Source organism: Choloepus didactylus, chromosome 7 (genome assembly GCF_015220235.1).
Source record: "Choloepus didactylus isolate mChoDid1 chromosome 7, mChoDid1.pri, whole genome shotgun sequence".
Classification (NCBI taxonomy): domain Eukaryota; kingdom Metazoa; phylum Chordata; class Mammalia; order Pilosa; family Megalonychidae; genus Choloepus; species Choloepus didactylus.
In genome coordinates this window covers 10,163,735-10,286,427 of record NC_051313.1, presented here as the reverse complement: position 1 = coordinate 10,286,427, position 122,693 = coordinate 10,163,735, and the positions used below count along the sequence as shown (strand labels likewise).

Below are 122,693 nucleotides of genomic sequence, written 5' to 3'. Positions count from 1 at the left end.
TGATGGCTTCTGTGCAGTTCTCATTCATTCATTCATTCATTCAATAACATTTAACACATTTTGCTGCCCTCCGAGGCACTGGGTGTTGTGTTCAGCACCCAGGATGCAGCAGCAAGCAAGACACATTGCCACTGCCTTCCTGAAGCTCCTCTAGAGGGGAAAATAGAAAATAAGGAGCTCTGGCAGGGCTGTGGCTGCTGGCAATCTCTCCTTCTCCTTCTTAAGTGGGAGGCCAAAGTCTTCGGAAGCTGCTTGCAAAGCCACTTTTCCCACCCCCCAAATAGCTGGGCCCCCAGGTCGTAGGGAGGGGAGGGAAGGACTGGGAGAGCTGGGTGGGGGAGCTGGGGAGGAGGGGAGTCTGTGCGCGAAAGGGGCACAGGAGACGTGGTTCCCGAGTGTGGCGCTCCCACCACCCCCAGGCCCAGCCTCCGTGCACAACAGTTCTGGACACTCGTGGGCCTTGGGCGGTCTGGGGGCACCAGGGGAATCTCATCCCCAATGAAGGAGTCTGGAACAGGGCCCATTGGGAATTTCCTCACGGGCCGGGGCAGTGTGGACCTAGGGCCACTGTCACGTCACAAATCCCGCAGTCGAAGACCCCTATGGCTCAGGCTTTCTGAAGTTGAGGCAGTGTGGAGGGGCTCGTGAAGGTGCCCGGGGCTCTCGAGGTCTCTGTGCTGGGTCAGTCTGTCCTCCCCGAGGGGAGGGTCCCCGGCTCCTAAACTAAATATATTCTCAAAGAAGGGACGAGAAGCATGAAGCAGGCCTTGTGTTCCCCTTTTGCCTTCTCGGTGCTCTCGTCTTCTCTCGGCATCATCCTTCTCCGACTCGCTGATGTTACCTGATGACTCCAGACTCAGCGGGAAGCCTGGCTTTTAAATGGGGGATGATCACCTCGGTTTGAACTAGTGATGTTCAGTATCTTCAACACTAGTAGCTCTTCTTTCCAAATGAACAAATTGCTGTACATTCCAGTGAAGAAAAAATAAAGGAAAATATGTTAATTCAAGGTTTTGTAAGTAGAGCAACAGAGAATGAAATTGGGGTTTCCACTGTGTTCCTGACCTGGTAGAACAAATAAAGGGGAAAATAGGGGAGAAAGAAGCATAGTATTTACTGAGAGTGGAGTCCCCCAGAGCCATGAGCTTCTATGCTCTGTTCAACTTCAGAAAGCAAAGTCAGTGCTGCCCAGTCCAGCGCGCGCTCTCGCTGTGGGCTCCGACCTGCACGGCAGCCAGGACCTCCGCCGCCGCAAGGCAGATGGAAAGTGGAATTAAATTAGAACTTCCCACTAATCCAGAAGCAGAAGAATTTAATACACAGTTTTTCAAATGAAATGACCTTTGGTTTAGGAAAGAAGAAAATTATGGGGTCCACTGCTCGGCCTCGCTTCAGGCCCTCCTGTCCCTCCACCCCCATAGCGAGAGCCCAGCTTGACCGGAGCAGCGGACAGAAGCAGGGGGGCCTCCGTGTGCCCAGAGGACTCCCAGAGCCCCTGCCTGGGCCAGACTTGCTTTCCTTCTTCCTTTCTCCTTGTGGCTGCCCACCAGCCAACGGTTCATCTCATTAAGGAATTGTTACTAATTATTCTCAGGTATGACATGGGTGTGATAGTCATTATTTTTAATTTTTTTTTATTTTTAAAAATTATTTTTAGAGATACAATATTGAGGTACTTAGAGATGAAATGATATGTCCAGGATTTACTTTCAAAGAATGCAGGGGGTCGGGGAAGGGAGTGATCAGCTACAAATTGATCATTGTCAAAACAGGGTATTGGGTGCATCGGTGGGTCATTGTGCTGTCTATTTTTGCATATATTTAACCTTTTTCATAACAAAAGAAGAAAGATTAAAAATTTTATCTACAAGGTGCCACCTTGATAAAACTCCTCTTGTCATTTGATGCCATTTTAGGGTTAATGATTATCTAAGTACTACTCTAATGATTATGGGGCCCTGTGTTAAGTACTTTCCATACTGCCTTGTGTTGCCAGAGCTGTTATGACAAATACCACCAGTGGGTTGGTTTAAACCATGGGAATTTATCGCCTCACTATTTCAGAGGCTAGAAGGCTGGCTTCCCTCCAGGGACGGGAGCGTTCTCTTGCCAGCTTGCCGTACTCCTTGGGCTTCCTTGGCTTGTATCCCTGCCCTCTGTCACCTGGCAATGTCCTCTCCTTTCTCTTCTGGGTTTCCGCTGGTTGCCAGCTTCTGGCTTCTCCTAAAAGGCCTCCAGTCATCTGGATTAAGGCCCACCCTGGTTCAGTTGGCTGCACCTTAACTAAAAACAGCATCTTCAAAAGGTCCTACTTACAATGGGTTCCCACCCACAGGGACACAGACTAAGATTAAAAGCAGGTCATTCAACCTGCACATGTTTGTTATCTCAGTGAATCCTCATAACAAGTATGTGACGTCAGTATTCCTGTCCTGATATCACTGATGAAGAAACTAAGGCATGGAGAAGCTGAGAACTGCCCAATGCTCTGTAGCAAGTAGGGACAAGCTGAGGGGTGAAGTTGGGTCTGTTGGGTCATAAAGCCTAAGGAATATCACCCTAACCCTACAGGTTGTTCTTCACTTATGATATTCATATGAAAAGGAGCTAGAGTGATGTCCAGGAAGATTCAGCCAATCACTGCTCATTGCTGACCCACCCAGGCAAACACTTCCTGAGCATCTTCTGGAAGCAGCTCTGTGCTGAGGGACATGGCCATGAAGAAGACGGCACAGATGGTCCTCAGGGAGCTACGTTATTTTTCTCCTGCCAGGTCCCAGGATCGAAGGGCCACGTGCGCCTTATCCTCCTTCAGAGCAATGTGTAAAGACTGGTCTCCAGGATGACTGCACTTGCGTCCACCCAAGGGGTGAGGTGGACGGGGTTTCTGCTCCAGGCCCTTTCTTGCATCCTATGATTTGTTAAGCAGCGGTATGTCTCCTAAATGGCCCATTGTGAATTTGAACTTGAACACCGCCCTTCACCCCTCAGATCTACAGAGAAGCCTACACTTCTAGCACCGATAACTGGGAAACTGTCCTTTCTCGTCTGCTGGGGCCCCAAATGCTCTGCTGAGTAAGGATGATCTTTAAGCAGCTCAGCATTTGGGAAACAACTGGCATGGGCTTCAGAATAGTTTCTGGACTTGAATTCAGGAGAAAAGGAACTTCACTATTCAGACACAGGAAACGAGCACAATGATTAATCTGCCCAAGTTCAATTTTGAGGCATTTTTAGGACTATGGACACTCATACATTATTTAAAATCCCCAGTTATAGAACTCGGGGCTTCATTAAGATAGCCTTTTCCGCTCTTCACGCATATAATTCTGGAGAAAAAGCATTTGATTTTGCTTTGGCCGTTTGGCCAAGATCTTTCACTCACAGGAGCCACCATTACGCCCACTCTCTAGCATATCCCTGGATGTCGTCCTGATCCTGGAAAGATCGTCACGGCATAACCAGAACCCAATCAGCTGTCCGCCGGCCACTGCTCCTCTCTGGTCCTGCCACCACCACCTCCTGCCGGGGTTGCGGCCCCAGATGCCTGCTGGCCCCTGCTCCTGGTCAGGCAGGGTCTTCCTTTCACGTGTCCGATTTGAACCTTGGCTCAGGCCCCCGACCTCTTCCCACTTCCCACAGAATGAAGCCAAACTTTTGACATTCACCTGTGAGGTCCTACAGGACCTGGAGCCAGTGCCTTCAAATTCTTCTCCTACTCCTACTATGTGCCTTTTTTTAATAAATATTATTTTTGTAAAATGTTTATTGTCTTAAATCCTGTGCATTCACAAAGAGTTAACACATTTCCACCAACTGGAGCATTATCTAAGTAAACTAAAATAAACACTTTTGTTATAGACGTAATCAATGATTACTAATACTTTTTTCTTAAAAGAACCTAAACTTCTTCAAATTTCACGGGTAGTTTTATTGTATGTTTCATCTAGTAGATGATTTTTAAAAAGTGTGTAGAAATTAATAGTTTCAAACTGCTTAAATATATTATACCATGTTATTCATCCATCGAATCAAGACAATTGCCAAACTGAATAACAAGTTACAAAGAAACGATAATTCTGGCTTGTGCATACAACGCTCCTGCGGCCCAGGGGGCTTTTTGCTGTTTCTATGATCTGGGGTTGGGTCCTGAGGGGAGAGGACTGGCATTCTCTGGCCATGGTCCCATCAGACACACACAGGCAGCACCAGCCTTTGCGAAACCCTGAGGCTGCCTCTGGCAATCCTGGGGGTGGACGGATCAAACCATGGGGCTGAGACTTGGCTGTGCCTTCAGGCTGGGGTGGATTTCCCTGAGAATCATCTGGGTGCTTTTCTGGGTGTATGGGAGGGTATTTCTTTGGCAATATTCTAATTCTAATTCTATGGAATTAGTCTGTTTAGATTTTCTCTCTCTTCTAGGTTCAGTTTCTACAAATTCTATTTTCTTTAGAAAATTATCCACTTCATTTGTGCTTTAAAGTTTTTTTTTTGCAGAGTTGAGCAAATTAGTCCCTCATGATTTATTCAATTTCCCTTGTTTCTGTGGTTTCCCTTTTATCATTTCCTATTTTGAGTAATGGTACTTTCTCCCTGTTGTTTATTTTATGTTAAGTATTTACCATTACTTACATATTTTAAGTACTTACCAGTTACTTACCTTTAAATATTTTTCAAGGAACCAGATTTTTAAATTGGTTGTGTAATCTACTTTTTAAAAACATTTCTTTTCTCATTCATTTCTTCTATCTTTTTAAATTCTTTCCGTTTTCCTTCTATTTAATTTATTGATCGTGTTTATAAAATTCCTTGAGTAAGATGCTTATTTCATTTGCTTTATTCCTTCTTTTATATCAAGTGTTTATGCCAGGAATTTACTCTGAAATGTATCCTACAGTTTCCCCTGGGTTCTGAAAGACAATATTTTCATTAGTTTTTTCTTTAGCAGTTCTGCAATTTAGATTAATTTTTCTGATCCAAGGGTTGTTTAAGAGAAGATTAAAAGCAAAATTTCCAAGTAGAAGAGCCTTTTCATTTGAATTCTCATTGTTGTTTCTTCATAATTTCCAGAGGGGAAGAAAAACATGCTGACTTACACAATCATGCTCGATTTGGAAATCCCCGCTCATGTTGCTTTGCTTTCAGGCAGTTGGAGGGCAGAGAGATGGATTAGCATTAACTTATTATTTAAATACAAAGATAAAATATGGCCAAACATCTGCTTAAGTGTAATATGAGTCCAACAACATATACCTTGGGTTTTTAAGCAACACAAATCCTTGTCTATCTCAGGATAAGAAAACACCTTTTGCATTTCTAAATACAGAATTTCTTGTACTAGTTTATTGCAGCGCTGTGGGAAACCACCATAAGTAACTTAATCCAAGTGTATTTCCAGCTTCGCCTGAGGCTATTTCTGGATGTACTGACAGGTTGTCAAAGTTCTATGATAAGTCTGACACATATTCAAGAAGAAGTGGAAGGTTTAATGCCTTTTTTTATATATGGAATTAGAAGCATCAGTCCACAGTGGGAAAAGCCCAGACTTTGGAGACAGGTGAAACCTGAGTTTGAGCTCATCACAAGACACATCTTTGAGTTTCATCTACTCACCATGGGGTCTGCATCCTGGTACTTGGAGACCAGTGGAATGCCATTTCCCATTCCCCTCAAACATCCACACAAACCCAGAACACTCACTAAGTTTGTTTGATTTCTGGGATCTCTGGACTGTAATTGAACCCATTTAAACACCCATCTTCCCCCAAAGTAGGGGCTCCATCTCAACAGTGTGGAGGGCTCTTACCTTCTCCCTACCTCACATCCCCACTCGGCCAAGCATGGGCTCCAGCAGAGGCTCTGGCTCCCATGGCCAGTCTTAGCTGACCCCTTAGGCCTCTGAGCTGCCCTTATCCAAGCCCTTCTGCCCCCTCCTCTCCTAACCATTCCCCCGCCCCTGCCCACCCCCACCCGCAGCACCAAAAGTCCCCAGCCTGCCATCCTCAACATATTATCTGCGTTCTGAGTTCCTACTATGTCGTAGCCCCAGGGTATAGCTCTTTATTTTCTAGTTGACCTGAACAACATCTTCTAACTTCCCTGTATTACAATTTCCACACTTGGAAAACAATGTATAATGTGAGACAGTAGGCACCGGCTAACCAGGAGCCAATAAGACAACCATTGCTAAGCATCTACCTGCAGCACAGGCTTGAGAAGCGTGAGTTCCTCACCCCACCTCCCCTTGGATCTGCGGGGGAAGCACATGGCCCCCAGAGCAGGGGAGAGAGCTGCCTAACATTCCTGAGCAGGAGGCTTTCAGAAGGAATCCTGAGGAGTGGAAAAAAAGGAGTCATCCCAGGTCTAGAGCATGGGTTGTATCAGGTTCCATCCTAGTCCAACAAGAAGAAAGCTGAAATAATGGAAAATGAGTAACTCTATCTATAAATAGCATAATTAGGTAGAAGTTTGAAATAAAATCAACTCACTTAATTCGGCAACTAGTGCAGGGCAAGGAGTCAGTACTCTTAAAAATATGAGTAGCCAGAGAAATTAGGCAAGAAAAAGGAATAAAAGTTATTCCAGACTGGAGAGGAAGAAGTAGAACTATCTCCTTGCAGATGATCTTATATATCGAAAATTCAAAGGAGTCACAAGAAAGCTACTAGAGCTAAGAAAAGAATTCAGCAAAGTGCTAGGGTACAAGATCAACATGCAAAAATCAAGTGTTCTTGGTGTTGGTGGTGTTGTCTGACCTTTTAATTGTATTCTCTTTTTTTTTAGTCTTCATTTTTTTTTTCTTTTTCAGTTTTCCTTTTTTCTCCTCTTCCTCTTTCTTTGTGGAAGAAATGGAAATGTCCTTGTGCCAGTTTGAATATATTGTGCCCCCCAAATGCCATTATCTTTGATGTAATCTTGTGTGGGCAGACGTTATCAGTGTTGATTAGATTGTAATTCTTTGAGTGTTTCTTTGGAATGAGCCCCACCCAGCTGTGGGTGATGACTCTGATTGGATAATTCCCATGGAGGTGTTGCTCCGCCCATTCAGGGTGGGTCTAAGTTGATCAGTGGAGCCATATAAATGAGTTGACATAACAGAAGGAGCTCAGTGCAGCTGTGAGTGATGTTTTGAAAAAGAGCTACAGCCAAGACAGACACTTTGAAGAATGCACAGGAGCTGCCGATGAGAGACAGTTTGAAGATGGCTGTTAAAAGCAGACTCTTGCTCTGGAGAAGCTGAGAGAGGACAAATATCCCAAGTGCAACTAAGAGTGACATTTTTGAGGAACTGCAGCCTAGAGAGGAACATCCTGGGAGAAAGCCATTTTGAAACTAGAACTTTGGAGCAGACTCCAGCCACGTGCCTCCCCAGCTAACAGAGGTTTTCCGGACTCCATTGGCCATCCTCCAGTGAAGGTACCCGATTGCTGATGTGTTACCTTGGACACTTTATGGCCTTAAGACTGTAACTGTGTAACAAAATAAACCCCCTTTTATAAAACATCTCTGGTGTTTTGCATTCCGGCAGGATTAGCAAACTAGAACAGTCCTCATACAGATTGTACTGGTGATGCATAACTGTGATTATGCTGGGAAACTTTGTTTACTTAGGAGGCAATGCATGGTGTGTGAGTAAAACTGTTTTAAAAAAACCAATTGTTTTTCTATACACTAGCAATGGACAATCTGAAGAGGAAATTAATAAAATAATTCCATTTACAGTCGCATCTAAAAGAATAAAATGTCTAGCAATAAATTTAATCAAGGGTATAAAGGACTTGTGCACTGAAAACTACAAAACACTGCTGAAAGAAATTGAAGTATATCTAAATAAATGGTAAGACATCCCTTGTTCATGGATTGGAACACTTAATATTGTAAAGATGTCAATATTACCCAAAGTGATCTACAAATTCAATGTGATCCCTACAAATTCCCAGGAGCCTTTCTTGCAAAAATGGAAAAGCCAATCCTCAAATTCATATGGAACCGCAAGGGGCCAAAGAAGAATGAAATTGGAGGACTCACACTTCCCAATGCAAAATTGTACTACAAATCTACAGTAATCAAAACATTGTAGTACTGGCATAAGGATAGAGATATATACTGATGGAACAGAATAGAAAGTGCAGAAATAGACCCACACATCTATGGTTAATTGGCTTTTGACAAGGGTACTAAGTACATGCAATGTGGAAAGAAGAGTCTCTTCAACAAATCGTGTAAGGAAAACTGGATATCAACGTGCAAAAGAAAGAAGTTGGATCTCTACCTCACACCACCAATAAAAATTAACATGAAATGTATCAAGGACCTAAATAGAAGAGCTAAAACTATAAAACACTTAGGGGCAAATCATGACCTGGCCTTTGCGATGGATTCTTAGATATGACACCAAAAGTGAGAGCAACCAAAGAAACCATACATAAATTTGACCTCATCAAAATTGAAACCTTTGTGCATCTAAGGACATTATCAGAAAAGTGAAAAGACAACCTATAGAATGGGAGAAAATAGTTGCAAACTATATATTGGGTGAGGGCTTAATAACTAGTATATAAAAAGAACTTTTAGAATGCAACAACAAAAGATAAACAAGTCAATTTAAAAATGGGCAAAGGACTTGAATAGACATTTTTTCCAAAGAAGATATACATATGGCCAATAAAGCAAGTGAAAAGATGTTCAACATCATTAGCCATTAGGGAAATGCAAATCAAAACCAAAAACCACAATGAGATACCACTTCATATCCACAAAGATGCTATTATTTTAAAAATGAAAAATAACAAGTGTTGGAAAGGATGCAGAGAAATTGAACTGTATTGCCTTGCTGGTGGGAATGAAAAATTGTGTGGCCACTGTGGGAAAACAATATGGCAGTTCCTCAAAAAGCTAAATACAGAATTGCCATGTGACCCCAAAGAATTGAAAGCAGGGACTTGAAAAGATATTTGCACACCAGTGTTCATAGTGATATTATTCACAACTGTCAAAAGATGGAAGCAATTCAAGTGCCTGTCAACAGATGAGTGGATAAACAGAGTGGAATATTATTCAGCTGTAAAAAGGAATGAAGTCCTGATACATGTGACAACATGGATGAACCTTGAAGACATTATGTTGAGTGAAAGAAGTCAGACACAAAAAAACAAATATTGTATGATCTCACTGAAATGAAATAATTAGAATAAGCAAATTCATAGATTCAGAATATAGAATTACAGGTTACCAGGGGCCAGGGTGGGCAATTAATGTTTAATTGGTACAGAATTTCTGTTTGGGATGATGAAAAAGTTTTAGTAATGGGTGATGGTAGCACAGTATTATGAATGTAATTAATACCACTGAATAATATATTTGAATATGGTTAAAAGGGGAAATTTTAGGTTGTATGTATGTTACTAGAATAAAAAAATTTAGAAAATAACCAAAGATTATATAATACAAATGCACCCTAATGTAAACTATGGACCACAGTTGTGACAAAGGTACCACACTAATGCAAAGTGTTAATTATAGGAAAAACCGTGTGTGAGGGGAGTATGTGAAAACTCTGTATTTACTGCATGGTTTTTCTGTAAACTTACAACTTCTGTAATAACAAAAAAAAAAGTGAAATATAGAATTACCACATGACCCAACCATTCCAATTCTAGGTATATACCCAAAGAAAGTGAAAACAGGGTCTCAAACAGCTACTTGTACACCAATATGCGTAGCAGTGTTGTTCACAATAGCGAAAAGGTGGACACCACCCTTGCCCATCAACAAATGAATGGATATACAAAAGGTGGTACATATGCACAATGGAGTATTATTTGGCCATAAGAAGGAATGAAGTTCTGAGACACGCTGCAACACGGGAGAACCTTGAAAACACACTCAGTGAAATAAGCAAGGCACATAGGGATATATAGAGCATGATGTCACCTATAAGAGATGAATAGAAAAAGCAAATTTGCAGAGATAGAAAGCAGGTTGGAGGTTACTAGGGAAGGGGAGGAGAGGAGAAAGAGGGAGGGTATATATTTAGTGGACATGGAGTGTTTGTAAATAAAATTAATTTAAAAAATAAGAGCTGATTTTTGTTTTCTATAACTTTCTTAGCTTTTTACCATCTAACCATAATCCTATACCTTCCTGTAATGTATTTTATTGACTTTCCATATATTCCATATATTACATTCTGGCTTGTAAGAATCTCTGCAATTCTTCTGCAGAAGTTTTCAAATTTTCTGGAATCACCGAAACCCGTATGTCGTCTGTATTAGTTAAGGTTCTCTAGGGAAACAGAATCAATGAGAGCTGTCTCTGACTATCAAATTGTAAAAGTGACTCAAGCAACTGTGGGTATGCACGAGTCCAAATTCTGTAGGGCAGTCAGCAAACTGTCAACTCCAAGGAAGATGTCTGATGAACTCCTCAGGAAATGAACTGGCAAGTTTGACGAACTCCTCAGGAAACGCTTCACTGGGCAGCCGAAGAAGTGAAGGTCCTCTATCTGTCTCGCTTATAAGTCTTCAACTGATTAATTGGATTAAATCCAGCCAATTGCATTCTCTCATTGTGGAAGACACACCCTTTGCTGAGTCATCAGTCACAGCTGCAGCCAATTGATGTTTTAATAAACCAGCCTGTTGGTTTATCAACCAGCCACAAATATCCTCACAGCAATGGTTAGGCCAGTGTTTGCTCAACCAGACAGCTGGGTACTATCACCTGGCCAAGTTGACACATGAACCTAACCATCACCTCGTCTTTCTCCCCCTGCCCCATGTGTGTATATATATGTGCATACACATACGCACACATACCCACATTCACTTAGCAAAAGCGTAATGAAGGAGTAAAACTTTTAATGTCATCAATAAAGACAAGCCAAGTAGGGGTGCTTCTGCAGAGAGTTCATTTCATCAACAAGTATTTATTGAGCACTTGCTCTGGGCTCAGTGCTAGGGACATTCTAGTGGGTTGAAAGAGAACGTCTCTGCATGGGGGAGACAGACCACAGACCACAGACCACAGACACAGCACCCTTTTGCCCAGAGACACCAAGTGCTGTGGAGAAATAAAGCAGAGAACCAGGGAGAGAACAGTCAGAAGATGCTTCTGTGGGAAGGGGCAGTGGGGCGGCCTCGCTGGCCAGGGGTCCCCGCGGCAGAGGCTGGGCCAAGCTGGACAGGGAGCCCGCAGGAGGTGGGGAAGCGAGTCTGGCTGCGGGAACTGCCAAGCCCCGAGGCTGAGGGAGCCGAGGCCCTGGGAGAGGAGGGTGCTTCACGGGGAGGGCAGGGGTGCAGGCAGTCAGGGGCCGTGGCCAGAGTCTGTGGACACCCTGGTGGGGCCTTCGGACTGTATTCTGAGGGAGGTGAAGGTGCTGGAAGATGCAAGCAGGGGATCTTGGGGTCTTAATCAGATGGGAAGATTGTGGTGGAAGGGCTGTGCCCCTGGACTGTGGAGCCCTGAGCCCTGTCGGGGTGGAGCCCTGAGCCCTGAGCCCTGTCGGAGTGGGCGCTGAGCCCTGTCGGGGTGGGCCCTGAGCCCTGTTGGGGTGGGTGCTGAGCCCTGTCGGAGTGGGCCCTGAGCCCTGTCGGGGTGGGTCCTGAGCCCTCTGCTGCGGTGGGCCCAGGCAGGCCCATCCTTTGCTTCCTGCCAGTGGCTCCTCTCCAGGGCTGGCTGCACTGCTGCACTCCAAGGGCAGGGAGAGCGTGAAGTGGAAGGGAAGACAGCATCCTCATGCACATTTAAAATGTGGAAAAACTCAGTCCACGGTGCGCTCAGGCCCCTGCATTCGTTGTCGCTCGGGGCTCACTGTCCCCTCCACCCCAGTTTGAGGTTAGAGGCCAGCCTGGCCCACCCAGAACAGTCCCCTTCGGGCCTAAGAGATGGATTCTTTGATTCAACAGATACTTGTTCAGCTCCTACTGAGAACCAAGCTCCCGCGTGGTCCCCGACCCCACCGTGGGTGGAGTGGTTAGGAGTGTGGGCTCCGAAGTCAGGCTGCTTGAGTTTGAACCCTGTCTTTGGGCAACTTACTTAACTTCTCTTTGGCTCAGCAAGTAATATCGTGAAGTCATCTCTCAGGGGCCTCGGCGCAGTGCCCAGCCTAGTAGGAGCTGAGTAATTATCCGTGGATGAAGAATCGATTTCTTAGGCTGCAGCCATGTGAAAGGGGCCTGTCTTTGAGGCCTCAGGTGCTGAATGTCCCGTTCCCAGCCCGGGGTGGGTGAGCATCCCACCCCGGGTGCACAAGCCCCCCCACCTCAACTCCCACTGCCCTCCAGCAGGAGAGAGGGGCCAGGCCACCTGCTCTCACTGGTGCTCTAGCTTCCCTCTCCTTCCTTGAGCTTCTGTCAGGCGGCGCCTGATCACAGGCCTCCTTTTGAAACCACAGCTCTGCCCTGACTAGTATGGGACAAGACAGCAGGCCCTCTTCCTCTCCAAGCCGTATTTTCCTCACCTATTAAAGGTGGGTCCTCTGGGGTGGGATGGAGTCAAGGCCTGGCACTTGCTACAGACCCCGTGAATGCTAGTTGCCATTGACTCCTCAGCTCTCAGGTTCCGGAGCTTTCTGGAGGACCTCTAAGTACCCCTCAAACCAAGCATCAGTCTTTAATGGAAAGCTCGATGCAACACAACAACACTTTTATCATCTCCGCATAGGCAGAGAAGGATCATGGGCTATCCCCCTCTGGCTTTCTCTTCCCTTTTCTCCTGAGGCCGTTACCCCCTTCCCCTTTAGTGTTTAAATATTTCTAAAAAATCTCTGCTTGGATAGTCTTCTAACACAGCATCCCAGAAAACATACTCTACTCTCAGACCTGTCACCAAACTGGGGCACAACCACGAGTGACTGGCTGCTAAGAGCATGGGAGACCGAATCCTCATTTGCTTACTTACTGGGCAAGTCACTTAACCTGCCGAGTCACAGTGCCTTCATCTTAAGTGGGGACTGCAGCTCCTCATGGGGTGTGGAGAGGATAAAACGGGATGGGGCATTTGAAGACAGCTTAATGACCACCATTATCAATATCATACATCTGTTTTTTTGCTGATGCATGCAGTCATTCACGATGGGTAGCTCTAGGAGAAAGTGGATGTAACAGTCCAGACTGCAGAATGCAGAGGTCAATGTAGAGTTGGCGCTGATGCTAACTGCTCACCACACACCCAGCTGGGAGTTATCGAAGTCATCCATCTCTAATCTGGGCAGGCTGAAGAACCAGCACCTCAAATGCGATGATTTAACTTGGCATGAGATGGTTTGGCCATTATGTGAGTTTCCAGTAACCAGAAGTAAGTTAGGGAAAAATATTAAGTTCAAGAAACTAGGGAAGAGGATGTCCTTATTGGTTAACACAGACGTGTAAACACAGACCCTTAGAGCCAAAAGGCAGAGGGAATTGAATCCATTTCCCATGAGGTTCAGTGATTTATCCATTTTGATTGATTTACATAATACCAATTCATCAAAGGTAAAGACAAGAGAATAAAATTCAAAGTATGATACGGGCTACAAGGAGGCAAGATTATCTTTATTGGTAGACAATACGGTTGTATACTGGGAAACCCAAACGATCAGCTGAAAACAGAGAAAAAAGAAAAGTTTAGATGTTGGCTGGATACAAAAACAGTATGCAACAATAGCTTTCTTACAAATAGCCATTTAGAAATCTTAATGCAAGATTGCATTCCCATCAGCCACACAAAACATAAAATATCAAGGAATAAACTTAATGAGAAATGCTCAAGTATGTATCAAGTATAAAACTCTAATGAGGGGCATAAGACTTGAATAGAGGCCCTCCCCGTTCTTGAAGAACATTCGACTTTGGAAAATCTTAGTTATCCCCAAATATTCTAGAGTCAGTGCAATGCCAATACAGATTCCAAAAGTTCAAAACTGGGGGGGAACACTTGGCAAAAACTTCTGCCGTTCACCTCAAAGAACCCTAAACCCATCCCTAACTGTGAGCAATGAACACTGCCTGAAAGCCTTAAGGAGGGCCTCAAAAGTAAAATACATCCCAGTATCAAGCTATAACAAATAAAAGTGTGTTACCAACACAGGAAATTGCAGAACAATGAAAACAGCCCCAGGTGTACTGAGAATTTGGCCTACGGTAAACACGACATTGAAAGTCACAGCCAAGTTGGACTATTTAATAAATGCTACTGGGACAATTGGCCAACTTACCAGGGGAGAACTATGTTGAGGGTTGGAATGTCTGCCCCCAAATGACACACTCAATTCCTCACCCCTCACTGTGAATGTGGCCTTATTTGGAAATAGGGCCTCTGCAGAATCAATCAAGTGAGGAAGAGGTCAAACTGCAGGAGGATAGGCCCTAAATTCAATGACTGGGGTCCTTATAAGGAGACAGAGATTTGGACACAGAGAAGTAGGCCACGTGATGACGGAGGCCGAGGCCGGAGTGGCTCCTCCCAACCAAGGAGCGCCAAGGATGGCCAGCAGCCACTGGAAGCCAGGACGAGGCAAGGAGGGCTCCTCCCCAGCCTCCAGGGAACACGACGCTGCCAGCCTGGCTTTGGGACCTCTGGCCTCCCGGACTGCGGAGTAGATGTCTGGTTGTACAGCCAGCCAATTTGTGGTAATTTGTTACAGCAGCCCTGAGAAACTTACACAAAATAATAAAGCTGGATCCCTAGCTCACTCCTTACAAGGTAAAAAAAAAAGATGTAGAAAGTTCAGAGTTAAATGTAGAAACAAAATAACAACCTCAAAAAATACCAGAAGAAAACATGGGTGGAAATTTGTTTCTTCTTGGAAAAGGGGAGGGTTTTTAAAGACTGGTACTAAAAGGAAGATAAATTTGACTTTATAAACATTTTAAACATCTACATGGTAAGAGACAAAGTCAAAAGGTAAGAACCTGTAACATAAATGTGTCATTCTTGGCAGACAAAGGGTACAATCAGTAGGAAAGGCATAAACAGCCCTGAAATGGACAAAGGCCAAAACTAGAAATGTCAGAACTAGGCAAAAATAGCTAATATATAAAACATCATTAGTTTTACTAATTAATGAAGAAATGCAAACAAAAAGATTAAAATGATTAGAGACTGCTATCAGTCACAACTACTTAACGCATAAAAATAAGAACTTGTTTCACATTTTGAGGGGTATATATTGGTACTTTTAAAAATTCTAATGTGTGCATTTTTCATACAAAGATTTACTTTTCAGACTTTTTCCATAAAAAGAAGTCACAACAACGGGATTGGGAAAGCCATAAGGACCACACTCCCCTTTGTCTAGTTTACGGATGGATGAGTAGAAAAATAGGGGAAGGAAACAAACAAAGGCACCCAGTATTCTTTTTTACTTTAATTGCTCTTTTTCACTTTCATTATTATTCTTGTTATTTTTGTGTGTGTGCTAATGAAGGTGTCAGGGATTGGTTTAGGTGATGAATGTACAACTATGTAATGGTACTGTAAACAATCGAATGTACTATTTGTTTCATATGACTGTGTGGTATGTGACTATATCTCAATAAAATGAAGATTTAAAATTAAAAAAAAAGTATTAAGAATTCCTGTACTACACTATAATTATAAAATTATAGGAATGGAGATGAATAAAATTAAATTAAAACAGTTAAAAAAAAAAGTCAAAAGATATGCAGAAACATGATATGTACTGGTCTATGAGTTTGAAAAGTAACTCACAATAGGTACTTTTGCTTCCAAAGAAAGGGAGTATATCAGCTTCACTGCAGTCTAACCAGTATTTATTACTACTTTTTTATTCATTAATAGAAAAAAATAGTAATTTTAATTTGCACTTTCAAACATATTTTTCTGTGGTTTATTTGCTACTGATTTACTCTGTAAAACGTATTTTACAGTTTTGCCAATTGATTCATTTGGATCTTAATTTCTATCCTCTTAGCAATTCCCAAGAACTCCTTGTATAACATAGACTTTAACTCTGCCTCTTCGCGCCACAGGCCTCTCACCCCCGAGGCTCTGCCTGCCACGTCATGCCAAGGACTCCGTGACCCACGCACTCTACCCCTAAACCTGCTTTCCTTCATGAACCACTCAGAACAGTGTTCTGCATGCTAAATATCTAAATTTAGGTATAAAAGGACCATCTTTAAAGATGAGATTATTTTTAGGATTGTTTTCAAGATTAGACGCAAGCAATCAAAAAATATTCTACAGCATTAAGGCATGGAAACAAGAAAAGGATAAAGAAATATACTGGTTAACTATTAAAGACCGCCTAAGTGCTTGACTAAATGAATACAAACATTAGTTTAAAAAAAACACTTTATTTAAACATCTTTCAAACATTCGATTAAAAAAATATGTTTCTATTTACATAACATTAATTTTATTAACTTGAATTTCAAAAAAGCGTTCTGAGTTGCTTCTGAAATTAAACATTAAAAGTGCTACATACATAAACTTCCCCAAATAACATAACCCCAGGCACAAAAAAGCAAAAGAATCCATTGTATGTCTTCAAGTGGCAAGAAAGGACCAGGATGCCAGCTACCATCACAAGTGCAGGGCCTGGGGAGCACTCCCTGCACCTGCTAACCCAGTCAGATGGTGAGCTCTGTGCGAGTCAGGCGGCAAGCTTTGTGCCAGTCAGGTGGCGAGCTTTGCATGATACAGGTTTTTGGGTTTTGCTGTTTTCATATCAAACATGATAGTCCCTCTTTACGCTTTTATTTAAACCAAGACATTCCACCTGGTTAACAGCAATTAGGATACAATTTCTGAAAGCCTGATCTTTCTGTAAGAGCAGATCCTTCAAAGTTGGTGCATTGTGGCTGATTTTATGAAAATTCTTTGGAATCTGTTGTAAGTCTATAACCAATCAAGGATTCTTTACCAGCATCATCCACCAGCAGATCCACCAGCACGTGGGGTTTGTCATAACCGAAAGAGGTGGTAGTGTTTCTCAGCATTAGGGAGTCTTGTCCTTCTGTCTTTATTTCTGTTTTATTAGTCGGGGGAAATTCTGGTTCAGTTAAGAAGCCGTCTGACTCCACAAGGCCACTGTCAGAACCATTCCTGGAGTGATATGAGTTCAAAGCACTGCTACAGGGGTCAGAGTGACTGCTACTTGAAGGGAAAGAATTATTTCTACTTCCTGCAGTCGGAGGGCTACTGGGGGCCATGTCGATCACGGTTTCTTCAGTCATCCCCACGTCTACATCACCAGTGAGCTCTTCTCTCTGGTCTCCTTTTTCAGGAATGTCTTCTGCAACCATGCCTGCAACTGTCACTGGAGACAACTGCTCTCCACTCTCACTCTCTGAGACAATCGGCTGGTAGGATGTGATGGGTGATAACTGTTTTGATTCAGGTTTTGCCTCTGAAGTGGCATTTTTGAACACAGAGAGCTAAGGGGAGAGAAACTGAGTATTAGAAAATAGTAAGTTATCAAGCTGAAGTGCTTAGTCTAAAAAAAAAGTGGTCTTAAGGGTTATGGACTACTAAATATACAACTAACTCGCCTACTTCATGTCATTTTAGAACAGAATCAGGAGGTTGCCTTTTCTTTCTTTGTTTTTCATGGAAAAGACACTATATTAAGATAAATGGTTTTAGGGTTTTTAAAAAGTCATCAAGTATTTAACCCATATATAAATATATATATATATAAAATACATACATAGCTTTTTGTCCATTACCTTCCACACATATGCACGGTACAATATTTTGTACGCAATATTTTCACTATTTGCCTTCATCATGATCATTTATTTTCAGTGACTCACATTATTTCTTTATGCTGATGATTAAATAATTTCACAAATAATAGATGTTACAGTACTTCCAATTTTTACTACTGCAGAGAAGGCTGAAATGAACATCTTCATACATCTTTTTCTTTATGAAATGAGTTCTGAAGTATGGAGTTACCAAGTCAAAGTGCATGAGGTGCTTCTGGCTCTTCCCGCCAGGGCTACAGTGCCTTTCATCAGCATACACTGGTTCTGTTGCTACTGGTGCTACTGGCCATTCAGGTTACAGGTGTAAAATGGCACACCGTGAAGATGCTTTAACATCATAGTTCATATGTAAACTGCCAACTAACTGATGACAGTTCTTATCTACTGTTCTTAAAGGTAGTGTTTGTACAATGCATTTAAACGTGCCCTTTGCACATAACAAGGATTTTTCCTCTGTCATATCTGATTCACATGATTACAATTCTGTTACCTTTAAATATTCTTTTCATCATACAAAAGCTTCTAAATGTTAGACCTTAAAATGTCAAACTACTACTTTCGTCCCTTTTCTTGCCACCTTTTCTTCCTCACTCCAACCATAACAAAGTACTTCTGTGTCTGCAGACTGTCAGAGCCACGCTGGCGTGACCCAGGGCCTCAGCACATGCTGCCCCCTAGTACCTAGATACTTGCCCACCTGCCCTGGGGGACCGCTGAGGCCCCCTCACTGCTGGCAAAGCCATTCCTAAGCCCCAGCCCCAGGGCGGGACGAGGCGCTCACTGGCTGTGTAGGAGCCCCTCCCTGTGAACTTATCTCACTGTGCAACTGCTGGGCCCTCATCTTTCCCTCCCACTAGAATGGAAGCTCCTTTACAGACTGCTGCCTGTGCTCTCACCCCATGCATACAGAAGAGCCTGGTGTGCAATCAGAGCATGGGGCCTGGGATGTGTGGTGGATTAAGTGATGTTTGCTGCTATAAATCCTTCTACTTTATAAACAAAATTTAAGTACTTGTCAAAAGGTTCAAATTAACATTTTAGTGCCTATAATTAAAGAAAAATATTTAAATAAGTTACCAAGGACTTGGGTAATGGGATGCTTTCTCTCTTAAATAGATTCCTCTTAACCAGACAACATATGAGTACCAGGATAAGTGCTAGAAAGAGCAGGAAAGCAGAACCAATTGGAATCCAAACAGAATCTAGGGAAAAATCACAAATCAGAATTAAGATGGAATACTGTCACAGCCATCAAATAATTATAAAGTCTTAGCACTATTCTTTAATAGATTTACACATTAGGTAATTAACGTGGTCAAGAGTTTTGAAAAACACTGAAACGGCAGTCAGACAATCTGAGTAAAAATGAGGTATCTGCCCTCGACAGCAGTACGAGTTTTGCTAGCTCTGTTAAAAAGGCAAAGAAAGAATTTTAAAAATAAAAATACTGTCTTCAGCTACAGACTCCGGCAATGTTTATAACTCTTAAAATAATTTAGCCCCACTCCTTAGAACTTCCCTGTTACGTTTTATTTATTACAAGATTGCAAATACTTAAAAATATACATACGTACACACACACACACGCACACACACACACAGGAAAACTGTGCAGGAATGAAGATCCCCTGAATGCTAACCAGGTAATACATGATATAAAATTAGGAAGATTTGGTTTCAGAGCACAGCTATAACCACTATTGTGCATTTATTTGCTCTAATGCTGCTTTTTATTTCCTCAGCACAGCCTCAGTGTTTTTCACAGTCCTCCCTTCCACCTCAACAGCACTCTGTGTCCTGTGGTGGTGTCTGCCCCGCTTCACGGCGTTTTATTATCTCTAATTTTGAAGTTCTGGCTATGGAACAGTAACTCTAGAACTTACTATTTAATGAATGCTTGTTACAGAATGTAAAAGGATATTTAAAACGGCAACAGTAAAAGGTAAACTGACTCTATAACTAACACCAGTGCACTGTGACCCAAGTTCCGCTCGCTGAGAAAGTGCAGTTCTCAAGGCACCGCCACAGGCAGCAGGCTCTCTGCGAGTGAGCCGCGGTGTGCCACCCTGTGACGGTGACGTCAGCCCAGTTCACAACTCGGGATTTTTTTTTTTTTTTTTAAATACATTGGGGTATTTGCATTATTTCACATTTTGTGCATTAAATAACATTTTATTTTTCAAAACAGCATCATGCAAATTGGCAGAAAATGCACTGCTTTCTTTTTAAAGCACCTATTTGAAACCTCCATATAATGGGCTAAACTGACTCTCTAGCCTAAATTTTCATTTTTCAAAAAGATATCTGTATCTTAAAAATTTTTGTGCATTTTAAACCTAGGAAATATATTCTAAACAAAATCGTTACTATAAGAAAAAATACATACAAAAATAGTCATCAAAGCATGATTTGTAATAGTGAAAACCTATAAATAATCCTAAAAGTTCAAAACCTATGGAACATTAAAACAGAATAGATGTTAAAAACAGAATAGATGTTAAAAACATTAATGAAGTATAGGAAATACAATGGAATAATATTGATAATATATGCTTAAAGCAGTATGCAAAATTATATATACTGTACAATATGGTTGTGGCTATTTAGAAAAAGGAAAAGGGGAAAAAAGCATGGAAAGAAAACACCAAACTGCAAGCAATGAGGTACTTGTTTGGATGGTAGAACTACAGATACTTTTGTTTTCTTCTGTTTTTTTTATATTTTACAAATTATCTATAATGAGCATTTAAAGTTTCATAATTGCAAAGAAAAACCCAAACTTTTAGAAGGTAGCTGCCACTTGAAAATGCCAGTTTACAGATCTTTAAGATGCATCCCTCCACACACATGCAAGCAAAAGGTGATGAAATTAAATTAATAATTATTTTTAAATGTTAGAAAAGTGACCCATAATCAGTTATGCAAACTGATATGAATTTATGTTTCCATTTAATTTCTAGCCCTTGTTCAGTTCTCATGTTACATGGTTACAGGTTTTAAAGTTATGGTCTCCATAAACGACCAGCTAATGGATATACAGTATCATGCCACGTTGAAGTAAAAATTCACTTCTTACATTACTATGTATAACTCTAAGATGTGGACCTTAAGGCACATGGTTTAATGTGTTTGTTCTATTTTATTCCTTCCTGGGTCAAAAGGTCACTACATAGCTTTTCAAATTGGTTGTTTTTTATCTTCTTTCAATGCCCAAGGAATTGTCTTATTTTAAATTTTGAACTTCTCTGAGGGACAGAACTAATGATCATTTTTAAAAGAGAAATAAATTACACATGAATTTGCCTTTCTTCACTTTATCCTGTTTTAGTTATCACCCCCTATATTTAGAATTACAAGAGCAAAGGAAAAAAATGGCAAGAACTCACATTTTGTGCTGATATTGGAAATGGTAATACAGTGTTCTTTTGACTTTTCAGTTCTAACAGCCCACAAGTCCGTGACGCCTTCTGCTGAGACACAGTACTCGGAATTCAGGGCGGTCACTGGGATTCTCAGCTGGCACGGAGTCTCGCTGCAATCAACTTCCCTCTCCTTTATGACCTGTATAAGAAAAACAATCAAAATGCGGGGTCCCTGTTAATCACCAGATTCATCCCTGTCAAATACTTCAACACAAGTTTATGATGGATGTTGAACATGCTTGAAAAAAAAAGGCTGCTGCAGCTCTGAAATCAAAGTTAGTTGTTAAACCAACACATGTTCCTTTGCCCCACACCTACAGTGCTGGAAACTCAGCGGGTGAGAGGAAAAAACACTTCATCAGAAGGGTGGCAGGGACCTCCCGGCAGCGGCACATCTCTCCTTCCACCAGCCAGAGTGGCCGGGCCACCCTGAACTACCCGCCGTTCTGGCCACCCCGGTGCTGGGCCCTGAAGACAAGGCAGGTCAGGGCGGAGCTGCCTGGCCTCGAATACCTCGCAAGGCAGCGGGGAGAGCGCAGAAAGGAGTGTGGGGGAGTCAGGATTCTGGAAGAGGCACACGGCCTGCGACCAGGAAGCCAGACCACGGAAGAGGAAATCGTCCAGGGCGCCAGGAGAGGATTCAAAGTGGAGGTGATGCCCCAGCTGAACAATGAACAGGCAGAGAGAGACGGGCCTCCCGGGGGAGGACCTGGTAACTGCGGGGAGCACAGAACGAGCAGAGCTCCAAAGCACGGATGAGAAGCAGGCTGGAAGGAAAGAGGGACAGGAGGCCTTGCAGGCCACGCCACAGGGAGGAGCCAGGTGTTGTTCTGTAGCCGGTGGGATGTGTTAGAGAACTTAAGCCATGCAGTAGTGCGGGAAGGTGTGCACTTTAGCGAGACAACTCTGCCAGCAGCCAGAGTGACATTTCAAAATCTAAACCAGATCATGCCACTCTTCAGCTTAAATCCGCTCCATCTCAGTCAGAGTCAAAGTCAAGTCCCTGCCATGCACCAGGAGACCCCCGTGTCCTTGCTGACCTCTCTCACCCTCTCGGCGGGGCCTGCTCAGACCACCCTATTTAATATAAATACTCCCACAACACGAACCACCCCACTGCCCACCCCGCTTGCTTGCTTGATTTTCCACCATTGCACTCATCACCTGAGTCCTCTCTACATCGTTCACTGCTATACCCCTGGCGCCTAGAAGGCACACAGGAAATGCATGACAAAGCAATGCTAATCAAAGTGGGTCTACACGCCAGTGCCAGAAGGTAAGGTGACTGTACCGCTCGGCATCAGCATGCGGTTTAGACAGCTGACATTCTGTTTCCTTTTGTTGACTTTTCTCCATGAAGGAAACAGCACATTGACTTACATTCTGTTACTGCTGGCCAGTAACAGTTCAGACTTGAGCCATCCCTGAACTGGAAGTGCATAAAGTCAGAGGCCAGAAGAACACTTAGGAAGTGGGACACTGATCCAGGCCTGAGTATAGGCCCTGTGGTGGGAACAGAGTTGACAGGACGGTAGTCTGAGAAAATTTTATGAGGCAGGGTGTGGAAGGTATGGCAAAGAAGGAACCTAGGGTGATTCCTGGGTTTCAGATGCGGGTGACACAGTAGGTGGGAACCAGAATAGAAAATACCAGCAAAGCAACAGGTGTGTGTGGGTGGGGGACAGCGTGATGAGACAGCTCAGGCCTCTACTCTCCCCAGTCTATACCCACACCCTTGGGGATTTCAGCCAGTCTCATGGCTTTAAATGTCACCTACCTATGCCAGTGTCGACCAAGTTCATGTCCACAGCCCCTATCAACTATCTACTTGCTGTCTCCACTTGGCTATCTTCTGAGTCAGCACCTCCTGTGTCTGGTAACGGAGTAACTGGATCCCCGCTAGCTGCTCAGGCATCTAGACACGTGCCTGATGCTCCCCTCCCTCACACATAAAGCGACTACTGCTGGATCCACCATCAAAACCCACCCCGAGGCTGACCTCTTGGAGTGCCCATCCCCTCTGGCTGGGATTACTGCCACAGCCTCCCACGTGGGCTTCCTGCCTCTGGCCTTGGCACCCACGATCTATTTTCAACCTAGTGGGTAGCCCAATGCTTTTAAAACACAGTCAGATTGCATCACTCCTCTGATCAAACCCCCTCCTGCCCCCCATGGTTCTTTCATTTTACTCTGAGTAAAAGCCCAAGTCTTCCGTTACTCGAACCAACTCCACTTTACCCCTTTCTGCTCTTACATCCTTTCCCTCTTCCAGGCAGGATCCCACTGCAAGGCAGTTCCACTGGCCTTTCCTGGAATGCTTGAACTTCCTCTTTGCCTCCTCATCTTCACTCAAATGCCCACTATTCAGTGACCTCTCTCTAAGAATTGTAACCCAGCACATCCCTCTCCTCAAGTGTCCCCTATTCCCCTGCTCTTATTTTTCCATAGTCCTTATTACCTCTTCACAGACTAGGAAATCTGCAATACACTTATTGCACTCACTGTTTGATGTCTACTTCCCCCAGTCTAGAAAGTGGTCCACAAAAGCAGGGATCTTCATATGTTTTATTCACTGATTTAACCCAAGAACCAAGAAAATGCCTGGCACATTGTAGAGACTCAATATCTATGTAACAAATGAATAAATGGGTGAATTTTGGTCTTGTCCAGTTTGCCAAGCCTTCACAGACACCGAGGTAGCCAGGGCTCTGAGATGTAGCGGGGACTGTGGATCTGGGCCTTGGGAGAACAGGTGGGGTGAGAGGGAAGACTGGGAGCCCTGAGAACAGGGAGCACGGATGTCACCAGATAGCACATGGGAAGCGAGGAGAGGAAGGCGAATCTGGACTAAGACCATGCTGTGGAGGTGACACACAGATGCAATATAGTGTGAGGGGTGCAGGGGAAAACAGTGGCCAAGAAGATGATGACAAAGCATCTGAAAGGTAGAAGGAATTCTAGGAAAGCCTGGTCTCAGGGCAACCACACACAGGGAATGTTTCACTAAATACATAAAGATTAAAAAACCTGATCGGGGGAGGAGGTAACAACTTGTTTTCAAATACATGAGGAAAGATGGAGGGGATTCCTTCAACAAGTAGAACTAAAATAAGTATGTAGAAGACACGGGAAGAAGGACTCCCAACTCCATATAAAAATATACTTTCTAACAAATTATTTAGAAAAAGGCAAAATAGTGAGCTAGGATTGTTCACACAGAGCAAACTACAGGGTTAAGGCAGAACATCTAACTGAAGGAATCTACTACTTTAACTGCTAAGAATGTCAGGCATAAAGATGTTACCAATTTTGCATAACAAATTTTCACTATTAACAGTGAGGAAAGCAATGGAAAAGCACGGAAGTCTATTATAAAAGAACCACTAAAAAATATATTGTGACAAAGCCATAACTAGACCAACAGTTGGACAGCCATTTGAGTTAATAAAACACAATCATTTTGAAATGTTAACTGCCACACCATGAGGAAACTGTCTAAATGCATCTGTAAAGAAATAGTTAATATGATTAATGAAGAAACTAAAAATGTAAAACAAAATGAAAAAGAAAAAAGAAAACTCCACAGTAGTACTATTACCTTTTTCCTTCAAAGACCATGAATCAAATTATTATCGTATTATCTTATATCACCACCAATGAGGAAGAAAAGGTTGAAACTGTCCATGTGGACAAATGAGGGGCCACACGTCAAAATGCTTGATCAGGGCAAAGTCGCCAAGAGGCCAAGGAGAGACTTAACTGTCGTTGAGCAGTGGATCCACACTAAGTCTCCTCAGTAGCCTTCACATCTTTGTTTCTTACCAAAACCTATGATCCATGAGTCTGGCCTGAACATACATAAACCATTCTCTTTTCATTACATTACATATAGAAACAATGTATGCTATCTACAGTATAATTTCCATTTTGAAAAAGATGAAATAGAAACACATACTTCACTTCCATTAATCCTCACATACACATCGTATGTGAATGCGTAACAATCACTATTTTCATAATCATACATGGCTTTTGTCACTTCACCATTGAGAATAATTAAAGGGTGATGTATGTCAACAATGATTTGGTCTTCCTTCTTTCTGACATCCAGTACAGGTGGTCCAACTTTCCCTACGAAAAACAACAGAAAACATAACAAAACAAAACACAGTATAATTTAGCACTGGACTTTATTATACATTTCATAAAATTACCAAAATCAACCAACCAACCTACTGTTTTCTGTTGTTGTTCGTCTAAAGGAAGATCACATTTAAACCACTCCAGAGTCAAGAAGATATTCAAAGTATCCTTAATAAAGAAATGTTTAATAAATCTCAGACCCAAGAAATATTCTTATCTAATCTAAACTCCTCTTTAGCAGTTTAATTTCATTTCTAGTCCTAGAAAAAACCCTTGGCCATGAACTTTGGTAAAAACCCTTGACATTACAGAACCTCTACTAAGTTATTTGTTCCTTTATCTTTGCCTCTGTGGATAAAGAAAACTGTTTTCTAAAGAATGTTTCAGAAAAGGCATTTAGTTCCCCTGGAAACCCTTCCTGAAACCCTTTGTACCTCCAGCACTTATGGGTGTCCGGAAAGTTTGCTAATTCAATTTGTAGAGTGCAAATCAGAGTAAGATAGTCATCCATTCAACAAGTATATGCTATGTGCCTTTGATGTTTGAGATTATTTTGGTGATGCATTTATCCATTCAACACCTACCATGTGCCAGGCAGTTTCCTCACCAATGTATCCTCAAGGCCTAGCACAGTTTCTGGCACACAGTGGGTCCTTGATAAATCTGTGTGGAAAAATTAACTACCTGACATGCAGATGGAGTGGTTAGTGGATGATGAAGGTGTGGACTCTGGGGAATAAAAACACTTAAAAGGGAGAGCAGAAGAAGGGCCTTTGGAAGAGACCAAGTAGGTACGGCCTGAACGGCAGGAGAAGCGAGGCAATGGAAAGCTAAGTCAGGTGCCTTCCCCCAAGGCAATGGCTGAAGTGACCGCGCATGGAAGCCGGGCAGGGACGAGAGGGAGCGAGAAGGCAAGGTGCAGGAGGCCCGGAAGACAAGGCAGGAGCCTCGTGCCCCCTCAGGATGAAGGGGGAAGGCGACACCGGAGGATGCCAGGGTCAGACAGCAGGAATTGGCACAGAAAATTTCTATGGGAGTGAGATGCTGCAAGAGTGGAGAGCTGAAGACTACTGGGTTTAGAGAGGTTAAGGGATCCTGAAAACGTTAAATGTGTTTTACATTGATATTAAAATTCCTCTCACCAAAGAAAAGTCCAGGACCAGATGGTTTTGATGCTGAATTCTAACAAACATTTAAAGAATGAATACCAATCCTTCTCAAATTCTTCCAAAGAACTCCAGAGGAGGGAATACTCCCTAATTCATTCCATGAGGCCAGCATTACCCTGATACCAAAGCATTATAAAGACATCACAAAAAAAGAAAATTACTGACAAACTTTCCTTATTAATTTAGATGCAAAAATCCTTAAAAAAGTATACTAGCAAACCGAGTCCAACAGCATATTAAAAAGACTGTACATCATGACCAAGTTGGGTTTCTCCTAGAAATACAAGGATGGTTCAATATAGGAAAATCAATTAATGTAATACACCACATGAATAGAAAGAAGGAAAATAAAAAATATCGTTATCTCAATGGATGCAGAAAGGGCATTTGACAAAAACCAGCACTGTTTCTTAATATAAACACAAAGAACATTAAGAATAGAAGGGAACTTTCTCAACATGATAAAGGTCATGTATGAAAACCCACAGTTACCATTATATTCAATGGTAAAAGACTGAAAGCCTATTTACTAAAGTGGCAGAGTACAAGATCAACTGTGTTTTGATATGCTAGCAAAAGGAAATTTAGAAAACAACTCCATTTACAATATTATCTAAAAGAATAAAATATCTAGGAATAAATTCAACTAAGGATATAAAAGACTTGTACACTGACAACTATAAAACATTGCCGAAAGAAATTAAAGGATGCCTCAATAAATGGAAAGACATCCCTTGTTCATGGACTGGAAAACATTATTAAGATGTCAATACTATCAAAGCGATCTACAAATTCAATGCACTCACTACCAAAATCCCTACAGCCTTTTTTGCAGATATGGAAAAGCTGATCCTCAAATTCATATGGAGCTCCAAGGGGCCCTGAATAGCCAAAACAATTTTGAAAAAGAACAGAGTTGGAGGACTCACACTTTCTGATTTCAAACTGTATTACTAAGCTACAGTAACCAAAACACTGAAGTACTGGCATAAGGACTGACAAATAGACCAATGGAACAGAATTAGAAGTTCAGAAATAGACCCACACATCTATGGCCAACTGATTTTTGACAAGGGTGGTAAGTGCATACAAGGAGAAAGAAGAGTCTCTTCAACATATGATGCTGGGAAAACTGGATATCCGCATGCAAAAGAATGAAGTTGGACCCCCTACCTCACACCATACACAAAAACTAACTCCAAATGAATCAAGGACCTACATATAAGAGCTAAAACCTCTTGGAAGATAACAGGAGCAAATCTTCATGACCTGGGATTTGGCGATGTATTCTTAGATATGACACCAAAAACATGAGCAACAAAAGAAACAAAAGATAAACTCACCATCATCAAAGACCTAATCCAAGGACATTATCAAGAAAGTGAAAAGACAACCTACAGAACAGGAGAAAATAGCTGCAAAACATATACTGGATAAGGGCTTAATATCCAGAATATATAAAGAAATTTTGCAACGCGATAACAAAAACACAAATGATCCAATTTAAAAATGAGCATAAACAGACGTTTTTCCAAAGAGAATATATGTCTGGCCAATAAGCATACAAAAAGATGTTCAACATCATTAGCCATTAGGAAAATGCAAATCAAAACCACATGAGATACCACTTCACACCCACAAGGATAGCTACTATTAAAAAAAAAATGACAAGCACTGGAAAGGATGCAGAGAAATTGGAATCTAGTGTACTTTGGTGAGAATGTAAATCGTGCAACTGCCATGGAACGCAGTATGGCGGTTCCTCAAAAAGTTAAATATAGAATTACCATATGACCCAGCAAGTCTGCTCCTAGATGTACACCCAAAGAAAGTGAAAACAGGGTCTCAAACAGATACTTGTAACCAATGTTCATAGAAGCATTATTCACAATAGCCAAAAGGTGGAAATGGCCCAAGTATCCAGCAACAATGAACGGATAAACAAAATGAGGTACTTACACAGAAGGGAATATGGTTTGGACATAAGGAACGAGGTACTGAGACATGCTGCCACATGAAGAAACTTGAAAACATTATGCTCAGAGAATAAGCAAGGCACATAAAGAGGAATGTTGTATGAGGTCACTTGTAAGAGCATCTACAAATAGCAAATTTGCAGAGACAGAAATTAAAGGTTACCAGGGGATAGGAGAAGGGGAAGTTCTGACTTGGTGGATATGCAACGTCTGTAAACAAAAATTAACAAAATATAAAAATATATTAAAAAAAATTCCTCCAGGTACTGAGAGGACTTCAGGTAGAGAGGAAAAAATGAGAGCCAGCTGCCAAAGTCCTCAATGAATGTAACTTAAAAGGAAATGGCAGAGAAGATGGGGGGAGAGGGTGGCACCGAGTACACTGGATGGCACTGGATCCATCTTCGTAGGGACAGAAATGGAATGGTTTAGGGGGATTAGACAATGGCTGCCTCTAAGCCCAATTTTGTGGGGCTTGGAAGAAAGGGCAGAAACACTGACTCTCAAAATTCCTTCACACGCTTCTTAGGCATTTTGATAATTTTTAGCAACTGATAATGAAAGTAAATATATACAAAGGTATGGATAAGTATTTTCTAATTTAAAATTTAGATGTGTGTACATTCTACTCACCTTGTTGGCATATAATAAACTCTTCTGACTCTACATAGGCAGATTCTTTTTGCCCAAGCCTCGCTTTCACTCTGGCCCAGAGTGAGTCTGATGGATCAAACATGTGGTAAGAAATATTACAATAATGATGAGATATATTGGCACAGGCCTCAATCCACACTGGTTCCCTAAAACAAGGAGGGATAACAACACACAAAGGTAACTTTTATGGTTAACATATAAACATGAAGCATTTCCATCTGTGCTTTGCATTTCACTCACAGTATGGGGTTGATAGAAAGAACTGAGTTCAGAATAGGATGGAGAAGCTGGACAAAGAATGAAGCAGTACTCTCTGGTTAGGAGAATTACAAATTACTTTACAATAAAAAGGCTCAATCCAAAACATAAAGCCTATACAAAAATACATTCCATATCTAATTTTTAAAAATCTACTTTTAAACAACTCTAGATTCCATTACATAGATAACTTTTAATTAATTATAGAATCAAACACATCAGATTCCTAAAACTTGTCAAAGAAAATCTCAACATTATCTTTCTACTAAAAACGCACTGCACTACAGGAAGTAAGATGACATCATTACTCTTTTTTTGTCATGCCTTAAAATCGCAGAAGTACGTGATACTTCTCTACTTCAGTACTGACAGGCAGGAAGTATTTTGCAAAGAACTAAGCTGCATTCTTAGCACATCTCGACGTCTACAAGCAGTTGAAGTTCTGTCATGTGGAAAGGCAGGATGCTGGGAGTGAGAGAATGTGCAGGGACAGGGACAAAAACAGAATAAAGGACACACAGTGACACTCACCTGTAGTTCTTTATCTGTACAGTGAAAACGGGGGTCTGCAGCATGGCTGGGTATTCCCAGAATAGGACAGGATTCAAGTTATGGGATGCAACTGTTACGTTGGTTGGTACAGGCACTGGAAGAGATTCAAAAAGTCAGACAACAGTGAGAAATTAACATTAACATTAGAAAGACTTAATTTAAGATGCCATGTTAGTCAAATAAATATATTTGAAAAAAAAAAGTAGAATACACCAGGATAATTATAATTATTTAAATTAAGAGTAGAGTTTTAAAAATTAATTTTATTGAAAAACGTGTACAAGAGCCTGATTCATATTTTGGAGACATCATTTTGATCTAAAGAAAATACAAAAATGCAAGCCTGAGGCAACAAATTCTGTCAACGACTGAGCAGTCTTTGTAGAAAAATGCACTTCCTCGATTCATTTAGTCGCTAGTAATTTCACATTTCTAGTCGATGCCCAGAGAAGAGCCGGCGACACTAGGATTTCACTCTAAAGCACCCCCGCCTTCTTCACCCCCCACCTGGCACTGTACTCAGGCAGCACAGGAAGGGGCCACGTGGTGTCCCCCAAAGCCACAGGAGGGGCCACGAGAGCAACCTGCCAGCCAGCTCCACCACGCAGGGCCATCTCCAGAACAAGCCCGACATTTCTTCTTGCCTTTGCTCTTTTAAACCATTTAAGAAACTGCTGATGCGACTTGAAGAGAGTCACATGAGTAAACAGGCAGACATCATTTTAACAGCTTCCAATCAGATACTACACCAAAGCCAAAGTTATTAATGGAACCATCTTTTCCCCCTACTCAGTGTAAAAAGATATCAAGTTGAAGTATATATAATATATTCAGGATAATATTTTACATATATATATATGAATGGACATGAGGTATAGACAGAATTAGTGATATGACTCCAAATTTAAGATTATTCAATCCTACCTGGCTGAAAAACTCCATTAAGTATGATTTACTTATAAAATTAAATTAATGAATGGCAGCGTAGCCAGGGCAGGGGCTTCCAAACATGACTCCTTATCACCCTCGAAAATGGAGAGAGCCAGAGGTCGATGCCTTTCCAAGGGCCCCTATGGCCCTCAGTGGCCCCCCGTGGACGGCACTGATGAGAAAAGCAAACTTGGGTTGGACTCTGAGAAATCCAGGTCTGTTCTGGCTCTGATGCTAAGCAGCTCATCAGATTTCCAACCCTGCCAAATGAGACGTTAGTTTCCATATGCTTAAGAGATTTGCTCTGTTAAAAGTGTCTACCACTAGATTTGTTTCCAAAAGAAAAGTTTCCATAGTTAAGCTAAAACTGTACATTGCTTTAATTTCCAACTGCTAAACATGTGTTCTCCTTTCAAAGGAACATTCTGGAACAAGTTTTTTAGGTAAATCATACATGCTTATGGACAACTAAATTCTAGAGCCATTTTCTTTTTCTTACTATTTTTTCCTTATGTCACTGGTTCTCAACAGGGGGCAACCTTTTTTCTCAGGTGACGTTTGGCAAAGTCTGGAGATATTTTTGGTCCTTCCAATTGGGAGTGGCACTGCTCACATCTGGGCAGAGGCCAGGGAAAATGCACAGGACAATCCCCCACAAAAAAGAATCATTGGGCCCCAAATGTCAGTAATGCTGAGGTTGAGAAACTGAGCTTTATATGTTCCTAATTTTAGCTAGTTCATCTGACTTAAGAAAAAAACAAATTTAATTACAGAATGCTTTATGGTAAACCAACATATTTCATGGCTCCCCCACCCCCATCCCAAAGGCTAGCTTTGGTCACCGCCACAACTACCATATTATTTACTAAAGTTGTGTAACAATTTGTGCCAAAAGGTTGAGATGACAAAGCTGGGAGGGCATCACGCTTGGCTCACTTTCTGCAGTGACCAGATCCCTACCATCTTCCTATTTTTGTGCTTCCTGAAACTGCTGGTGGCTGCTGGTATGTATCATCTTTGGTTCTTTAAGCAACTTCCTTGCAGTTGACTCAGAAAGCCCCGGGCCTGCAAATTCAGTCCCGGCGCTTCTCAGTGGCAGAGTCCGAGGGCCACGTTCAGCAGGGTACACTGATGCTTCTGTGAGAGGGTTCCTTTCTCCACGGGATGTCTGCACCTTAGCCTTATGACACCACCTCATCTCAAACTGTTTACAATCCACAGGTGTTCCCTAAGTTTTGGCAGCAATAAAAGCCACTTTTCCCCTTGGGCTCAATTCAACACCAGTATTAAGTAACAATCACATGTATAAATGTAATTCTGCAACCAAATTAGAAAGGGTACTTGATGCTAAGCAAGCACATGACTGTGAACTTCCCTCAGAAGACATTTCTCAATTTTAGCATCTTTTGCCATCTGGAGAGGCTGTGAATTTTCAGACCATAAAGTCCTGGTTTCCCTTCATTTAACAGTTCTTTCCTCAATCATCTCTTTACTTCTGCATTTTACTATAAGCAGCAAGAAGAAACCAGGTGGTACCTTCAACGCTGGGCTCAGAAGCCTCCTTAGCTAAAGCCCGCAGTGCAGCAGGCCCAGGTCCCACTTGCCACATTCCTGATGGGGAGAGAGGTGCTTTCTGCCACCATGTAACAAGGATCCCCGCTTCCTCCAGTTCCCAGTAACCACACATTTCTCACTTCCTTTTAAGTCCCTCTTTTCAGTGACTCCCAACAGGAATGACTTGGTAACTACATACACTCAATCTGAAATTCCCATAGCTGAGGAAAAGGCAAAACAATGTCAATCTACATACCAGAATACCAAATTAAATATATTTGTATTTAGGAAGGAGTTACTGAATCTTACATTATCAAACCACAAACAGCAGATTTGTGCAGCATTAGATCAGTTTTTAATGTGAATCAAGCTATGTTTCCCATAATTTAAGTCGAAGCCTAACAGGGTTATCTGAGAACAAGGGCCCAACTCACAGCTTTCAAAGCAATCAAGACAGACAAATGGTAGGAGGAAGAGATTTCAGTAGCTAGAAATTACTACGAGATTAAAGGAGAAACCTTTGAATATTTACACCAAAGGATGTAACCTGTGGTTTTAACACAACCAGAAGTGAAACCATGTGGTTATTAGACATCTGTCTTTGTCGTCTTTGCCAAAATCGCATGATAAATGATGTGAGTAGTCTTCTCATTAAGTTTTAGAATTTTATAACCTGAAATTTAATTATTACATATTCAGATTAAATTAAGGCTTATGATAAAATTCTAATTATGATAAATTTATACTGTGTAAATTAAAATATATATAAAAATAGCAAAAGACTATTATCTATGGAGTTTAAAGAAAAATCCTACCAGAGTATCCAATGAAATAAAATCATCTTTCTGATTTCCCTGTCTTTAGAAAATGCCCAGACAGACGGTGTTCTGCAATTCAGGTGGCTTTCGGAAATGGATTCAGAACCCTTTGGTGCATTATGTCTGCACTCTACCCAGAGTAAACATTAGCAATTTAAGATCTGCTTCCTTGAATCCTTCCAGAACTAATGTCTGAGGATTTAACAAAACCAAACACAGGACAGGAGAATCAGTTTTTCATAACACTCTAATTATAATGCAAAAAAAGGAAAAAAAAAATGGTGGGAGGAGCCCTGATTATAGCCAACTGTCTCCTGGGAAAGTTGGTGAGCCGGAAGAGACAAGACAAGACAAGACAAGGTACCTGCCTCTTCAGTGATGCAGACCAACAACAGTGATGAAGCAGCGCCCTTAGCAGGGGCAACGGGAACGTCACAGAGCACCAAAGACCAGCAGCCAAACAGCTCTGCAATGATTGCTGTTGAAGGTCAGGTGGTGGCAGAGCAAGCGACTACAGACATCCCAATTACAGCTCTGTGTGGAGGGGTGCCACCTGCGCCCCACCTTGTAATGCTGACATCATCTGGGCCTCTAAGGAAAGGGGAAGCAGCACATCGATTTTCACAGAACGAAGAGAACACCAAGATGTGTACACCCAGGGCAAAACAAGAGCTAGAGACTCTGTGGACAATATTTGACAATCTGGTGACCCATCTTTCTCTGGAAGGACAGAGTGAGCAGCATAAAAATGTAAGGATGAAGGTGCCAGTAATTAAATCATTTTTGTAGCTTCTAAGTCATCCAACACCCCAACTCTAAAACAAATGCTCCAAATGAAGGCATCTGGACCCTCTTCTGAATGAGCAATTCTCAGAGAAAAGATCCACTACTTTCCCCACGTTAAGGATCCCAGACTGTGGGTATTTTCACCAGGGTATCTTCTGTCCTGCAAAATGTTGAGAATCCAGACTAAGTGAAAAGTATCAAATCAAGACTTTTGTATTTTTTCCAGATTTTATTTATGATCACAATCTACTTCCTGAACAGTTTTCATATTGCTGACAAAACGCTATTCTTAATGCAACTTTTTTCTTAGCAAGTAGCAGCATCCCCTAGATTTATGCTGAATAACGACATAATGAGAAGTCTTGCACCTATTTCAAGTGTTTGTAAAAGTTTTTTAACGGAAACATTTCAACATTTTAGGGCTTTGAAAGGAATCATATATCCATCACTTTGTAATGCTAACGGACTATGTCCATTATCTACTCCCTACTATTATCTCCTTGTACCTTCAGACAAAGATAGTTTCAGAACCATGGGCTTGGTGAGGGCACCTAAAATCCTTCAGGTCTATTTTACCCTCTTTTATAACAGTTCCTCACTGGAGTCGTGGGGTGGGGGGTCAAGACCCCTGGCATCCTGCAGCCTTCTCCTTTTATCTGCTGTCTTAGGTGCTTCTGATTTCTCATTTACTCTCTCTTAAAATGTGGGGCACAAAAGTGATAAAACAGATGTGAATAAAATACTTTTCTTCCTCTTTTTTTCTTTTTTTTTTTTTTTAAAGATATGGGCATAACAAACAATGGCTTATCTTCAACTTGTGATCAACTAAAATCCCCAGATTTTTCACTTAAACCACTACTGAGTCAGGGCTTATCCAGTCAACATCTGCTCGACCACTTTTCTGACCAGGACTTTATTCTCATTCCTGTTTATCCAATTTCCTCTAGGTGGGCTTGGCATGTCATGCAAATCTGACAGGACTTGTGATTGGACCAGTCTAGTCGATCCCCACAGAGAAGGCATTTCTCAAGACTAATTCCCTTTTGGACTAATTCATTCTAAATGGAGAAACTGTTTAGGAACTAAAAACACAAAAAGGTTTATCTGTCTTTTTCAATCTAAGGAAAACAGGAAAACGGTATAAGAATGAGTTACATGCTAAGCTTAGTTTCCTGTTTTAAATTCCTCATGTTGACCTGGATGAGTTTACTTTTTAAAAGCCAATACAATTTCTCAAATATAACTAAAATAATTTAATATTTTCAAATATATTTGTTAAAACAATGATGCACATTACTGAATGATAATCACTAATATAATATTCAACATTTACCATGAGACATGGACTGTGCTAAACTTTTTATGAAACATTATCTCATATAATCACAACCACCATATGAAGGAGAAAATATTATTATACAGATTTTACCGACAAGAACAAAAAGGCTTAGAGTTTAAGCGAAATCTTGAAAATATGTAAAGTTTGGTTGGTTTTAATTAAGTAAAACTGCTTAAATGTCATTTTTTCTTTTTTTGGTATGATAGTTGTTCAGTAAAGTAAGAGGAAAACAGCCTCCATATCAATCAGAATTGAAGACAACTTTTTTTTGATGAATTCACAAACATCTGCTTCAAGTAATTTTGTCTGATTTTGTTTTCCTACCACAATTACATGATGGCTACTGCAAAACTTTGGACAATGGAGTGAAATAAATCACTTCTTTAAAATGTACGTGACTGAAACTGATACCCAGTAGTCTGATGACTTCATATTGGAATAATCTAAAATAAAGACACCCCTAAATAAGAAACATTATAAATAAATTGATTCCTTCCTTTCAGAAAGTCATCTCTTTCTGGTTCAAATTTCATTCTGATCTCTAGCCAATTAAAACGGAACCACTAAAGGGAACAGTTGGAAAACAATAGCACTATTCCTGTATGCTGCCAAATTTTGCTGGATAGCTCATTAAAATGTTTATTTATCTCTGATTGTTTTGATCTTATTTTATATAGAGCCATAATGTGGCCCTTTCAAAGTCTGTATTGAAACATGAAAAAGGAATAAAACAAAAAAGAAAACTATTATAATACCCTGTTCAACAAGTACAATCAAAATGCATTATTTTAAAATATTCTGAATATCTGAAATAAATAAAAATAGAATCCAAAGAAAATAATGAAAAAATTTCAACATTACCCAGAGCACTATCCTAAAGTCAGAGAATGAGCAGAAGCAGAGCTGAAGGAGTAAAGAAAGTCAGCTAAGAGCTCTCCAGACTCCGAGTGGACAGTGTGCCATTGCAGGACCTTACCCAGAGGGGAGCAACCAGCAGGAAGTAGGCAGCCACAAGCAGACACGTGAAAAAGAGATGCCACCTTTATACCCAAAAGTGCCTGAGGAGTAAAAAATGGAAGGTACGCTGGATTTATTTTACTCTCAGTTCACTTAAGAAATGTTAATGTAAGCCCATGCCTGTAAGCTACAACACAATACAATCCCCCATCACGTGGGGTTTCCTGAGACTGCCTACACAGCCCTGTCTGCTTCCCTGGCCCTACAAGGCCTCCTCATCTAAGGAGGGTCTCCAACCAGAGTCAAGGCCAGCAACACTGGGCCCTAACATGCTGCACGCTACTGAGGGCGGGGCACTGGCCAGATAGGGCAGCTAACCAAGAGCAGGAAGCAAATAGTCATCGAGGGTTTTCCTCTCACTCTCTGGAAATTATGCATTTTACACCAGCTAACTTAAAGCACAGGAAAAGCAATAAAATCTTGAACAATGCACTGAAAAGCCTCCTTGAAATGGGAAGGGAGTTCATGGATGCTGGTGTTTAAAGGAGGGTAGTGAACAGAAGGCTGCAGATCTTCCTGGCAAGGCCTGCAGGCAATGCACTCCAGGGCCAGCTTCCAGGGTGCACGAATGGTGCAGTCCCGCAGGGTGCTGCACATATGGGGTAGGGCCGAGCTGGTTGGATGCTCTGCTATCGTCCATCTTGAACTTCTTAATAAGAGGCCCCACATTTTACTTTTGCACCGGACCCCAATTACGTAGTGGGTCCTGCCTGCTTCCCCCATGAGGCTGCCAGGTACTGAAGCTAGGACGTCGCCCCCCTTCCCCACCCCTCCCACATCCAGCCAGTCACCAGGCCCTACACTTGGGCCTGCTGCATGAGCTGCAAAACTCAACTCTTCTCCATTTGAACTGCCATTTCTCATTGCCTCCTTCCCGACCTAAGCAACAGCCTTCCAGTCAGTGTCCCTCCTTTAAGTCTACCGCCTATGAATGGTCTTTCTAAATGGCACACCTGATCCTGCATAAAACTGTTCCCCTTCTTACAACCATACGATGGCTGCCCACCAGCTTCAGCAAGGCATGGTAGGCATATCATTTTGTTGGCTCAGCACCTGTATGTCTTTCTGGAATACCATCCGTCATCTTCTGGGAACTCCCCCAGCCTCACCCTCTGCAATAATACCTTTCCCACAAGAGCTGGCATCAGACCCAAGCTGAGTAAATCAGAGGCTTCCCCTGGGATTTTGTTGCAAGATGTCAAAACCAGAAATTGTCAACATCCACGATTCCTGCCAAGTAAGGACAGGTGGCAATGCCTAGTGCATTAGAAACAAGAAATAGTCCTGGCAGTTTATGAGTCCTTGGTTTTTGCAACATTTCTGCCTTTCTGTTCAACTCTTGCTTGGGTTCTGTGAGCCAATAAATCACTCTTTTGGGTTCTGTGAGCCAATAAATCACTCTTTTTGCCTAAGCTAGCAAAGTTGTGACTCCATCACTTGCTGTTGCACATGACTAGGCACTTCACTAACTGATCCCTATCTCTCCACCTCTATTGTCTCCCCTTGTATCCTCATACACACATTCTGCAATAAAACACTTTCCATTCCACTTACCCCTACCTCTGCACCACCCAAGTCTCTGTACCTCCAGACCCCACTCTGAGATCACTTCCTTGAGAAGGCTTTCCTGACTGCTGACACAGCCAGGCACCCATCCCTTGCTTTCCAGCAGTCCGGGACTAAGTCCAAGCTTATATCACAGTGGATGATCAGCTTGTCCTAGTCTGCAGAATGACTAATAATGTGGACTCTGGAGCCAAACTATCAAGCACCTGAATAGCAGTGACTTCTCTGTGCCTCAATGTCGCATCCATAAATGGAGATAACAATTAGCGACTACTTTATAGCGTATAAAGCACTTAAGACAGGGCTTGGCACCTAATAACTGTTAGCTGTTACAATCATCCTTGAGAGCAGAAATTCAGTAATCACCATTTTGTATTCCCAGGATTGATCCTGACTGTTTACTCGACTTTTAAAGCAAGCAAAAGGAGAACTGGCAATGAATAGGGCACCCCCGATAGGAGCTCAGGGCCTAAGTCATAACAGATTCAGACTGAGAGAGCCCGCCTCCCTGTCCCCTTCCCGGCAGCTGCTAACGGACATCGCGCAGACACTCAAGACTGACAGACTGACAGGGCAGGAGGTTTCTGATAATTTAGGTTTATCCACCCGAAGTCATGAGCTGTGGCCAAGGCGTACAAGGAAATTCACTTATTGAAAAATGAATCACAAAGACAGGAGAAATGGAGAGGCGTGCTTTCTTATCGTTACACGGAACAACGGAAGGGAGCAGAGAAAGGGAATTGAGGTGGCCAAGTGCTGAGACCAGCGTCGCCTCCCCGCCTGTACCCCCTCCCCACGAGGCCCGCCGCCCGGGGTCGTCCAAGAAACGGGGCGCAGGCCAGTCACCCGGGGTCGTCCGGGGCGCGGAAAGCAGGCCCGCCGCCCGGGGTCGTCCAGGAAATGGGGTGTACGCCCACCGCCCGCGGTCGTCCCGGGAGCGGGGAGCAGGCCCGCCGCCCGGGGTCGTGCAGGAACTGGGACGCAGTCCCGCCGCCCGGGGTCCTCGAGGAGCGGGACTTCCCAGAGGCGGCCCCCGGCCCCTCCCGACCACGGCCCCCGCCGCCAGCGACAGTACCCGAGGACAGCTCCGGATCCACGGTGCCCATCTCAGGCCTGCTCCAGGCCCGCACGGCGAGGACGAAGAGCAGGAGGAGGGCAAGCACTGCCATATTGCGCCTGACCGACCTCAGGTCGGCCGGGAACGACTGCGGGATTCCCCTGGAACGGCCCTAGGGCCTGGACCTGCGTCACTTCCGCCGCCCAGGAACAGCGGTCTGCCGGGGGGCGGGGCGAGCACATGAAGAGCAGAGTCGGAGGAGGCAGTTCTAGGACGAGGTGGGCGTGGCGCGGGGCCGGGGGGGCGTGGTCTGGGCGGGGCTGGGACGGACTGGGCGTGGCGCGGAACCTGGCGCCGTGACTGGGGGCGGGGCTAGGACGGGGTGGGCGTGGCGCAGAGCTCGTTGGGGGCTCTCTCGCCCAACACGTCGCGTTCTCGGGTCGCGGTGCTGCGCGCGAACGATCTGAGGCGCCCCGTGTGTGGGCGCTTGGGTCCAAAGGTTGCGCTCTTGGCTTGACCCCGCTGCCCGGGTCTCCCCTCCCGGTGTGGCTGGCAGACCCGGCCGCTCTCCTCGTTTACCCTGTTCGAGGGTCGGCGGCTGAGCGTTTAGAGCCGAAAGAGCCCTTAGACGCCGTGTCCAGCCCCTGAGTTTTCACTTGAAAACGCCGCGGCTTCACTAGCGAAATGGATTGAGCACGTCTCACAGTCCGAATGGAATCGGCTGGGCCCAGGGCTCCTTTCCTCCTGGGAGAGAAGACAGCGTGCATTGCTTTTTTCAGCCCTTAAATGTCAACCGCTGCCCTCTTCCCTCTGACCGCGTCTCCTGTCACTCCATCTGTCCCGCTCCACTCAGCCACGTCGGCCTCCTTGTCGGGTGAACAACCAGACGCCCTCAGAGATGCGCAGGGCCGAGGTCTCAGGTGCTCCGCTTTGCTCATCACGGCCTTACGTGAGCTGAAACTGGCACCCCCTCCCCCATCCTCTGCACCCTGCCCTATGGTTCTTCCTTGGCATTGTCACCGCCTACCACACCCTGCAGTGTGCATATTGATAATGCTTGTTGTCTCCCCTCTTCCAGAATGTAAGCCCCAGGAGGGCTGACATCTTTGCTTGGCACTCATCTGGTATTTGTTGAATGAAAGCATGCACAATTGCACTGGAATTAAGCAAAATTTGAGGGGAGAAAGGGTCCTTCTGAAGGCACTGCACAAACAGGGCAGGGATTCTCAGCTAGAACATTTTATTTATATTAACAGTGTCCCTTAACTCAGTACTTCTCAAACCTCAGTGTACAAATGAACCACCTGGAGACTTGTTAACATGCAGATTCAGATTTAGTGGGTCTGATTCAGGAAGGGGCCTGTGGTTCTGCATTGCTAACAAAACACACAGCTGCTGGCACTAGGACCCACTTTAGAAAGAGGCTTTAGCTCACTCTGTACTAGGTTTTGGGGAATATTTCATTTGATGTGTTTATGATGCCCCCCTCTATGAAAAGTGCATTCTAGATATTGCAAGGATGCAAAGATAAGTAAGAACTGGTCTTTGCTGTTAAGTTTGTGGAGTAGGATGGTCTTCAATTCAGCTCAATTACATTTCCTTTGTGTATTACCTGACACAGGTTGGGTTACCCAGGAAGTAGACTGTGAGCCGGAGATGAGTGTGCAAGACATTTGTTAGGGAGCGCCCTAGGGGCCAGAATCTTGAAAGGGAGGGGGAGGATGCAACCATGAGCAGAGGGAGAAGTTGATCTGTGATGCCCCCAACGAAGGCCTCAGCAGACCTCATGGAAATTTTGGAGCCTGGAAGGCCTATTACAGGTGTCTTGAGCTGGGATGAGGAGCTGTGTCTAAGTCTCAGCATTGATCAAACTGTCAGTGAATGCAAACTGACCTTGGAAAGAGGCATGATTTCAGGTGCATCTGTTTCTTTAGCTGAGCCATTCCCCAAACAGAGCTGGAGCTGAGGGGTGGGGGTGAGGGTGGGGCGCTGAGTCTCCATTCCTGAGCGGGGACCTGGGCAGAGCTGCACATTCAGAGTCTCTCACAATACCTGCTCTTCCAAGGCACTCTGCCGGTCACATTCCCCATATTATTAAGTGCCACTTACACACATTGGAGTCTGAGGTGGGTTTTGAGATATGCACTGGAACAAGACAGGTAGGGTCCCTGCCCTCATGGAGCTTTCAGTCTATGAGGGAGACAGGCATTCAATAAGCTATTACACAGATAATTACTGAAATTGTGGTAATGGTTATATTGCCAAGGAGAGGGCTTGTTGCCTGATGCACATGAAATTAATGCTATGACACCAAGATTTTGAGAAAATAAAGTTTATTGCAAGGCCGCCAAGCAAGGAGATAGGAGCGAGCTCCAGTCTGCCTCCCTGAGCTGAATAAGGACAGGGTTTTTTATGGGGTTTGTGTAGAGGTGGTTTTGGAGGATGGGGTGATATGATACAGTTGATGAGGTGACATGACATGGGCTTTGGGAGGAGCTGGGCTGGGTATGTGCTGTTGATTAACATGCTAGCTCATATGTTGCATGATCAAAAAATGGCGTCCTTAGCATGATGAGAGGAGATTTTGGGGGTTGGGCATCATTATGTTACTTTAGGTTAATGTTTTTCTCTTCTGCACATGCCCTGGCCTTTGGGACAGGAACTTTCCTGATAGGGCCAGTAATGGCAGGTTTCCTTAAGCAAGTTAAGGAAATAGTTTAAGTGAGAGAGGAAGGATGTGACCTTGGCAAGCTAGTAGGTGATTTCAGTCCCCCTCTTCTGTTGATACATTCCTCGATCTTGAGGAATAAAGAACAATGACGACTCTAACTACTTCCTACTGTTTTGGGATATAGATAGTAGGGCAAGGAATGGAACAGCTTAGTTTAGAGTTGTAAGTATTCTCCACTTCTGGGACCATTTGGCTGAATCACCATCACAAGCTTGTTGGTTGTCCTGTTCTAGAAGAGTTGGGATAAAACATGAAAACAAAGCTTAAAGAATACAGATAATAATTAGATTAAGGATAGATAATCCTGACTGTAATATGGTTCTGAACCAAGAAACGATTGCAAAGGGGAACCAACTAAACAAATCAAACAAGGAGAACTTGTTTCCATGGCATTAATCTGATTTTTCATATGAAATAATATGGTTGTCACTTTAACAGACTCATCAGATATGAAAGTGCAGCATTCAATTTTGGTCAAACACAAGTCCCACCCTGGGAGGCAGTGAGGATGTCTAGGGCTATTCGGTTTTGGAGGAGAGCTTTAAATGAGGGTGACCTCTGCGTTTAGCAGGGAAATGCGTAGAGACTATCATTTAGGGCTTGTTGAGTGCATTTATTAAGGGCTTTGATGTGACTGATGACATCTTCAAAACCTATTGAAGAAATGATAGGGCTACAAGATAATCATATGAGTGGAATACCAATCACACCCATCTAGCTTTCAATAAGGGTAAATTAGCAGAAGGGAGTGGAATGTTACACCGTCCTAGCTAGCCTGGGTAATCAGGGCCATAGACTAATGCCATATGCCCTTGAGGTTCCATTTGGTGCTATCCAATAAATACTGGGATGTCTTAACCAATCAGTCCCAAATCACTCACTTTCTTGAAATACAATAGTTCGGTGACACTGTTCTGGGAGCAGCCAGGCCATTTTCTAGGTACTATAAGTATATTGCTGCTTGGAGTGATTTTCTAGTTACTAACAAAGTGGGGCCTTTTGGTTAACCCAGGAGTTAACCATATTGTGCATTCCAGAGCTATATGTATTCTCTTTTTTCCCTAACAATTATTTTCATCCTTAAGTAACTGTTCTACCCATTGTGGGGCCATTTTGACAGCTATATTATAGGAAAAATAGACCATATATCTAGGGGCATTCATCTCAATGGGCTAATCATTTAGGTCGGCATTAGTTGTATCTATAGTTCATCAACTTGTGTTGATGTTGTCACAAACATTGGGACTGGTGATTTGATGTGCTGAGCCCTCGATCATGGGACTTGCCCTTATGAAGCTCGTTGCTGCAAAAGAGAGGCTAAACTTGCATATAATTGTGCCTAAGAGTCTCCCCCTGAGTACCTCTTTGTTGCTCAGATGTGGCCCTCTCTCTCTCTAACTGAGCCACTTTGGCAGGTGAACTCACTGCCCTCCGCCCTACATGGGCCCCGACTCCCAGTGGTGTAAATCTCCCTGGCAACACAGGATATGACTCCCGGGGATGAATCTGGACCCGGCATCATGGGATTGAGAATATCTTCTTGACCAAAAGGGGGATGCAAAATGAGACAAAATAGTTTCAGTGGCTGAGAGATTTCAAATGGAGTCGAGAGGTCACTCTGGTGGACATTCTTATGCACTATATAGATAACACCTCTTAGGTTTTAATGTATTGGAATAGCTAGAAGTAAATAACTGAAACTACCAAACTCCAACCCAGCAGTCTGGACTCCTGAAGACAATTATATAATAATGTAGATTACAAGGGGTGACAGTGTGATTGTGAAGACCTTGTGGATCACACCCCCTTTATCTAGTGTATGGATGGATGAATAGAAAAATGGGGATAAAAACTAAATGACAGGGTGGGATGGGGGGGATGGTTTGGGTGTTCTTTTTTTACATTTATTTTTTATTCTTATTCTGATTCTTTCTGATATAAGGAAAATGTTCAGAAATAGATTGTGGAGATGAATGCATAACTATATGATCGTACTGTGAACAGTTGATTGTATACCATGGATGATTGTATGGTATGTGAATATATTTCAATAAAACTGAATTTAAAAAACAAAAAAAACAAAAACAAAAACAAAACCCATGGAGATGAGAAAGTAGTGGTCTGATATGTTTAGGATACTGAGAGAGAAAAACTACCAACCAAGAATTCTATATTTGCAAAACTGTCCTTCAAAAATGAGGGAGAGGTTAAAATATTTTCAGACAGACACTGAGAGAGTTTATGAACAAGATACCTGCTCTACAAGAAATACTAAAGGGAGCACTACAGGCAGATAGGGAAAGCAAGGAGAGAGAGGTTTGGAGAAGAGTATAGAAAGGAAGACTATCAGTAAGGTTAAAAAGAGAGAGGGAAGAAGAGAAAAATAAAATAAAATATGACATAAAATTCAAAAGACAAAATGGTAGACAGTAGTGTAGAGGGCGATTAAGGTAGCATGCATGAAGTCTACCTTCAGCTATGCTGGAGATGTGCAACATGGCCGCCAGGGCTGATACAACAATAGCTTAAGTTACCCTCAGCCTTCTTTACGGAAGTAGTTCGCGCCAAAAGTGCTAGTTCGCACCAAAAATGCTAACCCTACATCTGCCATCCGCCCTAGCAACAGCAGCCACCAATCCTAGACCGCCACGAGCCCTTGCTAGCCACTTCCCCTTCTCCTAGAGTATATATGCTCTGCCTCTTCAATAAAGTTTTGCAGCTTGATCAGAAACCTGTCTTGCTGTCATTCCTCGTGTCTCTTGTCCCATACCATTCCTCCCTCACAGGACTCGGAGCCTCCGTTGAACGTCCTGCGGGCCGGGACACAGTAGATATTACATTGAGTGAAATTAGCCAGAAACAAAAGGACAAATTCTGTGTGGTCTCACTATTATGAACTAACATTGATGAGCAAATGTTGACAGATACAGTTGAGAACACAGGTTATCAGGAGATAGAAAGAGGTTAAAGATTGGGCATTTGATACTGAAGGAGTACAGAAGGTTCAACAGGATTGATAGTGTAGATCCAGAAATGGATAGCACATTCCGGTGTAATGGTAGCACGATATTGTAAGTACTCTGAACAAGGATGAGTGTGAGTATGGTTGAAAGAGGAAAGCTAGGGGCATGTATGACACCAGAAGGAAAAATAGAAAATAAAGACTGGAATTGAACAACTTAGTGAAACCTAGAGTGGTCAATGATGGTGATTAAATGTACAAAAATAAGAATGTTTTTACATGAGGGAGAACAATTTAATGTAAACATTGCAAGATGTTGATGATTGGATGGTGTTCCAGTTTGCTAATGCTGCCATTATGCAAAACACCAGAAATGGATTGGCTCTTATAAAGGGGGTTTATTTGGTTACAAATTTACAGTCTGAAGGCCACAAAAATGTCCAAATTAAGGCATCAACACAAGTATACCTTCACCGAAGGAAGGCCAATAGCATTTGGAAAACCTCTGTCAGCTGGGAAGGCATGTGGCTGGCATCTGCTCATCCCAGGTTTTGTTCCAGCTCCTCTCTCAGCTCCTGTGCATTCTTCAAAATGTTGCTATTGGGGCATTTTGTTCTCTCTTAGCTTCTCTGGAGCAAAGTGTCAGCAAAACTCTGCTTTCAATGGCCATCTCCAAAATGTCTCTCTTGGCTGTAGCACTGAGTTCCTTCTGTCTGAGCTCTTATAGGGCTCCAGTGATTTAATTAAGACACATACTGAATGGGCAGGGCCACACCTCCATGAAAATAACCCAATCGGAGTTATCATCAACAATTGGGTGGTTCACAGCTCCACAGAAACAACCAATCCAAAGGTTCCAAACTAATCAAGACTAAATACATCTGCCCCCACAAGACTGCATCAAAGAACATGGAGTTTTGGGGGACATAATACATCCAAACTGGCACAGATGGTATAAGGGAAAAATACAATCAATGCAGACTAGAGTCTATAGTTAACAGTAACAATGTAAGATGTGTCCATTAGTTTTACCAAATGCAATATACCAAAGCTAAATGTCTATAAGAAGGGGATATAAGGGAGTGGTATGGGATTCTTGGTGGTGGTGGTGTTGTCTGAACTTCCCATTGTATTTTATTTTATTTTTATTTTTCTTCTCTCTTTTATTTTTTTATTTTTCATTTCTTTTCTCCTCTTCCTCTTTCTTTGTGGAAGAAATGGAAGTATCCTCATATAAATTGTGGTGGTGAATTCATAACTATGTGATTATACTGGGAATCATTGATTGTTTACTTAGGATGGATTGTACACTATGTGAATAAAACTGTTTAAAAAATAAACAGGGGGATACAAGTGCTGGACAAAATGTGGAGAGAGGGATGTACCTATTCTCTGTTGACAGGGAAGTGGGATGGTGCACCCCATCTGGAAGGCAGTGTGGTGGTTCCGCAGGAAGCTAAGTATGGGGTTCAAGTCCTGTAACCATATTTTTAGGTGTATTCTTGGAAGAACTGAGAGCAGGGACACAAATGGACATTTGCACGGTGGTGTTTATGGTGGCAGTATTCACAATTTGCAGTGGATGGAGGTGACCTAAGGGTGCATCAACTGATAAATGGAATGGTGAACTGTGGTGTATGCATACAATGGAATAATAAGTGGCAGCAAGAAGGAATGAAGTTGTGAGGTATGCACCTAGGTGAATGGACCTTGAGGACATTATGTTGAGTGAAATAAGCCAGACTCGAAAAGACAAACACTATACTACCTCACTAATATGGACTAACTGTAATGTGCAAGCTCTGAGAACTGAACCTGAGAGCATAGGTTATCAGGGGAAGTCATATTGTAAAGGTTCCTAGAGTGTAAGCTCTTACAGCAGTCACAACCCTTCATGAGTTATAATGGTTTTTTCTAAATTTGGAGATGCTGAGCTGTTTGTGTATAACCTAGTTAGTCCCTGTAACTGCGGGTATCTGTGTGACACCTGAGACTCGGAGCCAGAGTTTGGCAGCTATGAAAGTCAGCATTATCCCATACAGAGTTGTTTAAAAAGCTGAAAACCGGATCAGACTTCAGTTAGAGATATGAATGAAATGGACTTTATTGGGACTTAAGTAAATCAGACTAAATGTTAAGGGATAATATTGACTGTATTTAAAAAGAAATGAAGAGGAGCATGCATACTGACTAGGTTATTGAATGAGCAAGAAACAGAACGGCAGCTATAATATTATTGGCTGCAACTGAAATGGTTCCACCTGTCAGGCAGAAGGTCATTAGTGTATATAGAATAAGGAGAAAACAGGCACATATAAGATGGATTATTACTAATGGGCAGGCGTCACATTCAAACATTACTTATCATACATTTCTTCTTAAAAAAGCAGCTTTAGGTCTGTGATAGGTTCACAGGCATAACCTGGAGATGAGAAGTCTTGACCTGGGTGGTGTGAGCTGTCAGTGGATGGTCTTCCTAATATATCTGCTTCTCTTTGCTCATGAAGATCGTGTCCTGTCCTGTTTGCATACACCAGTCTAAGCGGGTCACTCAGTGTCCATGGGATGATCTTCACCCTGGAATGGTGTATCCATGGCCGGATCCCTGTAACTTAGCAGAAAGAGTAACAAGCAAGACTTCATAGGGCCATCCCATTGGGCCTCTAATTGCCAACTCAGGTGTCGCTTCTTCCAGTTCTTAAGGCGTACCTGATGCAATGTAGGAGCACATCAGTCGGGAATAGGAGGCAACCAGAGGCATCTTGGTGGATGGCAGATAAAGTGACCCCTCGAGATTGTACACATTTTACAGTTTCTAATTCCTCTACAATACGATCATTTTTGAGACCACAACAAAATTTAGTCTTAAGGAAAGGTCTCCCATACACCATTTCATAAGGGCTTAATAGGAGCCTGTTTCTGGGGGCTACCCTCATTCTAAGCAAGGCAACTAGTAAAGCTTTGTCCCAAGTTAAGTTTGTTTCTTGACAGATTTTTGCCAAAGTTTTCTTCAGGGTATGGCCCATTTTCTCAGTTTTTCCTATAGATTGCAGTCCCCATGATGCATGTAATTTCCAATGAATTCCTAAGTTACGAGATACTTCCTGATTTACCCTAGCAATAAAAGCTCCTCGATTGTCGCTTTGAATGGAGTACAGCAGACCAAATCAGAGTATAATTTCCTGTAATAATGCTTTAGTTACTTCTGGGGCTTTCTCAGTTCTGCAAGGAAAGGATTCCAGAGAATGTGTCTACAAATACAAGCAAGTACTTATAATTTCCATGGTCTTTTGGCATAACTGTAAAATCTATTTGCCGATCTTCTCCGGGTCCCATTCACCTTTTGTAGGAGAGGAAGGACCTGCCTTTGGGTTGTTTTTGGCACAAATGAGACATTCCTGTGTCACCTTCTGAATTTTTTTCTGCATGTTAGGCCCACTATAAACTTTCACAACCACTGATATATTGTGTCCCTTCCATAGTGAGTTCTTTAATGCAAATGAGCAATAGCATTCCTCATTAAATGTTCTGGCACTAATATTATTCCTTTCTCATTATAAATCCAATCTTCTTGGGTTACCTGAAATGGTTTTTCTTTCCACTCTCGGGGGTTAGAGGATCTACCTGGGAATTCCCATTCTTCAAACCTGCGTAAGTCTTCTGAGCAGTAATGTGGTCTAAAAGGTTCTACATTGAGACTTGGCATTAGGGCCACAATAACCTCTGGTTTTTGGGTTTTAGTTGCCAGTTTAGCTGGTTGGTTGGTGTTCTGATTTGCTAAAGCTGCTGGAAGCAAAATACCAGAAATGGATTGGCTTTTACAAATGGGGTTTATTAGGTTATAAATTTACAGTTCTCAGGCCATAAAAGTGTCCAAACTAAAACATCAACAAGAGAATACCTTCGGTGAAGGAAGGCCAATGGTCTTCAGAACACCTCTGTCAGCTGGGAAGGCATGTGGCTAGCATCTGCTGGTCCTTTGCTCCTGGGTTGCATTTCAAAATAGCTTTCTCCAAAATGTCTCTGGGCTTCTGTCTCTCTTAGCTTCTCTCAGCTCTTGGCTTGGTTCTCCTGGGGCATTTGTCCCTAAACATCTGGGAGGCCTCTCTTAGCTTCTCTGGGGCAAACTCTGGGCTTCATCTCTTAGCTTAGCATCTCCAAATGTCCTTCTGTCTGCATCTCCAAGAGTCTTCAAGCATCTGGGTCTGTGTGGGCTCTCAGTTCTCTTTAGGACTCCAGTGATCTAATTAAGACCCACCCTGAATGGGCAGGGTCACATCTCCATGGAAATAATCTAATCAAAAGGTCTTACCCACAGTTGGATGGGCCACATCTCCATGGAAACAACCTAATCAAAAGATCCAACCCATAATAAGTGTGGCCCCACAAGATTGCATTAAAGAACATTGTCTGTCCTGGGATACATAACAGTTTCAAACCTGCACAGCTGGCAAGATTATTTCCCTTTGTTACTAGACTATCAGTCCTTGGATGTCCTGAGCAGTGAATAACTGCAATCTCCCATGGCAGCATAATGACTTCTAATAAGGCTAAAATCACTTCAGCATGTTAACAGCCCCCTTTCCTTCCAGATGGCCCTATGTGCATGGACCACTGAAAAGGCATACTTGGAGTCATTATATATGATGACTCATTCTCTTTTATTTTGTCTCCCAAGTGTAAGGCCCTAGTGAGGGCTATAAGTTCTGCTCATTGACGTACCTAGAGGAAGAGCCTTAGCCTCAGGTCTCTTGTAGACTTATTATGGCAAACCCAGCTTTCCAGAGTCCTTGATCCATGAAAAAGATAAAACAGAATGGAGTTGCCATGGCTAAAAGATTTAAAATGGAGTCAGGAGGCCATTTAGGAAGTTACTCTTACGTGTGTCTCAGCCAAATATCACAAACTGCCAAGATCTGCAAAACCAAAGCTGCAATGTTTCTGAGGACATCTGGACACCATGAAACAGCTACAAGATGAAGAAATCAGTAAACTGTCTAACTTGAAGCACAGTTGGAAAGCTGCAAATATCCACTGAGCATAATTCTTTACAAACAACTTGAATCTTTTTGTTTAGACACATTTGCTTGAAAGTCCCAAGATGGGACAAAGTTTGGGTTGCTGCCTGAATCTGTGCTCCCCAAATTACAATTCTAAGACCCCAAATAAATGCTTTGGTTGCCTTGTAGCTCAGTCTGTAAGTTCTCAGTTGACAGTGGGAATTAGCTTGGATAGAGTTGGGGTGGGGGGTTGCTACAGGCTAGTTAGAGAGGTAGGAAGAAGAGCAATAAAATATGTTTTAAAGTCCAATACACAGAGACAAACCAGCAATACCAGTTTCATTAGTAAAAATATCCAATGTCTACTGGTGTTGGTGGCAAGACATTGTGAATGTGATTAATGCCACTGAATTGTGAGCTTGGGAGGGGTTGAGATGGGAAGTCTGAGAAAGACTAGAGACAATGGCAATTAAATTCAATAGATGATCCCAGACTGGATCTAATAATGGAGGGAAAATGCCCAAAAGGATATTATTGGAATAATTGAAAAAATTGAAATATAGACTGAAAGCTTCATATCAATGTTATATTTCTTGATCTTGATAACTATACTAAATGTGGTTACATAGGTGAATATCCTTGTTCTTAAGAAATATACATTGATGTATTTAAGCAGTAAAGGAGCATGATGTATACAACTTACACTTAAATGTTTAGAAAATAAATAGGAGATAAATTGGCAAAATGGTCAAAGGCGGTAATTTTTGGTATCTAGGTGGGAAGTGTATTTTAGTTTTCTGTATTGTCTTTGTATTATTTTTGTAATTTTCCTGTAAGTTTGAAATTATTTCAAAATAAAAAGTTTTAAAAAAATCCATTGTCTAATGGTTGGATAGTATCCTAGTCATATTAATTGGTCTCCATTATATATTTTATTGAGCTTTAAAACCAAGAAAATGAATCTGGAGTGGGGAGGGAGTGGATGATTCCAAGGCCAAGGATAAACACAAAGCTACATTTTGAAGGCCTCACCCAACATAGCCTAGAGGAAATTAGTTGCTCCAAACAAATCACAGGGACTCCCCCAATAGGACAATTAAAATAATTTAAGGAATTAGAGACACAGTCCACTCAGAGCAGAGACTGTGCGTGCCGGACAAACTGTGTACTCGTGGCTCCTGGCGCTGCTCATTTCCTTCCCCTTTTCTCCAGAGTAGAAATATCTGCCAATTTCCCCTTAAGGGAACAAGCAGAAAAATTCTGAATTCTCCTGATTAGTCTGTAAATTATAGGCAATACCACCTTATCCCCCCATGCTACCCTGGCCTCCCACTGCCTTGCACGTAACTGTGTTTTGCCATAGCACTTCTTACCATCTGGGTGTGTCTATCACACACAAATGGCAATTTTTTTCAATTGTCTCTCTCTTCCACTACTAAGTCAGCTCCTTGTTTTCTTTCCTGCCGTACACTCTGCATCTAGACCAGTGCTAATCCTCCATTAATATTTATTGAATAAATATACAGATGAACAAAACAAGCTTGTGAAGATGCATGGGATTGAAGCAGGAATAAATGTGTGGTTGGTTAAGCAATATTTGGTTCTGATGAGAATGTGGAGATAAATGGGTGACAGATTGGAACCAGTCAAAGCAATGTGCGTTCTCACCCTGCACCCAGCCATTTCTGAGGAAAACTGTCATGCCGACATCCGATCACGCTAGATCAACCTCTGGCTCGAAGCCTGCTCTCCAGAGACCATGGTCTTCCAGGAGATGGCTTGCCTCAGAGCACTGCCTAAAAGAGATGTCACATTATGGGCAGTGTCTGGGGTGGACACTGCGAATCACCTTTCTCAATCTCCTTAGCCCTGGTTGCCTTTCCACTAAAGAGGCAGAAAAGCAACTCACTTTCCCAACTGTCTTGGCAGCTAAGAATAGTCATAAGACACAGTTCTGGTCAATGAGATATAAGCTGAAGTCTGGGTTAGTGTGTGTGTGTGCAATCGGGAGGGGATTGGGGGCATTCTGGGAAAACTTTTCCTTTCTTATGAAAGGGACAAAGGCAAGAGGATTGCTTACTGGCCTTGGCCTTTTTCCAATCTTCCTATCTTGCATGTAGATACAATGGTGCCTGGATCTGCAGCAGCCATATTGCAACAATGAGATGACAGATGGAGGATGAAAAGCCTATGCTAACAATAGAATAGGAAGATCATAAGCCAGAGTCATCAATGACTGCATTGAGCAGCTGAACCGATGTCGCAACTACCTACGTCTGGATTTCTTGTTCTGGGAGATAAAATCAACCTCTATTGATTTAAGCCACTGTGTTCCAACGAGTTTTTGGGTTGATGCAGTCCTAAGACGACAGGACACTCCACGCACAGAGTGAGGCATGGGTTTATTAGGGTTTACGAATAGGAGAGGTCCTTGGTGGTGGCCATCCAAGGAAAATGGATTTAGTGCTCCACATGGGTAGGAGTGCAAAGGGATAGCTCATGAGGGTTTAGGACAAAGGCATTCCATAGGGTATGAGAAGAGAGTTTTAGCAGGGTCTTGTGACACAGGGGTCTGGAGATTTGTTATCAATAGTGATCAGGGAGGGGAGTTTCAGTGCTTTGTTTATGAAAGTATCTGTACATACTTTCCACCCTGAGGAGGCCTGATGATCTTCAACTTCTGTGCCAGCCATACAGGCTACTACGTGCTGTGGGGCCTCATTCCCTGTTAGGTAGGGGGAACCCAGGCCCTAGGTCCCCACACACTGTCAGTTTGATTTTCTGTTCCTTCAACATCAGACCAACCTAAATACATTCTCTTTCAAAGAGTTGGAATACAAACCACAATGGAGGAGAGGATGGCTGGGGTAAGTGGGAAAAGAGAAAAGAAGGAGTGGTAAAATAAGAGCAGAGTGTAGGAAGCTAGAATGGGAAGCAAGAGGCCCAGATCTTGGAGCCATAGCAGCTCCCAGAGACTTAGGAGAGCCACTGTGTCCCCTCAATAGTGTCCCCTCGCTGTGTCCCCGAGGACTGTTTCCTCTTCTTCAGACTTTCCCACATGCCTTCACCCAAATCCAAATCCCCTGTCACTGAACTTATTAGGACTAAAAGAGTCCAAGTGACCACATGTGGTCTCAGTCTTATAAAGGGCAGCTCCCCAGCTCTCTCAGCATTGCACAGAAGACAGATGCTACAGGGCTGGGTAGACAGATGCTAAAAACAGATGAAACAAACTTGGGAAGCAAGCAGTGTACTCTGGGCCTCATTTCCTCTTTCAGTGCTTCTTCCTCTCTGGCCTCTCTCTACACCATGCCAGAGCCCTCGTGCTGCTCATCGACCCCCACCACCCCGCCCCCTTAGAGAAAGGCCTAGAACTGCTCTGATTGACAGGCCTCCACAGAAGACACCTCTCCACCTGCCCTGTTATCAACACTTAGTTAAATTGTACTGCATTCTGCAGACAGATGCTCTTAGCCAGCTCTGGGTAACGATGGCTAAACAAATTAATTTGTAGACGTCAGCATTTGATAACCATGTTAGGGTCAGCGCTCCCAAATATTTTGTCATGATAACAGTTCTTAACCAGCAAAACCATGGATTTCCAATAGTGCCACTGGAGGTCTTGACAAGACGCTAGAGAGAAAGCTATTTTGGTCTAGGTAAAGGGTTCTTTTGGATGCCTTTTAAATCATGACCGATAGCCCAGTTTTCAAAAGGCAGAGCACACCTTATACTGGTTACCTGTCAACCAGCAGCTCATGGGGTGAATTTGACCAACAGGTATGTTTTATTTGGTCAGCAGAGAGAATTTTATTTTTGTTGGTTCTAGGCAGGGCATGCATTCCTGTTAAATCTTTAATAAGCCATATTTATTAATATTATCTTGAATGTCAGCACTAGTTTTCTAAAGTAAAGCAGATTATTCTTTGCTTGCAGCAAATAATCATAGGCTCCCTTGGTCCCAATTCTTTCCCCTGGGGGGATGTGATGTCTACTGTAGGTAAGATATCCCCCAGAATTGAAGGTGGGCTTTTGCATAGGAGAAAGAAGCAGCTGTCCCCTTCCCCATAAGAGAGGTAAAAAAATTCTCCTTGGGAACACAAAGGTTCTTACCCTTTGGAATGTAAATACATTTCTCCACGGGAAAAGGAGGACTTGTACCTATCTCCAGTGTTACCACCAGGAGACAGCTCTGGATCCTGGGGGTGTGAAGTGGGGGATGGAGCGTCTTCCTCCTTGAAAGGGAAACAGGAACATCTCGGGAGGTAAATCTTGATATTCTCACAAGCTGATCAGCCAGAAATTAATTTCCAGGCCGCTTCTTTGATCTCCGATCCCAAGTGTCCTTAAAATTTGCTCAGAAAATCCTAATTGTGTGGCAATGTAAGTATATTTTCTCATGGCTCTTATCTCCCCAGTTGAGCCTCAGGCCCTCTGTGCCAGTTTGGATGTATTATGTCCCCCAAATCGCCATGTTCTTTAACGCAATCTTCTGGGGGCCAATGTATTAGTGTTGATTAAGTTGGAATCTTTGGATTAGGGTGTTTCCATGGAGATGTGACTTACCCAACTGTGGGTAACACCTTTGATTAGATTATTTCCATGGAGGTGTGGCCCTGTCCAATCAGCGGTGGTGGTGGTGGGGTCTTGATTAGTTTACTGGAGTCCTATAAAAGCTCACAAAGAGAAGGACTTCAGAGCAGCTGCAGCCTAGAGAGACATTTTGGAGACAGCCATTGAAAGAAGACTAGCTGATGCTTTGAAAATACTTGCCCAGAGTTTGCCCTGAGAAGCTAAGCCTAGAGACATTTTGGAGAACGCCATTTTGAAATGCAACCTGGGAACAAGCAGATACCAGCCACTTGCCTTCCCCGCTGACAGAGGTTTTCCAGATTCCAATTGCCTTTCTCCAGTGAAGGTATAGTCATGTTTATGCCTTGGTTTGGAAGCTTTTATGGCTGTAGAGCTGTAACGTTGTAACCAAATAAACCCCCTTTATAAAAACCAATCCATTTCTGGTATTTTGTATAACAGCAACATTAGCAAACCGGAACACCCACCATGCTGCTTGGTTTCTGGTACTGCAGATATTTGGGTTGGTGGCCCAACTACATACTTTAAATTTAAATTAACTTTAAAGCCTCATCCTTTAATTTAAATTAACCTCCAGAGATGGCTTGCTTGCCACCAATCTATCATTGTCAATACTTTGATGAAAGAAGTATATGTGCTAACCTCCAGACACTGGAAAAAGAAAATTGAAGTTGATGAAGTTTACATGAATGAAGAATTTGCAATATGACTCTGGGGACTGGAAGTCAAACCAAAATGAAAATGCAATTTCTTACTACTCCCACTTATGTGGAGAGCAATTTTATCTATGTGGAAATTTATGATCTGGAAAGAGAAGAGAATTTTGTCATGGAACCCTAGCCATTGGTCAGGGACCAAGTGAGTCACCCTTTTCCTGGTCGGCCCATCATCAGACATTTTTTGTGAGAAAGAGGTGCAAGGATGAAGCTTGGCACCTCGGCGGCCATATCACCTGGGCTCAAAACTCCCGTCAACACTGATCAGCCATTTGACCTTGGGCAAGCAACAGCTTCTTGGTGCCTCAGTTTCCTTATCTCTCACATGAAGGTAGAAGAATACAGACCACCTCAGATTGCGTGAAGGTCAAGCAAGACCGCCATGAAAAGCACTCAGCACCATGCCACACAGGAGAGGATACAAATGTCAGCGATGCCTCTGAATTGGCCAGAGCTGCTATGACAATCACCCCAGGCTGGGTGGCTTAAACAACAGGACTTCATCGTCTCCCAGTGTTGGAGGCTAGAAGTCCAAAACTAAGGTGTCCTCAGGCCATGCTTCCTCTGAGGTCTGTGGTGCTCCAGTGGTGGCTGCTCACCATCAGTAACTTCGTCTCTGCCTCTCCACGTGACCATCCTCTCCCCTGCCTGCTTCCTACTGTGCCAAGTTTCCTCTGTTTATAAGGACTTCAGTCATATTGGATGAGTTCAATTTGGCCTCACCTTAACAGATACTGTCTTCAAAGAATCAATTTACAAATGGGTTTACATCCACAGGCTTGTGGTTAGGACTGGAGCACATCTTTGTGGCCGACAGGATTTAATCCCTTGCAGCTGTGTATTATTATTTGTTAGACACCAGTGATTTAAAGAACAACCCATAGTTTCTTCTCTGAAATATGGTTTATTCTCTTGTAGAGAGAGATGGTGAGAAGTTTGTAAACTAAAAGGGCATTGCAGCTTTTTTGTCTCATAATAGAAGTTTGATCAACTCTGGTTGAGAGTCTGCCAGGGTGACCCACGCTGGGCAGCAGGTCAAGACTTCGGCGACGGGCAGGGCTCTGTGAGCATACATCTGAGCTTGACATCCCCTGGCCTCTGCCCCACTCCCAACCCAGTGTCTGGACTTAGTAAGAATGGATGTAGACGACGTGTCATTCACGGCTCAGCAACCTCTTTTCATATACTTTGATGGTTCTTTGCATTTGGTGTTGTGCTTAAGGCAGGATTGAATCGAGCACACAAACACTGTATTTCCCAAACTCTCTTTTCTTTTCTCTTGGGTACTGGCAAGTGCCTAGATTTCTCCAAATAGGTAGGCATGTGCAGGACTTCAGTCTGGGGTGAGCTGAGTGAGGCTGCAATGTTGGGTCAGGATAGCAACCGAGGTGGCTCCCCCACTTCTCCCCAATGCCTGTGGCTCTGCGTGCACTCCAGCAACTGATGAGCTAAAAATGTGAGCTGCCAGGGTTGGCGGGGTCCTTGGCTGGAAGAGTGGCCATGCTAAGGATTGGGGCTGGGGAGAAGTGGCTGGCCTTCCAAGCGGGTGAGGAACACTCCCATTTTCCAGAGGGTGGAGACTCTCCAGCCAAGCAGCCTGCAGATTCCTGGGGTCCTCTCTAGCTACATATTCAAGCATGGGTTTGGGGGTGGATGGAGGGATTTTGACCTCTTGTTCGATGGGGTTGTTCAGGAAGTCGGGGATCCATGTCTGATCCCCAGAGAGGGGGAATGGTAAGGATAAGGTGGGGCTTCAGAATCCCTGGCAAGTGCCTGGTGAGCTGGATAGTTTGAGAAATGCACATGGATGAACCTGATCAGATGAAGGCTCCACAGAGCAGGCACACTCACCATGGAGAGTCCCGGGGGGGGGGGGCAGGAGCTCCTCAAAGCAGCCAGGCCGGACAGGGCCCAAGCAGAGACTGCACTGAGTGCACTGAGTCTGAATGCCAACTCACCAACCCTGGGGACCACCATTCAGAGTGGCCTGAGACCTCGTCTCCTCTCTCATGGTCCCAAGGGGGATTGCAGAAGCAACAGAGCCACAGGCCTGCACATTCCCAGTTGGGGTGGGAGCATTTTTCACAAACGTCATGCAGACCGTCAATGAACCAGTTTCTGAGGACAGGGAATGGTGGGGGGCAGTAATCGGCTTAGGCCTGGGTGGCCATCGTAGCCGCACCTAGAGCGAGGGGTCGGCTCTGCTCTACCCACAACCAGGCAGCAGGACCATGGGGGAGGGCTGGGATGGGTGTCGGAAGAGACAGCCGCAGTGTTCAGAGAGAGGCCTAACACTCATGCATTTGGTCAGAAATAGCTAGTAGCATCGTTTATTAAATCGCCAGCTCAATTTGTGAAACATTAGGCACAATTCCATTTGCTCTGCAAAAGTGAAAAAGACCTCCATCTTTTGTGAAAAGAGGCTAAATGTAATGCTAAATGTGAAGATGGGGTCTGAGCACTTTCTCAGGGTGGGACTCTAAGGTGCACAGAGATTCTCCCCAGTCCCTCAGGTGTTGGCCGGTGATACAGGTGAGCTGAGCCGTCCCGTTGTGGAAGCCATCCTTGACCATTCTCAATCAAAGAAAAGGGCTTGTTGTTACCCCTTATTCTTAAACATTTCAACTACTTAGTAAAATGCTTAGTGTGATGGTGATTAGCTTGAACGTTACGTCATTTTCATATTTCTTTTAGGAAAAAGCAACGAAATTACAGAAATAACCTTTTGATACTAAAATTCCTTCTCATTTCCTCTGTCAACAAGTTTGAATTAGAACCTAGAAGTTTAATAGCTATTGAGTTTCCTTTTTAGAAGGTGTTAAGTTCTAATCATTACTTCATTAACACTTCAAAAGATTTGTTTTTCCACGCTGTAGTCAGAAATGTGTTGTTAATGTGTCAGCAGTGGAGTGGCCAGGGAGTTGGTTGAGCTATCACTGGAGTTTTTAGTTGGAAAAGTCACTGTAAGCACTACTTTGGTTCAAATTTCTGTAAACCGAGTCTTTCAAATGGAAGATTTGGGAACAAGAAACAGACTGGGCATGAGATCTATTTTTAAAAGGTGAACATTTCATTTTAAGAATTAATAAATACAATCCGTTTGGAGGTCAGGAAATGAGAAAGAGTAAATCTAAAGATGCTCTAAGAGTTTAGACCTGTACTGTCTGATATGGTGGCTGCTGAGTGCTTGCAACGTGGCCAGTCTCGATCGAGACTCATTGGCATAGGGAAATACACACTGGTTGTGGAAGACTTAGTACAAAGTAAAATTTCTCACTAATATTTTAAAATGTTGACCATATGTGGAATGATTAGATTTTTAATATATTGGATGTGCTGGTTTGGAGCTGTTGCGTACCCCAGAAAAGGCCATGTTCTTTTGATCCCTTCTTGTGGGTGCAGACTGGTTGTGGGTGGGAAATTTTGATTAGGTTGTTTCAGTTGAGATGTAATTCAGCCTATTCAAGGTGGGTCATATCCTTTATTGGAGTCCTTTATGAGAGGATAAGACAGAGAAATACCCAGAGAGAGCGGAGAGGGAAAATCCCTGAAGAAGCTAAGAGGGGACCCACAGATGCTCAGAGAGAAAGCCACTGGAATCAGAGGCTATGGAATCTGGAAGTGAAGAACCAGCAGATGCTGACTGTGTGCCTTCCCATGTGACACAGGTGTCCCAGATGCCAGCAGCCTTTCTTCAGAGAAGGTATCATCCTGTTGATGCCTTAATTGGGACATTTTCATGGCCTAAGAACTGTAAATTGTAAATTAATAAATCCCCATTGTAAAAGCCAACTCATTTCTGGTATATTGCATTCTGGCAGCTTTAGCAAACCAAAACATTGGGTTAAATAAGATTTATTATGAAGATTAATCTCGCCTGTTTCTTTATACCTTTTTACACTTATTGTATGTAACTAGTAGAAAGTTTAAAATTCTGTATGTAATTTTATCTACCTTAATTTCCTTGGGCTGCTGTAACAAAGTCCCCAAACTGTGTGGCTTAAAACAACAGAAATTTATTGTCTCACAGTTCCAGAAGCCAGAAGTACAAACTGAAGCTGCTGGCAGAGCCAGGCTCCCTCTGAAACCTACATAGAAGAATCCTTGCCTCTTCCGGCTTCTGGTGTTTGCTGCAGTCCTTGGGGCTCCTTGGCTTGCAGATGCCTCCGTCTGTCTTCACCTGTCCTCCTTCTCTCCTGTCTGTCTTTCTTCCCCTCTTTTTATAAGGACACTGGTCATACTGAGGTAAGGGCCCGCCTTTCTCTGGTAGGACCATAGCATAACGAATTCTGTCCACAAGAACCCTATTCCCACATTAGGTCACATTCTGAGATACGGGGGGGTTAGGATTTCAACATATATTTTGGGGGACAAACTCACCCCTTAACAACGTCCTTCAGTTCTGCCATTTTCTCTGGGTCTCTGTGGCCACCACGGTGGTCTCGGGCTGTGGGCCTTGGTGATCGCCAAAGCCTGCCACCTGCCATCTGCTTCCTCCCCACCTAGGGCTGTCACCTCTGTCCTGCCCGCCAGTTTTCCTCCGGCATGTCACATTGGGCTTCAGAGGGATGATGCCCCCCCGGTGCGGAGAGGGGACTTCCCGGTTCTCTGCCTGACCTTCTTTGCATGACTATGAAGTTTTGAAATTATGCACATTTTGGCCCTCAAGTGGATTTGGTGGGAGGATACTGGGGCATCTCTGGGGTCCAAAGAAGGGGGATCAAAGCAGAGCCTAGAGCACCGTGGGCCACTCAGGAAAGTTATTTCATCGTTTTGCTGTTTCCACACACACAGTTCAAAAAGGCTACTGCACAGCCTCCGGGTTTGATCTACAAGTCAGTTACAGGTAGAGAACGCCTCCCTGCCGCCCTCCAGTCCTAAATGGGAAAGTCCAGCTTGGGGTGCTGGTCTAGTCAACCATATTCAGCACTTGTTTCACTCTTTCAGGTTGCAGCTGGCCTGAGCATTTGGGCCACTTTTTCATATTGAGTAAATGATGTAACAATAGGAACAGGAGCTTGTCATTGTTTGCTTTCCAGCCTACAAAACACTTTCCGCTTCGCTGCTAGGACTGGACTCAGAACTGGAAGCTGTAGGAACCCCAACAGCACTTCAATCATCTCATCCATGTGGGAATAACAGAGCAGCTCGCTGGCCCTCCCGAAGTCCCTGGGCGGGTGATTTGGGGCCTCACCAGGTGGCCGGGCTTTTTCTCTTAGGAGCACTTCCTGCTAGTGTGGTTCCTTAGAAAAATCCCTTTGGCTCCGATCCCTGAAAGAAAGCTTATCTTCGAAGTTGCCAGATAACCTGGTCTACTTTCTATCCGAGGAGCTTCGGACTGTGGGAAGCTGTGCTAAATAGATTAGTCACTGTTCTGAGTTTGAGGAAGAAAAGATTTCCGTCTTGGGGACTTTTCAGGAGGACGCTGATAGGTTCTGGATTGTTACACACAAATAAGTGGAGGAAGGGAGGGAAACAACCCAAGGCTTCTGTTTTCCCTTCTCTGTTTTTATGTGCATTTGTTCTATTACATTCTCATTTTCTGTGTTTCTTATTAACTTTAACAACTTTTTGCTAAAAATACTCATTGGTTAAAACACCACAGTTTGTTCTCTATGCCATGCCCTTCACCGACCACCTCTGTCTTGGTGCTGATGCTGCACACTTGTTTTTTCAAGAATCCTTTCCTACTGCTCTGCAGGTGTGGCTTCACCCGGACAAACGTCACTGAGGTTTCTCTGCCTTTTCTGTTTGGCTGCCTCATTCTCCTCCAGCTCTCCACCCACTTGCGAGAAGGGGTTGGGAAATGCAGCCGCCCTATCTCCCCGCTGGTCAGGAAATGGCAATGCATTTTCTCGCCTGTAGAAACAGGTAGTTGAGTCACGTTCATACGTGATTCTTTTCTGTGTGTGCACGCTCATTAAGTATTTCCTTGTCAGCCTTTATATGCTTTTGGGGTTATTTAGAATCATCCATGAGACTCTAGAGGACTAGTTAATATTGTTTAGGTCTGGAGCTGTTATCTTTTACTTGGTTGCATGAGATAATGGGAGAATCAAGTTCTCTATGAAGAAAATAGGCTAATTAGGAAATGTTATGTTTGGGTATCATTTCATGAAGACTTCTAGGACCTTTTAAATAACCAAGTTTGCCACTTGCTGGGGAGAGAATTATAATCCCTTTTCTCTTTTTTTTAAACAGAAACTTTTTAGTGAAGTTTAATGTACACATAGAAAAGTACACATATCATAAGAATGTAGTACTTAAAAACATGATTATTAATTTTCAAAAAACTGAATATGCTTAAGTAACCAGCATCCTGAAGAAACTAAACATGACTGGCATCCCCTGAACCCACCGTCATTCTTCCTTCTAACCTCTACCTTTTAAACCACGAGGAATCATCATTCTGACCTCTAACAGCAGAAACTGGTTGTGCCTGTTTTTGTACTTTATAGAAATAAAATTGTACTGTATGTACTCTTTTGTGTCTAGCTTCTTTAGTCAACCATGAATATTTTTGATGTGTTTTCTGGTGTGGTTTTGAATGCATTCTCATGTAGAAAGCCTAGAATATGCAGAGAAGTGCCAGGAAATAGAAAAGATGAAGCATACACTCACTACCTATAGAGAGCAACTGTGAAGAATTTTGGCTATTGCTTCCCTTATCCTTTTTGTATGTGATGTTTAAACATTCTACCTAGCTAAGATGTGCTAAATCTGCAACTTTGAATTCTGCCTTATTTAGGCTTAACATTTATTTTAGTCTTTTCCTTTTCATTAAAGATGCTTCAGAAACACCATTTTAAAAGCTGTATGTTGTCATTCTATAAATGAGATATCACATGCTTACCTCTTCCTCTTCTACTGAATATTTAGATTATTTCCAGTTCCTCGCCAAACAAGTAATGCAGCATGTTCTGGTTTGCTAATGCTGCTGTTATGAAAAATTCCAGAAATGGATTGGCTTTTATAAAGGAGATTTATTAAGCTACAAATTTACGGTTCTGAGGCCATAAAAGTGTCCAAACTAAGGCATCAACTAGAGGATACCCTCCCTGAAGAATGGCCAATGGCTGCTGGAACACCTCTGTCAGCTGGTGTCTGCTGGTCCTTTGCTCCCGGGTTGCATTTTTTCTTTCTCCCGGGTTTCATTTTAAAGTGGCTTTCTCCAAAATGTCTCTGAGCTAGCATCTCCAAATGACTCCAGCATCTTTAAGCATCAGCTCCCAAGTGTCTCTCCAAAAGTTTCTCTCAGCTGCTCTGAGCTCTTTCTGTATGTGAGCTCTCTTACAGGACTCCAGTGATTTAGTTAAGACCCGCCCTGAATGGGTGGGGCCACACTTCCATGGAGATAATCTCATCAAAGGTATCAACCACAGTTTGGTGAGTCACATCTCCACGGCAACATTCAAGCAAAAGTTTCCAACCTAATCAAGACAAATACAGTGCCCCCACAAAACTGCATTAAAGAACATGGCTTTTTCTGGGGGACATAGTATATCTTAACTGGCACATGATGGTTGAAATTTTACCGTGTAAAATGCTGCCTGCATTTCTGATTATTTACTTGGTAGGTATCTAGATGTCAAAGTGCGTGGACATTTTAGATGTGCTTAATAAATATTACCAAAAATGTTTTAAGGAATATTGCACCAGTTTATACTCCCAACAGCAATGTATAAAAGTGATTTTCTGGCATCCTCACTGATATTACTTATTATCACTAACGATGTTTGCTAGTTTAATGGGAACAAATTTAATCCATTGAATTCAACCTTCGAGTAAGGTTGCATAATTTTTCATGTTTACTTTCCATTTGTATATTTTTTTCTGTTGTGAAAATCAATTAATTTCCTTTGTCCCATTCTACGACCCGTCAGCCATGATATACGTGTTTGAATTATTTCTCACTGCTCTATCTAGGAAAGGTAGGGGCTACTATCTCCTTCCAGGGACTGAGGAGAGTTAAGTGACCACCAGGGACCAGAGGTGCTGGCCTCCCTGATGACAACCTGCAGTCGACATTGAAAGGTCAGGGCTGGTAACAACAAGTGAATCCAGAAATTCCAAGAGGCCCAAGGCATTGGCAGGTGAATGAATCAGGAGGAATGGAACCCTGTTTTTGTCCAAAGGAGTAATCTATGATGACTTAAAAAAACAAATACGCCTTGGAAGGCTCCAGTTCTAAACTCATTTATTCATATTTAGAGCAATAAGCTGCTAGTACCTCTCAGTGCACACTCTGATCGTCTCCACTGTCCTGGCTGAGGTTGTTCTCTAAGCTCTAGCTGAGGCACCCTCCATGCACTGTGCCCGGGTCTGCTTTTGCACTTTAACTTAATAGAGCAGGAGTTCGGCACGTAGCACACTGATGAATTAAAGACAACAGTCTTTACTATGTTAGTTCTTGCTACTGGAAGCTCACTAATTTTTGCTTTGATGATTATGTGTAGAGGAATCCATTTTTGAATGACTAGTTTTGAACTCCTAGCTTAAGAAATTTGGAAAGAAATTTCACAGTTATAGGTAAAGGTAAACTTGCCCTATGTTCTTGTGGACTCCCAAACAACTAAAAAAAGTGTTGTGTTCTGTGTTTCTTTCTCTCTTTTGTATCTTTATTATCTTACCCAGAAAAGTTTGTAGTTTCTTAATAAGCCTTATCTGAGTTTTAGAAATTGAAAAGAAGGCCATGCGGGCCCTAAAATCCAAGACATAAACTTTTTCTCTTTGTTCCAGACTATAAAACAGATTTGAAAGAAACTGTTTGATAAATTGGGGCTCTAGGATGAGCTGCATAATATTACCAGAATTTTGTATTAGAAAATCTAAAGAATATCTGGAATTAAAGCCAGAATTAGATCTTCCTTCCCCCATCTCCTCCTCCCTTCCCTTTCCTTCCTCCCTCCATCCTTCCCTCCTTCCCTCTCTCTCCCTCCCTTTCTTCCTTCTTTCCTTCTTTCTTTTCTACCAATACCTATTATGCATCAGTCACTATTCTAGGTGCTGGAGATAAAGCAGAGAATAGAGCAAAGTACATGCACTCATAGGTATTGCTTCCTTTTTAAACTCAGGTTTATTGAACTATTATTTACATGCAATAAAATTAATCACTTTTAGGTGCATGGTTCTGTGATTTTTTATGAACCTATGCAGTCATGCAAGGACTATCACAATCAAGTTTTAGGGTATTTCCACCACCGCCTAGGTTCCTTCAGGCCCCTTTGTGGTGAAATTCTCCTCCATCCCTGGTAAACACTGATCTGTTATCAGTCTCTACAGTTTTGCCCTTTCCTGAATGTCATGTCAATGGAGCCATGTGGTCTGTAGCCTTTTGTGCCTGGCTTCTTTCGCTCAGCATGAGGCATCCGAGGTTCAGCCATGCTGCTGCATACACAAGGAGTTCATTCATTTTTTTTTTCCTGAGCAGGACTCCATTTCATGATGGATGACGATTCGTTTAGCTCTTCACCATTTCAGGGTCATTTGGGTTGTTTCCAGTTCTTAGTGGTTATGAATATAGCTGCTATAAACATTCATGTACGGGTTTTTTGTGTGAACATATGTTTTTGTTACTTCTGGATAAATACCTAGCAAGCAGTGGGATTGCTAAGAGTGTTTATTTGACTTTTATAAAAACTGTTTTCTAGACAGGCTGAACCATTTTTGCACTCCCACCAGCAGCAAATGAGAATCCCAGTTGCTCTGGATCCTTGCCTGTATTTGGTCCTGTCCATTTATTTGTTTTATTTTAGCCATTCTAATAGGTATGGAGCTTACATTTTATTGGCTCACCTCCATCCTTTGCCAAGTATAATCGGCGGTGGCCTCTCCAATCTCCCATGCTCCTATTAGATGAAGAAAGATCGAATAGATCCTTCACATTATCATGAATAGAGGGGTCCTCTCGGCATCATTCTGACTGGTGCTTCCAGCTGTGGCTCTTTTCTGTGGCTTCAGTCTGACCTTTGCTGTTCCTGAGGACGTCAGGTATCAGGAGGGCATGTGCGTGCACTGGGGTGGGGACGTGAGTGACAGGATCCTCCTTTCGGTAGGTTTCTGATGAGAGCCGAGGAGCCTGGGAAGTCCCTGAGAAAAGCTTTGTTCCAGGTTGACTAATGAGGATGGGTTGTGGTGGGAAGACTGGAAACCGGGAGTCAGCCTAGGAGGGTTCTCGTGGTCCAGACCTGGGGTAACGGACATTGGTAAAGGCAAGGAAGGATGGGCACAATGAAAGGACAATCTAAATTAATCCTAAATATTAGAATAAGGATACATGAGGACTCGGCAGGCTTGAAGTTTTGTGTGACATGATAAGAAGGACACAGACTCTCAAGAAACAACACAACAAAGTCACTGGATTGATAGAGCCAGTGGCCTGTCATGTCTCTAGCTGCATTATACTTGGTTTAACAGCAAGATTCGCACAGCTACTTGCTCCCTTCTTTCTTCTCTTAATTTCAGGATACTCCTCCCTCTTGGTTCTCCTTCTACAACATCAGCTGCTCCTTCTAATTCCCCTTTGCTGGTTCCTCCTCATCTCCCCAGCCTCTAAATATTTATATTTCTAGTCTAGACTTTTTGTTGAACCCCAGACTTGCATATCTAAATATCTACTTGACAGCCCCATTTGGGACAAATTGGATTAGGGTGGGCATTTAATCCAGTGCGACTGGTGTGCTTTGAAGCAGAGGAAATTTGGATAGAGGCAGAGAAGAGTGGTGGCCATGCAATGGAGACAGAGATTGTGTTAAGCCGCAAGCCAAAGAATGCCATGGATGGCCGGCCTCCACCAGAACTTCACAGAAAACACAGTCCAGCCAACATCTTGATTTTGGACTTCTGGCATACAGATCTCTGAGACAATAAATTTCTGTTGTTCAAGCTACCAAGTCTATGGCACTTTGTTACAATGGCCCTGGCAGAGTAAGACACCCCACATCTATCCTTCAGGCTTTTGGCTTTCCTTTCAACACGTGCCCTGAATCTGTTTTTTTCTCCCTGCCTGGACCACTACCACCTGGTCCGAATCACCATCAGCTACTGATTGCGTGGTTCCCGCTCTCCCTTGCCAGTTCTCCCCCTGGAAATCCCTCTGGGATTTCTCCTTATAGTGGTAGCCAGAGTGATTGAAGAGAGAAAAAGTCAGATCTCGGCACGCCACTGTTCAAAGCCCTCCAGTGGCTTCCAGTCTTATTCACACTCGAAATCAGAGTCCACACCGTGGGGAATGGCTACCAGACTGCAGCAAGCGAGTCCTGGTCACTGCTGGACCCAGGCTGGCTCCAGCAGAGGCGGGGCCCGGAGCAAAATGAAAATGCAAACTGCGGGGCCTGGTTCACAAATTATTCAAATCTCAAGGTGCAGACAGCAGAGCCCAGAGCCCAGCAGGAGGCAGGTGCCCGCGGCCCGCCCTGCCCTGACGGCTCCTGTGACTCCCTCTTGCTCTTGCTTGCTCTGCTCCCACTGGAACGGCTTCCTGGCTGTTCCTGAGCATGCCAGCTGGCTCCCACCTCACCGCCGGAGTCCTCTGCCAGACGGCTCCTTCCCCAGATGGCTTCACTGGCTCATGGCCTCGTTCCCTTCAGGCCTCGGCGCAGATGTCTGTCGACAGACATGGGGGATTGGGAAAGAGCTGCTGGGGGTGTGATAGGATGGAGTTTTGACCTGGATGTGGAGTCATACAATTGTACAGTTTATACTTTAGAATTCATTTCAAAGGACTTATTTCCAGGACTGGAAAAAAAACAAAAAACAGAAACTGAGGACATCCAATCTAGCAATTGAATAACTGCCTAAACTTATCCAATTCGTGTGATGTTTTGAGCATGTGACACTCAACATAGAAAGACCCAGTTAGAAGGTTAGAAGGTAAGGCTGGCTAGCTGGAGCCAGCCTGTGAAGTCTTCTAGGTGGGGGATGCCGTTTATTGAAGATGCTGATTTGGGAGAAACGTTTTTTAAAGACAGTAGTTGAAATAAATGAAAGAATAGATAGAAAAAACAATGAAGGCTTTTGAACCTCTTCTTTTGGAAATACACATAGTTACAGGGAAAGATGATTCATGAAAATAGAAAATAGATGGTAGCATTGATTCTGGAGTCAGATGGCACTGGTTTGGAATCTTGACTTCTTCACTGGCTGTGCAATTGGTGGCCGACTCTCCAAGTCTTATTTTCCTCCCCTGTAAAAAGGCATGAAGATGATGACATCTTTCTCATAGGAATTTGTGAGGAATAAATGAGATAGCCCATGAAAGCAGTACAGAATCTTACACATATTGAGCACTAAATAAAAGTTATTTATTATTTCTATAAGTTACAGAAAAAGAGTTTCCATATCAGACGTACATTGGGCTACATTTTTAAAAAGCTGTTCCTTTTTCCTTACTTCTAACTTTGAACCTAATATTGGCAGTGACTCCCTTATAATATTTAGAGACTGTGTGTGCTGTAATTGTTTGTGGTTTGGTGGAGGGGAAGTTACACAATGCGCTTTATTTATGCTGACAATTTAAGAAATTTCTCTGTTGTCACAAGGGGCTGACTGTTTTTGAGTAACCTAATGCATGGTTTAAAAACTGGGGTTTCTGGGTATTGAGAAGAGCTGGCATGTTTCTGAATTATTGTTCAGCTGCTTTTTCTGTTTGGAATAAAAGGGGGAAGTGCTTTGGATTGGCCTCCATTCTGACTGTAGAAATGAGAAATGACATTTCTTGCCTCCTTTACTTTGTCTCTAATGTGAACCCTCAAATCTTTACATGGGATGTTCCTTTAGAAAAAAACCGGAGGATGCTTTTATTCTGTATTATAGAGGGACATATTTAGGGAGATCTTCTGCTTTCCCCCCCTTTTTTTTTTAAGTCAGATTTAGTTATCAAGAAAGATGTTATAAATACTCTTATTCAAACTCCCTTATGTCTGTCATCCCAGAAGATATGAGGTATGGCTTTTGGAAAGATGTCCAAAACAAATGTGCTGTCTGACACTGAAGAAGTCTCTACTCTTGACTCATTGTTCTTAGTACACGAGTTGTTTTTCTGGTCATAATTAGAGAAAAAGGTAGGAAATACAAAAGAATGTTCACTTACCTGGCCTTTCCCCAGTGCTCTTTGCCTGACAGAAGTGGTTCTTTGGACGTGAGACACCAACTTTGACTCCTGGAAGTGAGGCTCCTGGGCAATGAAAGAGTTCCGATGTAGCTGGAGAAGACAATGCAGGACCCTTGTTCTGAACTAGCTGGAGAAGACAATGCAGGACCTGTTCGTTCTGATCTAGCTGGAGATGACACTGTGGGGCTCTATTTATTCTGATTAAGCTGGAGATTGCAATGTGGGATGCTGTTTGTTCTGATCTAGCTGGAGATGACACGCGGGACCCTGTTTGTTCCCACAGGGTCTTGTCCATGTTAGTAAAATACTTGAGGCAACAAGCTATAGAACTATTTTGGCTTCCTGGAGTTCTTCTTGCTGTGCACTGTCCTGACTCACTGTGACAACTGCCATCACCCTGTGTTTGCTAGAATTTGCCAGCTCAGTGGTCGGGGATATGTGTGTGTTGAAATCAAGATATGCCGGAACCAGTGGGGCCTTGGCTCGTGGTCCAAGCCAGCCGTCACCCCTGGCCATGGTAGAGCCAAGATGCATCTGGGAACCATGCCTTTTTTTTTCTGCTCTATTTTTCTAGAGAAATCATAAAGCTTTAAGCATGAGCATTTTTATTATCACTGTGAACAAAAAATATAATTTAAACCTAGAATCAAAGATAAAGAAATGCTTTAATATAATTAGTGTTCTCTCCCCTAATTCATAACACTGGCTCTTCATTCAGATTGGAAAATTGCTTCTTTAATTTCTCCCTAAACCTCGATACTTCCTGCACCCCACCCTCACATGTTGTACAGTTTCAGGGCTTAGAGGTTCTCCCCAATTCATGCAGCAAAATCCTTAACTCTTTCCTTGCAACTTTCTGGCTGCTGACTATTGAGAAAACTCTTGCCAATTATTCCATCAATGATTCAAGTGACTGTCCTCCCTCCAGTCTTGATTCTAAGGTGGTTCTGCCAGGTTCTCATTGCCTTTTCATTGAAATTTCATTTTTCTTCCATTCCATAGGGAAAAAGAGAGAGAAGGACCACATTGGAGCCAGTATACACCCTACAGATAGGGTTAACGTCTTTTTCCTTTTACCCTTAGCTGTAGCTTTATTATTTTCCTAATGTACATCAAATGATCTCTTTACAACCACTTCTCTCAGAGCTCAAGTCTAGAGAAAACACAGTTATAATTAATAAACCCAAACTTTAAAATGTATATTTAAACAACACATTGTTTTAAAAGTTAGACTTGAAAATATACACCAGGAACCTCACCATACCTAGGCCTACTTTGAAAGAAGACACAGTGCTATGTATTTTACTTATTTATTCATGATTGCTTCTCTCCTCCCAATTCAGCTTTTATTCAGTTCTGCATTCCCAGGGCCTACAGTAGGACCTGGCACATAAAAGATATTTAAATATCTGTTGAATGAATGAACGAACATCTTTTCCTTCCTATGTAACTCCTGTCATTTTTAAGGACCCCTACCATATGGTATTATGTTTGAAAGGTGGGTCTGAACAAAAGATCAGAGGCTCCAAACAAAAGAGACTCATCTATTTAGCTATTACTCACAAAAGATATACAATGTGATAGACACTTCTTATCTTCCAAGAATTCTACATGAGAAAAGTAAATCAGATGCATTTATTTTATATCTCATACAAATACAGCATTTTGTCACTAAAAGTAAATTGGACCAAGGGTTAGAATTTCTGGATTACAGTACCTGGTTTCTCTTTAATCATCTCTGGGACACACATTTTTGAGCACATTTGCACGGACCTTTCTGGACTTAGTTCCATCCATAGCATTTCCGGATTGGGCCTCTGCCTTTCTTTATTGCCCCTCTGCCATGTCCCCTTGTACCCTGGACAGGCAGCAGTTTTTCCCTGCTTATCACATCGTGTTGAACATATCTGCTTATGGATGTTTCCCCAACTAGATTTAAGAAACATGAATTCTGTCTCATAAAAATAATTGCTGCTACTTTAGCATACTGTTAACTGCCATATTCAATCTAATTAAATATTTTCATAAAACAAGTATAACTAACCCCATTTTGCAGAAGAGGAAATTTAAGACATAGAGAACTTAACAAACCTGCCCAGGTCTGGGACTCCAACCTCCACTCTGACCACAAAGTCTCTGCTCTTAACTGCCCTATGCTAGACCCTATGGCTAAAAGACGACCACTGCGTGTTGACTACTAAGTACCAGACATTTATATATCGATTATGATCCAACAGCCTTGCAGAGTAGATATGATTATCCTCATTTCACATCCTGTAGATCAGTAACTGACATTCCCCGATCATGCATTGAGTGTTAGCTGGGTAGTCTGGTACTTCTTCCTGCAAATTATCTCAAGGCGAGTTGATATTTACAATTTCCTTTTTCCTCTGCCCTTAGCCAGCAACTTAGCTGGTGGGAATTCTTTATATGGCTGGATCATTTGTGACTTGGCTGGCTGTTTCAATTTATTCCTGAAGGGTCTGAGCCCTTATTAGTCTTACCTCTATTGAGTTCTTCTCACCTCCCATGAAATTTTAGCCCTTAAGGTGAAAGTCCTGATGTGTGTTCCCTGCCCCCAGGTGTAGGAGCTATATTAATTTGTTCCAGGAAAGAGACCACGTCCATAAAGATGCCCTAACCTGGAGTCATCTCCCATGTGATTACATTGATGTAATAAAAATCCTTCCACCATGGAGTGAGGGATATTATGGTATGAAAGACTCAGTGGAAGCCCTTCTGACTACCTCGTCCAGCAAAATGTACACAGCAAGCAACACCACATCCCAAAGGGAACCAAAGATGGGTGCCAACAGAGACTTGGAAGATGCAGGGATGGGAGGAGGGGGGGGATTTGCATGACATCTGCACTTAACTCACCGGACTGGCTTGTGAAGGAGGTATATGGATTTTGGAGAATGGCTCTAATTATCGTCAGCTGTAATCAATAAGGAAACAATGGATTGTTTAGTATATGAGGTTAGTACAACTAACTTATTATAAGTAGAAAAAAGAAGTTAAATTCCTACTTCATATCATACCTGAAGGTTAACATCATCAATAAAATAGTCCTGGCTGCCAACACAAATACCATGGGTTGGCTTAAACAATGAGAATTTATTGAGTCACGGTTTTGACGTTAGGAGAAGTCCAGAATCAAGGCATCATCAAGGTCATGCTGTCTCCTGCAAGCTGTGGCTTTCTGGGGCTGGCAGCCAGCGATCCTCAGTCCTTGGCTTTTCTGTCACACAGCGATGTACATGGCGGTCTCTCCTGGCTCCTCCTTATTCTTCCAGGTTCCTTTGACTTTTCTGCTTCTGGCTGCTCCCTCTGGCTTTCTCTCTGTGACCTTCCCTGTAAGGCCTTCCATAATAGGATTAAGACCCATTCTGATGGAGGAGGGCCACGCCTTAACCAAAGTAGCCTCATCAAGAGGTCCTAATTACAAAACCAACACCCAAAGGAATGGACTAAGCTGAAGAACATGTTTTTCTGGGGTACATAGCTCCAAACCATCACATCAGGGAAAATCAATATGGCAAGAAGTAGCATGTAGTGGGGTTGGTGGGGAGCAGGTTCAGGAGTTAAGAGGGCGTTCTTCAAGGAAAACAAATAGATCATCCATGAGGAAATTGATAGGGAAAAACGTAAACATAAAAATATAAATAAATGAACGTAAATGTGGTGCTCACTGGATAGACAAAAAATGCATACGTTTCAAGACAACAAGGAAGTTTTAGCTATCTAATGAAACGTATAAAAGGGAATAAGAGAAACCAAAAGAAAGTATGACAAATAGAAAATATGAAACACAATCATAGAAAATGTCCTAATTCCATAGTAATTATAGTACATTTGAAAGGTTTACCCTTTTGATAAAAAACAGAGACTTTAGGGGAAAAAAGATATAGAAAGATTGAAAGGAATAAATGGAAAGAGACGAACCGGGAAAACACGAACCAAAAGAAAGCTGAGGTAGTTGTTTTAGGTTCAGTCAAATAGAATTGAAAGCAACAAAAATCAAAAGGATCAAAGAGGGACATTGTTCATGGGACATTCCATCAAGAAGACAAACAACTCTGCTTATACCTACCAATTTAGTGTTGAGCTCCATAAGACAATGATCAATAAATTGGGGCAAAGTGTGCAAGGCTCATCGGCCCTCTGATGGTCCCAAGGAGCTCCCGCGCTGCCCTCAGCTGGCTGGGGACACCTTGGGGGAGGGAGCAGGGCTCAGGTCCCAGGCTTTGCCCCTCCCAGTGCATTTATGGTGTGAGAGTGGGGGGACTGCCCTCAGCATGGAGAGCTTTGAAGTGTGGTCTCTCTCACTGTGTCACCCCACCCCCACCCCCGATCCTGCCTCTCATGAACCTCACTCACCCCAGCAATGCCCTTTCCCCACAGCTGCCTCTCTGCACTGTCACCTCCTGGCCCCCGGGGGTGGCCAAGGTGGGTTTGGAGGAGGAATGGCCAGGAGGCACTGGTGAGCTATTAGTCCCCAGGCAGCTGGTTCCACAGCTTTCCTGATTTACACCACAGCCTTGGACAAGAACTGTAGCCAGCCCCTGGTCATGGTCCAGCCAAGCCATGGGGTGCGGAGAACAGGGCACCTTGGGGAAGCTCTGGGAGGCCTGTCCCCCATCTGTGGCACCTGGCTTCGTCTGCCCCAACTCTGGGTTCCAGCCCCTTCCATCTCTCTTGGGGTTCCTCAGAGTCTTCAGTCCTGACCATCCACTTCCGTTAACCTATGGCATTTCTGGGCTCAGTTTGGGGTGGAGTGATAGCACCTGGCATTTGTTCACACTTAGTAGGTGCTTAAGGTACATTTGCAGCAATGTTGACCTCAATTGCCTCACCCACTGCCCAAGGTCATTATGAGGGTCAACTATGTTTGAAATATACAAAAATACAATATATTGTTCTTAAATTGATATGACTAAGCACATGATAACTACTCAGTAAATAACCATTAAATAGATATTCATCAGATGAGCAAATAAAATAGGTTGCCTGGCACTCTTAAGCCTTATTTCTTAGCACTCTGTGGTTTTGCTTTGCTTAGAGAAGGAAAAATTACTTTAGGTCAATTGTGGTCAAATCTTCTAACATTTGGGATTTTGGATTTGTCATTTCAAAAATATTTGAACCTCTCAATTTTGACCAAAATACCATCAGTTGTTTATGAGTGCAATTTGCCAACTTAAACGTGAAAGCTTGACTTGTGAAGCAACAATTCTCTCAGCCTGTTTAAAAGAGAATCTTCCCATGTCCCTCTTGTGCTATTCTAGGAGGGAAAAAGAGAAGTGCTCTCTGACAGAAGAATTTTCATTTCCCTTGTTTCCCACTTCCTTGCAAGAATGGAACAAGTCCCCATTTATTTGGCACATGAGGCACACTCATGATTTTCCAATAGGGAGTGAAGTTGGCCATCAGCTAACTTAAACCTGTAGATCTAGGCTCAGTTGACTACAACGAGTATTTGTATTCTGTGAACTCAGCAGAAAGCTCAGTCTTGAGTGACTGTTACCTAGTTCATGCAAGAAGGACAAGTGAGATCACTGATATTTTACAACAGGTTAAGTAAAATACAAACCATTCAAGCCTTGAGAGGTTACAGGTTCTAGCCCTTTACCAAATTACATCACTAGTAATTAAACTACCTAGTCTCTATGAGTATAACTCTATGTGAAAGTGCCTTTACTAATGAAACAGAGTATTGCTTGGAGCCCTGGAAGGCTGATAGAAGAAATGATCGCATGGAGTTGTTAAGGTTTCCTCATCTTTTAGAAGCCTCTGGTGCAAAGATGAATAATCTGCAAGAGCTACTGTACTGAGAGCACAATACATGCCAGGGGCATGCTTTATGGAATTTAATCCTCACTACAATCATTCTAGATGGGTATCATAAGCCTCACTTTATAGATGAGAAAATGAAGGCCCATGAATTTAAACCACTTGCCCACAGCTAAGTGCCTGACACAGGATTTGAACCCAGGACTGTTTGACCTCGCAGTCTGTGACCTTAACCAATATTTTATATTGTTATTTTGTTTCTTGGTTCTCCTAATATAAGGATTCAAGTCATCCCTTATTGCAATGATGAGGTGGTCTGCAGAGGGGCGTAGCTACTGTCCAGAGGCAGAAGCCTGGTCGAGGGGCAAGGCACTGCCGGGTCATCTTTGGAAGTGCCCAGATCTCTTTTGCCAAGAAGCAGGTATGGACCAGACTTTGGTCACCCAGGCACACTGGGGGCTCAACTATTCATGACTTGGGCACACTCTTAGTCTGCTACAGCTGTGTAACAAAGAACCACAAACTTGGTGGTTTTAAACATCAAAAGCTAGGAGTCAGCAGGGCCTGGCTCTCTCGGGAGCCTGCAGGGAGCTCCCTTCCTCGCCTTTTTCTGGCTTCTGCTGGTTTTCAGGTCATCCTTGGCGTTCCTTGGCTCACAGCTGCAGCACTTCAATCCCTGCTTCTGTCGTCACATGGCCTTCTCCCCTGTGTGTTGGTTCAAAGTTCCTTCTTCCTGTAAGAACACCAGTTTTACTGGCTCAGGGTCCACCTTAATCCAGTTTGGCCTCATCTAACAAATCACGTCTTCAAAGACTATTTCCAGATCAGGTCCCATTCGTGGGACTGGGAGTTATGAGTTGAACATGCCTTTTGGGGTGACACAGTTCAACCCCTAACAGGGATTAAAGGAAACATGGGCATCTAGGACATTAAGTAACACAGATACACAGAGTTTACCTTTGACTTCAAGGCCTTCAGTGAACTACAGGTTAAGAACTCCTGATCCAAGCTGTGACATGTTCCAGTTTCTCTTGGCTTTCAGGAAACCTAGTAGCAAATGAAATACTGAGCTCCAGTACTCCCACAAATAGTGTGATGTCCTCCCCAGTGAGTCAGTGGGTTTCCAACTGTGTTCCATTCACTAGTTCCGTGGAGCACTTGGAATCCCCAGGCCCTCTTGAGTGCAGCCATGCTGACAGGGGCAAGACGGAAGCACCAGACTCAGGCCCGGGCCCCCCCCACCTCTATCTCAGCTCCAGGGACATGGTAGGAAAGAACTGAATCTCTGGTCTACCACTGCCTGCTGATTTGATTGCTCTATGCTTCACTGTCCTTTTCTGTAAAAAGCTACAACTAGTACCACAAGCAAATATCCAGTAATGGTTAATTGAGTCAGCGCATCTTTGACACTTAAAATACTGCCTGACAAAGAGATCACATTCCATAATAGCTATTGTTGCTTTTAAACGCCTTTAAAAAAAAAGATGTTTGTTGTAATCAAGACTGCTGAAACTAAAAAAATGGAAAACCCACTGTTCTGTATGATTGTTGTTTTAAATAATCTTTTTTCTGTTTATTTTATTTTTATTTATGTTCTATATTGCTTTCACCATAAATGGGATACAATTTTATTTCCAGTCTGTCACTTGAGCCAGCTAACTGTCCTCCCCACCAAATGGCAAGGTTTAGTCCTAGCTTTTCCTGGTGAGAAGCTTGGAAATAGTCTTTTTTCTTGGCTGAAATGATTGATAGATGAGATTGTGGCAATTTAAATATTTTTCTGCCTTCCCTGCAGATGAGGAAGCCCAGAAGTACACATAAAAAGGAGATGGACAGAGACAGGGCAAGACGGTGGTGTAGGGTGGTGTGGAATTTAGTTAGTTCTCTAGAGCAACTAGTAAATAGCCTGGAACAACCAGTAAATAGTCTGGAACAGTGGTTTGGGGGACATCTGTGACTGGACACACATCATACACCAGTCTGGAATGGGTGAAAGGGCTGAGACCACGTAAAGCCCCTAAAACTACAGAGGTGGTGCCCCTGCCCCCTGGCACAGCAGGCTGAGTTGGAAGACTTCCCTACGAGAATAGGACGTGGTCTCTGCCGGGAGCAAGGGAATGTTAGCTCAACCAAGCTCCAGCTGTGGTTTTAATTAACAAATTTGGACTACTGAATATAAGCTATGAGGACAGATAAACCTGGAACTAGCAGGAAAGGAACCCTGAGGTCTCTCCCGGCAGAGAGGTGGTGGCTGATGGGGAAAAAATAAAAAAAATTAAAACAGAGGCTTTTGGAGGCAGCTGAGCTCAGAATACTGGAAAATGGCTTTGTCCCAAGAAAAGGGACACAGAGAACTGGGTACTAACTCCAGCTTTTGACTAGAGAAACCACGGGCTAGGGGCTGGCTCTGAAAAGGGGATTTCTTTTTTTCTTTTCTTTTTTCTCTTATTCTAAGTAGTGCATTAGAGAAAGTCTCAGGCATTTTCAATTATCAATTCTGACCCAGGGAAGGGTGGAGTTAAGATAGTCAGAGAGACCAAAAAAAAAAGGAAGTGAAGAAGATAATTCTCTAAAGGGTTTATCTTCCCCAAGAAAAAGGGGTGTGGGGCCCAGCTCAAGTGGCTGCTCTCCCTCAGAGAATTCACATCCCAGGGCCTGGGGGCATGGGGGTGGGAGAATAGAAACTACTTAAGCTTGGCTTCTGACATCCTTGGCCCTTGGCCAGGACAGGGTCTGTTGAGAATTAAAAGGACCACACCTCTTTGTGCCAGTGGGGAACTATGGGCTGACAAGTGCCACCTGATGGGCAAGATAGGAAAAACAGAGTCTAGAGATCTCACAGGAAAGTCTGACAACTCGCTGGGTCTCATCCTCAGGGAAACTTGATACTGATTATACCCTCCACCTGAGACCTAGGCCCATCTGGTCTGGGAAAATCTGATTGGGGTAATCAAGGAAACCAGATGCCTAGGCAACAAAAAATTAAGAGTCACACAAGGAAAAATGAAGATATGGCCCAGTCAAAGGAAGAAACTTACATTTCAAATGAAATACAAGAGTTGAAACAACTAATTAAAGATGTTCAAACAAATATGCTAAATCAAATCAACAAGCTGAAGGTAAATGTGGAAAATTAGATGAAGGATTTAAAGAAGACACTGGGTGACCATAAAGAAGAATTCATAAGCTTGAAAAAACAAATTGCAGAAATTATGGTAATGAAAGGCACAGTAGAAGAGATGAAAAAGACAATGGGGACACACATCAGCAGATTTGAAGAGGCAGGAGAAAGGTTTCAAGAACTAGAGGACAGGACATCTGAAATCCCACACACAAAAGAACAGATAGGGAAAAGAATGGAAAAATATGAGCAGAGTCTCAGGGAATTGAAGGGCAACATGAAGCACGTGAACAAATGTGTCCTTGGTGTCCCAGAAGGAGAAGAGAAGGGAAAGGTGGCAGAAAGCATAATGGAGGAAATAATCGATGAAAATTTCCCATCTCTTATGAAAGACAAAAAATTACAGATCCAAGAAGCACAGCTTACCCTAAACAGAAGAGATCTAAATAGACCTATGCCAAGACACTTAATAATCAGATTATCAAACATCAAAGATAAAGAGGATTCTGAAAACTTCAAGAGAAAAGCGACCCGTCACACACAAGGGAAGCTTGATAAGACTAAGTGCAGATTTTTCAGTAGAAACCATGGATGCAAGAAGGCAGTGGTATGATATATTAAGCTATTGAAGGGGAAATACTGTCAACCAAGAATTCTGTATCTGGCAAAACTGTCCTTCAAAAATGAGGGAGAGTTTAAAATATTTTCAGGCAAACAGACACAGAGAGTTTGTGAACAAGATACTTGTTCTAAAAGAAATAGTAAAGGGAGCACTACAGGCAGATAGGAAAAGACAAGAAAGAGATGTTTGGAAGGCTAGGGGCACGTATGACACCAGAAGGAAAGACAGAAGATAAAGACTGGGACTGTATAACTTGGTGAAACCTAGAGTGAGCAATGATAGTGATTAAATGTACTAATATAAGAATGTTTTTACATGAGGGAGAACAAATGAATGTCAACATTGCAAGATGTTGAAAACTGGATGGTACAGGGGGAAAATACAGTCAATGCAAACTAGAATCTATAGTTAAGAGTAACACTGTAATATGCTTCCATTAATTGTAACAAAGGCAATATACCAAAGCTAAATGTCTATAAGGGGGGATATAAGGGAGTGGTAGGTGATTCTTTGTGTTGTTGTTGTATGACCTCTTCATTGTATTTTATCTTATTTTTTTCTTCTAGCTGTTTTTTTTTTATCCTCATTTTTTTTTTTTCTGCTTCCTCTTTCTTTGCGGTAGAAATGGAAATGTCCTCATATAGACTGTGGTGGTAAAATGCGTGACTATGTGATTATACTGGGAATCAATGATTGTTTACTTAGGATGGATTTTATGGTGTATGAATAAAACTGTTTAAAAAATAAACAGGGGGATACAAGTGCTGGAGAAAACATAGAAATAACAGTGTACATATTTACTGTTGGTAGGGAAGTAGAATTATGCAGCCCATCTAGGTTCCACAGGAAGCTAAGCATGGGGTTGCCATATGGTCCTGCAACCCTGTTATTAGGTGTATACTTGGAGGAACTGAGAGTGGGGACACAGTGGACATTTGCACACTGGTGTTTGTGGCAGCAGTATTCACAATTTGCAATGGATGGAGGTGGCTTAAGGGTACATCAACTGATAAACCGGATGGTGAACTAACTGTGGTGTAAACAAACAAGGGAATGTAGAGTGGTGGCAAGAAGGAATGAAATTGTGAGATATGCAACTAAGTGAATGGATCTTGAAGACAGTATGTTGAGTGAAATAAGCTGAAATCAAAAAGACAAACATTATAATGTCTCACTAACAGAGACTAACTATAATGTGCAAACACTGAGAATTGAATCTGGGATCATAGGTTATCAGGAGAAAGCTTATTGTAAAGGTTCCAATATTGTAAGCCCCATAGCAATCACATCTATTCTTGAGTTATAATGGTTATTTCTAAATTCTGAGATTCTGAGTTGTTTGTGTGTGACCTGGTTGGACTCGAAGCCAGAGTACAGAAGCTGTGAGTGTCAGCATTGCCCCATGAAGCAACTGTTAAAGAAGCTGAAAAGGAGATCAGACTTTAATTGGAGATATGAATGAAATGGTCTTGCTTGAGACTGGGGTAGATCAGACTAAAGGGTGGAGGATGATATTGACTGTGTTTTAAAACTTCTGCTTCTGTGTGGGGCCAAAGGAAGAGATGTTTATTTGGTGCAAAATCTATATTTTCTATAGCATGCTTGTATGGTTAGTTTACTCAAATACCATAATTGCATGGAACCTTGAAGAGGAAGTGGATCGGGTTGGTTTGTACAGGTTAGTGTGAAGCCCTGATATATCCCAGAGTAATTTGAACAGAGAATAAAAAGTATTTGCAAAGCCCCCTTGAGGGACTGGGGAAAAACATGAAAACAAACTCCCTCACCTGGGGAATTCCTGATATTATTGCAAGCACTGGGGACTACCAGTTTAGTAGGCCAAGCGTTTGATCTTGGGACTTGCCCTTATGAAGCTTGTTACCACAAAGGAGAGGCTAAGCCTACTTACAATTGTACTTCAGAGTCACCCCTAGAGAACCTCTTTTGTTGCTCAGGTGTGGCCTTTCTCTCTAAGCCAACTGGGCAGGTGAAGTCGCTGCCCTCCCCCCTACATGGGACATGACTACCAGGGGTGAGCCTGGACCCAGAATCGTAGGATTGAGAAAGCTTTCTGGGCCAAAAGAGGGACGAGAAATGAAACAAAATAAAGCTTCAGTGGCTGAGAGATTTCAAATGGAGTTGAGAGGTCATTCTGGAGGTTTCTCTTATGCATTAATAGATATCCCTTTTTATTTTTAGTTTGTTAGAATAGGTAGAAGGAAATATCTGAAACTGTTGAACTGCAATCCAGTATCCTTGATTCTTCAAGATGAGCGTATAATTATATAGCTTACATGGCATGACTGTGTGATTGTGAAACCCTTGTGGCTCACAATACCTTTATCCAGCATTTGGACAGATGAGTAGAAAAATGGGGAAAAAAGTAAATGAATAATAGTGGGGGAGGAGGGGTATGGGATGTTTTGGATGTTCCTTATTACTTTTATTTTTATTCTTATTTTTATTTTTTGGAGTAATGAAAATGTTCAAAAATTGATTGTGGTGGTGAATGCACAAGTATATGATAATGCTGTGAACAACTGTACACTTTGGATGATTGTATGGTATGTGAATATATTTCAATAAAATTGCATTTAAAAAAGGAGATGAACAGCCATGGAGGAAAAATAATGTCCATTATTGGTTATTTGAATGTTCCTTACTTTCCTTGCCCTTCATTTATACCTCTGAAACATCTTTGAAGACATCCTTAAATTAGAAAAAAAAAAAAACCCAGTATTTTTGCTGTATTTTTTTTCCCCAAATTTTGAGCTGTAAAATGCAGCACACCAACGTGTATAAATAACATGCACACACTGCTTTTGAGGAGAGAATGCAATGGGCCCCTCCTTGGGGGTGTCTTCTGTGGACCCCTACCCCCCACCCTGCTTCCCCCTGCTTTATCTGCTCTGTGTTCTGCTTGACCCCTTTCCTTCCAGCTTCCAGTTGACTTTGGCCAATGCTCCTGCATTTTCTGATTTGTCTGCACATTGCCTGTACCACTTTGAATATATTATGTCCCCCAGAAAAAGCCATATTCTTCAATGCAATCTTGTGGGGGCAGACATATTAGTGTTGGTTAAGTTGGAACCTTTGGATTAGGTTGTTTCCATGGAGATGTGACCCACCCAACTGTAGGTGATAACTCTGATTGGATAATTTCCATGGAGGCGTGGCCCTGCCCATTCAGCATGGGCCTTGATTAGTTTACTAGAGCACTATGTAAGAGCTTAGACAGAAGGAGCTTGCTGCTGCAGCTGAGATAGACATTTTGAAGATGGCTGTTGGAAGCTGACGCAGACATTTTGGAGAACGCCATTTTGAAACACAACCTGGGAGCAAGCAGACACCAGCCACGTGCCTTCCCAGCCAACAGAGGTTTTCTGGATGCCATTGACCATCCTCTAGTGAAGGTACCCTGTTGTTGATGCCTTACCTTGCATACTTTATGGCCTTAAGACTGTATCTGTGTAACCAAATAAATCCCCTTTATAAAAGCCAATCCATTTCTGGTATTTTGCATAACAGCAGCATTAGCAAACCGGAACACTGCCGCACCTTTGTGAATAACCCCTTTGTTAACTTCTCCTCACGTTAATCTGACCGTGCCCTCTGTTTCCCTTGAGGACCTTGAATACCAACCAGCTCCCAGGGAGCCCCTCCACTCCCTCTAGAGAAGTAAGCACTGTCTAAATTTTGGGTTAATCATTCCTTGGCTTTTTAAAATAATGTAATTTCACCATGAATGTATGTTAAACATGGATGTGTTGAATGAATAACTAAATGAACCCAACAAATACTTATTATGTACCTGCTAGGTGCTTTGTGATATTTGGAAAAGATTCTCTGCCTTAAGTAGTTTCCAATATAGACAAGAAGGAAAAGGGATGAAATATACAGCTGGAAGTTACAGGCACAGTTCTGGGGCAGTTTGGACCTTGTCTAGAGGGGAAATAGTTTCCACTTGGTGGGATCAGAAGTTTGATGGATACAGCTGCTTTTGACCTGAGTGTTGAAGGATTGGTTTAAAAGTTTGCTTTTGAAAACTTACTGTCAATGATTTAAGATTGTGGTCTCGTTAGGTGCCAGGTCACTTTTGTTTTATCTTTTCATTGTCCATGATATTTAAATCCTTTCATTGTGATTTAATTGCACAATGTCTGTCTTAGTTTGCCAGATCTGCTATCGCAGATGCCGCATAATGGATTGGCTTAAACAGCAGGAATTTACTGGCTCATGGTTTAGAGTAAGAAGTCCCAAATCAAGGCGTCCACAACATGATGCTTTCTCCTAAAATCTGTAGCATTTTGGTGCTGGTTGCTGGCAAACCTCTGGGTTCCTTGGGTTGTATTTCTGGCTCCCATCACATGGCATTGTCCTCCCTTTTCTCTTCTGGTTTTTGCTGATTTCTGGCCTCTCCTTGTGACCACCTCTGACTCTGACAAGCAATTTCTTCTCTTTATAAGGCCTCCAGTAGTATGAGCTGAGGACCACCCTCCTTCATTTGGCCACAATGTAACTAAAAACAACATCTACGAAGGGCCCTATTTACAACGGGTTCACACCCCCAGGGATGAGGAGTAAGATAAAAAACAATGTCTAAGGAATTTCTCTGAAAGAACAGTTTCAAGTGAACAGGAAGAATCCCTACTTACTTTCAGGGTCTCTTTAATAAAATTTAGCTTTGGATTTTTAAATTTAGCAAATTCATGTGTAATCTTAGTTTTAAAGGGATGTCTCTGCTCTTCTCTACAGCTCTGACTGTTCCAGTATCTTTGGTGAACTCATCTTCTTCAGCTTCCTTTTTCTATTCCCCAGTTACTCTCATTGGCCATTTACTCTTCATTTTCCGTGCTCTCCCTGGAGATCTTATTCACTACCATTTCTTAATTTCTTAATTTGAAATCCATATTTTGAATGCATTAAATAAAACAAAGAATATATACCTTTAATAATGATGATGATAATGGTGATTGTTGTCAGTACCATGAGAAAAAATATAGTCTGGTACTGAGGTGAATACATTTTAGAGTCAGACAGTTCTAGACTTGGATCCCAGCTTTACCACTTGTCAGCTTTGTGGCCTGGGTAACTAAGGGTAGGGCAGCTCCCTGGGCATCAGATTTCTCAGCTGTAAAATGTGATCACATTCCTCACAGTGCAGAGTGATTGTACAGGTGAGAATCAGTGGCTGGAGGTCAGGGTTCCTTGCAGTTCCTCATACTTTGGAAGCAATTCATAACTGATAGCTGCAGTGATGATGTGTGGGTGAAAGGGAGGGACACCTAAGGCCATGCCAGCCCACCCCATACAGGTGTCAGGGTCGCCAGCCAAGCACGACTCACATAGCACCAGATGGGACAAGATTTTACTCACACAGAAAAGAGACAGAGCCAGGACAGCCTCACTAGTGGGGGTAGGCTCCCCACAGCCCGTGGGTCTGCACCCAGGACTGCAGTTGTTTTATGCACAGCACCCCTCTCTTGTGTTCATGGGCTGCCGCAGTGAAGCAGCCCCACTTCCTCCCCTTCAAGGACAGATATGCCACTGGGCTGCAAGCTGGATGCTGTAACACATGCCCGACAGAGCCAGACTGTTTCCAGTCAGTGTTTACGTGCGCTCGGGACAAAAGGGGAAGGAAATTGCCGGCCGTTCCCTTCCTCCTATGGGATTATGTTTTATCCAGACAGGCTGACACACCTGGTCCTGGGCACAGGATGTATTTGTGGGTCCCAGGGAAAGGCTGCAGGCTGCTGTCCCCTACCACATGCTGAGTGTAGCTCCAATGATACTCATTCTTCCCAATTTGCCCACCTCACCCCCCTCCCTAAGCAACTGATATCACTTAACATCTCCAGCCCGTGGTTCCTGCTCTCCAACACTGAGAATTCGGGGACCAGTGGCCGGTCTTCTCCACTATCAACCATCCCCTCCTCCCCCAGCCTTCTCTCCAGGAAATGACTTATCAATCAGCTTGATCTTTCTCAGCTGCAAGTTTAATCACACTGCTTTCCCACCACCCTGTGCTGAGTTCTGATTGCGGGGAAAGTAGGGCCCCTCTGGTCTTGCCCTCACCTCACTTCTGGAGCCTGATCCTTTGCTACTCTTTCCAAACCCCTCTCCCCACTTGCACTGAGACCCTGCAGCATGGAATCACTGCAGTCTCTTGGCCCTTCCAGGCGGGGGGTCAGGCCCTGGCTATCAGCCGATAATGCACCTCGGCCCTCTCCATCCCCGGCCCCACCCTACCCCACCTTCCTCACCTGCCACCTCATCCTTCAAGACTCAGTTTATTTATCACCTCCTCTCGTGAGCCTTACCCCTTGGGCGGGGGGGATGGTGTGGTGAGCATCCTGCCCTCCACACTTGTGCCCAAACCCCCTGATCCTTTCTTGGATTCACTGCTTCAAGCTCTGTCTCCAGTCCTAGCCTGGGGCCAAGGTTTTCATCTCTGCATCCAAAGGATTTTTAATCATTTCTGAAATAAAAGAGATTTGTTGGATAAGTGCTTTTATTAAAAACAAAAACAAAAACAAATCACTGAAAATGATTCAAATTCGTTTTGAAACTGGTTGGGAAATATGTAAGTGTTGGGTTGAATCATGTCCTCCACAGAAGGCACATTTAAGTTCCAAACCCCTAGTCCTGGGGGGTGTGAACCCACTTGTAAATAGGACTTTGCAGATGTGATTAGTTAGGATGTCCCCAAACTGAATGGGGGATGGGTGGGGGTGTCCTTGATCCAATATGGCTGAATGTGTTATAAGCAAAGGAAGTTGCACACAAAAAGAAAAGTCCAGGGGGCAACCAGATGCTGGAAATCAGCAGAACCCAGAAGAGAAAGGAGACAAAGCTGCCATATGCATTGAAAAGCTAAGGACCAAGGATCATCAGCAGACAGCCCCAGAAAAGCAGAGTTTTGAAAACTGGAAAAACCTGAATTCATACTCGCATGACAAGAACTATGGCTCATTGTTTTTAGACATTGTAGAAAATGTTTTTTTGGCACTTTTCTCTGCTTTTATTTTTCCTCCCTCCCTCTTTTTTTCTAAAAAACATACACAAAACAAAAACAGAACAAAAAGAAGACCAAAAAAAAAAAAAAGGAAATTTTATTGTTCAAATGCTGTGTGAAAAAATCCCAGCCCAGGTTGCTCAGCTGTTTGTAGCTGACTTGCCACCTGCTCTTTCCAATTAACCCCTCTTCCTACAGGAGAGAACTTCCAAAGTTAATTTTTTACTTTTTTTAAAAATAGAAATAACTACTATTTTGTAACAAAAAAATATCCTCAGGGAGAAAGCATCACCTTGCCAACACTTCAATTTTAGATTTCTGCCAGCCCCAGAACCATGAGCCAATTAATTCCCATTGTTTAAGCCAACCCTTTGTATGGCATTTGTTTTAGTATCCAGGATGCTAAAACCAGTAATGTTTACAGTTTCTATCGATAGAAGGTTCTTTCTTTGTGTGTGTAAATATAGTTACAACGCAACTTACTACTGTTCGTACTACAGCAAAATCAAATTGCCACTGTGCTTGTTCAGCCATTCAGTGTCTTTTGTATGCACATTGTACATAATTATTTAATTCATGTATTGGGATTTGAAAAAGAGTATTTGATCCTTCTCCCCGCTCTCAAAGAGGTTAAGTCTAGACAGGATATTAGCACCATTGGGCCTCTCCAGAGAACTTAACTTCCTGCCTGTGCTCAAATCGACAGCTCCAGGGTCCCACACCTGACCATGCTCCTCAACCCAAAGGCGGGGCCCAGGACACATCCTCTCTGCCTGGGGGTCAGCAAAGATGACCCTGTGGAATCCCAGGACCCCCGGACAGGACACTCCTGAGCTAAACATATGTTCTTTCTGTACCAACACCCTTCCTTTCCTAACTCCCCTGTATTCCTTTCCTTGTGTTGCTCTGTGAGGGTTGAACTGTCTCCCCGCAAAAGACATGATCAAGTCCCGAGCCCCAGTCCCAATAATGGAATCAGGGTCTTTGAAGGTGTGATTAGTTAGGACGAGGCCTTTAATCGAATGACTGGTATCCTTAAAAGGAGAGGAAATGTGGACACAGTCAGTGGGGGAGAAGGAGACGGCCATGTGACCGAGGCAGCAATCGAGCCATGCCACTGTGAGCCGAGGTGCACCAGGGATGGTGGGCCACCCATGAGACGCCAGATGAGGGGCATGGGATGATCTCCCCTTTAAGGGAGAGCCTGGGCCTACTGAAACCTTGATTCCAGACTCAACATTTTGGTTGTTCAAGCCCTCAAGAGTGTGGTACTTTGTTACAGCAGCTCTAGCGAACTAAGACCTCCCGTAACAAATATCTACAAGCACAGCAGCTTAAAACAGCACAAATCTGCTATCTGCTGTTCTGTAGCTCAGGTGTCTGAGGCGGGTCTCCTTGGGCTAAAATCAAGGTGTGTTGGCAGGCTGCCGTCCTTCTGGAAGTTCTAGGGGAGAATCGTTTCCTCCTTTTCCAGCTTCTAGAGGCTGCCCACGTTCCTTGGCTCGTGGCTCCCTTCCATCTTCAAAGCCGGCAACTGTGGGTTGAGTCCTCACATCGCACCACTCAGACCTCCTCGTCTGCTTTTGTCTTCCACATTTGAGGACCTCATGATTGCATTGGGCCCACCCAGATAATTCAGGACCATTTTCTCATTTCAGGTTCTCTGACTTAATCCCTTCTGCAAAGTCTCTTTTTCTATGTCTGGTCACAGAGTCCCAGGTTCCAGGGGTAAAGAGGTGGACATCTTTGGGGTCACTCTTTTGCTGACCTCACCCATCGTTTCCATCATGGCCACTTTTCCACCCAGATGTGAAATACGCAGTGATCTGATTACTCTCCAGCCTTTATCAATTAATTTTTCAATTTTACAGATATTTGTTGATTGTATCAGCTATAAACATGAATGAAAATATCTCTGTTCACAGCCTAATAAAGAACATATCCAGCCCAGCACACAATTAGAAACCATGTGACCAGTGCTCTATTCAAAGGATGCTCAGGATACAGTGAGATCAGAGAGGAAAGAGTGTTCAAACAGTGCTCACGTCAACCCTGAAGGGGCAGGAGATTGGAAGGTGGGGGTGCTGCTAGGGGGAGGCAGAGTCTCCCAGAGGGGGTGGGCATCTACCAAATCAACACCAGGAGGTTCCAAATGGAGAAAAGAGCAGGTGCAAAGGCCCCCACCTGTGGGAAACTGCGGGGGGCACAGGAACTGTGATTTGTTTGCTATCTTCAGAGCAGCGCTGTCCCAAAGAACCTTCTCTGAGGTTGGAAAAGCTCTCTCTCTGCACCATCCCCATGGTTGCCTCTGACCACACGTGGCTATTGGGCACTGGAGAAGTTGCTCGTGCAACTGAGGAACTATATTTTTAATTTTATTTAATTTTTAAAATTGTGCTAAAATATATGTAATATAAATTTTCCCATTTTAGCCATTTTTAAGTGTACAATTCAGTAGCATGAATTCCATTCACAAGACTATGCTATCACCACCTTATACAGTCATGTAACTACTGGTCATGTAATGACCACCACAATCAAGTTATAGCGAATTTCCGTCACTGCGAAGTTTCCTTCAGGCTCCTTTGAAGGCAAACCTTTGAATAGGTTCATCAAAAATCATAGAACTGAGCATCTCACGGTGGTGAATTTTATTGTATGTAAGTAACACTCCACGAACACTTTTTCATCACCCCAAATGGAGACTCTGTACCCATTAAGCAGCATTTCCCCACACTCCTCTTCTTGCAGCTCCAAGTGACTTGTAATCTCCTTTCTGTCTCTGTGATTTTGCATATTCTAAATATTGCGTAGAAGCAGAATCGTACAATATTTGTCCTTTTGTGTCTGGTTTGTCACTCAACGTGCTGTCTTCAAGGTTCATCCACGTTGTAGCATGCATCGGAACTTCATTCCTTTTCCACTGGAATAATACTCCTTTGTATTTGAGTGTATACACCACATTTTGTTTATCCATTCATTCGTCGTGGATACTTGGGTGGTTTCCACCTTTCAGTTGTTCATTTACTTGAATTTATTTAAATTTGAGCAGCCCCGTGGGACTCGTGGCCACCCTGTTGGGCAGGGCGGCCCCAGAGCATGGAAAACTGCAGGAAGCGGGGAAGAGCTGGGGCTGGGGTGGGGGTGCAGCCAGATTCTGACAAGTCTTGCTCGCTAGGCAGGGAGTTACAGTTCCTCTTTTAGAGACGCGGTTTCCAAACTGTGTTCCCTGGTGCCGAGTGATTCTGCAGAGGAAACTGAGAGCTGCTGTGAAGGTTGGAGTTTGGAGTGGGGGACACCCAGGAGGGCTGAGTGTGTGGTGGAGGTCCGTTTCCTCCACCCCATCAACCAACTTATGCATCCCCTTCAGCCGAGCAGATCCAAAATATTGGGGTTTTGCCTAAAGTATTACTGGGGGGAAATGAGTGCTTTAAGGGGTGGTGAGAAATGGAAGGGCATGGATCTGCATTTCCGGTAGCTTACTCTGGCCGCAGGCTGGACCTGAAACACAAGGAAGAGGCCAGAGGCGAGAGGAGCTGGGAGTCCATCTTAATAGTTTGGACAGGAGGCGTTGCTGCTTGAACGAAGGAGCACAAGGTAGAGTGGGACAGATTTAGGCATGGCCAAGGAGAGAAGGCAGACAGGCCATGGGAAATGACTGCACGTTGGAAATGAGAAAGAGGGAAGAGCTTATGATCGCTTTGAGGTTTCAGCCACAAGAGACAGGGTGCACTGAGGTGCCCCGAGAGTATAGGAGGAGGAAGCAAAGAGAAGTGACAAAATGAGAGGCCAGGACCCGTCGGTTCACACCTCAGACACTAACTAAAGTTTCAGCCAGAAATTTATACACCGTGGACCTCAGGGTGAAGAGAAGGGGAAAAAACAAAAGTGCAAAGGGAAAGGAATAGGACAGAATGTTAGAAACACTGCCGATGAGTCCTTGTCCAGAGCATGGTGCTGTGAGCAGCCTGGCCAGGCTCCAGAGAGGCAGGGCTGTGCAGCAGCCAGGGGCTCCTCGGGAACTGGAAGGGCAGGAGTAGGGGACGGCAAAGATGTCGGTGAGTGGGACCTGTTTGTTGGTCTTGTTTAAAATTCCAGATGGGCAAAAATAGACCCAACCAAGACTGCTCTTCATAGTGCCTCCAAAGGAGCCACAGTACCAGACACACGTGCAGGTACCCAGGTGGCTGTGCAGGAGTTTACTGGAGACTCATCAAACGTATTTCTTCTTAAATCTACAAATGAAATAAAAACTCTTCTGGATGAGCATGCCGAAAGGTGTAAACACATTCTTCACACTTCTCAGTTTGTGGTTGTGCAAGTATCAACATGCAAAAAGACTTGGCTTTTATAGTTGCCTGGATCAAAGCAAATCTAAATGTTCACCTTGCCTGAGGACCCTGGAGTTCTGGCCCTAAGAGTTGTAATCACTGATCTGCTGGGAAGAGTTAGGCGCTGAATGGGCAGGAGAGAGAAGGGCCACAGACACTGGAGGCAGAGATTGAAGTGGTACAGCTGCAAGCCAAGGTCTGCCGGCAAACACCAGAGACTGGAGGAGGCATGGAAGGATTCTCCCTGTAGAAAGAAATACAACAAAACAGAGTTACTATGGCTGAGAGATTTAAAGTGGAGTCAAGAGGTCATTTCAGAGGTTACTCATGCAAATCTCAGCCAAATATCACAAACTGCCAAAGTATTCGAACCCTGAAGCAGCAGCTTGCTCAAAAGCCTAAGGTTATCTGGACACCATAAACCACAAGTTAAAGAGCCCAGTAAACTATCTAACCTGAAGGGCAACGGGAGTGCCCCAAACAGCCACCAAAGCACAAGAAACTTGTGTAATCTTTTTCTTTAAAAACCCTTGCCTGCAAGTGCCAAGACGGGACACTCTTTGGGTTGCTACATGAATCTGTGCTCCCATATTGCAATTCTAAGACCCCAAATAAACACCTTTGTTTCTTTGCAGCTTAGTTGGTTACTTCTAGGTTGACAAGCAGTTTCAGGGAGAGTATGGCCCTGTCATCATCTAGATGTTGGACTTCTAGCCTCCAGAACTGCTAGACTGAAGCCCCCCAGTTTGTGGTGCTTTCTCAAAGCAGCACTAGGAAATGAATACAGTTTTGAGCATCTGAGAACTTCTTTATCAGGGCTAATAAACCCAGAGCCAGAGCCAGGGGTGGGGAAGTGTGCTGGGTGCGGGTCGGCCTTTCCCAGGCTGGCCGATTGGGTGTGAGGGATGGTGCAGACTCGACTGGGATTTGGGGATTCCCAAGAGGACATGTGAGGGCGCCTCAGACAGCCTGACACTATCCAAATCAGCAACATGCCGGAGAGGGGCTTTCCAGGCTCTCCCACCCCAGAAATTCAGCTCAGAGGTCTGGGTGGGGTTCCTGAGTATGCACTTTTAATGACTCATCAGGTGATTCTCATGAACCCTGGGGATGAAAACCCACATCCTTAGAGATGCTTGGTGCACACATCCTGCTCTTAGAACAGAGAGAATCGCAGATCAGGGCAGAGATTTTGAGAATCAAGTGCCGGGGTTATTTCTGGTCACTGGAATCCTCACCTGTGGGGCACCCTGTCTTCCCTGCAGAAGCAGCAGCAGGGTCTGCTCTGAGCCCAGGTGTAGTGCAGTGTGGAGTGGGGACAGGGTGCTTGGTGGAAACTTTGGAACCGACTCACCTTCAGGTGAGCACAGGTGAACCACCCCTGGATGTACTTGGGGGAGAAATCCTGCCCGAGCTGGGAGGGACAGTGGCCAGGGAAGGCTGTGTCATGACTGCTGGTGATTGCACCTGCATCCCCAGCTGGTGAGCCTTGGAGGAGTTCAGGTTACACGTGCTGGCTTGGAGATGAGATGCAGAGTGTTGTGTGATGTACGCGGGTCTCCTAACCGCCAAAACATGAAGTTTTGCTATTGTATGTCAACACGATGGAGAAATTGGAAGCTCTCTGGTGGTTTCAAAAATAGTTGAAGAGTGAGATATTCTCCAATTATGACTTTTCATTGTTTTGTTTGTTCCTGGCAAAGCTTCTACTGACAGAACTTGGAAATCCATTTATTCTTGCAATTCTTACGTAAAAGGAAGAGATAGGTGAAATGAATACAGAGCAGGAAGTCAAGTTGTCATATTTAAACACATCATAAAATTTACAGGCTCAGGTATAGAGCTACTGTATGAGTTTGCAATATAACCTGGGTCGTCTTAAAAGGAAGGAAGGCCTGTGTTTTAAATGGTGAGAAGCAGAGTCTTTTCATTTCTATGTAAATAATTGACCACTTCCCTGAAAAAGTTTTAAGATTTCTCTAGAGACAAAGTGAATCATAACAAGTAGCCTGAAGACACTTTAGTTTTGAATAAGTGGATAGCTCGAGGCAAAGTGCTGCTTTAACTGAAGTGAAAAAGAGGAAGTTGTTGAGAATGAGGCTTGTCAAAATATCAAGAATTATGGGTACAGGGTTTCTTCTTGGAGATAACTAACTCTGTGAGCCTGCTAACACCCAATGAATTGTACACTTTAAAAGGGTGAATTTTATGGTAAGTAAATTATATCTCAATAAGGCTATTATTTACTGAGATAGTAATAAGATGTAAGAAGAGGCAGTCACCACACACACACTGTATAAAACTTCCCAGAACCCATAAGATGGTTACTGATGAGACCCAAATTAGTTGCCTGGAAGAATAAACAAATGTTAAAAGTCGGAGGAAAATATATGAAGAAATGGAAATCATGAGGGAAAAAGAAACTTGGAAGATATGACTAGAAATAACACATAGATGACAGAAATTCAGATGGAAATGCAAGGAATCCAGAACAGCAAAACCAACCTGAAAGCAAAGACCAAAGTTGAAGGACTCACACTTCCTTATTTTGAAATTTACTACAAAACTACATCAGTCAAGAAGGTGTTGTACTGGTGTATTAGGGTAGATATATTGGTGGATGGAACACAGTTGAGAGTCTAGAAATGAATCTACACACTTATGGCCAATTAGTTTTAGACAATGGTGCCGAGACAATTTCAAGGGGAGAAGGAATGGTCTTTCCAAAAAAAAAATAAAAAAATGGTGCTGGGACAACTGGATAGCCAGATGAAGAAGAACAAAAGCTGTGTCCCTCCAACACCCCACATTAAAATTAACTCAAAATGGATCAAAGACCTAAATATGAGAGCTAAAACCATAAAACACTTAGAAGAAAACTAGAAGTAAATCTTTGTATCCATGGACTTGACAATCAAAGAAAAACTAGATATCTTGAACTTGATCAAAATTTAAAACTTTGTGCATTGAAGGACAGGATCAAGGAAGTGAAAATACAACCCACAGAATGGTGGAAAATATTTGCAAATCTTACGTTTGATAAAGGACTTTTATCCAGCACATATAAAGATACCTTACAACTCAGCAGTGAAAGAGACAAATAGCCAATTTAAAAATAGGCAAAGGATTTGAATAACAATGTCTCCAAAGAAGATATACAAATGGCCAATAAGCCCATGAAAAGATATTTAATATCATTATTCATAAGAGAAATGCAAATCAAAACCACATTCACTAAGATGGCCATCATCCAAAAGACGGAGAATATAACAAGTGTGAGCAAGGAGATGAAGAAATTGGAACCCTCATTAACACTGGTGGGAATGTAAAAGGGTGCAGCAATTCTAAAAAACACTTTGGTAGTTCCTCAAAAAGTTCCCATGTGACTCAACAATTGCATTCAGGTATCTATATCCAAGAGAATTGGAAACATATGCCCACACAAAAATGTGTACACACATGTTCATAGTGACATTATTCATACTAGCCAAAAAGTGGAAACAACCCAAGTGTCCATGACCTGATGAATGGGTAAACAAACTGTGGAAAATCCAGACAATGGGATATTATTTGGCAATTAAAAGACGAATTTCTGATTCATGCTGCAACGTGGATGAACCTTGCAAGCATTATTCTAAATGAAAGAAGCCAGTCACAAAAGGTCACATATTATATGAGTCCATTTGTATAAATTGTCCAGAATAAGCAAATCTGTAGAGACAGAAAGTAGCTAGGGGGGCAGCAAGAAAGAGGGGTGGGTAGTGGGTGCTAATGGGTACAAGGTTTCTTTCTGGGGTGATAAAAATGTTCTAAATTTAGGTTGTGGAGACAGTTGTGCAACTCTGTAGACTTAAAAACCATTGAATTGTACATTCTAAATATTATGTGACGTATCTCAATAAAAATGCTTAAAAAAAAAGCCAAGAAAACTGAGACTGATATTAATTATGCAGTTATTTCACTCTCCAGAATCCCATAGATTAAACTCCTGTGATTTGTTAGTTCTCCAGTTCCCTAGGCCAGATGACGATAAACCTGCACTTGAGTAGAAATTACCTGGGCACTCTCCAGGTGGGAATCCGTTGGCTGGGTGGGGAGCCTTACAAATTCTTCTGACAAAAGTACTGCCTTTTGATCGACAAAATCTGCAAAGGGGGTTAATTTTTAATTCAGAAATACAGGCTTTTGTTAGACAGAATCTTTCAAAACAATATTCATAGGGGAAATTAATAACAGAAGTTTTGGGAAGTGGAACCACTGTAGGGTTAGCAAAGCTGCAGGAGAAACCACGTGCTTGTGTTCAGCAAGCACTAACTGAGCCGCTATTAGCCAGACGTTTTTAGGCATCGGAAAGTAATGGTTAAAAGGCTGGGCACCTGCTGTCGGGCGCTTACCGCTAGGGACAGAAATAAACGCATTCAAGATGCTGTGTCCAACCCAGTAGCCATGATTCTTGAAGACGATTGTATAACTATGTAGCTTACATGAGGTGACGGTGTGATTGCAAAAACCTTGTGGATCACACTCCCTTTATCCAGTGTACGGATGGATGAGTAGAGAAATGGAGACAAAAACTAAATGGAAAGTAGGGTGGGATGGGGGAAATGATTTGGGTGTTCCGTTTTGTTTTTATTTTTTATTCTTATTTTTATACTTTCTGGTGTAAGGAAAATGTTCAAAGGTTGATTGGGGTGATGAATGCACCACTATATGATGGTACTATGAACAGTTGATTGTACACCATGGATGATTGTATGGTATGGGAATGTAATCAATAAAAATGAATTTTTAAAAAAAGATGCTGTGTCCAGGGCTCTTGCCACTGTGGCTGGGAGGGATACTGAGAGCTCCGGGAGGAGTTCTTGGGGATGAGCAGGGCTGCGGTGAGAGTGGGCTGTGATTCAGAGAGAAGAAAGGCCCAGAAGATGGGGAGAACTGATATCTGAAACACTGCCCAAAAGAGGGCTCTCTCCTGTGAAACTGTTGCTTTGAGGAACGAGCTGTTTTAAGAGGCAAAGTTTCTGACTTTGAGGAGGAACTGTCTTTGTCTTGGTGGGTTTCTGCCTTAAATAAGGACAGAGGACTGGTAAAAATATAGATGAGAAGCCGTGTCAGTCCTCCATTTCTCTCCTTTTCTCATCTCTTTTCAGATCTGCATATATTAAAACCTAAAATTCTTAATCATAGGAGGAGAAATAGTTTTTAACTTTATGCAAACTTTTATTTTTCCTTTAAAAAGACTTTTTATTATAAAATGTTTCAAACTTACACAAAAGTAAAGGGACCCATGGAATGAAACTCCATGTTCCTATTATTCAAATTCAAACATTACCCAAAGTTTATCAACTTGCATCACCTGTTCTCTCTTTTTTGCCTGAAGTATTTTAAAGCAAATCCTAGCTTTTCACACCTAGTACATTAATATGCAGCCCTAAAAAAAAGACCTGTAACCAGTTATCATTATCACACCTAAAATATTAGCAATGATTTCTTAATATCACCTAATACCTAGTCCATATGCAAAGTTTCCCGATTGGCAAATGAATAAATATCTTTTTAAATTTTTTTCTAGAACAAGATCCAAACAAGGCTCACATGTTAAATTTGTTGCCATGCCCCTTATCTTTCTATGTCTGTACCTTACTACCCTTCTTGACTTTTGTTCTCCCATGCTACTTATTTATTTAAAAAAAATTGGTGCAATTGTCCTGTAGAATGTCCCACATCCTGGGATTTGTCTGATTACTTCCTCACAGTTATCAGTGATTTAACTTGCTCATCTACCCTATTTGCACATAAATTGAAAATTAGCACTAAAAGCTGGATTAAACTCTGGGTCAATTTTTTGGCAAAAGTAAGTGTTGTGAACTTTATATTGCGTGACATCAAGAAATGCTTAATGTCCCATTTTTAATGATCCTAGAAATGATCAGTAGGTTTGGTTGGCAGTCTGATCTCTCCATTGTAAAGTGGCATTTCCCTCCCTTAGATCTATGCACTACACCGTGGGCTTGTGCTTTAGCAGGGAGTAAAACTTTCATCTAATGGGTAGCATTTGGGGATTGCTGTCTGAATCCATTATTTCACTAACAGTTGCGTGTGGTTATTTTCTAATTCTATTATTCTATCTAGATTAGCTGGGATTCTTCTCAAATAATAATTTAAGAAAACTTTCCTCATAAATTGGGACCATTTTATTACCTTGAAATATATTTCAAACCAGAAAATCAGGGTAAATGCTTACCTCTTTCATGCTGATGCCAGTTTTCTGAGTACGGACATGCTACTATGGCGTCTCCAATGATGACCAATGAAACAGTTTTTAAGTGTCACTATAAGCATATGGATTTTAATATGCTCAGTGTGTTCCAATCAGTTGTAGTCATTATTATTTTTACATGCTCAAATGTCACATCTGACAGTGGAACTCCCTCCAAGTGGATTTCTGTGTTCTGTTGATATTTTCCTCATTGGCTGGCATAAAATGTCCCTGCCCATTCTTTGCTCTAGAGCTACAATCATCCATTTCTCCAAGGAACTTAGTTCCTTCTAATGGGAAATGGCTATTAGTGATATAATCTAGTAATATGGGTGCTTGTTTCTATTGGGCTGCCATTGCTTCTAAACATTTCAGTGGACAGAACTAAGAAATACCTATTTTTAAAAGAAAAATGTATTTTCATAGTTCGTAGTGATATTTTTAATTCAAATTAGCATTATAGTATTTTAACCCCTTTAATTTCTTTTCTTGTTTCCCTTTTATATGGCAAATCTTGGCTTCTAACAACATTGATATATATTTGTTTTATCTTATAATACATATAAACTATTTTAAAAATACAAATGCCAAATAGATTTCTCAATTAAGTTAAAAAATTGGTGCAGTTTGTTTTGTCCTTAGGCTTATCCCACTAGGAATTTAGTATCCCATTAAGATTTACCTAATATAATTCTTTTTTTCTACCTGATCATGTCACCAATTTGCTATTCCTTTAAGTTCATTAATTTCAGTTTATTTTTATTTGGGGGTTTGCTTTTTTCTTTATAGCTTAATTTTATTTTTTTAAACTGTGAAACATTTATATGATACAATTCACAACTACATGATGAATTATCCACAGAAATCTGGCTTCCGTTATGTCCTTTCTTGGTCTTTCTCTCCCCCTATAGGTAACTTTTCAAATACATTTTGTTTAACTTTCCAGTATTTACTTTTGCAAGTATAAACAAACACATAGGTATGTGTGCACACATGTGTGTCCTTAAATGAAAAAAACAAGATGATATGTTTTGTAGTATGCCACCTTTTATGAAAGGAGGAAATGCTATGTATCCTATAACTACATATGTACATTCCATAAGTCTGTTAGTATTTATTTTGTGTTCCTAAAATTGAATTTCTATTTAGCTAACCAATATTATATTTGCTTTCTGTATTTTCATAGTTCTTGAACTATGAAGGATGAATTTACTTACTCTTTGCCTCAGTTTTCATAGCTGAAAAATTCTGGGATTGATCTAGAGATAACCTTTGTCTTTTAGCTTTAACATTTTCCTAACTGAGGAGTATCTTCAACTTTGTAATAACTGCTGTAATCCACTAGATGTCAATGCAACATAGCAACCTATTTTTGGACAGTTGTGCCTCTAAATCCTAGGTATAGGAATAACAGTAATTTTTATTTATCCACTGTTTATTTATGTTAAATATAAAATATTCTCTTTCAAAAATTTAATAACTAAACTGGTCTACATCAAAGAATATAAGCAGGACTCTACAAGTGTTAAAATTTTTCAGAAGTTTTACCTTTCCATTGTTTAGTTTAATACTTTAAAAATCAACACTTATAGACTATTTCCTATCAGGTAAGATGAGTGGCATAAAAATCTAAAAATAAATTATTCAGTAACTAAATAGCATTTTGAAATTTGGTCTGTTTAGGAGAGATGAACAAAATTTGTTCAATATAATCAGAGATAAAGATCTTGCCCAAATAGTATGATGTTTAGAGTTGAATTGTACATTAAAAGTGGAATTATTTATTAAATTAAATTATCAATTTAATAATCTGCTTCTTGACAGATTTTTAAATCCCTTATGATCAATTAAGAATTATTCTGGAAATAAAAATATTATTATTATGAAATAATAATATTATTAATTGCCCTCCTTGAAAAAAAGGGTTATAATAAAAATAAATTTTTAATATACAATGATGTCACATTTAAACTGAATGTTGGAAAACAGTGGTTTATTTATTCAGTAAGACTTCAAGCAGCATATCAGGGTGAGGAAATTGCTGGTGTTGCAATATTCTTTAAAATTCTAACTATTTCTTGTGTACCATGATAAATAATATGCTCAACATACTTGAAGTTCAACCAAACACACACACACACACACACACACACACACTTATACACTCAAGTCACAGTTTTTCCTAACCAAGAATTGTGAAAACTAGGAAAAGCACAGAATTAGAAGGAATAATTCTGGTCATTTCTCAGTGCCCTAAACCAGTAGATATCAGAACTGCCATTAAAGATGAGGGAGATAAATTTTGGTAACTGTTGATAATTCAAGTAAAAGACTCATTTTACATTAATTTCCAGAATTATTTGACATGTTGTAAATGCAACTGTAAAATGCTGATAAGAAAGTCTGCAATAGAAAATTATTAATTTCTGGTTCAGGGCATAATAGTAATCTATACTCGATAATGATACTTTCTGTCTGCTTCAACAAGTCTAAATCTATACTTCATATTCTTTTCTTTTTGATAGCATTAAAAGACACTATTTAACAAAAATCGACTGGTTCTACTGTAGAATTACATTGTTGCTTGAACTTTAACATGTAGACTTGGCATTTACCTAGTTACTATGTTGTGGAAAGCTTCATGCCTCCTGATAAATGACATAATATGTAACACTCCCCTGGGAATATACATCATTTCCTTGCAGTTATCTTTTGGGAGATTTCTAGTTGCTTGCTGAAAGATGCAGAAGACTAGGCTTTTTCTTAAAAGCATGTGCTCTCTCTAGAGTTTCATTTGATATTCATCTCAGCTACCCTTTCCACAAGCTAAGGGTGTGAGTTGACAATCTCCAGTCCTAATCCAGGAAAGAGTGATACATATACTTTAGTGATTTCCTTACGCAGGGAATTCCTTGCAAAGTATTTGCAGCGGTGTGAACGTTGACATTTGCCTGGAAGCGACCTCAGAGGCTGCCTGAAGCAAGTGGCTGTGCAGGCAGGTTCACTGTCCAGGGTGCAGAGGTAACTGTGGGGACCTTAAAAAAATGCCTTTAAAATTCAAATTGTGACAAAGTACAGGAAAAGTGCCAATTCCATGTAAAAAGAGTGTAATATTTGTATTTATACCCCACTTCTTTGCAAAAAATTCGAGGTATAAATAAACGAATTAAAAAAGGACCAAAGGGGAGGAAGGCAGTAGAGAATGAAACATTATCACATCAGTGTTAAGTTTAAGGGACCTCAATTAATACAAGGGGGGAAAGTAATGGCCATCCATTGGACACTCTCAGTTACCAAATGACTTTAAGATGGACTGCATAGATGAATGCTATTTAAACCTAATTGAATGCAACAGTTTTCTGTGGTGTTTCTATTTACGTCTAAATAAATAGTAGTTGTTCTATCTATATGAATCTATCCACCTATCAATTATATATCTATGTCTATATCTATACCCGTTTTTCATCTATTAAAGGAATTTTGTAATTATAAAAGGAATATATGTTCATCGCAGGGTATTTGGAAAATAGAAGAAAATAAAAATTATACTTAAGTCTACCAATATTTTGGCTTAATCCCATTTACATTATGTTTATGTGTTTATTTTAAAAGTATACAAATATGAATTTGAATGCTGGATTTTCACTTAACATTGTTTGGAAGCATCATTATAATGACTGCATAATATTCTTTCAAATGGTTGAATCATAAATCATAATTTACCACCCACTAGACATTTTGATTCTTGCTAATGTTTCACTATTATAAGTAATGACAATGAACATCTTCATATATAAAACTGTGAACCTCTCTCTGATTATTTCCTTAGAAGTAGAATTACTGATTTAAGGACTATGAATATTTGTGAGATAATTGCCAATTTGTTTTCTTAAAATTAATATTGATTTATTCTCTTGCAAATAATGTATTTGTACCAGTTTTAGTAAACATTGAGAATTTAAACATTTAAATAAAGTCTATTTTGTCAATTGTACAAATTTTAAAGAGTATTTTATTGTGACTTTATTGTATCTTCCTCTATTAGTGAGTCTGATCAATTTTTATGTATTTGTTGATATTAGTATTTTTTCAACTAAGAATTTTCTGTTCATTTTCTTTCTTTATTTATTAGAGTATTAATGATTTTAGGGCCCTTTATTATAGATTAAAAATAGCTACCTCTGGTCAAAATTATTCCTATCTAATGAGTTATTTATTTTTAAGTTTTATTTATGTTTATGGCTTTATGCATGGTTTAAAAAATATATAGACATTTTAATTTTATTACATTATCCTTTCCCTTGTAATCTCTTCCATTACTTTTATCTTAGAAACCACTTTCTTACCCTCATATAAAAAAGCCGCCTGTTTTTTCATCTAGTATTATAGTTTCATTGTTGACACTAATCTCTTCAATAAAACCATCAGTAAGGTGTAAAGTGAATGTTTATCTTTATTTTTCAAATAGGTGATTTTTGCATTTATCATGCTTCCTTTGTATGACATTAATTCTTTATATATAAGGGCTTTTTCAGACTGTCTTGCTCTATTAATCTATCTCTTAATTCTTATATCAATACTGTAACATTTATATTGTAATGCTAGAATACTTTTAAACTCAATCCTCCTTTTTTTTTTCCTTTGGTTCAAGAACTGTATGGCTATTCTTGCTTGTTAATTCTCCCAAAATCATTTTGAAAGTGTCATATTATTTTGATTTTGTTTTAATTACCATATAAGAATTAATTTAGGCACAATCACAGTCATGCATTGTTCCATTCACAAATATGAGATGCTTCTAATTATTTTCAGCTTACCTTTCATCATTCTTCTGTAAAAGTTTGCGGTTTACTGCAAATAGATCCTGCTCATATCTTGTAGGGCTATTCCTAGATATCCTATATTGTCCTTTGGGCTATTGATTTTTGTATATTTATTTTGTATCCATTCACTTCAGTGAAGTCTAAGGGATTTTATTTGATTTTTTGGATGGTCTGGGTATATAATCACATCATATGCAATTACTGATAATTGCTTCCATAGATTATTAAGGCCTGTTCAAGGTAGACTTTGATGGTATAATGAAAACATGATTTAAAGTTTTTCACTAAAAAAGGTAATACTCACTTGTTTTCATTTGTGAATTTATATTTTAGAGTCAAAGCTAAGATCCAATAAAATGATTTTATTTTTATGTCATATGTCTCACCTGAATAACATTAAAATAGATAAAGAAATCTGGGCATTTGTAAGAGTAAAATGTGGCTACATATATAATCTTGATGCACGAGAAGTTAAACATTATATCTAACATAATAACATCAAAATCCCAAATAAAATGTCATGATTATATTATGCATTATCATAGCCTGCCATAAATAAATACAAATCAATTCTGCATTTAATTAAGGACATCTTTGTTAATGAGCTAAATTTTAAAATTAAGAAACCGTTTTTTTCCCATATAAAATCCCTGGCAACAAAGATAGTCCACATATTTCACTTGGCCAGAGAGCTGCTTAATAGTATAAATGTGAACATAACTCTACATTGTAAATTTTACTTATGCATTTTGAGCTAAAATAATCTAAGAAAAAAAAAAACAATATGAAATGAAGCAAATAACCTCTGTTTTATGGTGTGGTTATGTTTATTTTAGAAGAATATAGGAAAAAATCTACACTGATAATTTTCAATAAAAATAAAGCATGCTTTAAGGTGACTTTTGTGATTAATTTGTTTTTTAAAAAATAGTAGCTTCATGTATGTAATCATGGGCCATACACTAGAGCCATTTAATTTCCCCTTTAATGTATGTTCATATTTTAAGGGAATTTGGGTTATTATGCAAAATTGAAATTTTCAACCAAAAATGATAAAATACTAAGTACTACATTTAATTGTTATTATCCTAAGGACCGTTTATTGGAGATCATTGACTGAGAATAAATTTGCTAAGCATTTAAAAAAAAATTCTGGTTGCACAATATTCAGAAAGATCCCTAAATAAATCCCTGCAAAAAGGGCATATATATTAGTAAATCATTTTATATTATTTCCTGCCAATCTTATGTGCAAAAGAGATCTCTAATGAAATGACAATATAAAAGTAATTTTTATTACCTTGACACATTTATATTAGAATAAATTTGAACTGATTCATGAGCATAATTTCAGAATTAAGGTTTCCATGTGCATTAACAATGTAGAAATTGTAGAACTTGATTCTTAGCCTTCTGAGAGTTGTACTTCTCCTAATCCTTAAACTTTCTGTAGCAAAAATGTTTCCGTGCACAGCATCACAGTATTTTTAATCATAAACAGTACCCATAAGATGTGTTGTTATTTACTGAAAATAAAATATGGAAATATTTCTATGTTTGCATATTCTGTGTGTGTAAATTGTCTTTCTAGACTTCTAATAAAGTATCTTAAGGGATTTCCAATCTTTATTCACTGGGGTTTTGATCACTGAGTTCATTGTTAGTTTATTAGGGCTGAAAATAAAACTAACTGCATTTGCCATCCTTGAAGTAAAACAAAGCTATGTGCTTATTTGCACACAAACATAGAGCTCATTAATTTGAGTTCAGTTCAGAAATACTTCACCAAGCTGTAAATCTAGTAGATAAAGCCATACTGGAGCTACAATTTACAATAGTATTTTAGAAATTGTTAGCAGCATATAATAGGTAATTTTAAGTGATTTTCATTTGGATAGTGTCGACATGCTAATATATGAAGTACATAAAAGATATTATATATAATGATAATATATATTAATATATAGTGGGTTAAAATTTATCTTAAAAGTGTCTAGAAAAAAGAAATACTCCAATTATATTATACAGGCAAATAGCTAGAGCCAATTTCTTTGTTCTTATTTTAATTAAAAAAGGTTCAGTGAGAGGGAACAAATATAAAATACCTCCAATTACATTTAAATTCGATGTCATGGATTCAAATGTTTGCCATTATAATTAGAATTTATTTTTCAAAGCTTTAAATTACTAAGAAAAAGCTTTATAGTTAGTAATCTTCACAAAGAGTTGTGAATAAAATGAAAACATGAGTAAATTATTTTTAAAGCAACATGTTCTAGATTTAATCTATGGCTCAAGAATTTCAAAAATTTCAAAATACTTGATTAAAAATAAGTACAGAAATAATTGTCAGTTTTGTATATTCTATTTAAATTTACCTTACAAGGTTTTGTTTATTTGCATGTCTGGTGTTTTTGTTGTTGTGATTTTTGTTTTGAAAGTATCTCATCTTTTTACAAGCACTTTTTATTCAAGGGTTATTGAAAATGTAGTCGACTCTATTTGCCATTTAAAACCATGCATGTCCTTTAATAAATTAAGAAAAAAAAAGTCAAATGCAGAGTAGGGCTGTGAAAAAAGCTCAATGCTGCAGAACAGAGATCTGAGTTCCAGACTGGCTGAGAGACTTTGGAGAAATCACTTAACCTGACTGAAATTCTGCTTCTGTATTTATTTTTAAAAAGGGAGGGGGAGCCACAGACAAATATCAAGAGAACTTCTTTCTGCAAATTTGAGAAAACTTACTGACCTTTTTTCCTTGGGGAAAAAAAAAAAACATAACGTCAATCTACTATGATTATTTCTTCTTTATTGCCTGTAGCCGAGCATCTGCACTTCTATTCTTTGAAGGACTTTGAAGGATTTTCTGGTTGGAAGACCTGCCACAGCCCAGCTTTTCAGCCAGTTCTCTGAATGATGCTGTTTTTCTCCTGGATCCCTGAGAGTTACTGTGAAGGAGAAAGGAGCAGGAATGCTTGATAGCTCTAGGTGAGCCTCAGAACTAATGCCTGGCTACAATCCAGATGAACAAAGATTGATTGAAGAGACTTTTGGAATCTTTGTGAGGAGAAGAAGGTTAATTCCACCTGGAAGGCTGATCTGAGCCTTTTGGCCTAAGGTGATAGCAAACTAGAAAAGCAGGGCATATAGTGCTCAAATAGCTGTTTGGGTGGAAAGATGTGTTTATATTGCAACTTTGTATCATTTAATAACTTTCTGTTTGGGCTTGTTTTAGTAGGCTTCTGAAGGAGCTCAGATTTGGATCCAGTGAATTAATTCTCCCATCTAAAGTCTTCCAAATCTAACAGCGGGTGAGTAGAATGTATAATGTTTCCCCATAAAATCAGCCATGAATTTTAAACAAATTAACCCTTACGTCTCACCACATCCCCAATAGTCCATTGTGTAGCCTGAAGAGTGTCGTCTAGCACTGCTTGGTGAAACCCACAGTTCCCTTGGGGAAAACTCTAAATTTGAACTCTTGAGGAAGTTTTATGTCACTTTCATTTCTCTGAAGAGGCAATGACACTTGCAAATTATAATACTGGATACTTTGTTTCTCTCTTAAAATACAATTTTAGTATTTAAATTTAAAGAGCACCTGATTGAGCCATTTTCCTTGCTGTGATTTCCCTCTCAAATACAAATGGTGTCTCATGCAGTATTTGTTTTGCAAGGATGGTGGACTCCATGTGTTTTAGAAAGTCACTAACTGGACTTCTACTTCTATAGACTTAGAAAGCATGCAACAGACATGCAAATGAATTGTGGTCCAATTAAGCATTGAAAAAAACAGCCCTAAATATCCTGTTAATGAACTGCATTCAGGCGCTAGAAAGACATTCCAACACGATGGGATTACAAAGATCCTGCCCTTAATTATGAGCTGTAAAAGCCACTTTCAGGTAGAAATAAAGAGGGTAACTTGTTCAATTAGAGGTGAACATTCATCTACCAGGGGAAAAAGGCCTTTCTGTGATAAGACCCAGAAATCTTGTTTTTCCGCTAATGCGATTTCATACGTTTTGTTGCCGGGTGGGCTGAGCAGCATTCCCGGCCTGTTGCCTCGGATGGGAATTGTTTCTGGCCATGTCACCCAGAGCCGTGCCCCGAGTCCCCATGCTGAGCCGGGAACTGATCGCGGCGACAGTTTCTCCAGAAGGCCAGTGCCTCTCATTCAGCCCCAGCCTCCTGCCTTCCCCTCCCGTCTCCAGCCCAGCATTCTTTCCAGGTTTATTCATGAGCTCATCACTCGGGGAAGAAAACAAATTTATTTGCATTATAACATTACATTTAAAAGCTATAAATCATGCGGTGCTGTAAATACTGCCCCGTGGTAAACACCACCCTCGTAAAATCTGTGTGTTGGCGCATGCACACTTGTGAACATGACCAAATTTTCTTCCTAATCGCTGCATCCGACAACTCCATTCGTGCTTGGAAAGCTGGCAGTCAAAACGGTGATCATTTTGCTCTGATTTCTATGGAGAGCAAAGAAGGATTTAGGCCTGGTGCTGGGCAGGCTGCGAGTGGCGACTCCCTCATTCTGCAACAACTGCGCTCAAGATAATGGGTGTGGAAGGTTAAAACACAAAAGACGAGTTTTGTTCTGCGCTGACAAAGGCACAGACAACTGAACTGCTAAGTAATTTCTCACCAACCTTGCCCCCGAGGGATGTTGGTAAAGCATTTGCTACCCAGGCCAGGCTTCAAATCATTAAAGTAACAACTGCTATTAGTCTAGTATTTTCAGAAACTGAAATATTCGTGATTCCACACATCCCGCGCACTTTTAAAAGATCCTTACGTGGAGGGCGTTGCTGGGACGTGCTCGTGGGCGGGAACCTGCAGAGCAGCCTGGGGTTCCCGCACCCCCCGGCCGGGAACTGGGGTTCCGCAGTGCAGGGGGGAGTCGCCGGCCGTCAGGAGGTTGAATCTTTGGAGCAGCCTGAGTCGGGGTCACCCAAGATGGGGTTGGCCCCACGCGTCTTTCGCTGGCAGAAGTATATACACACCTTGTGCACTGACTTGATTTATCCATTCAAATTCTTCATATACCAAAATAAGAACAACCCCAAGAACATTATAGATCAATCTTTTCTTGTAAAAAATAATGCAATCATAACTTTTTTTTTTAGTGTGGCCTTTATATTCCAGAATATCTGCCTGAAGTCTAATGTGAATCCCTCCTGCCTCATTTTAAGCCCCTTTCTTCCTGCCTCTTCCTAAGCAAAAATCAATAACAAATCCAATTGCTCATATTAGGTCCCTCCAAAAGAAAAAAGTTTGTAATAAAGTGCGCCTCTGTTTTTGCAGGGGAGGGGAGGTGTAGGTGTGAATCTCAGTGCACAAAAAGCATGCAGGAAGTTTGCCTGTGGCTGAAACTTTGGGTGGTAGAAGTGACTTTAGGGTGTCCCCGACTTCCTTGGTGTTGCGCCACTTCTTGCTTCTCTGTTTAGCAGGAAATCCTTCACTGCCTTCTGCACCCCCAGCCCTGCCCCAGGCAGGGTCCCAGCCTTCACCTGCAACCCTGTCCCGGGCTTTAAGGAGGCCTGGCCCCCGAGCTCCCAGAGGACCTGCCCCCGGGCTTCAGGTCCTCTCTGATCTTGGGTTTTCAAACCTATCCGAGCCTGTTGCTCGCAGGGCTCGCAGCATCTCAGATCCCTCCTGCTCCTGGCTTCGTTCCCCTCTTCTCCACCCAGGAACCTGCCCAGGTCTCCTCAGGACCTGGATCTTTGAGACTCAGCGGCCAAATACTGCTGTGTCATCCCTTGCATGTGCCCCACCTTTAGCTGACTAAAAGGGTGAGCATCGGGAAAGCCCCCCCAGTTTGTGGACTCTGTTAGGGCATCCCCTGGGGAACCGAGGCAAGGAGTGAGGGAGACTGGGCATTCCAGGCTGCAACTTCATGGTGGGGTGGACTAGCGACTGTGCCACAGAGAGAGGGAGAATTCAAGAGAGCAGGGCACTTGCTTTCAAGGCCAGATTTTCCCTTGGTGCAGCCTGGCATGAGGTGGGGAGAGGAGAGACAAGTCCCTGGGAAATCAAGTGGGTGGGTGGCATCGTGGACTTCCCCAGCATGGTGGAGGGAGAGGCCAATGGTTCCCGTGCTCCCTGGAGTGGGCACCCCCTTCTCCTCTGATAGAAAGGGGGAGGTGGCCTGAAGTAACTGAGACTATGTCGCTTATACTTCAATAAAGTCTAGTTATTGAAGATAAAGCAGATTACATTTCTTGAACTCTTGAAATTGTGTTTTGGGGGATTAAGAAGCAAGCATAGAGTTCATCAGAAATGACAAGAGACAAGTAATGGTTGATAGTGAGAGGGAGCAGCCGATTAATTGGAGGGAAGATGGCAGAACCCAGGAAGGTAGCCAGGGCGCTGTGGCAGGGCTCCTGTCCCTGGAATGGAACGACGAGGTGGCTCAGATGCTCCTACTTCTGGGGTGGGTGACAGGGGAGCGTGGTGGTGGCCCCTGCCAAGACAGAGAAACCCACGAGGCAGAGCAGAAATGCAGGAGAGAAGATGGCCAGTTCCTCGCATGTTGAATTTGAAGCGTCCATGTGGGGGGGGGGGGGGCACGTCGTATTCACAAGTCAGGGGCTCAGTGGAGGGGTGTGTGCACTGGCCATAGATTTGAGGCACCAACATGAAAACCACGACAATGTGTGAGGCCACAGGGGAAAGTGCAGAGACTTACAGGAGAGCCAAGGACAGGACCTGGAGGCCACCGGAGGATCTGGAGGAAGAGGCAGAGCCTGAGGAACACACTGGGAATCAGAGGCCAGAGAAACAGAGGAAAGTGAGATATTTGGTGCCTGAAGGCAAAGGGGGAGAAGGTATTCAAAGGAACAGGGCATGGCTAGCAGTCAAATCTGCCCCTTTTCCCCGCTTCTGCCATCAGCCCTCTAAGCTGTGCCACCACCGTCTCTGGGCTGGGCTGACCTCATGATGCATCTCACTCTTGCCCCTTCAGCTTATTTTCCATAAAGTTGCCAGAATGATGCTGTTAAAATGTGAAACAGATTATGTCACTTTGCTGCTCCAAAAGCTTGAGGGTCTTCCCAGATCACTCAAGTGAAAGCAAAGCCCCATCTATCACGACTTGCATCCTCATCCCCTTTAGGATTTGAGTCAAATGTCACCTTCTCTGACCATCTATTTAGAATTGCCACTTCCCACTCTCGTTCCTACCTCAGCCTTTCTTATCCCCGTTTCCTGATTTATCTCTCCATAGAACATTACAAGCTGGTCAATAGTGTAAACACAGAGAGGGGTCCATTGAATTAAGTCACAGGACATCATTGGAGATACTTGTAAGAGCAGTTTCAGAAGACCAGCAATGGCAGAGGACAATTTTCAATTGTAGAGGAAATAAATCTGGAGAAAAGGAAACCACCCAGTGCAGAGTGTTCTTTGTCTTGTCTGGACTGTTTGAGGTGGGAAGGAGAGAGCCCTCTAGTTGATAACTAGAGAAGGGTGTCGTAAAATACAGGAAGAGCCTCATACAACCATACGTTGAGGGGCTCATGTTGGGTGGAGTAGGGGGTAATGTTGAAAAGTTGTAGAGAGGGAGGGAATAAAGGAGGCAGGGAGAGAGGTCTTCAAGGGGCTGGGGGTCAGAGTGTGGTAGAGGATTGGCTCACTCTAAGTCTTATCCAAGTCTCCTGGGGAAGGGAAGGACAGAGGTGGAGGTGGAGATGTGAAAAGAAGCTTCAGGGGACACCTGAGAAGTTCTGGCTGGATGTGCCCTTGTTTTTTTTTTGTGAAGTTTTACAGTGAGTGGGACAGGGAGTGGAGGGACCCTCAGGCAGCCCTAAAAGCACACCAAGATCTCCTAGGGGCCCCAGTGTCAGATGGCCCCCACCTGGGTGTGGGCACTAAAAAGCCTGATTCCAGATTTGGTTTAGGGATGAAGCTCTTCATTCTCAGTTAAGGACAATAAGGAACAAAGTCAGAAGACTTTCACAAGATCTAGCTACCAAGGGGTCAAGCCAGAGGTTGACTCCAGACAGGCTGTCCCAAGGATCTGAACTTCCATGACTCAGTGTCCTGTCCCTTGCACTGAACTTCTCAAATATTCTTGTGTGCCTGATGCCCCGAGTCATGGCCAGCTCATAGTTTAATTCTCTCACAACTGCCTTAAGTGCTCATCTTTATGTGTGTACATTGAAGAAGGAGACCTAAGCTTAAAGGATGACTGCAGCTATCTCAAATGTTTTACTATGGAAGAAGATGTGTGGCTTCATGCATTCAGGACCATCCCACCTTCTTGTAGAGGTGGACTGGCTGCAAAGGTGCCTAGTAGAGGAGCCAATATTTTGTGTGAAAATCTTTGAATCTTCTTATATACTTGCAAACAGGTTGGTTAAGACATCAGAAAAAGGAAGTGCCAGATGGTATTGAAGTCACAATTTTTTAAATTAAAAGGTAAGTTACCAATTAAAGATAAAAGTGTCAAAATTTGGCACTTTGTAGAAAGATTGCGAAGGGGATCCTAAAACTGTCAAATGACTTATTTTTTTTTTTTGTTTTGTTTTTTAAACAGTTTTATTCACACACCATACATTCTCTACCAAGCAATCAGTGGTTCCCAGAATGATCACATAGTCATTCATTCACCAGTACAATCTATATGAGGACATTTCCATTTCTTCCACAAAGAAAGAGGAAGAGGAGAAAAAAGAAAAAAGGAAAAAGAAAAAGAAAAAGGAAAAAATGATGACTAAAATAAAATAAAAATACAATACAATGCAATAAAAAGGTCAGACAGCAACACCAATGCCAAGAATCCCATACCCCTCCCTTGTATCCCCTCTTATGGACATTTAGCTGTGGTATATTGCCTTTGTTAAAATTAATGGAAGCATATTACAATGTTACTATAGATTCTAGTTTGCATTGGTTGTATTTATTCCCCAATACCATCCCATTTTCAATACCTTGCAAAAGTGATATTCATTTGTTCTCCCTCATGTGAAAACATTCTTATATTTGTAAATTTAATCACCATCATTGATTACTGTAGGTTTTGCTAAGCTATAGAATCCCAGTGTTTATATTCTATCTTTCCTTCTGGTGTCATACATGCCCTAGCCTTCCTCTTTCAACTGTACTCACACTCATCTTTGTTCAGAGTACTTACAATATTGTGCTATCTTCACATAGTATTGTGCTTTCCCTTTCTGGATCTATACAATCAATCCTCTTGAACAATCCATATTCCTTCAGCATCAAATGCCTGATCTCTACCCACTTTCTATTTCCTGATATCTTCATTTCTACACTCTTCTTCAAACTTATCTCTCCTGTCTTTTCCTATCTGTCTGTAGCATTCCCTTTAGTTTTCTTGTAGAGGAGGTCTCCTGTTCACAAACTCTCTCTGTGTCTGTTTATCTGTAAATATTTTAAAATCTCCCTCATTTTTGAAGGACAGTTTTGCTGGATATAGGATTTTTGGTTGGCAGTCATTCTCTTTTAGTAACTTAAATATATCATACCACTGCCTTCTCACCTCCATGTTTTCTGCTGAGAGATCTGAACTTAGTCTTATTGAGCTTCCCTTTTATGTGATGGATTGCTTTTCTCTTGCTGCTTTCAGAATTCTCTTTGTCTTTGACATTTGAAAATCTGACTCGTAAATGTCTTCGAGTAGGTCTATCTGGATCAGTTCTTTGGGGTATGCTGTGCTTCTCAGACCTGTAATTTTATGTCATTCATAGGAGCTGGGAACTTTTCATTGATTATTTCCTCTATTATTCTTTCTGCCCCCCTTTCCTTCTCTTCTCCTTCTGGGACACCTATAACATGTATACTTGTGTGCTTCATGTTGTCATTCAGTTCTCTGAGACCCTGCTCAAATTTTTCCATTCTTTTCCGTAGCTATTCTTCTGTGTGTAGGATTACAGATGTCTTGTCCTATAGTTCACTGATCCTTTCTTCTGCCTTTCCAAGTCTGCTGTTGTGTGTCTCCATTGTGTTTTTCATCTCTTCTATTTTGCCTTTCATTCCCATAATTTCTGCTTTTTCTTTTCTCAAGCTTATGAATTCTTCTTTAAGGTCACCCAGTGTCTTCCTTATATCTTTCATCTCTTTTGTCACATTTTCTTTCAACTCATTGATTTGATTTAGAAGATTTCTTTGAACATCTTTAATTAGTTGTTTGAACTCCTGAATCTCAGTTGAGGTATTAGTTTGTTCCTTTGACTGGGCCATATCTTCATGTTTCCTAGTGTGTCTCATGATTTGTTGCTGTCTAGGCATCTGATTTTCTTGATTAGTTTGTTCTGAAGGAGGTTGTTTTCTCTCTTTTGCCTAGTGTTTTCTTGTTGATCTCTATCTTTTCTTTGTTTCAGTTGTCAGATTGGCTCTGCCCCGCCCCCCAGTCTTTCCCCCAAAATCAGCACCCACCATGGCTTGCCACAGGGATGGGAGGTAGGCACTGGGTACCCCAGCAAGTTCATTGTGTGTGGTAATACAAATCTGCTGGCTTCCAGTGGTGCTCTGTTTTCAACCAGCCAGCAAGACCTGGGTTGGTTTTAGAGCCCTGCTTTAACAGTTGTGTCTTCTATATTTCTCAGCCAAAACAAGGACAGGTTTCCGTACAGAGCATGTAGAGCAGAGCAGCTCCTATAGTCCTAAGAAAGAGTCTGGGGCATCTTTTTAAAGTGTTTCCATTCCCTTGCACCTTCTGGACTGTCTGGAAGATGGCGCTGTTCTGTAACTTAATTGTCCTCAGAAGTTGCTTTGCTTCTGAGCATAATAAGATGCATCTACACAGGTGAGCTGAAACTGCAGGATTCCTATGCCCTCATTTTGCCAACCAAAACCTGGCTTGATGTGGGCTACACCTCTGGCAAAGTACTCCCTCAGCTGACCCAGTACTCCAGCCATCCCCAAGGCAAGGAAATGGTTGCTGGCTGCTGTTTCCCTCAAGGGTGGAGGAAGGGCTTTCAGACCCAGGACGGGAAACTCAGTCTCTGTCTATGTTTTCTCAGTCTCTTTGTCCCTTACTGACCTGGGCCTTGAAATGTCCTCCCTTGTCCCCTAGGTCTTCAAATGGTTGGGGTATGTCTCAGTGCTGTGAGAGATCTTATGGTCTGTGTCAATGGTGGGAGGGGTCCCATCTGCTGATTCTGTGCCTTTCCCACACTGAGACCAAGTGAGGAGGAGGGGAGAGGACTGGCTGGTCCAAGACAGAAGATTCCTACCTGATATTTCTTCTCTTTCTTCAATTCGGCATTTTCAAGGTTCTTCTCCAGTATACATCCTCCTCCAGAGTTTCAAACAATTCAGAATTGTCCTTTTTTAAAAAAATTTCTGGAGAGGTTTTCAGGAGCTATTTATGTCACCACATTGATTATGTCACCCTTCAAATGACTTATTTTTGTCATCCACTTATGTTTTGCAAATTAGGGTATTTTTCAGATTTCTTTCCATTTAATATAGCACAAACTTAATTTGCTTCAATTTAAGCATAAGTAGGAATTTGCTGGAAGGATACTGGGATGGCCCAAAGGACAGAGCGAAGAACTGAACAATAAGACTCCAGAAGATCAAGGTCAGTGAGAGCCATGGGCTAGAACACCCTCGGGACTCCATGCTTCTGTCTGCATGGTGCTTAATTTTTTCAGCCTTCTCCACTGTTGGGAGACACTGACCACCAGCTCTTCTGGGATCACATCCATATTAATCTAAACCAGGGAAGAAGAGAACATTCCTCTTCCAGTTTTGATGAGAAAATTCCCTGGAAGGATTCTGATTAGCTTCCCTTGATCATCCACCCAATGCTGGACAAATCACTGTGATTTGTGGAATGGAGAACATTATAGGCCTAGGTTGGTCATGAGTCCATAGCTGTTGTCAGGGGTCCAGGGTGTGAGATTAGATGCACTTTTGTTTCACATGATCAGAATGGGCACAAGAAGTTCCCCCAAAGAAGGGAGGTAGGGATGCTCTTCTGAGCAGATGAAATGGCTTCTGTTTCTTACAAATATTTATCAAAAGTAGTTTTCATTTTAGGATAACTTCTTATACTTCTGACACCAGCTACAATGCAATTCTGACCCTGGCTACCTGGAGTTATACCAGACTCCACAAGTAGCAGGCCATCCTCTACAAGATTGCCCTTCAAACAGCAGCCCACAAACTTGGGAGTTCCCAGGCCACCTACACTTCTGAACAACTGGCTACAAATTTGAGGTGGGGGGAGTCCTACCACCCTGTGGATTCAATAATTTGCTGGAATGTTCTCACAGAAGTCACAGAAAATGCCATTCTTACAACTTCAGTTTTATTGTAGCAAAAATTTACAAATAGAAAGAAGCCAAAGGAAGATATGCATAGGGCGAGTTCTGGGAGAGTCTTAAATACAAACTTCCATGTCTGCTCCATATGGAGTCAGGACGTGTCAAACTCCTAGCACAGCAATCATATAATCAACCAGGGAGCTCTCTGAGCTTCTGTGTGCAGAGCCTATACTGGTGTTTCATAATGTCAGCCTGACTGATGGAGTCAATGCTCAATCTCTAGCCCCGCTCCATTCCCTGGAAGATTGGACTCATATGATGTGGCTCAAAGACCCAACCCTCCGTTTGTATGGTTGATATTTCTAGTGTGACTAGCCCCCTAGCCCAAGACTACCAGTGTGGCTGGCCCTACCCAGTCATCTCGTTAGCATAAACTATCAGGTGTACTGGTTGAGGCCCATCATGAATAACAAAAGATGCTTCTCTCACAGGAAATTCCAAAATTTAGAGGCTACCCACAGAGCTGGGACAAAGGCCAGGCCTCTTTTGGGAGGCCAAATAGTTTACTATGCAGGGTATGGTATCAGGAAGCCACTGCTGTATAACAAACAGCCCCCAAATCTAGATGAATACAACAATAAGCATTTATTTCTCACATGTGTGATTCTGCTGATCTGAGCTGAACTTGCCCATGTATCTGCCAATTGTGTTAGGGGTTGACTAGGCTGGGTTCATCTGAGCAGCTCTGCTCCATTCTCCTTGTACCAGAAAATTAGCGAAGATTTGTCCATCTCATATTGATGGCTGAGGCACAAAAGTATAAGTCCAATTATGCAAATACTTTTCAAACCTTTGGTTTCACCACTTGAACCCCATTCTGTTGGCCAAAGCAAGCCATCTGGGGTAAGCAAGTACATTCCTTCCATGGAGGAATTTTAAAAGTTAAGATAAAAGGAACCAGACAACCAGATATCCAAATTCAAAAGAATGACTTTAGATGCCTACCTCACACCATATACAAAAACTCAAAATGGATCAAAGACTTCAGCATGAGTGCTAAAAGTATAAACCCTTTAGAAGAACACATAGGTGTAAATATTTGTGATCTTGCTTTAGGCAATGGCTTCTAAAGCCCATGCAAACAAATAAAAAAAATTTATAAATTGGACATTATCAAAATTAAAACTTTTGTACTTCAAAGGACACCATTAAAAAGGTGAAAGGCAAAACATAGAATGGGAGAAAATATTTGTAAATCATATATATGATGAGGGTCTAGTATCCAAAATACATAGTTAATCCTTAAAATAAATAAAAACACAAATAACCCAATTAAAAATAAGTAAAGGATTTGAATAGACATTTTTCCAAAGAAGATATACAAATGACCAATAAGCTGATCATTGGTCATTAGGGAAATCCAAATCAAAACCACAATGAGATCCCACGTCACTCTCAATAGGATGGCTATAATAAAAAAGACAGATAATAAGTGTTGGCAAAGACATGAAGAAATCGGAACTCTCATACATTTTTGGAGGGAATGTAAAATGGTCAGTTACTTTGGAAAACAGTTTAGCAGTTCCTTAAAAAGTCAAACTTAGAGTCACCCCTGACCCAGTAATCCTACTCCTAGGCTACACAACAAGAAAATTAAAAACATATGTCCATATGAAAACTTGTTCACAAATATTCATAGCAGCATTATTCATAAAAGGCACAAGGTAGAAAAACCAAATGCCCATCAACTGATGAATGGATAAACAAAATGGTTAACCATATAATGGAATATTATTCAGCCATAAAAAGTAATGAGGTGCTGATACACACTGCAACATGGGTGACACTTGAAAATACTGTGCTAAGTGAAAAAAGCCAAGCACATACTGTATGATTACATTTACATGAAATGTCCAAGATAGTCAAATCCACAGAGAAAGAGCGGAGATTAGTGATGGCCCCGGCTGGGAGGAGGGGCAAATAGGGAGGGATTGCTAATGGGTTTGAGGTTTCTTTTTGTGGTGATGAAATGTTCTGGAATTAGATAGTGGTGATTGCTGTACAACCTTGTGAATATACAAAAATCTGCTGAATTGTACACATTAAAAGGGAGAGAGAGAGAGAGAGAAGGAAAGAGGAGACAAGGTAGATGCTCATGGTGGAAACATCTAAGAAACTACTTTTGAAAGATAAGATATATCTGATACTCAATTAAAATTTGTGGTTCTGTGATGTTAAAACCTCTTATTTCTCCAAACCTTCAGTAAGGTCTTCCATGCACACACACACACGGAAAACTCTCAGAATGATTAATTAGGTCATGGATTCTCTCTACTCCATCCTGGCATCCAGAGGGATGTATAGTAGGGACTCAACAAAAATGTGCTGAGATAAGTGTGTGCATGAGCAAATTACATTCACTTCCACAATAATGACCACAAGTGGTTTCGTCCCCTATACATCTTTGATGGTGCAGGGAGATTTGATCCCTTTATACTCTACTCTCCCAATATGTAGCTAGTGCCCTGTCCTGAAAATCGTGCTTTTAAGCACTATGATAATTTGTGGGAAGTTTTGATGAACACACACTTAATTTCTTGAGACTCTTGGGAATGAAACAAGGGAGAATGAAAGTGATAAAGACATTCAATTTCTAGGTTATAAATAAGAGCTGATTTAGAAAAAAAGTAAAAAAAAAAAAAGTACAGCATCCTCCACGATCCCTTCTTTCACTGCCTCATGGTCAGGGGATCCACCAAATGATTCCACATTTCCTTTCCATGATAAAAGAAATACTTTCCTCAAGGAAATACGTTTATCAAAGGTTCTTACCCAGGTCGCTCAGAAAGCAAGAAAACTAAAAAAGAGCTATCTTTCACCACTTGGATTTTAAAAGCTTACCTGTTCTGGGTGAATTTGTTTTTTTATATAGGGGTTAAAAACTCATGGACCAGGCTTTTGAATATGATCAATCTGAAATCAGTTTGCAAAAAGATATGTTTACTGTGCTTTCAAATAAAGGTTTGGGGGAGTCTCCATGAGAATATGAAGGTGATGCAGCACTAGTTTTCAAACAGTTGAAGAACATGAGTGCAGACAAGGATCACCTATCGGAGCAGGTTAGTGATAGAAGCAGGTATCCTCTAGAAATTTTATTTAAAGAGACTTTTAAAAGGTTTAAAAATGTTTGTATAAAATTTAAGTTTTAATTAATTGTAATATATTTTTAAAGACATGAAAATATTTTAAAAGTTTATTTAGTGTGTGTATATCTATGTCTATGTATGTATGAAAGTGTGCATGTGTGTATCAAATTTCCCCCAGTAACTTCTTTTTCATGAGCTTCTGTTATTGCAACTGAGTTTTGTTATGCACAATCTTTTTTTTGGTAATATAACCCTTGAGGTGGGCAAGAGATGGCTATAGGTATTGTCTCCTCTCTGGAAGTTTCAAAAACTAAGAAGAAGTTTAATATGATCACAAATTAAAAAAAAAAAAAAAGAAAGAAAAAAAAAGGCAGTACTGCATGTATAAATGGAGTTCTGAGGAGGAGCTGAATAAATCTGTGTAATATCCATCCTCCCCTTGGTGAGGGCTGTGACAGGGTCTGCTTTGTTCACTCTTTGTTCAGGAATTGGATGAAGTGATCCAAAGGGAAAAAGTTGCATACAGCCATAGACACACAGATAAATGAAAATGAATCATTGAATGGTGGAAGGAAAAAATAATTTCCCTTCAGTCAATCAGAAAATACTGAGGGTGACCTTGCTGTGCTAGTTTGGATATATTATGTCCCGGCAAAAGCCATATTCTTTAATGTGGTCTTATGGGGGCAGATGTATTAGTGTTGATTGGGTTGGAATCCTTTGATTGAGTGTTTCCATAGAGATGTGACTCAATCAACTGGGAGTGAAATGTTTGATTGGATTATTTCCATGGAGATATGGGCCCCGTCCATTGAGGGTGGGTCTTGATTTAATCATTGGAGTCCTATAAAAGACTTCACAAACAGAAGGACCTCAAGGCAGCTGAAAGTAACAATTTGGAGAGCAGCTTAGAGAGAAATTTTGGAGATAGCCGTTGAAAGCAGACTTTTGCTAACGCTTGGGAGATGCTAGCCCAGAGTTTGCTCCAGAGAAGCTAAGAGAGGACAAAATGCCCCAAGAGCAACATTTTGAAGAACGCACAGGAGCTGAGAGAGGAGCTGGAACACAACCCAGGATCAGCAGATGCCAGCCCCATGCCTCCTCAGCTGACAGAGGTTTTCCGGATGCCATTGGCCTCCTTTGGTGAAGGTATACTTGTGTTGATGCCTTAATTTGGACATTTTCATGGCCTTCAGACTATAAACTTGTAACCAAATAAACCCTTTTATATAAGCCAATCTGTTGCTGATATTTGCATAACAGCAGTGTTAGCAAACTGGAACACTTGCCAATCATGCTTAAAGAACTCACAATCTGTGGGCAGTATGCACACACACACACATACACACACACACACACACACACAGCTAACATGAGTTAGACTTAGGTGATTCAATAGACGTAGAAAGCCAGTGCTGAGAGAAGAGAAAAGATACAGCTCATTGTGACCACAGATATTGGGCACTTCATAGTTAAGTTAATATTTCAGATACAATCTAAGGGAAATACAGCATTTCAAAGGCAAAGAAGATGTCCAAACAATTAACAAAGCGCCTTGCACGAAGGACATGCCCAGTACACGAGTGTTGGATGGCTTTTCTCTGCGTGAAGTACATACCTAGCCCACGTTTGTTGGGCAGCATTTCTGTGCCTTCTAGAATGCTCTGCCAACTGTTCTAGTTCATGCAACTCCTTAACTTCCTCAATTCTGGAGAAACTCAGCTAGTAGAGACTAAAACCCTTGGATTGCAGGGAGATGATGAGGTAACAGACACAGATTGTTTGAATCTGAGAAAGCAGACATTACAGATGGAATTGACATTGGTAAAACACCAAATCATATAACAATGTGGTAGAATTGATTCATTCCACCCGGTAAACAAACAAAGTTAATGCACCTCCCTAGTTGGTCATATACCTATTACTCCTGGCCCAGGGAGGGGGAGAAGCGCCTCAGGACATAGGATAGGGCCGGTCAACTGGGGACGTAGAGCTAAGACTTGCCTGTAAGTTCTTAACACCATCTGAAACTACCCAGCTTCAAGAACAGCCAAGACGGGCCCCATGGGGGTGTCCAGTTTCCTTGTAAAGATACTTGGGAGAGAGGCACTGCTCTCCTTTTGTTTCTGTTTTGATTTCTTTGTTGTTTTTTGTTGGAAGCAGAGAGGTAATGGCAGGGAATTCATTACGTCACCTGGCTTTCTTTGCCTGGTAAGGAAAGGAGACACCCTTACTTTCCAAGAGGCCTCCAGGCAGCCAAGTTGGAAAGTGCCCCTGGCCTCAGAACTTCCATTTATCTTTCTAGCATCCAGGATTCATTTCCTTGTAAAGTGGGCTCTTCAGTATAAACTCAAGGCCCGGTTGGTGTTATTGAAGACCCCTTTGGTAAGGTTTTTTTTGGGGGGGGGCGGTAGTGGGGGGTTAGGGGGTGATGGTTGGTGTACAGAGGAGGAGAGAGAAGAAGATGAGTAAAAATTAGTTCTTATGTTCAAAGGCCATTTTTCTAAGTACGGAATAAGACTGAAGTATCCACAGTAGTTTGGGAAGTTTGGTCTGTGTGAGCTGTGTGGAATTTAGCCAATTTCCAACTTCTACATTTAAATGGTTGTTCCAACCCAGCTCTTGGAGAGCTTGGCTTGCTGCAGCCCTAAGGCCAAAGAACATGCCAGGTGCAGAATGAGGCAGAGTTTATTAGGACTTACAAACAGGAGAGGGTCCCTGGTGGTGGCCGTCCAAGGAGAATGGAATTAGTGCTTTGCAAGAATGGGGGTGGGAAGGGACAGCTCCTAAGGGTTTAGGACAGAGACATTCCATGAGGTATGAGAAGAGAGTTTTAGCAGGGTCTCGTGACACAAGGGTCTGGAGATTTGTTATCAACAGTGATGAGGGGAGGGGTTTGGATGTTTTATGATGCCATCTGCATATACTTTCTTCTCTGAGGAGGTCTGATGACCCTCAGCTTCTGTCCTGGTCGAGCAGGCTGCTGCGTGCCGTGGGGCCTCATTCCCCATTAGGGAGGGGTACCCTGGCCCCTACGTCACCACAGTGGTTCTTATGAGTTTTTTCCCTTCGGTGATGCACTCAATCCATCACTAGTGGGCTCCCTGGCAGCAGGTACATCAAGCACCTGTGAAATGTTTCCACATTTAAAGAGCTTATAAGCAACGTGTGGAGAAAAAGTTAACTACACGAAACAGGCTTAAGTGCTGTGTTATAGGATATCAACACAAAGTAAAACAGTGTTTCAGAGAGAGGAAAAATGGCTGTAGGCTTGTGTACTTACAGAGAAATTCTAAGAGGAGAGAGGACTTGAGGTGGACCTTGAAGAAAGTAAGAACTTAGAAAGAGATGGAGTATCCCGAGAGATAGTTGATCCATCGATATATAGCCTGTTCTGCTATAATGCGATCATTGGTTTCCGAAGAAGTCTTGTGTATTCCCACATGTTTTATAAAAATATTCATTTCACTGAGAGGGTAGGGAAGTAGAAGGGAGTGAGAAAATAGAGGATTTTTGGAAGCTCATTTAAAAAGTTATTTTTCCTGCTGAAAACTCAATGATAAAATTTCTGTGTATTTTGCTATAACATACTAAAATAACCAAGTGGTTAACTAAAACTTAGGAAAGCAAAACCAGATATTACAGAGAATAATAGGAATAGCATTTTAAAACTAGGGCAAAATCAATGGGTTTTTAGACTCTCCTTATTTAAAATTCATTGTTTCATAAATACTCACATTGAAATAACCAGGTTTTCAAAAAGCACAACATGGAAACAAACTGCAGCAGAGCTCCCCTAACTCACATAGCCTCTTGGCATGGCAGACAAAGTAGCCACGTGCTCCTGGGCAGCTAGCTGTCTTCTCAGACTCACAGTGCCAATACCTGAACAAGTTATGTTCTAACCAACAGCCATGGAGTGAAAATAATGCAATTAATCAATGGCATTATATCTGACTCTCATTATAAAAATTTAAGATGGATGGGAAATGCTGTGTTTGAGCTGCAGCCCTAATCTGACTTCAAAGTGTTTTCAAACACATTGCTCATTGGATTTCCACCCCCACTGCCTCTCGATGGCAGGCAGAGTGATCCCTGCTTCCTGGTAATCACAGCCTGTGTCCTCCCCTCCCGTCAAGTGTGGCCCAGACATAGTGATTTGCTTCTAACCAAGTTAAGAGTTCTGTGATTAGATCACAGGAGGCACATGTCCATCTTGATAGCAGACTCTTTCTCACTGGCTCTGTTGAAGCAAAGGACCATATTGGACAGGTCCACTTGGCAAGGAGCTGAGGCAGCCTTCCACCAGTAGCTGGGAAGAACTGAGGCCCAAAGTACATCAACTGTGAGTTGCCAAATCCTTCCAGCAACATGTAAGTGAGCTTGGAAGCAAATCCTTCTCTGGTTGAGCCTTCCAGCTGCCTCCATAGCAGCCTGTGACAGACTCAGAGGGAGAGACTCACATAAACCACACCCGGACTCCTGACTGACAGGAACTGTGATATAATACATGTAATAATAATTTGTTACACAGCAATAGCTACCCAATCCGCTTTATAAAGTGGTAGTAGCTGGCAATATCTCCACTTTAAAATGATGAATATGGTGACCAGCTTCCAGGAGGTACAGAGTGGCCAAGCTGGTAGGATGTTTGTGATTCCCAGCTTGGTGACGCACCACTGGCGCCTTTCACACGAGTATGGTGCTCGTGACTGCCTGACAAGGCCAATCTCTCTCGTCACTTCTCTTTTTCCTCTTTATCCATTAATGCTGAGTCCAAACACATTTCCATTAAGAAAAACTTTCTCTTTCCCACATCAGTCATCTATAATAGTGAGAACTGTTGGAAGATTCTGGGAAGCTGTATTTGGATCAAGCCTTCCTCACCATTCCCCATGGCAGCCAACACCCTGCATTTGTGCTTTCAGGAGTTGGTGTGGTGGGGTGATGGGATCTCAGGTTCTAGGAGGGGACACCCTAGGCTCAAATCCTAGCTGTGCCATATAATGGCTATCAGTTTCCACACCTGGAAAATAGGTAATATAAGTCTCTTTCTCAAAGGATTATGAATATTAGGCCAGATGACACTCAAATCTCCTGGCACACAAACACTCAAACACTCATCTCCCCTTGCTCTGTCTCCTCCTCAATGGAGACCAAGATGCCCATAGGTCTAATTCTTCAGACAAACATGCATATTGGACAAGTTTGATCTTTTAAAACTTACATTAAATGTTTTAAAATTTTAACTTACAACCTAAGTTCATCTTTTACCCCTGAATAAAAGTTACTGCAACTGAATAAATGTCTAATGGGCAAAGAGCTCTAATGTTCAAGGAGTGTGCAAAGCTTTCATGGTGTGACGGTAAATCACTATGGAAAATCAAGATCTTGTTTTAAATGGGAATGGACAGCAGACTTCCTGGACTGAATTCTAACTTCATGACCTTGGGCTTTTTTTTTTTTTTTTTTTTTTTTTTAATAAGGTGTCTTCAAGTGCAGGCACATTTTACCATTCCACCTGGAGGTAAATCCATGCATCGAGGAAGACTTCCGTGGGTCTTACTCAGAGCATCAACGGCACATGTGATGGGATGAATTAGACATTTAGTTCTAGATGAAATCTTAGTTGGTGAATAGATTTCTGATGGACTGTATTCAAAATCCTACTCCATGAGCTTCTAACCCCTGTGTATCCAATGAAATTCACCCAAAACAAGTAAGCTTTTACGGTCCAAGTGGTGAAAGCTCTTTTCAGTTTTCTTGTTTTCTGAGAGACATGGGTGAGAAGCTTTGATAAAAGTATTTCTTTGATGAAAGTATTTCTTTTATCATGGAAAGGAAATGTTGAGTCATTCTGTGATGCACCTCCCCCCCAGGCTCTGAGCTGGAGGGAAGGAGCCCTATAGCTTTTCCCGAGATGTAGAGCCTGCCCTGCAGGGAATCCACAGAGCCTGCCTCTGAGTCTTCTTTGTCCGCGGCCAGCCCCTGGCCTTGGGAACTGGCAGGCGGCCGTTTGCAAGTGGATGTGCTGGGCCGGGGTCTGCCTTCGCCTTTGTCCGCCAGCCCCAGGACGCCTGATCGGGAAGCTGGAGTGTGTCATCTCTGACTACCCCAGCTTCCCGGCAGGAACACGACGGCAAGGTTGCAGACAATGGCCAACATGAGCATTCAGAGGTAAACATATCCTTCTTCCAGATGCAAATAATGACTCATTCTACACATTTTCCTCACAAACCTACTGCTCCAACCTGCCCATGCAAACACAGGCGTTTGGCCAGGTTTGAAGCAAGAGGTTTGGGGGGGGGGATACCCCGTTTGTGCCCCCACCCCCACTCCCACCATCAGACTTACATTCCTCGGCACTGGCCTTCTCCAACCCCTACAGAAAAAGATCAAGTCACGACTATTAATTTTACTCTTATCCTTAGTGGCTAGAAGGGATTAACTTTTTTCTGCCAAATTAATTCTTATGTGTGTTTACCTCAGTCTAAAGCTTTGATATAAAATCTGGATTATTGCTTTGGAAGCACATCTATGGAAAAAGATAAATCCCTTTCCCATGGAGAGATTCAGTTTCATGGTATAAATTGCATCTTTTACAACATAGCCACGTTGTCATCTTTTGTGCTCATTCTGTTTCTAGCATGTTTTGACTCTGTGTGAGGGGAGCTCATTTCCTTTCCCAACCCACTGAGGCAGACATTACAACAGTTTATCAATCTCTGGCTATTTTCAAATCTAGGCATATGAAGGGCTGTCCTTTCCCAGCCCCTTGAGTTTGGGCTTGGCCATGTTACTTATGTAGGCCGATGAAATGTGAGTGGAAGGGACATGTGTACAAAGCATTTAATTGTCAGGGCAAGACTGTTGGAGCCTCTTCTCCTGCCCCAGCGACTGTAGGAGCAGATGATGCCAAGAGGCACAGAGCTGAATCATTGCTCAGCGCACAGCACGCTGGGAGAGCTCCAGGCAGCGGCCAACTCCAGTGGGAAGAGACAATCACTGGTTCGTTTAAGTCACTGAGATTTTGGAATTGTTTGCAGCCTAGCTGAATATACCTACCAATAAATTGTTAGCTCTTAAAATTTATAGTTGGCAAATTTAATCTTATAATACGATTGGATACTTTCTGGATTAAAATAAATACTTAGTGACTATTTGACTAATGCTCTTCTTGATTATACATCTTTCTCAGGCTTGAATATTCCATATTTAAAAGGAATGTTATTGTCATGTAAATCACATGACTTATTTTCTTCAG

At 42.1% G+C, this 122,693-nt stretch overlaps 1 protein-coding gene and 1 long non-coding RNA gene across 4 annotated transcripts; one reads left to right on the top strand and one right to left on the bottom strand.

The window, feature by feature from the left end:
- Window positions 1–16,281: 16,281 nt before the first annotated feature.
- IFNGR1 (interferon gamma receptor 1) lies at window positions 16,282–39,154 on the bottom strand. 2 transcript variants are annotated; one of them, XM_037842119.1, is made up of 7 exons: window positions 38,977–39,154; window positions 29,871–29,985; window positions 29,061–29,227; window positions 25,095–25,270; window positions 21,104–21,278; window positions 18,795–18,919; window positions 16,282–17,384 (listed from the first exon to the last, which is right to left on the bottom strand). In XM_037842119.1, exons 1-7 carry the CDS (start codon window positions 39,068–39,070, stop codon window positions 16,815–16,817), a joined length of 1,422 nt encoding a protein of 473 aa, XP_037698047.1. In that variant the 5' UTR covers window positions 39,071–39,154; the 3' UTR covers window positions 16,282–16,814. The 2 variants fall into 2 exon arrangements, with proteins under 2 accessions (XP_037698047.1, XP_037698048.1); XM_037842120.1 differs by lacking the exon at window positions 38,977–39,154 and adding an exon at window positions 33,562–35,448.
- Window positions 38,362–108,752, top strand: LOC119539028. Of its 2 annotated transcripts, none has more exons than XR_005217773.1 (4): window positions 38,362–39,236; window positions 102,857–103,023; window positions 103,271–103,346; window positions 108,584–108,752. It is a non-coding gene; the product is annotated as an uncharacterized LOC119539028 (long non-coding RNA). The 2 variants fall into 2 exon arrangements; XR_005217774.1 differs by adding an exon at window positions 108,399–108,465 and having other exon boundaries at window positions 102,857–103,346.
- Window positions 108,753–122,693: the final 13,941 nt, after the last annotated feature.

What these genes read in the sequence shown, in the direction of transcription:
- IFNGR1 (XM_037842119.1), bottom strand. Translation starts at nt 39,070, where the DNA reads ATGGCAGTGCTTGCCCTCCTCCTGCTCTTCGTCCTCGCCGTGCGGGCC. An exon ending in GTTTATTATATGCCAACAAG is followed by an intron (nt 25,271 to 29,060) that starts GTGAGTAGAATG and finishes TGTTTTTCGTAG; the next exon opens with GGAAAGTTGGACCACCTGTA. An exon ending in TCCCATTACCCAAGTCCTTG is followed by an intron (nt 17,385 to 18,794) that starts GTAACTTATTTA and finishes CTCTCCCCTTAG; the next exon opens with CTCTCTGTGTTCAAAAATGC.